Source organism: Cydia pomonella, chromosome 1 (assembly GCF_033807575.1).
Source record: "Cydia pomonella isolate Wapato2018A chromosome 1, ilCydPomo1, whole genome shotgun sequence".
Classification (NCBI taxonomy): Eukaryota; Metazoa; Arthropoda; class Insecta; order Lepidoptera; family Tortricidae; genus Cydia; species Cydia pomonella.
In genome coordinates, this window is record NC_084703.1 from 33,981,289 (window position 1) to 34,104,094 (window position 122,806).

The 122,806-nt window shown below is 38.2% G+C and overlaps 3 protein-coding genes across 12 annotated transcripts; 1 reads left to right on the forward strand and 2 right to left on the reverse strand.

The window, feature by feature from the left end:
* Nucleotides 1–3,861: 3,861 nt before the first annotated feature.
* Nucleotides 3,862–15,628, reverse strand: LOC133520752 (uncharacterized). The gene is made up of 3 exons (XM_061855387.1): nt 13,682–15,628; nt 13,468–13,593; nt 3,862–5,272 (listed from the first exon to the last, which is right to left on the reverse strand). Exons 1-3 carry the CDS (start codon nt 13,907–13,909, stop codon nt 5,054–5,056), a joined length of 573 nt encoding a protein of 190 aa, XP_061711371.1. The 5' UTR covers nt 13,910–15,628; the 3' UTR covers nt 3,862–5,053.
* A 1,378-nt stretch (nt 15,629–17,006) lies between these two features.
* LOC133520633 (E3 SUMO-protein ligase RanBP2-like) lies at nt 17,007–69,362 on the reverse strand. 5 transcript variants are annotated; one of them, XM_061855199.1, is made up of 14 exons: nt 69,174–69,360; nt 68,871–69,096; nt 53,697–58,783; nt 53,043–53,185; nt 51,681–52,918; nt 51,054–51,244; nt 42,832–42,972; nt 42,546–42,743; nt 40,115–40,435; nt 38,079–38,399; nt 33,700–34,002; nt 25,368–25,565; nt 19,085–19,207; nt 17,007–18,843 (listed from the first exon to the last, which is right to left on the reverse strand). In XM_061855199.1, the coding sequence occupies exons 1-14, from the start codon at nt 69,240–69,242 to the stop codon at nt 18,796–18,798; spliced, it is 8,607 nt and encodes a 2,868-aa protein (XP_061711183.1). In that variant the 5' UTR covers nt 69,243–69,360; the 3' UTR covers nt 17,007–18,795. The 5 variants fall into 5 exon arrangements, with proteins under 5 accessions (XP_061711183.1, XP_061711157.1, XP_061711175.1 ...); XM_061855173.1 differs by having other exon boundaries at nt 53,697–59,179; XM_061855191.1 differs by lacking the exon at nt 38,079–38,399 and having other exon boundaries at nt 53,697–59,179; nt 69,174–69,362.
* A 2,175-nt stretch (nt 69,363–71,537) lies between these two features.
* Nucleotides 71,538–119,858, forward strand: LOC133520668 (transcription initiation factor TFIID subunit 6). 6 transcript variants are annotated; one of them, XM_061855282.1, is made up of 13 exons: nt 71,538–72,750; nt 72,889–73,589; nt 75,242–75,530; nt 78,483–78,634; nt 78,940–79,119; nt 80,099–80,268; nt 80,430–80,586; nt 80,910–81,082; nt 87,175–87,353; nt 97,091–97,206; nt 98,025–98,096; nt 108,216–108,371; nt 112,372–119,858. In XM_061855282.1, exons 2-13 carry the CDS (start codon nt 73,353–73,355, stop codon nt 112,465–112,467), a joined length of 1,977 nt encoding a protein of 658 aa, XP_061711266.1. In that variant the 5' UTR covers nt 71,538–72,750; nt 72,889–73,352; the 3' UTR covers nt 112,468–119,858. The 6 variants fall into 6 exon arrangements, with proteins under 6 accessions (XP_061711266.1, XP_061711258.1, XP_061711251.1 ...); XM_061855274.1 differs by having other exon boundaries at nt 71,538–72,707; XM_061855267.1 differs by lacking the exon at nt 71,538–72,750 and having other exon boundaries at nt 72,757–73,589.
* The last annotated feature ends 2,948 nt before the right edge of the window (nt 119,859–122,806 follow it).

The window sequence follows — 122,806 nt, forward strand, 5'->3', positions numbered from 1 at the left end:
CTGAACTCTCGGAGGATGAACTCCTTGGCACTGGTGAGGGACCAGCCGGGACATCATCCGAGTGCGAGGACTTGTCGGCCTGGATAGAGTCGGGGCTGGCCGACATGTTGAAGGAGGGAGGGGAGATGCAGGATGGCCCCCCTACCACCGACAACATGGACACAGATTAGTGTCCTACAAGCAAACCTCCAGCACAGCGTGGCCGCTACGGCCCAACTGAGACGCTGTCTGGTAGGTCTGCCAACAGCCGTTGCCCTCCTACAAGAACCTTGGACGGGCAGCGGACATATACGCGGGCTCTCTGACACGAAAGGTAAGCTCTATTACTCCACGGTACATGCCGTCCCTAGGGCATGCATCCTAACCACTAACAATATTATTGCACAACCGCTCACTGAATTCTGTTCCAGAGATCTGTGTGCGATTAAACTACAAGTTCCACTGCCAACAGGATGTCGCGACCTAGTCCTCGACTCGGCGCACATGCCCGGAGAGGACGAGCCGCCGCCTGCTGAAGTACAACGACTGGTCAGCCACTGCGAGAGAGCAGGTCTCGCGATTATCATCGGGGCCGACTCCAACGCACACCACCAGCTGTGGGGAATGGAGACCAGTAATAACAGAGGTAAGACACTTGTTGAATATCTTGTGACTACAAATCTAAACATTCTAAATGTGGGCGCTGAACCAACATTTGTAAACAAACGATGCAAAACGATTATTGACCTGACTCTGGCTTCGGAGGAGGTCAGCGAACTAGTTATGGGATGGCACGTCTCTCAAGAGGCCTCCTGTTCAGACCATAGATGGATTCGCTTCAATCTACTAGCATCTAGTGACACACCAATCGCCCGTAGGAATCCCAGGAAAACTGATCGAGCCGCTTTTAGGAAGATTCTAGGCGAAAGCCTCGATCTGCTTCCTCCGAGGGATGACCTTCGGGAACCAACTCAAATAGAACAGCAGGTAAACATCTTAACTGATGCCCTCGTAGACAGCTACCACAAGGCGTGCCCCTTAAACCCACCGGCAAGGACTGCCATAACGGGTCACCAGTGGTGGGGCCCAGAACTGGAGAGACTCCGGCGGAAAACCAGGAGACTCTTCAACAGGGCCATGAACACAATGGCCGAAGTGGACTGGGACAACTACTATGAAGCCAAGGCCAGGTACAAAAAAAGACTGCGGTACTGGAGATCCTTATCGTGGAGGAACTTCTGCAGCAGCATCGAAACATTAGACCAGGCCAACCGGGTAAGGAAAACTCTAGCGCACAAGCCCACATCACAACTGGGCTCACTGCGGAAGCCCGATGGCACATACACATCTTCCCCTGCAGAGACTCAACGCCTTCTCCTGGTAACCCACTTTCCGGGATGCGTAAGCCTCGCTGATGTAAATCAGCAGGACGAGGAATACAGCACAACAGACAACAACTGGCAAATGGCGCATAGAATCGTCACCGCTGAGAAACTCAGGTGGGCCATAGACAGCTTCCATCCCTTCAAGGCGGCTGGTCCGGATGGGATCTTCCCTGCTCTCCTACAGTGGAGTCTAGGACTCATCCAGGAAACTCTAACCGATATCATGGTAGCCTGCCTAGCCTGGGGGTACGTGCCCAGGAGATGGAGGGATGTCGACGTGATTTTCATACCAAAACCAGGTAAGAATGACTACACGGCTGCTAAATCCTTCAGGCCCATCAGTCTCACATCATTCCTGCTGAAAACTCTGGAAAAACTGTGCGACAGGGATCTGAGGGATCGAACGCTAAAGAACATACCGATGCACAACAACCAGCACGCGTACAGCTCAGGTAAATCCACAGAGTCAGCCCTACACATGGTTGTAAGCCGCATTGAGAGAGCCATCCACGACAAAGAACTGTGCCTCGGCACTTTCATTGACATCGAGGGCGCTTTTGACAAGACCCACTTTACCAGTATAGGGAATGCCTTGGAAAGCCATGGCGCGGAACCCGGACTAACAAAGTGGATCATGAACATGTTAAACAAGAGGATTATAAGGTATGCAGGTCAACCGCAGGCCGTAGCAGCGGTGAGAGGATGTCCTCAAGGGGGAGTCCTGTCGCCTCTGCTGTGGAACCTGGTAGCTAACAACCTTATAACCAAACTGAACGAGGAACACTTCTACACAATAGGCTACGCTGACGATCTGGCAATATTGATATCAGGTAAATTTGCCAGTACAGTATGCGACCTCACCCAGTCAGCTCTCCGGATCGTAGAACGCTGGTGCAGAGAATTTGACCTATCAGTTAACCCCACCAAAACAGAAATGGTAATGTTCACCAATAAAAGGGCGCTTGGCAACTTTACCAGACCAACACTTTTCCAAACCGAGCTGCAGCTGACCGATGAAGTTAAGTACTTAGGACTAACTCTCGACAGTAAACTCAATTGGAACAATCACATCAACAAACGTATAGACAAGGCGGGAGTTGTCTTTTGGCAGTGCAGAAGGATGATTGGTAAGAGGTGGGGACTGAACCCGAAAATCACCCTTTGGCTCTATAAGACGATAATCCGCCCCCTACTCTGTTACGGTGCCCTGGTTTGGTGGCCAAGAACAAACATAGGCAACGTACGAGACAAGCTACAAAGACTCCAAAGGCTCGCATGCGCGGCCACCACTGGCTGCACGAGGTCCACTCCAACTGCAGCCATGGAGGTCATGTTAAACCTTCCACCGCTGCACCTACACATACAGCAAGAGGCCAGTCTCTCAGCGGTAAGGTTGCGAACCCTTAATATATGGTCTAACAGCATAGGAGCTCTCCACACAACATGCCTGGAAAAGGTATATGACGAATTTCCAGTGCTTAGGTCGGGCACGGATCGGATTCACAAACAAGCTATCTTTGACAAAAGGTACAAAATACAGTTATATGAGGACGACAACCACGAAGGACTCAATCTCCGGGAGCTGAGAATCTTCACTGATGGGTCCAAAACAGACAGCGGGTCGGGCTCCGGAACCTTCTCAGAAGACCTGAACATGTCAATCACCACACCGCTAGGAGCCCATAACTCGGTATTCCAAGCTGAGTGCATGGGCATCTTAAACGCGGCGGCTGCCATCATTGCAAGGAAGGTAGTAGGATCCTCCATCCGCATACTCTCCGACAGTAGAGCAGTCTTAATGGCTCTAAATAGCCATATAATTACATCCAAACTTATACACGAATGCCACGAACGACTAATGGAGGTATGTCATAATAATAATAAGATCACTTTACAATGGATCAAGGGACACAGTGGATCCCGGGGTAACGATGCTGCGGACGAGCTTGCCAGGCAAGGATCGGGTGCGGGGGCGATTGGTCCGGAACCGATTCTTCCGATACCGTTTAGCAAGGTACGCTCAATGCTGCTGGCACGTACAGGGAAACTACACACAGAACACTGGCTGAATCAGACTGGATGCAGACAGGCAAAAGAAGCCATGCCTGGCATCAACGGAAAGCTCACAAGGGCGCTCCTTCAACTAGGGAAGGTCCGACTGAGTATGGTAACCAGTGTCATAACAGGTCATGGACTATTTAACAAACATCTTTTCATAACAGGTGTCACAGACAGTCCCTTATGCCGAGGATGCATGGAGACAGATGAAACAGCCTCTCACGTGGTGCTGGAATGCAGCGGAGTGGCCCCATACAGGGCAAAACATCTCGGATCCCCGAGAGACCTCCCTGAGGTCCTACTCAACATCAAAGGTTTGATAGGATTCCTCGAGAAGTTGGGCTGGCAAGAGTAGCCAACCCTCCACCCCCCCTTGTCACGCAAAATAGGCGCCAGTCGTCGAGTTGCGGAAAATCGCCCGAACTACAATACAATACAATACAATAGCTCTATCCTGGGTACTGCTCTCTCAAATGCTCCTCAAGACGAGTAAGATGACTAAAATAGAATGTGCCTATGTTGCACCAAACCTGAATTCGATTAGTTACAGCCAGGGTTCAGCATCAGCTCCACCTTGGGTCAGCATCAGCTCTATCTTGGGTACTGCTCTCCCAAGTGCTCAGTAAGACGATTCGGATGACTAAAACAGCGTGTGCCTATCTTGCACCAAACCTGAGTTCCACTAGGTACTGCCAGGTTTCTGCATCAGCTCTATCTTGAATACTGCTCTCTCAAGTGCTCATCAAGACGATTCAGATGACCAAAGCAGCGTGTTGCTATGTTGGACCAAACCTGAGTTCCACAATATACTATTAGGGTTTAGCATCAGCTCTATCTTGGATACTGCTCTCTCAAATGCTCACCAAGACGAGTCAGATGACTAAAATACTCGTAGCGTGTGCCTATTTTGTATGTATAAGACCAAGAACCGTGTGTCTACCAACATGTTGCACTAAATCTGAGTTTCACTGGGTACTGCCAGGGTTTAGGGTCATTTTGTCGAGTCTCATTTCAAAATATTACGATCATATAATTCACTGAAGCTTGTATTTTTATTATTATAATTTTAGTAGTACCGAACAATAGTCACATAAATTATTTATGAAAAAAAATTTTTTTTCCATTGAACTGCAATGCAATTGAAAGTAACACGAATTAATTTTTGAAACGTTAATGTCATTTAATAGGTGATTAGATTGACATTCAATGTAATTAAACATCACAAAAATTCAATTCTAATTAACTTTAAGTAAATTGACGCATAATGCAATTAAAGTGTTATATTGTGTTTTTATGTAGTGACAAAGGACCCCATGCTTACGCAGATCCTCTATAATGGTTTTATACAGCTTGAGCTGTATAATTACTGTAAAATACCTTTTATACAGGTTAAATCTCTATACGTCCCTTAAATTACTCTAAAGTTCTAAATTAGCTGGTATATTGATGTTGCCGACACTTATATGCTACTTGGGACTGTGAACGCCCTCTGCCCCACTTATGGGACATAGGACTTTTAGTCAAGTGAGCTATGAGGAGTAGATCTTTAGTACCACGGGACCTAGCCCTACAACCATTTTGAGCGGAGGCCAAAATCTTATTATAATATATAAATAAAAACGTGATTTTGGTCAAGCACGTTGATTTTTGTTGGTAGTGTTAATTCCGAGTGTATAAAGCAGGTAAAGAGAATAATATAAGCTGGTATTTACTTCAATAAACTTCAACCTGTAAGCCTCGAGCGGCGCGTCGCGACGCAGGTGCAGCACGTAGGGGTTCAGCAGCCGCACGCGCCTCTTGCTGCGCCCGTCCACGACGTGATCAATAGGCACATACTCATCTGCTGAATTCTGTTCCAAGTAGGTTATTATTAACTTACCTAATAGCAGAATGAAATAAATTGTAATGACTGCTACGGCGATTTGGTACGTGACAAACTCACACTGTAACACCGGCCGTCGCAGTCGCTTACGTAGGTACTACGCGCTACGGTGAACTAACTTGTCCGACCACTGCATAGAACGTAACTGGGTATCAGGTTTTATCCCGCTAAATGATATCACTCGATGCATAGTATAAGCGAGTAGTTTATGTGACTGCTGTGAAATTTTACAGGTGTCGGTGAAATATCAAAAATACTCCAAATTTTCTCTTAAATATCCCATGATTGGTGCCATTAACAAAGATACTGAGAAAAATAGCACCCGGTCCTCGTGGTCCCCAAAGCTCGCATTTTAAGGAATCTTAAAATGGATCCCAGAGAGTAACTATTGTTTGAACCCCATTTAAGACCTAAAATCTATTTTAGCAAACACAATAGGTATTTTAAGCCCTAAAAATTTCTTCTCTTCATTTTAGTAATTTTGTATTGCATAGCACTCGTGTACCAATTAAGGATCTACTGATTTCTGTTTTATTGAAATCCGCTCAATAATTTAGGTGCTAGCAGAAAAAATATGATTTCATATTGTGCGTCCTTTCAAGGCGGCTCTTTTTCTTTAACCTTTTTCCAGGCCGCAACAATCTACAAGGTTTTCCCAAAAAGATCCAAATATATTCCAATTAATCCAGCTTTGATGATTCATTTGAAGACAAGTAACGTTTCCTGAAAGTGTAATCTAATTTGAACCTTAAATAGGAATGCTAAATTTGAAATTCAAATGGCGCGTATGTGGTCAATAAATCGTACTATGCCTGGAAAAGGGTTAATAAAACAAGTGTAAACAGGTTGTGAAGGGCAAGAGGAATCTACCGATATGTCATTTTAAAAAATCCTGCAAGCACTGACCTATCACACATAGACAGTTAGTCCTCTTAGGGCTAATCTGCCAAAAGTGAAGCCGAAACACGATTCATGTGTGCGTGCGACGCTCGTGTCTTACGCTCAGCGACACACACATATATACAAAAATGGGTTGCCAGTGTTAATTTATTGTTGTTTATTGTTGTTATACATACATACCAGCACTTACAGATACACCTTACGTACTAATAGTGTTGTTATTAATATGTAATTGTATTTTCGTGTGATTATACACTCTAATATTATATTCTGTCAAATATTTCATTACATATTATATTATTATGTCTTTATTAAATTACATTAAATTGTCATCATTATGTATGTCACATTAATAACTTAATTTTTAGGGTTCCGTAGCCAAATGGCAAAAAACGGAACCCTTATAGATTCGTCATGTCCGTCTGTCTGTCCGATTCTGTCACAGCCACTTTTTTCCGAAACTATAAGAGCTATACTGTTCAAACTTAGTAAGTGGATGTATTATATGAACCGCATTAAGATGTTCACACAAAAATAGAAAAAAAAACAATAAATTTTGGGGGTTCCCCATACTTAGAACTGAAACTCAAAAAATCTTTTTTCATCAAACCCATACGTGTGGGGTATCTATGGATAGGTCTTTAAAAATGATATTGAGGTTTCTAATATCATTTTTTTCTAAAATGAATAGTTTGCGCGAGAGACACTTCCAAAGTGGTAAAATGTGCGTCCCCCCCCCCCCCCCGTAACTTCTAAAATAACAGAATGAAAAAACTAAAAAAAATATATGATATACATTGCCATGCAAACTTCCACCGAAAATTGGTTTGAACGAGATCTAGTAAGTAGTTTTTTTTTTAATACGTCATAAAATTAAAAAAAAATTTTTTTTCACCAAACCCATACGTGTGGGGTATCTATGGATAGGTCTTCAAAAATGATATTTAGGTTTCTAATATCATTTTTTTCTAAACTGAATAGTTTGCGCGAGAGACACTTCCAAAGTGGTAAAATGTGTGTCCAAAGTGGTAAAATGTTGAACAAGATCTAATAAGAAGATTTTTTTTTAATACATCTTAAATTGTACGGAACCCTTCATGCGCGAGTCCGACTCGCACTTGGCCGCTTTTATATTAACAAATATTACAGTACAAATAATCCAAACGAAATATCGACCAATCATAATTATTTCACAGTAAAAATTAAATTCACACTAACAAAATAAATAATACATCATAATATAAACTGACCATAATAACAAACGATTATTAACATTATGTCACATATTTTACAACAGAGCTAGGGGTTTAGTCTCTCAGGAGAAGAAAATGTCAAGCTGCTTGTCTCTGTCCAGTATGTCATTTATCAATTTCAACGCGTAGTGTAGAGGAGAGGAGGCGAGCGCGCGCGTGCGCGTAGGAGGGATGGCGAACAGTACTCCTAGTGTAAATATTTTCGACAGCGAAACGTGACGTACGCGTTTGCGTTAAGTGTCATTTTGTATGAGATTTTTGACTTTCCAAAACGTCCCACTTGGCGCGCTGTTCAAAAACCCATACAAAATGAGACTTAACGCAAACGCGTACGTCACGTTTCGCTATCGACTAAATTTACACTAGGGGTACAGATCGCGACGGCGAGTACGCAGTTGTTTCGTTGATAGACGGGGAACGCGCAACGGTATTTGTACTAACATTTATTCCCCTCAAAGTAGAGGGATTTTAACCACATCCTTATACTTGGCTAACAATCATTTGGAAGTGTGTATGTAGATATTAAATTTGTAGGAAAAGCTTTCAAGGTTTCTTTTCGGGACTTTGCATTTCTGTACTTTATGAAATGTTTATTTTTTATTTTACAAATGTGCACAAAATAATAACAATAATTTTCTGAGCCTATTTACAAAGAGTGACGTTAAAATTCTGTTAGCAACTTATCAATAGCCCCGAAACTGGGCCATTACCGCGAAAATCGAAGTTCGTCAATTGCGGGCATTTTTCTCTGTCACTGTAATTACGTCTTATTGAGAGTAAAAGAGAAAGATTTGCGAACTTCGGTTTTCGCGGTAGGCCCCCTGTAGCTGAAACTTTCCGTCCATCTCGCATGCAGATAGAAGCGGATCAGTCGGAAATCTAAAACGAATATTACACAAAATAAAAATATGAATTTAAACTGTAATGTTATAAAAGACAAAACATAATTTGATATAATTTTCTATAGTCATACAAGAAACTTAAAGTAAGCGTATTAATTTTAACAATGTAATCGTCATGCCTCATTTGGAGGAATAAAGATTCATATCACCTGGCAACATTTATAAGTCAACATTTATAAGTAATGGCGGCTGACGAAAATTTGGATTTTTGTATTTACAATTACGTAAAAATATCACATTAGACTCGATACTTACGCGTGAAATGTTATATCAGGCGGTTTGTTTTTATTCACTAATGTGTTGTGACACCCATTCACCGCACAAACAACCATCTTTCTTGTATTTTTTAATTTATAACCGGGAGGTGTATATAAATCAAGATAACATTCAAAATTCATAATACGTGCCTCATATCTTTGTAGCATATAGAGTTTAAAAGATTTGGAGGGAAGAACATGCAAAAGAGAGAATAAAGGATTTTCAAAGTTATTGATGAATTATAAGTAGGGAATGCAAACCGGTTTTAACCGAAACCGAAAAAACCGGTTAAAACCGGTTTTTTGACGGAAACCCAAAACCGGGTTTTTAGAATTTGAAAAAACTGGTTTCGGTTTTATTCGGTTTTTTATTTATTTAACTAAGTTGCATGTTTTATTCATTATAAGGGTATAAATCGGCCCTAAACCGGTTGAATCGACATCAAATAATGTGGTGTTGTGTTAGTTCGATCATTTGTAACGCTAAATGAATTTTTACGGTACAAAATACAAAAATACGAAAGATTTAAATAATTTAAAGTATTGGCAGTGGCAGGACATCCGTGCTGGTGTAGGAATTGTATAGTAGTACTTTTTAATAAAAATGGGTATAAAAGGTCTTAAGTATGAAAACACTGAGTTATTCCTACTGTGTTTAGAAAAAGTACAACTTTCGTGATTCTAGTTTCCGAGATCTTCGCAATTTTGTGAAGTGGTTGAAATATACCGGTTATTTTCTTCTATAAATCAATTATTGACACCCTAGAAATTATGTACATAAAATAATTACCCGGTTTAATACTGAGGGTACAACTTTAGGACGCTACTTTACAGATTGTATAACTCAAAGTGTTTTCATATTTTAGCGGCTCAGCCATACCCAACACAGTTTTCCAGCTCGGAGGTACTGACTAACCACAATCACGTTTAAAATTCGAATGCCGACTAATTTCGATAGCCTCCTGTACTTTTCGCACAACACTAACTAGTGGGATTTTTTTTCCCAGTAGTTACCACTGGTAAAAGGTGGGAATTTTTTTCCCAGTAGTTACCACCAAAATATGGTTAGTGCTCAATACTAATAAAAATAGTATAAATATCGAGTGCTTTAATCACTAATTAATTAATAGTCGAATTCATTATAATTCGTTATTCGTTTAATTATAAGTCGATTACTGTTGCAGTAAACTGCCTTAAAAGTGATAAATCGGTCTTTCACTGATTTGTTTGTTCGTTCGTATAATTGTGACTGTTCATAACCGAACACAATGTTATATTGAAACTCTAAGTTTTTTTTTACTCAATTATGTATGTCTATGGAAACAATAGACGACGAACAAGAGAAGAATTAACTTGTCAATGAAATAAAAATGTAAGTTTTGGTGGAGTTAAAATAAAATTATGAAGAGTTAGTTACATTACAGTGAGTTGTTTTAATGTGGAGACACGGTTAGGACCAGGACCCCTTCTATTCAAATTGTCTCGCACAATGACGTTATTTATTGAAAGGGACTTTATTGTCGATGGCACTTAGGCCATTATCAACGATGCTCCTATATAAATACAACGCTGCGCTACGCAGTGTGGCGTAAACGCCCTTGACAAAACATCCAGTTTTCATAGATAACGTCACAATTAATTCAATTCATAACACCATGTATTTTGTAGGACTGTTATTGCCAACTGCTGGGCAAGCTCGGTGGACGTGTTGACGGCTCAGACCAACCAGTATAAACGCGTATCTCAACGCGCGCTCTTTTTATTAATGTCTTGGTCACGTTACGCTGGACAGCACGGTCCGCCCGCGCTCGCGCGATGACAATTTCACTGTACTGTACTGGCTTACGAGTTGCCAATTCATGAATTCACACAGTACGTATACGTAATTACGTACCCACTTTTTTCTTACAGAAATAAATAAGTTGTTTTTTTAGAATATATTTCATGTTATTCGTCGTGCACTATGTAAATAATGTGTATTATGATTGCTGGTATTTCTCAATGAAAGTGAATAGTAATATTCTGTTGGAGAAATACATTCAAATTTAAAGTATAATTTTATCCAAACGTTAATTTCTCTCTAATCTATTCTTTTCACTTGCACCGGTTTTAGTATTATTTAAACACTAATCGACTTATAATTAAACGAATAACGAATTAACTTATAATTAATTTGACTTTTATTTTATTTTATTTAACCTATATTGCACATAACAAACACACTGTAAAATAGGCGAACTTAATGCCGTAAGGCATTCTCTACCAGTCAACGTTTAGGTAAAGCAGATAAGTTGTAGGCTTGTAAAGAAGACAAGGGTGACTTTTAATTAATTATTGCTTAAAGCACTCTATATTTACCTATACTCTTTTTATTAGATTTGAATAGACTGTGAGTAAAATAGGGTTTGTAAATGAATATAGGATAGGTATAATAACTAGATTTATCTAGTAACTGACTTGCATTAAGGGGTCACCTGTTCCTATTGACCTTTGATCCGAGCTGTAGGTATTCTCATGATTTCCATTAAAAATGGGCACGTTTGCCATTCATTCGGCCTAAATTCATGCGTTTTTCCACATCATGCGTTGGAAACCGCACAATATGTCAAAAGAATCTAAGGGCTCACCCATGGCATGTTATGAAGAGCTGAGTGGCGATATAGAGCTCTTTGAGAATGGAGGGGTTTGTTGTTTTAGCTATCCAAGGTATAAGCACCAGTCTTCGTTAACACCACATCTCATTGCGACAACCTTTGCCATTTCAGACTTTTTGAGGCTCCACGCATCGGCATCATGCTGGAATATTGATAAGACGAGTGCTTACGAGCAGTTTATAAATACCTCTGTTCTTCCAGATCTTGTCGAGGTTAGCCATAGCACTCTGAGCCATGCCAGCTCTGCGGCGTATCTTGTCGGTGCCACCACCGGCACTGGTTATTAACCGAAGATATACCAACTTGCTCGCTTTTTCGTAATACAGAGTGCGTCGGTAACTGGGAGTATGTTTGCCCTATCTACTACCACTACCATTACTTTTGTCTTGGAATGATTGATGAACCTCTCTAGAACTTTCATATTCAATTTTCTTCAGAAAAGCCGCCGTTTCGATATATTTGTTGTTATTATTCCCGTCAGGCAGGCGACAATATAGTAGCACAATTTGTTAGAAGTACTTATGTAACAAGTCATATTAGCCCCAGTGATCCAGGTGACTATAACTATAGCAACAATTGACCAGAAAATATCCGCGGGGCAATCGTTTGCGCGGTTCGCCAGATTGACAGTGAATCTCTGTCGCTCTGTCTCTCTCTTTCTATTTCTCGACATTTTTGGCACACGCCTTTTTTTAGGGTCTCGAGAGTATTCTCACATCAATGTTCTCAATTTTTTGCTGGTCTCCACTACATTTTAAGTCGCAAGCAAATAAGCAAGGATGATGGTACATAGGCCCTGTGTTTTCGTTGATTAGTTAATTGTAAGTATTTCCATGACGGAGCATGCTGCCTTCGTATGTGAGGAAATGTGAATTCACAATTAACAGAAATAAATCCTACTTCATATATCGCTCCCTCATCTTTCTTGACGCTGCATACTGAGGGTTACTCAGTTTCTTAAATCGTTGTGTCAAGTAGTTTGTGCAACTGGCTATTCAGTTTCATTTAATTAATTGATATACTCGTATATCTGACAACTGTAACACATGTAATACAAAAAAATCCACATTGTAATTCAAATACCAACTTGGAATAGTTAATTGTTAACACTCAAGGTCACGCCGATTTCACGCCGATCATTTATCGGCGCACACGTCTACTTGCATATTTGAGCGATAAAGAGGCAGAAAACTAAATTTCGATTGCCGCGTTTCCCGGTAGGCCTTTTGTAAACAAACCGCATTGATGCATCAATGTTATATTTTATTATCTGTAAAAACTTGTCAAAAAACAGTTTAAGATACAGTATGTATAATTTACTCTATATTTTACGATAGGTGCTAGTGCTGCACTCTGGCGGCAAAACATTGCATTAATACCACGTTATGTTAACGGCACAATTTGGAGTATTTTTGATATTTCACCGACATCTGTAAAATGTCTACCGCTTCGTGCTTTAAAAGTTAAATGTCCAATTCGTCCTTTATGTTTAGTATGTATTTAATGAAAGCTACTGCAATTAGTTTCAATATTATTAACCAATTAAAACTATGTTTTTTTGCTCCAGTCATGGGATGTACGGCGCCATTAACTTTCAAACTAACATATATCAATGAAAAATTAGACTTAAGCAGCTCTTTGGCTCTTGTTTATGTTAAAATGTTGCCAGCTATTAAAAATGGAGAAATCCTATGACTGGTGCCTGTTCCATTATAGGGGTGTTTACTGTACTCCTTATTAAAACTTCTTTGCTGGTGCCAACCCTGCTAGCCGTGGCGATATGCGCCCGACAGATACGCTCTTTGGCTAGCTATCTATTTTTAGGGTTCCGTACCCAAAGGGTAAAACGGGACTCTATTACTAAGACTCCGCTGTCCGTCCATCTGTCTTTTTGTCTGCCCATCTGTCACAAGGCTGTATCACATGAACCGTGATAGCGAGACAGTTGAAATATTCACAGATGATGTATTTCTGTTGCCGCTATAACAACAAACACTAAAAAGTACGGAACCCTAGTTGGGCGAGACCGACTCGCAATTGTTCGGTTTTTTATGGACTATAGCTCCCCCCGCCATCCCTAATAGCTCTCAGCAAAAATTACAAGCGGCTACTAAGCGGGTTCCTGGAAGTCGGCCAGCAATGGGGATCTTTGTACAAATACAGGTTTGACAATGTGCGTGTTAAAACTAATACTCACAGCAGATTTGCTGGTAAGCTTGATAGTGAGCGCCAATTTCTTGTCGCAGTTACGCAAAGCGTTATGTTTGAATAATTCTTCGCGCTCAAATCGATTGTCTTCTTCCTTAGATACTTTTTGCATGTCCTATAAATAAACGACTAAGTTATGAATCGCGCGAGATTCAGTCAACCTGATTCAATTTTTACCGTAAAATAAATGGTAGTTGACTTACATCTATTTCACAGTCAATGAAAACTGCCGTTACTTTGACGGGAGAATCCGTTGGTTGCACGCTTTCCATTAAATTCTTCGAGTTTTTACTTGTAACTATGCATAGGAGAGATAAAGTCAACCCTGAAATAAAAATGGCAAAATTATATTGTACGGCTCGGTGTGGCATAACCTGCGGCGCGTACCGCATCTCCGTTCGAAAGCGTGATTCGTCGTGCGACTCGCACATTCGTACGGAGTACGGAGAGGCGGATGTGTTATAATACCAAGCGGTTTTTGAAAATGCAAAATTTCATTTTACAAAGCTACAAAGTTGAAACCCGCTGCACCGGACATCACTCCGAAGTGCGAAGCAGTGAGATAATGATTTATAACCGCTAATGGCATCGGTAGCGCGCTAGACAGGCAATCTAAAAATGTGAAATTAAAATGTATCTTACCATATTTTAAACAGCCACATGCCATTTTAAACTTATTTAGTATTAATGTCATACTTAGTAAGTCAATTGTGACGCTAACAAGATGAACAATTCTTCTTAATTAAGATTTTAACTATTTCTGCCAGCGTCACGATAATTAAGTAGGTAAACTTGGGCTTGGAGCCCGAATCCCGATCACCATTTCTACGGCTAAAGCGCCAATTACATCCACACTTCCCGATATCGGGCCCAAAATCAGTCCCAATGTCGGGCCTGATAATCGTTATCCGTTTCACGGAATTTTAATTGCCAGAAATATTCAGTGTTTGATATTTTTGCATATGAACCAAATTTTCCGGGGCAATGACTGCTTCTATATAAATCGCAAGTCAGACCACATGGAGAACTGCTGTGACCTTTGGGCAGGAGCACCTGGATGCCAGCTTGGGCCCTTCGACTCAGTCCAAAGGCGCGCTGTACGAATCGTCCACAATCCCAAACTCACAAGCGGCATTGAACCTTTAAGTCTAAAAACATTTTACATTTCCAATATTGTAGACGATGCATCGTCTATTATCTAGCGTCACATCGCGATGTACTGATATTTGATGAAACGGAATAATACTCTTACTCGGATCCAACGTCGGGCCTGATAGTGTGGCGGCTGTAATATTACAATACTCTTTACTTAAGTTATACATGTGTGTGTTTGAGGTACTAATACACATGCTCTGCAATAGCATGCTTATATAAACTATTAACATTCGCTAGCAATAAGCAAACTAGCGTGCTTATCTGCTTATTGCCAGCAAATGTAAATACCTATTATAAGATACTTTGTGGTGTTGGATTGCAACTAAATCAGTAAGACACCGTCATTTTCTATTACGTGATAACGTCCGATTTCACCCGAAAAACGAATGTCATTCTGAGAGTTAAAGCGCCAATTACATCCACACTTTCCGATAACGGGCCCGAACTCAGTCCCGATTTCTGGCCTGATAATCGTTTTCCATTTCACGGAATATCAGCACATCGTCAACAATATTTGAAATGTAAAAAATACTTTGTTATAGACAAAGTTGCCAAAAGTGTTCACCATCGGATTAGGACCAACCTCGAAATCTCTGGAACAATCATTTTGGTATGTATCTATATAAATTAGAGGCCCCTTTTTCATGCCCATACCATTTGACATTTGGGGACCTCGAAGAATCGCAGCCATCTTGGAAAATGTGTACCATCCAGGAGAAATTCGCGTTTTACTCTAAATAGGGTTTGAGATCCGGATATCGGGATCTCCGAAATATCCGGATATCCGACATATATAAGATCCGGATCCAACGACTCATAGGATCCGGATATTACGGATCCGTTAAATATGGTCATGGAGCTATAGCAGGAACATTTTTTAATTAAATTTATAAATAATTTCATACCATAATGTCATTTAAAATTAGTATTTATAATTATTTAATCAATTCAAATACTACAGCTCATCAATTACCTATGACAGGTACATCACGTTGTACAGTCAGCGTCAAATACTTCGTAGCAGTCAAAGTAGCCAAATAGTTCGGTACACCATATATTTAGTATGGTGTACCGAACTATTTGGCCACTTTGACTGCTACAAAGTATTTGACGCTGACTGTACATCAAAAACAACTTTAGTGGGGCAGCGCAGGATGAATTCCGACCGGCTCGCCGGCGATGTCAACGAAACGGCGCGCAATGAGCGAGCGCTCCCGTCACAGTTAGATAGCTCCTGCTCCCGCCCACCGCAGCGCGACAGAAACATAGCTTCAAAAATTTGAGGGCTCCTCTACACGATGGCCCGGCGTAGGCCAGTCCAAGGGACGCAGCTATGCGGTAAAGTGAGATGGCAATATCACTTGCTCCCTCTAACGCATAAATGCGTCCCTAGGACTGGCCTACGCTGGGCCATCGTGAAGAGGAGCCATGAGATTTGAAAGTTGCTCAGCTAGGAATTGCTCTTAAGTGGGAAAATAAGTCGATAGACAGGGGCTTTCTCGTCGGTGGTGGTAAATATACTTATTTTACTCTTTGCACCCGTCTAAAACAATAATTGACAACATTTCATATTTCTGACCCTGTAATTTTATTGCTTCTCTACATTTTAATTGAAACGGGATTCACTAGGAATTGTATTTAATTTATTATTAATTTTTAATGTGTAGTTACTCTAAAATGGCGTAACTATAGTTCTACGCTAGAAGCTAGTCTTGTCTCCATCAAAAACAAAAACTCATTGACAAGACGTTGTCGTTGTCAATGTTTTAAACTGGTCCGAGATTATGACATGTCTTTGGATATAATACGTAAATAAGACACCTGGCTAAAACGTAGTGATTATATGCTCTTTGCACCTGGCTTTCATACGGTTACAACGGACCGACGGATAAACACTAACGAATGTAATTAAAGTTTGTCCGATATCTTCGTAGAATTATTTTTCCAGTAGGTAACGGACGAGACAATATGGGTATTGGTATACTTAGGAGTATATGATTATCTCATCGGTCCATACACGGCTCTGTCCATTTAAAAAATGATTAGTGGATAGTAACTTAATTATGTAAATAAATTTGTCTTTGTTTTGAATTTCAATCAATACGTCGTATTTAATTGACAATGTCAAATCCAATATTGTGACAACTATTTTTTTGTTTTGGTGAATGGCAATGGCATTTCACCTATTATGCCGTAGAATTGGTTAAATTAAAACTTTATTTTTATTATTTTGTATTTCTTGTTATAAGCGATATTAAATTTATATAAATATATTGCATTGTTCAGGAAGCAAAATTCTTCGAAATCATATGTAAAATTACAGGTGTTATAAAATTGAAATTATGTCAATTATATTTAATAAAAGTCAATATCTGCAGTCACAAATAATTTATTATACTTTAAGATTTTAAAGGTTTTTTTTTTTTTAACTTACGTAGATTACTGTTCTCACAAATGTTTGACACCATTATAACACCAATATTGGTGAAGAAGACTAAGATACACCTTTAATGTTAAACACTTTTTTTTTTCAATTTATGGCTGTTATCATAATCCCCTTTTAGAAGTATAACTAAGTATTAGGTATAAGGCGAATACATTATTTACTTATATATGTTGGAAACGTTATATCAGATTTGATTTGTTTTCATTTCAAACTAGACTTGTATAGTTATTTATTATCTAAAACATTGAATAAGTTGTACATAATTTATAGTCATTTTTCTTATCCGGTAAATGTTGATTCAACACTCATAAAAAGCTGCCTGAGACTCTCAACAACCCCGCAAGTCGCATATTTTATCTGCATCCTTTTGGATACATGCTCTCCAGGGTAACTGCGCGTTCCTGTCCATTCAAATACCATGAAGATTGCGAATAATACAGTAGAATTCAGCTTTACAAGTAATCGGAGCTGAACCGTGAGACTAAACCAAGACATTTAATTGTATGTATATAAAGGAAAACCAGCCGCAATATGGAAAGACGGATAGGAACCCTCGTGGCGCGTTATTTACAGTAATAATATATAGCATAATTATAAATAAAGTTAAAATAAATAAAATAAAGACTTTAATTCTTTTGATTTTGAAACGAAGTCCCTTAAACGTTTCCAACGCGTAGCAAGGATAGGGGTCGACCACACATTGCTGCAGCGAATACGCTTCAGCTCGTCTGTTGCGCTGCGTCTTCGCCTTAAATAATGATATTCAAACGTGCTTATATTGCTTATTTAGAGCATCGGTATGTTCGTTCCTTAGTTATGTACTTCCTGGTTTTTGTTTTTTAAAAAACACTTGGTCGGTAACGCCTTTTTAATCGGTAGAAACTGATCTATTTGTTACGACATATGGCTTGTTTTTTTTTACTTTTTTGGTTATAGTTGATAATAATTAAAAAATTTGGTTCTATATTACTCAATAATTAAGTCTATTGCAAAATATTGTAACAGTATCTTGCAATTTTGTTTAATATTAAAAAGAATAATAATGTACATATAATTTTTCTGATGAATTAGATGAAACATGTTTGTTCTAGCGACAAAGAAACTATTGTAATTTAACTACTCCTTTGCCAGGACGTCAACAGTTTAATGTTCGCAATTTCCTGATTATCACCTAAAATACACGTTATACTATCATATTCTACTGGAACTTCGTAGCGTCATTATTACAACTGGTAGCAAGTATAGAATGCATAGTATTCGACGTCACAAAAAAAAATTAACTTAGTTAAGTAATAAAATTCTACACAAATTTTAACCAAGTTTGTATTGTAGTTCGCCAAAAATGAACAACCGTAACAAATAAAAAAAAATAGCTATGATAGAAGAACTATACAACAAGTTTTTTCGTATTAACACTGGGTTTAAGCATTCTAGTTTCTACACAGAGATAAAATCACACACATCAGTTAGTTAATGCCACTTTGTTATTGAATGTCGTGGAAAATGTAGTGACTATGTATAACAAACATTAATTGTGACAATTAGACGAATACAACAAAACTATTATCTAAGTTAAATAAAATGATTAAGAAACGCTTATAATCTAAATACAACCTAAAACTAAGAAACTCGGCTTTGATTGGGAATTCACATTGTCAAATCAATAGAAACTAATTTTGGGTAAAAAATAATACTATTTCTATAAACTAAAGTTTTTTAAGCTTCCGTGTCAGCATCTTCAGCGGAATTGTGTTCTTTACTTGACTGAAACATAGTACAAACAGACTTATTAAGTACGTTAGTATGAAAGTTTGCCTAAAATCACTCTCAGACATATATAAACACACATGGGGCATGTTACATAAATTTAGGATTATAACACCAGAGTGTACGTTCCAAACGCTATCCTTTAATACGTCTGAAAATGCTAGGAAACCGATAGAATTTTGCATAAACCATACTCGGGCGGAATGCCCAAAGAATTTAGATAGGGGAAGTATCTCACCTCGCAACTCTCGTAGAACTGCATGGCTGTTTCACTGTCGGGGAAGGCGAGCGTGACGGTGGTGTCGAGCAGATCGTTGCTCGTGTAGTCGGTGCCGGTCCAGCTGCACGTGGCCTCGAATAGCTGCCAACAAACACGCAAAACATTACTAACTACCCTTTGGCAATGGCTAGTTTTATGCAGTTCTAGATAGTATCTTCATTGCCGAATGAATAAATTAAATGTAACAATTTTGAGGTAAAAATAGTAAGAAAAAAAAGTGACCAAGTCTAGTAAAAGGTCCTTTGTTTGTTGTTGCTTCTAGTTTTCGAGATAGGGGCCTTTTAGTGGAAAGTGGCAAAATTTACCGAAAATGGGTATATGTTACTTTAATTGCAACGCTTAAATGGCTATTTTAAACACCTTTTTAGGATTTCAATGTTTAGTGCTACTGGTCCCACTTTGTCGCTTCCTAAAAAAAACAACGATATTATGTTTTTAGAGAAGGTATTATTCATCCAAATCAATCCTATTTGTTCCTGGCCGTGGGATGGGTTACCTTAATTCTTGGGGTGAATAAACATTCACTACATGGCACATTGTGTAATTTTGGCCCAGCTGCGGCCATGTGTAGTTTGTGTTTATTCGAAAGATCTTGATATGGCAAACAATTCATAAAAATTCCAATACTAAATTTCTGTATACTTTGTCGAAATATTTTTTTTTTGTGAAAGGTCAAATAACCTTAAGGCAAAAATAATAGTATTTTTTCTCCTAAAATATAATGTTTTATATTTTTGTTAGTACTTATCTTATGTAACGTAACATTGCATTATCTATTCTTATAAAAAAATACATTACATAATTCTTAAAATACTACAGTTACATTAACTGTAGTATTTTAAGAATTATGTAATAGTTTCTTATTTTCAGTTTTTATTGATTATTAATTTAATATTGTGTCGGTCGCTTTTTATTCTTTATTATAAATATCAACAATGTTGTTATTTATTATGTCCTAAAAAATTTACACACGATTATAGAAGTTATACAAGGGGTAGACAGATATAGCGATTTCTAAGTATTTTAGAAAAATCTATGCAAATAGGATTGTCCAAAACTAACCACAAAAATAAATCCTATTAAGATTATAAATATGAAAGCTTGTTAGTTAGGATGTTTGTTAGTCGATCACACAACAGTTGTGATTGATTTCGGAACGGTTGAAGCGGTTTAGATGAAATTCAGCTTAATGATCAATCATCACAATACAATTCTTCAGATGACAATACGATGTTGTTATGTTCGTTATCGTCAGTATCCCGTTCAAATTCACAACAAGTATCATCAGAATATTTTTGCAGTGCCGGGTTGTCATGGATAAGTACATACGTTATATTATTATTATCCATTGTGGGTTTTAAAAGTTGCATAACTTTTTCTGGAATGACAGAACGTTTTCGTTTTTCTTTGTCGATCAGTCGATCACCAACGGACATAGTCGACAAAAGAGGGTAAAGAAGCTCAGTGAAACAAGTCAAGAACAGGGGTTTTGCGGTCTAATTTGCGTGCTTGGTGCTATCGATCATAACGCCAGAATTTGTTCCTTGATTCACCGGCTCAATCTCTCTTACTGCCCATATTAGATTATGCTGACATTTGCTATCTTGACCTTACGCAGGATCAGCTGAATAAACTTGAGCGCCTCCAGAATCTCTGTATAAGGTTTATATTTGGCTTGCGCAAATATGACCATGTGTCTCAGTTTCGTTCTCAGCTCAAGTCGCTTCCTATTCTTCTTCGCCGTGACACTTATGTTCTTGCCCTCCTTTATGGCATTCTCTTTAACCCCGCTACACCACCTTATCTCAAAGAGCGTTTCAAGTATCTCTCTTCTATCAGATGTTCTCAGACTCATATTCTTGCTCCTCCCTTATCTACTTCAAAATTTTATAATAGCTCTTTTACCTTCCGGGCTGTTCGGTTATGGAATGCTTTGCCAGTAGAATTAAGATTAGCTAAATCTCTCCCCATTTTCAAAAATCAACTGAAACTATACTTTCTATCTCTACCTTAAGTTGCCATTTTATATATTGTATATGTGTAAGTATAAATATATATATATTGTATTATATTATATTGTATATTTATTAGTATATTAGGTATTGTTTTAATACTTATATAAGTAGTATGTGTGTTTGTGTTTAATAGTCTCCATATTTAGCTCCTTGCACTACCTGTTGACTTTTGTATGAGTTCTAAATTTCCTGCTACCTAAAGGTTGTCTGGAAGAGATCGCTTTTTAGCTATAAGACCGCCTGTTGTTACCTGGTTCTATTTTCCTTTAAAATTCATTTGTAGTTTTACATGTATGTAAAATGTATAATTGTTGGTGCAATAAAGAATATTTACTTACTTACTTACTTGTTTTGAGAGTATTCCAATGGGTAAGGAAATAGATCCTATGATTTTCGCACCATGTATTAGTATTTTATGAACGGTGACGGTTATATTGTACCAGCCATGTTTTGTGACGTATTTGGTAGCCAAATTGTTACAAAATACGTAACAAAAAATCCATATAATCTATTTCCAAACCGCATGACAATGCCACTAGAATAGTATGTAAGTCGTCAAGAAGCCATTCTTCGAGTCCTAAAATATTGGCAAAGGCCTTACCCACAATTTCACGGTATTTCTCTAAAAAAAAAAAAACGAATATTAACAATATATTATTAAGTAAAGTAACTGGTAACGTAAGTAACCATGTAACGTATTCATGGAGTAGGTATTACGTAATTAACAAAAAACTAACTTACGGAAACTCCCAATACATCCATGATTTTATGAATAGGTTTATTTTCCTCGTGCATTGCAACAATTCTATGTTTCAAATGGTCATCGACTCGATAAGTCACCATGATATTAAGTTCTGTAACTGTTAAGATTATCCCTGCAAAATGATAATGAGGTCGATTTTTTGTAATGTGACATATTAAACTTTTTAATCTTTCTTTTTAATGCTATATAAGGAGGTTTATTACACATCTCATACAACATACCTTTATAAGTCTTCTGATACCTGATTTTTAATAATTTAAAATTTCAAATTATAAAATGTGAGACAGACATATGCAATGACAAGTCTGCACTTTTTTCGTGAATTGTCAAATAAATCACTTCATACAATTTACGGCTCTATGCTAGCCAGGTATGATTCATTTTTGCAGATTGATTACATATTTATGATTTTCGTGTCAGACATAGGCGACGATATAGGCGGTCCAACTACCATGATACCATCGGATGAATTTGCTTTCAGAGTAGATAGATATTTATACCAGGTGAGAGTAATCACATAATTTTGATTTTCATGAGTAATCAAATATTTTTTAAGCGGCCCGATATTTCGATATTTATGCGGATACAGAGTAATTAAATTTTTGCCGGCCACAAAGCATCACATATTTTTTCGAAGGTTGTGTTGTCATATATCATATATAGCTCCAATGGAAGATCACATATTTTTGCCAAGCTGCCCACAGTAACATATTTATGCTGGTGACTGTACAAGATCGTATTAGTAAGAGGGGAGTGGAGGGGGTCTGAAAATAATCACGAATGATCACCATGGGGGAGGGGTGGGCCGATTCTAAAGAAATTTTAACCCGACCCGAACCCGAAAGGTCCATTTAGATTATTCAAGTTTCTTGTACAAGAATTGGCAATAATTGTATGCAATTATTTCGTTTCAATAATTGCACCAAGAGTTTACACATGAGCAATAACTTAAAAAAATGTATTCAATTATTGAATACAAGTATTGACAGGAAATAATTGCTACCCATTACCCGTAATGACGTAAAAAAGAAATCCCTTTTAATAAGCAGTAAGCACGTACCACGGCATTTTATATTGTATAGCTGTAGACTAAAAATCCCCCACTCAATATCCTTTACATCATATCCTATGGCCGCCTTCCATCTCTGTCATTAGCCTTCAGGAACAGAAAGTTGAATATCTTTAGTTTCGCAAAATGTTGAATTCTTATAATGTTGAATTCTCAAAATGTTGAATTCCCAAAATGTTGAATTCCCAGAAAGTTGATTTTTTTAGTTTCGTAAAATGTTGAATTCTTCTAATGTTGAAATATCAAAAAGTAGAATTCCCACAACGTTGACTTTGTGATATCCTAGGAAAGTATACATTTTGGGATTTTATCTTTATGAGAATTCAACTTTCGGCTCCTAAATGCTCAAAGAGTTACCTCGATTACTTATAGATCCCATAATGTAACCGAAGACCTTTGAAATACTTCTCATCGCTGGTCTGCCATAGTCTAGTTTTACTTTATTAGGCGTCAATTATGGAAATTTCAATTTAAGATGCTGCTAAAACCTCTGCCGTAATACCGAATCATGACTTGTTTCTATAGGTACTTAGTAGTGACTGCAAAACCTCTTTAGATAACGTTGATTGTCAAAGTCAGCCAATGTCACTGTTAGAAGTAATCTGCTCTGTCAAGATTATATTTTAATCATAATTCATAATTTGTTTATTCGAAATGGATCCCTTTAAAACTATTTATTTTAGTAAAAATTAAAAAAAACCCGGAAACTTCTTGTATTGAGAGGTAAATACATGTTGACCAAAGATGTTAAAACTAATCAAAACGGTACTTCTCGATGGAAGTGTACAAATCGAGATGTATGTTTTGCAACTGTAACATTAACAAAGGATGAACGTAAGATAAAACGTGAAACCAAGCATACATACACACCGGATACTAATAAAATTAAAGTCACACAGCTGATAGACGAAATCAAGCGGGAAGTATGTGTCAATTACACCCTGTGGAACAAATACACGGTGCTCACGAGGAACCCGAAAGATTTTGACAGTGTATTACTGATCACATTTATAGACTAAAATGTGGTATAAACTTTTCTGGATTTCGCGTAGTTTCAGAGTTAATACCAATGTAAAAAAACATCTTCTTATCGTAACTTAGTGCAAAACGCCTTTTTGATCGCGATGATGCCATTATGGGGCGTAGTCTAAATATCCTTATTGATAGATGTCAAAAAGTGACAAGTAACCTTTGCAAGAACTAGTTTTTACAAAAAAAAAACGTAAAAAAATATTTTCAGTGCCAGTTTTACCATAACATTAACTTTTTATGTACAAATACGTTCATAATTTGAAATAAAAAAAAAATTTTTTGGCGAAATTTACTGAAACTCATATAACATTTTTTCCTTATTTTGGCCTCAGAAGTACGTGGTTAAAATCTTTTGGGTTCCTCGTGAGCACCGTGTATATGACGGAATGGTGCAAAAATTTATCGACACTAATGTGCACATATGTTCACTCTGTGATTAATAAGTATACCGCAAGCCATTCCTGCCTTCACTTCGCGGGCCGGATTGGGACGGCTTGGGGGCCAAATCTGGCCCAACTCAACATTTAAAAATTCACTGTCTGCAAATCCAACATTTTTATAATCAACATCCTGCAAATTCAACTTTTTGCAATCTCAACATTTAAAGAATTCAACATTTTAATAATCAACATCCTGCAAGTTCAACTTTTTGCAATCTCAACATTTAAAGAATTCAACTTTATGCAAATTCAACATTTTAATGTTCAACTTTCTGGGAATTCAACATTTTAGGAATTCATTTTCTGTTCCTGAAGGGTCATTAGATCAGCATGATCGATGGTATATTGCATTGCTATCAGAACTAAACCAACATTTAAAAATTAACTTATAAATTGATAATAGCTTGAAAGATTTGCCCTAAACAAATAGGCAAACTAACATACATACATGACTAACATCAAAAGTTAGTAAAATGCTGGTACAAAGACTTGATTTTTAATTATTATTATAATTGACAAAAGCAGAAAATTAAAATTCATTGTCAATAAAATATCGACAATATTATCGACGCGTCCCACGCACAATCTAGGTTTACTTAAAACTGACGTCATCTCGTTCACGGATAGGGTTGTCTGTGTTTGTTCTTGTACTTGTGTGAATATATTTATGCTAGTGTTTGATAATTTAGTCGTGTGCGTGTGTAGCGACGCATGCAATAAATGCATTAGTGTTAACACTATGTGTCTGCGTTACCTCGTCCCCCGCGCCGTAAACGGCAGAAATTTTCAGATAGTTATATCTTCCAAGATTGAAGGTGGCAACTGATGGGTTCCATAATTTCAATTCGACACCATTGTCATGCACAACATTATACCCTTTTGTTATAAATGTACAGTAGTGTTTGCTAGTGTATTAAGTTACCTGAAACTCAGTCTCGTCATGTATGAGCATATCGGCCAGCAGCTCGCCCGTGGCCATGTTGGTGAGTTGGATCTTGGACGCATACATGGCGTGGTCGAACAAAACCTGCACATGCGCCTGCGCACACGACGTCACCGCGCTGCCCTGAGCCACTTCCGCCTCGCAGTCGCATGAGAAGTACGTGCCGGACTCCTCATCCTGACACAGAAGCTCCTTTAAACCTCACCGTACAACGTCAACTTAACCAATAAACGGTCACAAAACCACAATAAAAGTGCTAGATTGAAGTCTTTGAACATCAAACACAAAACGATAAGGAAACAATGTTATTAAGCGCGCGGTTGTTTTATGCGATAAACGCAGCATTGAACGCATGCGTCAACGGAATATAGAAAAAATGTGAGCATCAGAATGACTGATCAAAATGGCAGATCCATGTTAGAGTACCATCAGCGTTCACTACCTATTTGCTACTAAATTACTACCTATGTTGGCATATTTGCTACCTAAGTTTTAAAAAAGAAATTTAAATAAAGTGGGCAGTCATTCTGACGTCAGGATGACTGCCCACGTTTATTGTGTCGGGGTTGGACCCCCTAATTTGCAACTTTCTATATACTATGATTTACTACCTACACGTATATTTTTTCTAGATTTTTGATGCAAGACATAAATATTTTATAAACGGAACAATTAATTTCTTTAAAAAAAAAGAAATCACCGTGGTAGGGTTTGAAACCACGACTCTGCCATTTAACATAAATAAATAATTGCGAGTCCGATTTACCTAGAAATACAATTTCTAAGGGACTTAGTAAAAATTACACATAAAAAGTGTCACCTACAACGACGATTAGTATTTACTACCACAAATTTAAATTATCTAAACAACAATCTGAACAAATAAAAGTATCTAAATATCAATGGTTTAAAAAATGCATAACATCATCCCCATATAAACCTGGTTTGATCAAGAATAATCAAAATAATATGATCGTAGCCACATTATACGTTAAAGGTAATCCCATATTTTTTCAGTATTTGTTGGAATGACTAGCACGTCATTTAACCGCACAATAAGGCATATTTTTTTGTTAAAGATATAATTTAAATACTTCTTACTACGACTGTGACAACGGGCCGCCATTTGTGAAATAAACAGCTCCACGGCATGTTGACGCCCCGCCCGCTTAGGCACAATACGAGGGTTACCTTTTAAGTTCTGTCGTTTGGTAAAACTAAAGACAATAAGTGTTAATTGGTATTTATTGTTTTTCAAAGTAATCACCGTGATACGTCATACACTTTTTCATTCGATCGAACCAGTTTTCGAAACACTTATTAAAGTCCGAAGTCGGGGTCTCCAAAATGGCCGTTTTGTATGCCTCAATCGATTCTTTAGGCGTTCGGTACCGTTGACCACGAAGTCGTTGCTTGATTTTTGGAAAAGTGAAGAAGTCTTTGGGGCTTAAGTCTGGACTGTACGGCGGGTGTTACAGATTTTCGATGTTTTGCTCTTTTAAAAACTCAATTGTCTGCCTGGCGGTGTGCGAGCTCGCATTATCGTGGTGCAGTACTATACGATGCTAGGGGTTGTTTTTTCGGAACTCGCTGATAACTTCTGGAAAACAAACATTGGTATACCAGTCAGCATTGACCGTTTTACGATCCTTTAGCACGGTGGTGGCGCTCTTTTCGCTACAAACGTGGCGCCAATTTTTTTCAAAGTGCTCCGTGAGCGTATTACTTTGGTCGGTTTTGGCTCCTCTTGGAACACTCAAACAATCGACTACTGTTTATAATCCAGATCGTAAGCATATATCCAAGACTCGTCACCACTAATAATGGCGTAAACGTGTTTAGAGTTTCTTCGGTTGAATTTTCGTAGAAGTTTGGGACACCATATAACGCGAGCCGTGTTTTGGTCTTCACTGAGTAAATGTGGTATACAGCGTGAGATCAATTTTTGTACACCTAAGTGGTGTTGCAAAATATTTTGAACACTGGTCCCTGAAATGCCCAATGAAGCTTCTATCTCAGGGTATGTCGCATGGCATTGGCAATCTTCGACGATCAGTTGCCGTACAGCATCAATGTTCTTGCGAGTCACGGCTGTTTTTGTCGACGCTGTACTGAAACGATGCGGCCGATCTAATCATTCTTTTGTTTTTGAGGTCTAAATTCAAATATTTTACGATGTTACTAGTTATTTTTTTTATATAATCGCGGGAGGATTGCAAACGACAGAACTTAAAAGGCATCCCTCGTGTGTAGGGTCATTTTGCAGAGCTAGTTCGTCATCTATGTTTATTATCAATCGTTGCATTTATCATGTTAGATACGAGGGTTGATTGAAAAATTCGCGGCCTGGCCAATTAAAAAAAAAAAAAACGTTTTTTTTTTTCTGCTGCCATTTTGAACTGTCATTATTCAACTGTCTTCTCGCCAAATTTCAATTGGCGTGTATATTTAAAAGCAATTTTACGGCATATTTAAAGTTACGTGTCGGTAGATATCGTGAAAATGGAGAAGTTAGAGCAAGAGCAGCGTGCTGTGATTAAATACCTGCATAAAAAAGGATTGACACCGAAGCAAATTTATGATGATATGCAAAGTACATTAGAGCGATGGTGAAAAAATGGGCAGCTGAATTCAAGCGTGGACGAGATAGTATCGCAGATGACCCTCGTCCCTGGAGGCCAACAACGGTGACTAACACGGACAATGTGGCAATTATATGCGAAATGATAATGAAAGACCGGTGATTAAAGGTGCGGGAAATAGCTGACATCGTAGGCATCTCTTCCGAAAGAACTCAAAATATTATAGTCAACGAATTAGGTTTTTCCAAGGTGTCGGCGAGATGGGTCCCGAGGCTTCTTTCGGTGGAACAAAAAATCGTTCGCCGTATTAATTCACGTGAATGTCTAGACCTGTATGAAGCCGATACTCAAAACTTTTTGGACAGATTTGTAACTATGGACGAGACGTGGGTCCACCACTATACACCAGAGACCAAAAAGCAATCGAAGCAGTGGGTTCGTCCTGGATCTCCGCCTCCCAAAAAAGCCAAAGCAATTTTGTCGGCCAATAAAGTCATGGCATCTGTTTTCTGGGATGCAAAGGGAATAATAATGGTTGACTATCTCCAGAGAGGTAAAACTATAAATTCCGATTATTATTGCGAGTTATTACGCAGATTACGCGAGGCTCTGAAGATAAAAAGACCTGGAATGTTGACAAAGAAAGTTATCTTCCACCAGGACAATGCACGTGTTCACACGTCACTAAAATCGATGGCGGAGATTGCCAAATGTGGGTTTGAATTATTGCCCCACCCACCCTATTCACCCGATTTAGCACCATCGGACTTTCATCTGTTCCCCAATTTAAAAAAAAAAAACATGGGTGGTATGAGATTTTCAAGCAACGCCGAGTTCCAAGCTGAGGTGGATGCCTATTTTGAAGGTCTCGAGAAAAGCTTCTTCAAAAGTGGTGTAATGGCTCTGGAATCCAGATGGAACAAGTGCATTCAACTCGACGGGGACTATGTAGAAAAATAAAAATAAATTAAAAAAACCTCTGTTTTGTTTTTAATATTTAGGCCGCGAATTTTTCAATCCACCCTCGTACTACCACAAAATAAGTAATAGGGCCGAACAAATATAATTGGAAAAGATCTAATAAAACTTCGTTTAATCGAAAGAAATATTAACGCTTTACTTCTGACTGTCTATTACAGGGGTTCCCAAAGCGTGCGCCGTAGAAAGTAAAGAGGGGCGCCGTGAGTTCTATCATTATCCGAAACCACAAATATTCGCGGGTACCTATTTGAGCGCTCGCATCGGTAAATAATATAGCGTCGTGTCACTCTTTTTCGACCGTGATTTTAAATTTACAAGGGCGCCGTTGCAAAATACTAAACTTGTAACTGCGCCGCATGTTGAAAAAGATTGGGAACCCCTGGTCTATTATATTAACGCTTTACTTCTGGTACCTCAAAAATGGGGAGATCCTGTTTGATTTTCCATAACTGTAATTAATACTTCTCCTGGGTCGCTAATGACAAAATATCCAATGATAGGGCTTCTATACTTAACAATTGCATTCATGCTTGTTCTATCTATCTTAGGGAAATCAATGCAATCAAACAATCAGAGAAAATAATAAAAATCCAATTTATTGATTCTTCACCATCAGAAAAATGCAAAATGTACGTAACATTTTTAGGGACATCGTAGTTTTCTCAGACACAAATTGAGAATGCCAAGAGACATTTTTAGTTATTGGGGCCTGTACTAAAATTCCAATATAATATAATAAGCACTTTAAAGTTTTAAGCTCAGAGTGAGTGGACCAAAGCTTTTTCTGTACCTAAGTTACGTCTTTATTAACGTTGGGAGTGCACTGCAGCATATAAAATTATTATCGCTAAATATCAAGGCAGAAAACAAGAAATTAAAAAGTCCACTACCACTCATCAGCAAAGTGACATATATATATATATATTAAGGGTTTCATATTATTTTCTATTACAAAATTAATAACTGCCATACGAAGGAGAAAAATAATCAAAATGTATAATACAAAAACCTTCTCCCGAGTCATCGTAAATGTCTCTTGGGTCTCCAGAAAAGTGACCTCAGAGAACGATGGCCCAGAAGACATTTAATAAAAAAATACTATTTTTTGTACTATCTACAATAATATTTCAATAAACTAAGTTGCTATAACATATTAGAAATTAGACCCAGGATAGTTCTATTTAGCTTCAAAATAATAATAAACGACTAAATTACGTTCGGAATAGTAACGGTAAGTTAGTGGACCGACAATTAATACATCCTACCTCTTTTCGTACCCCGGACGTAGGGTTTGAGATCCGAATATACGTCAAATATAAGATCCGGATCCAACGACTCATAGGAGCCGGATATTTCGGATATTACGGATCCTTTAAATATGGTCATGGACCTAGCAGAAGCAATTTTCGAATGAAATTTATGAATGACTTCATATCATTTTCACACACTGTGAGGTGTTTATTAGATATGAAGTTTTACCTATCATTTTAGTAACAATACTACGTTTCGGATCTGAACTTAAGACTTTATGCCTAAAATAATCAACGTGTTGAGTATAATTATGACAAAATACGACTCTTTTACTGTTCTATTTGAGAGAAATCAAAAAATCGGATCTAAAAATTTCTTGCATACATAGCGCCTTTTCTAATAGTATCAACGGTACTATAATGTTTTGACTTATCCAAAATAGAAGGTAAAAAGGCCTCTCTCAATAAAAAAAGTCTGGTATGTCTAGCCCACATAGTTCATGAAATAATGGCAAACAAAAGTGCCAATTTTGTTTTCTCTCCTGAAAAATTACCTTTTTTCACATCCGACCATATGAAACTCGAGGCAAAATTATTATTGTTTCCAGTAATTACGAGTATTACAAGGGTTTCGCTCAGTCGCCTTTGAGTCGTCTACTTACCCCCTTATTCATAAACGTCTACTAAAGTTAACAAGCCGCTAATCGTTTGTCCCTTTCCATCATACCAATACGTCGGAAAGGGACAAACGATTATTAGCGGCTTGTTAACTTTAGTAGACGTTTATGAATAAAGGGGTTAGTCATTTCATTACAGGGCTTGTATGTGTTATTATCACTGATTTTGTTTATAGATATGTGTATTATCGTGTCGGTTCCCCTTCTTCTGTTAATTATTTTTTAAAGGAAAATAACACGCACTACTAAGTAAGTAATATTGATATGATTTCGGTCAACTTTAGTCATTATTTGCAATAAGTAACAGGATTTCTATTACTTTTTTATTACTCGTATATGGTTAGGTGACAAGCAAAAATCACTAAATTTTAAAAAATAATTTAAAAAAAGTCAACCTTACTTTAGTAATAATATGGTTCATTGTGTCTATGAACTTGTGGTGATAATTAGTGAGTTTTGCTTGTCATCTGACGATATGACGGAATATCGCTGTAATGCAGACTGAAAGAATGAGCTAGATATTTATTCTAATAAATTGAACTCTATTTAATGAAAACACTATAATTTTGCAGTGCTTTAAAGAGCTACCAAATTAAGCCTGATTAGTGTACAAAGCTCGTGGAAGAAACAGCCGAATTTGAACTAGTCACTGGTCTGAAACAAGAAGACGCTCTTTCGCCAATGCTTTTCAACTTAGCACTCTAATACATCGTCCAAAAATTGGTTGTGGGGCTGTTGACTTGAACATAGTTAAGATCATTGGATAAGCTGATGACTTGGGGCTATAGGCTCAAAACAAAACCGACCTGGAGGCCAGGGACAGGATCGTAGAGTAGGAAGAAGAGAAGATTGGTCTCAGAATCAACCAAAAGAAAAGAGAAAAATCTCCTAATGAAAAGGTCAGCACATCAGCGTGAAAAAAGTCGGAGCAACTACCTACAAAGGTGTGAATGGTGTTAGGTATCTTGGTTGCACAGTGCCGGATGTTCCCAACCGAAGGGAAGAGGAGATAGATGTTCCAATCCAAAATGCCCTAACCGAGCCATCACCGAGTTCTAATAGTGTCCAAGTTAATCAGTAGACTGACCAAGATTCGAGTCTACGAGTATAAGGCACAGTAATTAGATGTTGATGTATTGGTAAATTTCACACTTGGACTCTGACTCGAAAAAAAAGAGAACAAGCTCTTAATGATGAAGACGAATTCTGGCGGAAGATTCTGAGACCTATCAGAGATGAATATAGAAGTTGGAGGCTTAGGAAAAATAGGGAGCTAGAGAGCTAGTTGCGGCACCCGATATAATTGGCAAAATTATAGCCGCACGACTTCGCTGGCTCGCTGACTTGGACAGGCCAGGAGAGAAGAGAGGTGAGGCACTAGATGTACTTCCACATATGAACCAGTTAATCCATATATAAAGCCTCCTTATTAAGTACGCTTTTAAAGATAACATTATGTTAGCTATCATAGTAATCAATTAAAATTGGTTGGGGTAACGTCTTTGTATTAAAACATAGTTAAATGCGTTATTTCTGTGTTATCTAAATTATCCGTTTGTTCGGATATTCCGAGTTGTATTATTCGAATATTTTCGGATATTATTATAGGCGGATATTCAGATAATTTGAATATCCGAATAATCGGATTGCATGCCATATTTGACAAATGATTAAAACTTTTAGAACGCAATTTGACTTTGACTAAACGTGTTCATTATGTGTCGAAGGATGACAGTAAATTTACTGTGGCTACAAAGTTTTAATTGACAATCCACCCCTATTTCAAATTCTCTTTGGTTTGGTTTGGGGTAGATTCAATTCAAAGTTTGTACGGAACCCTCGGTGCGCGAGTAAAATGAACTCTCACTTGACCGGTTTTATTTTAAATAACGTGAGTAAATACAATTTTAGTATTATTAAATAATCTAAAGTTTATTTTATACATAATCTAATTGTAATAGGTTGCGTTATTAAAAAATAGGTCCAATCCATGGTTGCCTAAATTAATCGATTTTGACCTAAAATCCAGGCAACCATGGACTGGTCCGGCTTCAGAGTTGAATACTACAAACCGGACAAGTGCGGGTCGGACTCTCCCACCGAGGGTTCCGTACCTTTTAGTAATAGTTGTTATAGCGGCAACAGAAATACATCATCTGTGAAAATTTCAACTGTCTAGCTATCACGGTTCATGATATACAGCCTGGTGACAGACGGACGGACAGACGGACAGCAGCGGAGTCTTAAAAATAGGGTCCCGTTTTACCCTTTGGGTACAGAACCCTAATAAAAACAGTAGAAATAGAGTATGAAGCCCGACCAGAAATATATGATCATTGTCAAGAGGGCGCTGCACGCTGTTATTCTCATGTATAGGGTGACAGTTCAGTTTAGTATGAAAAATTTAGTTTCAATTAAATTCCACAATAAGGCGCGTGATCATATATTACTGGTCAGGCTTTACAATTTAGAGTGCTTTAATAAATAATTATAAGTCGATTAATGTTTCAGTAAACTGCCAATTTTCCTCAGTAGTTACTATTGGTAAAAGGTGGGGAAAATACCCCAGTAGTTATCACTGGTAACAACTTGGTGGTAAATATTAAGTAGAACCCCATAAAACAATTTATTGTAATTAGATTATCTGAAGTAAAATGGGTGTGCAGCAAACGCATCGCGTTTATCGCATAAAACAACCGTGCGCTTTAGGCTGCTGGTACTGTCTGATTCCAAATATATAACGAAAATTCTACAGTCGCAGAGATTCGGCATTTTTGCAACGTGTGTTTTGTATCTTTATTCGCGTATAACTAACGTTTACCTCGTTATAGTACGTATCGTAGTCGTCGCTTTGGAAATAATCTTCCGCTTCTTCGTCGTTCGCCTCTTGACGTTGCTCGTCATCGTGGATGAGAACACGGTTCGTAACTTCTCGTTCAGCGGACTGTGGTTTTCGCTGTTCGGTGGCCTCAACAATTTTACTGTCCGTTTTCATTGCCAAAGCATTATCAGCGCGTGCGTTGACTTGTAGATGTTTAGGTAACCTCAATAAAGCCATGCTTTTCGGTTTCTCTTCAATCTCCTTTTCCTCCCTTACAGCCTGAGCTCCTGTAGCTTGTAATTTCTAAAAAAACAAAACGCCACATTTAAGAATCAAAAGTGAATTAAATGGATATACTAATTTACGAAACGAGCTCGCATTAGACCGGTTTTTGGCGTTGAAACTCTAGGTCCATAGGGCGAACAGGTTTTTTGCAGTTGACGAATCTGGTGACCGAAGAGCTGGTGGCTTTCTCGCATAACGTATGAGTATTGCGATACAACAAGGAAATGCCGCTAGCATCCTTGCCTCAAGGGTTAAGATTTAAACTAGTTATAGTAATCCTCTGTACCTATATATGAATATATCCATTATGTATATTGTTATTACAAATGTGTAGGTAATCACTTCAAGACACGCATCTCATACCAGTACGCATTCATTGACTTTATCGAAGAATTCAGTCGCCATCTCCAGAGTCTTAAAACGCACTGTCTCCTCTCCACTTAAAGAGTCTCATTAGAGCTGTCTGTAATATCTTTGCAGAGCTCGAACAGGCGTCGAAAAAGGATGCTGCCCTCCAGTTCTGGATGAGGCTTGGCCTTCAGCTTCGCTTCGCGTTTCTGGCTTTTATACTGTCCACAAGAAATTTCCCTGATACGGCTTACCCACTTTTTTAACTTAAAATAAAAGATCTGTCACCGGGCGAAAGTGCTGGCTTTTCTTTTATTTTTTTAGCTTTATGCAATTATTCTCCCAGAAGTTATGTATATGTTATGATAGTTATCCATATGTTATGGATCAGGAAGTGTCTACCCCTTCCCAGAAAATAGCCTTTAACTAGCTTAATCGTTTATCGAATAACCCCGACGGTTTTCTTTCCCTTTGAATTGATTACCTGTTAACTTTATGTAGCTCTAGGAAGGGGTTTCCCTTCCAGAGCTACCGCTACAAATGAAAGGGAAGTAAATAAATAACCAAATATCCCCTTCTTAATTCAAAAATATATGATGCAAGTACCTGTGCTTTCAACGCGCTAGACCTTCACTTTGAACATTAATTTTCAATATTGATTTTATTTAACGGCTTTAGTACGCCCAGCCTTATGAAATACCCCTTCCAAAACCCTCGAGGGGGATACCGTCCCTGGCATGGATTTCAGATTGAGAGGTGTATCTCTGATTGTTGGAATAACTGTCTAAAATGGTCTTTACTTATATGTGCAAACAAAAAGTAACCCTATGACATTTCCTTCAAAATGTATTCATTTCTTTCTTAAGAAATGTACAGGAACGAACTGGAGTGGAATCTAGCTAGAACGTTATTAAAAAAAACAAATGTAGTTATACCCACAATATACTACATGCGATTTATTTGCATTTGATAGTATTATATCACTATTAGGACAATAATGAGTGCTTAACCGTCACAAAGTGGATTTGCGATGAAGAGTAACGAATTTTGTCTACTTTGAGTGCGAACCCTTCTCCGTTGACGTATTGCGGCAGACTAAGATGGTGAAAACGCGTAGAAATTACAGGTATCTTAAACAATGGTGTGTTTAGACTTGGCATGAGTGACAATTTTTCAGACGGAAAATTAAGTCGTTCACGTGACAAGATCAAAATCTGCGTTCTCTCTAGGATAATTTCACTGTAACCGAGCTTGCAATGTCACGCTATTTTACGTAGGAGGGAAATGAAATTTTCACATGTGTTCACTTATGTAATAGATAGTTAATTTTATCAAATTCTAATAGAAGTGTCTTTTCCGTATTACGTAACATACTTTAAAAAAAATCACTTGTATTGTTGTCACAATAACTAAATAAAACGAGTCCGACTCGCGCACGAAGGGTTCCGTACCATTATTTATAAAAACGGCAAACAAATTATGTTTGTTGAGCCCCCCTTAAATATTTATTTTATTCTGTTTTTAGTATTTGTTGTTATAGCGGCAACAGAAATACATCATCTGTGAAAATTTCAACTGTCTAGCTATCACGGTTCATGAGACACAGCCTGGTGACAGACGGACGGACGGAAAGCGAAGTCTCACTAATATGGTCCCGTTTGACCCTTTGGGTACGGAACCCTAAAAATGATCTGTCGTGAAACTGTCCAGTAGGTAGACAACTCTTTCTGACAAATATTCAGTTACATCGTATTTTAAATTCCTTTATTAATTGTTTTAGCTATTTACTTTATGTTCCTACTTGCGTATGTATAATAAAGTTTTAAGGCGAAGGGTAGGGCAAGCTCATTCCATACAAACTTTGTGCGCGTTTTTCTTCGTTTGTGTTTGCGTTACAGTTATTATTTTTGGTAAATATGCTTATTTTTCTGTTAGCTAGGGCTTGATGTATTATTTTTTTTTAATTATTTTTTTGTATTTATTTATTTTTTAATAAAGATAAATTTTACATCAAATTCAGCGTATATCCAATATGTTTATATTGAATATACGCAGAAATAAAAGCATAAATGAAATTAAATGCTATAGTGCCAAAACTAACGAATAAAACTTGCACAAGGTTTGTATGGAGAATGCCTTGTCCTACCCTGCGCCTTAAAGTGAACGCGTGTCTAAACTAAATGCGTGTAGGTACTTAGGTACCTACCAACTTCAGCAAGGTCCGCCTTGCGACACAAAAAAATTTTTCAAATACAATTATTAGGCAAAAATGGTTAGCAAGATTATTTTTTATATAGAAGGAACTGGGCTATTCACAGGTATTTTTTTTTCTAGAGCCTCATAGTTTTATTTTTGTATTTATGAAAAAAAAGTGTGAAGAAGTTTTTTGAATTTTGAAATTATCTAATTTTTGTATGGGCAAGTGAATATTTAGTCATAGACATGAAATCTTCATCCTCGAATTATACGAAAAAGACACCAAACTTGATATAGTTGCTAGATGTATGCAGATATATAGCATAGAGTGAGGCGCGCCGGAGGCACTTTTCCGCGTGTCTACGGCGCTTAAGACCATTGTGAGTTCGCTGTGATAACAACTCTTCGTACTAAGTATTTGAAAAATATATAATAAATATTTGCATTTTCTAAGCTTAACGCGAGGATTACAGCTTACACAGCCACTAGTTTACATTACTTCGCACTTGACATATATCTGTGCATAGTTTTGGTTATTTTTTGTCATTTATTATTTAATCATATTATCCAAGTTAACCGCCACAATGACACTGACAACAGTGACAACCTGTCATTAAGGGCTATGTCAGCAGTCCGCAGCGTGCGCGCCAGCGGCAGCGCCCTACTAGCGGTCGTCGCGTCGCAGACTGACTTGACTCTCCATTTTTGTGGTTGTCATTGAATGCAGCAGTGTCCCAAAAATGGGTTTAATAATAATTATAGGTATTCATTAATTTATGAGGGACAAGGTACTTACTTTTTGCCCGAATATGATATTAGATATTGAATTTAGTTAATTTAAAATTGAGTAACTATATTTTATTTCTTTATTTTTTTTTTTTTCCTACAAGTTAGTTAACATTTTAATTTTAAGTTTGTATTTTAATTTTTGTTTGAAAACTTGGATGAGCCATGTTGCTTAAAATAAATGCAATACAATACAATTAAAATTATTGCCAGTGGAAGAAATGAGTTTCAATGAAATTCCGCAATATGGCGCATGATCATATTAGTAGGAGATACGTGAAGGAATATCTACCCTCATCAGTTTTTTTATTTGTGATGAGAAATAAATGATAAATAATATTCACATAGACACATTGCAAATAGATTGCCTAGTATGACTGCGTACGGCCCAAAAATTTTTTTTTTTTACTTTTTTGGGTTCCGTACCAAAAGGAACCGTTATGGTGCGATTCTGTCCGTCTGTATGTCTGTCACATAGCTAAATATCTTGAGAACCACTTAAGCTATCGATTTGAAATTTGAAATAGTTATGAGCAACGTCATAACTATTTCAAATTTCGACGACAGACATAATGTCATTTTTGCAACGTGTTTTATTTACTGTTTATGAATATAATGAAAGAGAACAACATGTTGTGCCGACCGACCCCACTTAACGCGGGATAAGGACAGGAAGAAGAAGAAGAAATACCAAAAGGTTTAATGTCATGTGACCCGCGCTTAATTTACATTTGTATCTTTCTTCACGTATAACTAACGTTTACCTCATTATAGTACGTATCGTAGTCTTCGCCTTGGTAATAAACTTGCTCGTGTTCATAATCTTCCGCTTCTTCGTCGTTTGTCTCTTGACGTTGCTCGTCATCGTGGATGAGAACACGGTTCGTAACTTCTCGTTCAGCGGACTCTGGTTTTGGCTGTTCGGTGGCCTCAACAATTTTACTGTACGTTTTCATTTCCAAAGCATTATCAGCGCGTGCGCCGACTTGTAGATGTTTAGGTAACCTCAATAAAGCCATGCTTTTCGGCTTCTCTTCAATCTCCTTTTCCTCCCTTACAGCCTGAGCTTCTGTAGCTTGTAATTTCTAAAAAAACAAAACGCCACATTTAAGAATCAAAAGTGAATTAAATTGATATACTAATTTACGAAACGAACTCGCATTAGACCGGTTTTTGGCGTTGAAACTCTAGGTCCATAGGGCGAACAGGTTTTTTGCAGTTGACGTAACTGGTGATCGAAGAGCTGGTGGCTTCCTCGCATAACGTATGAGTATTGCGATACAACGAGGAAATGCCGCCAGCATCCTTGCCTCAAGAGCGTTCCATGTTTCCGAATAAAAGCAGTTGAAGGAGTCGCCGTCGTCGGATACGGCGAGGAGGACTATATACATAATACTTATTAGTACTTATTCATAATTAATTTATCTATCGTAAACAAGTCAATAATAGTTAAATAAGTAATTATTATATTATAAGTTTATAACTTTATAGACAGCCTATGACTACTCGCCTACCTCTATATTTCATACGTAAAGCGCGAAGCGGAGCGCTTTGGATTGCGCTCATATGAAAAAAAAATAGTATATTGAATCAATAGGAAATTCCATAAGAGCGAAAGAGAAGTTTAGCACACAGTTCCCCACGTGAAACAGAAGATGTTCTATGAAGAAAGACGTAAAATTGGAGCAGCGCTCTTAGTCCGTTTGACCTTGTGCCTTCTGGACGAATGCGCGCGCACTCCGCGCGCCATATTACGATTATACCTTTTACCTTAGTATTTTTTAAAGTACGCGCGGAAAGTGAGAGTCAGAATGGCGGGTGTACCTAAATAAAATAAAATTAAAACCATACCATATTTTTGTACCTAATTTGTACTATTTAGTACCTCCTTTGAAAAAAATTGTACCTCACGGTACTTAAAGTTCCTGACATCCTGCCACCCTGACAGTCAGAATAGCGGGTGTACTTTATTACGCTATATTCACGTGGTTATTGATAAATTCTATAAAAGCCGAATTTTTGTACCTTTATTGTACCTTCATATTCAATTATAATATGAGCCATTTTATTTGTGGTTTCCAAGTTTTACTCATTTATATTTTTCTTGCTATTACACTTTTGCAGGCGTTATAATTTTTAGTTAACATTTTAATTTTAAGTTTGTATTTTAATTTTTGTTTAAAAACTTGGATGAGCCATGTTGCTTAAAATAAATGCAATACAATACAATTACAATTATTGCCAGTGGAAGAAATGAGTTTCAATGAAATTCCGCAACATGATCATATTAGTAGGAGATTCGTGAAGGAATATCTACCCTCATCAGTTTTTTTATTTGTGATGAGAAATAAATGATAAATAATATTCACATAGACACATTGCAAATAGATTGCCTAGTATGACTGCGTACGGCCCAAATTTTTTTTTTTTTTTTTACTTTTTTGGGTTCCGTACCAAAAGGAACCGTTATGGTGCGATTCTGTCCGTCTGTCTGTCTGTCACAGAGCTAAATATCTTGAGAACCACTTAAGCTATCGATTTGAAATTTGAAATAGTTATGAGCAACGTCATAACGTATTTCAAATTTCGACGACAGACAATGTCATTTTTGCAACGTGTTTTATTTACTGTTTATGAATATAATGGAAGAGAAGAACATGTTGTGCCGACCGACCCCACTTAACGTGGGATAAGGACAGGAAGAAGAAGAAGAAGAAGAAGAAATACCAAAAGGTTTAATGTCATGTGAACCGCGCCTTATTTAAATTTGTATCTTTCTTCACATATAACTAACGTTTACCTCATTATAGTACGTATCGTAGTCGTCGCCTTGGTAATAAACTTGCTCGTGTTCATAATCTTCCGCTTCTTCGTCGTTTGTCTCTTGACGTTGCTCGTCATCGTGGATGAGAACACGGTTCGTAACTTCTCGTTCAGCGGACTCTGTTTTTGACTGTTCGGTGGCCTCAACAATTTTACTGTACGTTTTCATTTCCAAAGCATTATCAGCGCGTGCGCCGACTTGTAGATGCTTGGGTAACCTCAATAAAGCCATGCTTTTCGGCTTCTCTTCAATCTCCTTTTCCTCCCTTACAGCCCGAGCTCCTGTAGCTTGTAATTTCTAAAAAAACAAAACGCCACATTTAAGAATCAAAACTGAATTAAATTGATATACTAATTTACGAAACGAACTCGCATTTCAACTCGGAAACCACAAATAAAACTGCTCATATTATAATTGAATATGAAGGTACAAAAAAGGTACAAAAATTTGGCTTTTATAGAATTTACTCGTATCAATAACCACGGGAACATAGCGTAATAAAGTACACCCGCCATTCTGACAGCCAAAACCCAGAGTCCGCTGAACGAGAAGTTACGAGCCGTGTTCTCATCCACGATAACGAGCAACGTCAAGAGACAAACGACGAAGAAGCGGAAGATTATGAACACGAGCAAGTTTATTACCAAGGCGACGACTACGATACGTACTATAACGAGGTAAACGTTAGTTATACGTGAAGAAAGATACAAATTTAAATTAGGCGCGGTTCACATGACATTAAACCTTTTGGTATTTCTTCTTCTTCTTCTTCTTCCTGCCGTTATCCCACGTTAAGTGGGGTCGGTCGGCACAACATGTTCTTCTCTTCCATTATATTCATAAACAGTAAATAAAACTCGTTGCAAAAATTACATTAAGTCTGTCGTCGAAATTTGAAATAGTTATGACGTTGCTCATAACTATTTCAAATTTCAAATCGATAGCTTAAGTGGTTCTCAAGATATTTAGCTATGTGACAGACAGACAGACGGACAGAATCGCACCATAACGGTTCCTTTTGGTACGGAACCCAAAAAAATAAAAAATAATTTTTTTTGGGCCGTACGCAGTCATACTAGGCAATCTATTTGCAATGTGTCTATGTGAATATTATTTATCATTTATTTCTCATCACAAATAAAAAAACTGATGAGGGTAGATATTCCTTCACGTATCTCCTACTAATATGATCATGCGCCATGTTGCGGAATTTCATTGAAACTCATTTCTTCCACTGGCAATAATTGTAATTGTATTGTATTGCATTTATTTTAAGCAACATGGCTCATCCAAGTTTTCAAACAAAAATTAAAATACAAACTTAAAATTAAAATGTTAACTAAAAATTATAACGCCTGCAAAAGTGTAATAGCAAGAAAAATATAAATGAGTAAAACTTGGAAACCACAAATAAAATGGCTCATATTATAATTGAATATGAAGGTACAATAAAGGTACAAAAATTCGGCTTTTATAGAATTTATCAATAACCACGTGAATATAGCGTAATAAAGTACACCCGCTATTCTGACTGTCAGGGTGGCAGGATGTCAGGAACTTTAAGTACCGTGAGGTACATTTTTTTTCAAAGGCGGTACTAAATAGTACAAATTAGGTACAAAAATATGGTATGGTTTTTATTTCATTTTATTTAGGTACACCCGCCATTCTGACTCTCACTTTCCGCGCGTACTTTAAAAAATACTAAGGTAAAAGGTATAATCGTAATATGGCGCGCGGAGTGCGCGCGCATTCGTCCAGAAGGCACAAGGTCAAACGGACTAAGAGCGCTGCTCCAATTTTACGTCTTTCTTCATAGAACATCTTCTGTTTCACGTGGGGAACTGTGTGCTAAACTTCTCTTTCGCTCTTATGGAATTTCCTATTGATTCAATATACTATTTTTTTTTCATATGAGCGCAATCCAAAGCGCTCCGCTTCGCGCGTTACGTATGAAATATAGCGGTAGGCGAGTAGTCATAGGCTGTCTATAAACTTATAATAATTACTTATTTAACTATTATTGACTTGTTTACGATAGATACATTAATTATGAATAAGTACTAATAAGTATTATATATATATATATATATATATATATATATATATAGTCCTCCTCGCCGTATCCGACGACGGCGACTCCTTCAACTGCTTTTATTCGGAAACATGGAACGCTCTAAAATGACTTGCAAAGCCAAATATGGTTTTGAAAATGCAATCGCATGGTGCGCAATGAAGCTGGCCAGCTGGGTTGTAGGTATAGGTAATAAGTATTAATTAGGTACTATAATTTCATTATGATTATTTATGGGAGTGCACTGCACAAGCGCTCTTTAAGGCGGGCCGCTAGTGTGTATATTGTTATTACAAATGTGTAGGTATCACTTAAAAACACGGCATCTCATACCCGTACGCATTCCTTGACTTTATCGAAGAATTCAGTCGCCATCTCCAAAGTCTTAAACCGCACTGCAAGCGTCTCCTGGTCCCCGGCGGGGTTCTCCGCGTAGTTGCGCCCGGCCCATGTCCACGCGCGATCGCTCTTGCTCATCGGCAGCAACTCTAGGTCCATGAAGATAAGCATGTTCAGCACAGCCTTGTGTACCTGTCCACCAGAGCAAATTACAAATAGGTAAATAAATAAATAATAAAATATAGAAATGTAAATAAAGACAACATTCAAGTACACATACCTGTTCCCGTCTAAACAGCAGTCGGTAAGTCTTTTTCTCAGGGTGATACAATATTTTTAGCTCTCCAACCCCTCGTTCCTTCCATTCGCGAGTGGCGTCGTTATATCTGAACAGCTTACAACGCCTTCCAAACAATTTCTCCTGGCATAACAAAATAAATTGGATTTGATATAAATAATATATGTGTTAGAAAGATTACAACGAACATACATGTTCATTCAAGAAAATTCATAAAATTAGGGGAAATAATTTGTGTAGTTTTGTAAATTGTAGTCTATTCGATAAACTGAAAACGGTGAAAAATAGAGATACTACTCCTAAAAATACGTGTGATACCTCAATAGATTTGTAATTATGCCCAGAAAAATATATTCTAAGCGTTTATTAGCACACAAAAAATATCACAGGTATTAACAAAAAAAGGGGAAAAAAGTAGGTATTTCTTATTTCCCCTAAATCTCAAAAAGTATTAATATTTAAGAAAACAAAATTAATAGTCTCAAATTAATATCACAATTATCATAAACCTCCAAAAACCTACTACGACTAATATCAGGTTTTACGCTCATTAAAGCACTGAATCACAGTAAGTATGGCATTGCCACTTATGCTCGATCCGGCCTGAAAGTGCTGAGCGTCATATACGCTAATGATTCGCAAAATAGCTTTATAATGGTCACCCAGCTTGACGACTTCAAGATTGCTAACATCCACTGGGTCGGTAATGGGATGCCCACCTTCCCACACCCATGCCATGCATTTATACTAAAGACTTCAATAATCATCACTCATCATGGCAATACGCAACGAGTGACACAAATGGGCTAACCCTGGCACAATGGGCTGAATCAAGCAATCTCTTTTTAGTTTTCAATGCCAAGGACAGGGACAGGAGCACTTTCCATTTAGCTCGCTGGAAAAAAAGACTAAAATCCGGATCTGACCTTTGTTACTAAAACCCCTTAGGTACACCACTTCCAACAGACAGGCTCGTCCTTCAGGATTTCCCCAACAGCCAACATAGACTCACTAAATCAATGCCACTCACACGTTGGAACTCCAACCGTGCAGACGGGCCTAATTATGCAGCAAAATTGGACGCAGGCGTCCGATTTATCCCTCTGACAGCACATAACTACACACGTTTCGTGGGATTGATTATGTCCTCTTCTAAGGTCCATCTGTCACGGTGGGCTGGATGGCTCGAAAAGAGGACATTCGCACTTTTTTCAGAAAATCATTTTTGAAAAATGCTATCCGAAAGAGAATTATATAAGGAACAATAAATGTGGTATACATTTTTTCGAAATAAGGCATATTGACAGCAGAAAAAATAGAATCTGTTTTTTTGTATGGGACCCAAAAATAGGTATCTTGTTTCTCAGAAACTATTAGAGGTCCCGTCTTCTACCTTTCAAGACTTTGTTTTTCTACTTTTATAGAGTAGGAAACGATAAGCAGATTTTTTATACAGGTGCTGGTTTTTTTTAGTCCAGTAAAAAGTCCACACATTTTTGATTTCTCCTCGGCTCCTGTGCTGCCTCCTACAGTTCATGCACGCTCCCTATTCACTATGTTCAACTAACGTGTCGCCTCGAGAAAACCAGTATAACGATATGATCTCAGTTGATAGGGATCTCGAGGTTTCACTTCTGATGGTTTTTCGGAAAAGACAGGTACGCTTGACAAGAGATAATGTAATCACTGGTAATTCGTAGTTACTCCTGGTATTTATATATTCCAATCGTTCACCGAGCGCACGGCTCAATAGAACCAATAAAAAAGTGTGAACCCTGTTTATTCATAGTTACGATACGTATACGGATTCACTTATATTGGACAAGTTGTAGGTCATGGGATAAGCGCCTTCAACGTCTGTCATTAGGTAGAGCGTCAGGAAACAAATATTTATAAAATATATACGTAATTAAAATAAATAGGCACTATATTTATTTTATGGAAAACAAATTTTTTTTCGCTAACACACTAAATAAAATATGTAAAACCGTATGAATTTTATATGTAAAACCGATAGTTTATCTATACAATTTAAAAAAATATGCGTAGAGGGCGGTATAAAAAGGAAAAACATAATGTATGGAGAGAAAAAAATTGAATCAAAACGAAACCGAACATACTTTTTAGTTTTCACAATTCAATCGCTAGGCATTTCCACTGCTGCAGCTCGTTTTAACCCTTTGGCCGCCGTTGTCCGGTATACAAGACAACGACAGTACGATTCACTCGCGCCGTCGTCTTGTATACAAGACAAAGTTTCAACCGCTTACTAAATGGTAAAATAATAGAAATTGGAAACCCTTTTGTACTCATGTCAACTTGTTGACCCTTTGTTTTTTAAGCAGCTATATGAATCCATTATTTCATAATAAAGGATTTAAAAAATATGCTTATAATTTCTACGTTTTTCGGTGTCACTGTCGCCGTAGGCATGTATAAAAGACAGCTAGGGATGGGAAAGTTCTATCGATGTGCAATTTTTTTAAATAAATATGATTTCACGAGTCTGGTTTTATTTAATCGTTCAAACATTTAATCGCCAATTATTGTCATTGTTGGTAACTACTCGTAGTAACTAGGTATATGTCGAGAAAGAGAGATATAGTTATAGATAAAGTTTAGGCAGCTTCTTCAGTAAATGAGTCAGACAAGTAAATCGACCATTTCGGTTTATTTGCCGAATAAATTATTGACCGCAGCGACAGCGGAGGTCTACATTTTAACTCGATTTGCTTTTTGTATGTCCGGATGTTCTCCTCTACAGGTCGCAATTTTCAACCGATTCTTGTGAAAATTTGTAACCAGATTCTATGATAAACCATTTTTTTTGTCGATCCAGTTTTTGGAAATTATGTAAAATGCGGAAATTAGTAGATTAATATTTGCCGAATGTTAATATGTTATGTATTTAATATTCCATTAATAAATGACTGATTAAATATTACTGTTTTTTATTCTTTGAAATAATTCAATCCACCTGTTATTTTTCTCCGAAAACGCTCCGGTAAGTATGTAAATTTATCGACACACGATGTGCGTCTCTAATCTTACGTTTATAAAGTTACGTACCGACAAGCGCTTATGCCGTTGACCCAGACGCTATTATTACTTAGCTCGCGCGTAAACAGTATTTGTCAGTCTGAACTAAAGACGAGCCATGCGCGCCGTTGGCATGTATAAAAGACTACTCGTACAGACTAGTGCGGGGATATTACTTCATGAATCGATAATGTTTAGCGGTTGTTTTTCATGATAAAGTCCTTTATTTTCAACATTTGCTTGTATAGTAAATCTGTTTAGTTTAGAATTTTTGATAGAAATCAAAGTTTGGAAATAAATAAGCCAAATTGAGAAGAATTCCACCATTAATTATAAATATACATATCACTATTTGCAATCCCTAAACTTTTTATTAGTTGTTTACTTAAAATTTGCTCTGGCGTGTGAGTGAGCGTCTTGGCGGACGGGGTCCGGCGGCCAAAAGGTTAAAAAAGAAATAAGTGAAAGTTTTTTCTCTAAACATTATAGTTTTTATTTTTTTAACGTTAATACTCATTTCTACTTAAAAAATTGCAAAAAAATTTTTTTTTAAATCATTTCCTGTGGAAAGCGAAATTAGCAATGTCCCACTTTTCTCGATTTGAGACGGCAGCGTGCCCTTACATTAGAATGTTCAATTTAAAGTATTCGTTCTGATTTTCATCGTTTTCATTTTCATCACCTTAGTTGCTCTACAAAGAGGATAAATTAAAACAAATAGTCAAACGGTAAATACGTAGTTAGGGAGTTTCGTTCTGTTCATCATCAGCAGTTCCACTACACTAATTGCCAGTTTTTGGATGAGAATGCTTAATTTGTAGACAAAAACTACAAATATCACTATATGTGTACCTATAAGATTTTAGTGTTCCCTCAATTCTTCATGGATTCCATCATCAGAACTTTGAAGTCTTTGAACCCGGGACGGGACCATCGGCTTCATAGGCAGGGTCACTGCCCACTAGGCCAGACCAGTCGTCATACATTTTACTTGACAAATAGAGATGATTATTATTTATTTCTTTTGTTTATGATAAAAGGAAGTAAATAAATAGGTTAAATTTGATTGATTTAATATCTGTTCTAAATATTTTTTACAGTTTTCTACATAAATACATCTTAAAACTATACTATAACTCGCATATTAAAATTGTAAATCCGAGCTCTCGTTAAAAATGTTGTCCATAGTTTTCCTATTGTTGTACAAGTACTATTTAGTAATTTTTGATGGACTATTCCCGATATTTGGGTTTCAAGTTAATGCAAGATATTGTTTTAAAAATACTATCAGAAAAACTGGATTTTTGGTTAACAACCGGTTATTCGTATATTAAAATAAAAACCGGTTACATTCTATAGTTTCAAGGAATTGTGCTCCTAACATGATTTAAAAAGTTGCATATTTATAAAAAGTTTGCTGACTCTACAATGCATGAAGCGGGCATGCCTACTTGACACTCGGATAAACGTGTTTCTCACATGGGTAATGCATTATTTAGCTGTCGCGCTCACTCAATAACAAGGAAATTTTAAATATTATTTAGAAAAAATTATGTTTTCAAATGTTATAACAGTACTTACGAATGAAAAGTGATACCGTGAGCTTTGTTTTTGTGCTTGGAGCTATTGAAGCACTGGAAAAAGGCGCAACACGGCATTCTTTGGCAATATTTTATCGAATTTGATGACAATGTTGACACTTTAGCGTCACCCGTACGACTAATTCAATATAGGTCCCTGAACCTATATTTTGTGGCTCAAGATCGAGCGCCTGGTACCTCATCTACCCCTATTACGTACATCAATGATTATTTATCAAGTTTTCATTTTCAATATGGGTCGCGGTAAACCAATTTCGCAAGACGTTCGAGAAATTATAATTTCAAGCAGTATCAGGAAAATCTGTGCATAAAATAGCTCAAGACCTTCATTTACCAAGATCTACTATACATTCTATTATCCAGCATTATAAGAAAACTGGACGCATATCAAGCTTGAAGAAAACTGGTAGCCTCAGATCATAAAAAGTACTAGATATCTGACGGAGGCGTGGCGCGTGTCGCCGCGACATGGCCAGATCGTGGCCATACCGTGTCCGCCGTCGACAGTCGGAATTTAGCTGTCATCGAAAAATGTACGAGTAAATTTTCTTAAAATGCCGTTGTTTCGTGTCGAAATAGGAGTGTATCTAAAAACTATAAGGATGATGGAGTTACATACCACATGTGGGTACATTTTTTTTCACGTATTAGTGAATAAAACCACACATTTTTACAAATAATTCCAGTGACATCTGATTTCTCTGAGGCGGACCATTTTGTCTAATAAACGCGTGTCAATTTGAATATGCATTCTACATTGATGGTTTAGAATGGAAAACTATTTGTAGTGTGCTAAGCAACAGGGGCGGATTAAGAAGGCGCGGGGCCCTTAGCACAATAGCTTGCGGGGCCCCCTAGTTTGAAAAAAAAAAATAAGTGCGAGTCGGACTCGCACCTCGACGATCAGTACCATCACAACATTTTTACGATGTCTTAATTTTTTTTACTCGTTCTCGGTTAGTTTTTAACATGTTACGCAGTGTATTTTGTAGGGTTACGCAGTCACCTAGAACCTCTTATACCTATAAGTAGTTTCACCATATCCGTCTGTCCGAGGGTTTGCTCAGTGATCTTTAGTGCTCGATAGCTGTAATTTGGCATGGATACATAAATCATGCATTGTGATAGAACGGGTAAAATAAAAACTATAAAAAAAATTAGGATACCTCCCATACAAAATGTTTTTTCTTTGAATTTATTTTGCTATGACCCTGTAGTGTGGCGTATGGTTGGATAAGGTCTTTCAAAACGAATTTTATTTACAATGTATTATTAGAGAGTAAGGTCTATGAAACAAGTCCGGCGACTATCTCAGCACTAAAAGAAAATATCGCTCGCGAGGTTCATGCCATCCCGGCGTCACTTCTCCAGCGAGTGGCAAGGAACACTGAGGCCAGATTACAAGAATTTGTGCGACGTGACGGTCAACATTTAGACGATATAATTTTTAAGAAATAAAACCCGTTGTTCTCTTCTTTATGATAGTTATTCATATAAATTTATATCTTTTGTAGTTTTTTTATTATTTCTATTTTAAATCCTGATTCTGCCACCGGACACACTGTAGTACAGCATCCGCGGAGTGCGAGTTCTACTTGAACTTGGCCGGTTCCGCGTGCCGAAATTGCATGGTCAGGGTCGGAGCGCGGGGCCCTTAGCATATGCTTTTTCTGCTGTTCGGTTAATCCGCCCCTGCTAAGCAACGGCGCAATGTATTAAGCCGCTAACGATATTCACGACGGCATTACTGTTTCTTGGTACGACCGCCAACTTGCCGCCGCGAAACAGAGTGGCGCTCGTGCATAATTGATGTTTGAGCGTTATCGATAAAAATGTCTGGATATAGTGTGTATGGAAGTAATTACTTTTCACCTAATGTAGTATACCTATTAATTTCAATTAAATATCGAGTAAGTACGTCATAGAAAAAACTGTTTTAATAACAATTATTTATTACATTGTAGTTTATACCTATAAGTATATCTTAGTCAGAGCTTAGCAACGATTCGAATAACTGCATTAAGTATAATCATTTTTTTTTATACTACGTCGGTGGTTAACAAGCATACGGCCCGCCTGATGGTAAGCAGTCTCCGTAGCCTATGTACGCCTGCAACTCCAGAGGAGTTACATGCGCGTTGCCGACCCTAAACCCCCCCCCCCCCTCGTTGAGCTCTGGCAACCTTACTCACCGGCAGGAACACAACACTATGAGTAGGGTCTAGTGTTATTTGGCTGCTGTTTTAAATAAATATGTAAATATGTTCATGCTAGCAAAAATATTATTTAACATTATAATTTAACATAATTTGCTTTCGCAGTTCTTCATAACTCTATGTAATATTCGGATTCTGGTGGCCACATATGCTATAATAAAGTTCATTCAAAAACCATGTCCATGGGCGGCGGTAATCGCTTACCATCAGGTGATCCGTCTGCTCGTTTGCCTCCTCTACCATAAAAAAAACGTTACTATTTTAATAATGTAACCCTGATATTTACTCCCTTTTGTGAAGCAGAATCCAGGCGAGTGCTCGCGTCTAACGACAATCCCAAAGTAAAAAATTTAAACAAAAAGTAAATAAAATCGTGCCTAAAATTTAAAAACAATTAAATTAATTAATTATTAATTCTGCATTAGCATAAAACAAGCTTTCTAATCATGGTACATTTTTACAACTCAACTGATACGTCATTTTAAAAAATCCGTCCAGTGTCCTTAGCTACAGGGTGTACTGAATCATCAGTACTTAAACCCATAACCCTACTTTGTGGCTAAGTCGCAGTCGAGTAAAGTGTTAATATTGGGGTAGATCACGTACAAATGTATAGTTAAAGTAGAATTCATATTCCTCAGTTTCCCATCAAGAGAATGTCCCCTGGAAGTGTATAAGCGCTTAATCTGGGTTCAACAAGTGATTTTTATAGCAAGATGTATTTTTTCCGCAAAGATGTCTATGACTATTTTGTGTAGAATTTAATAAGCTTGAATGTTGCCTTACACAATATTTTCGTAAAGAACGTAGATTTTGAGTAAAACGCGAAATTCTCCTGAATGGTACACATTTTTCAAGATGGCTGCAATTCCTCGAGATCCCCAAATGTCAAATGGTGTGGGCATGAAAAAAGGGCCTTTAATTTTTAAATATACCAATTTTCATGAAAAGTCCCGAGATTTCGAGGTTGGTCCTAGTCCGATTGTGCTATTGGCAATAGATAATGCCTATAGAATGGATTTCAGGTTCATCCATGGTATTTAAAATAAAACGAATTATTAGTGTCCAGTTGCTGAAATACACGAACAACATTAGTATCAAACGTCAGTTGAGAAAGTGTGACGTCATCGGCTCTGTAGAATTCGCGCCAAAAATTATGAGCGTTTCAACAACTCAAAATGTTTCAACATTTTAAATATTTTTTAATAAAATAGTGTAAACATTTATAAAAGTATTTTTATTTTTTCCGGTGTTGAACCGATATAAATAATGATTTATAAAAGTAAAAAAATATTATATGCATGAGGCTAATTGTGCATGATATATGGGGTACAAAAGTTAAACATACCTCATCCTCCTCGCCCGTGGTCACGGTTATTTTGTCGGGCAAGGGGACAATGGGCTCGTAATGCGGGTCATACTCTTCCTCCGCTCCATTGCCGGTATCTACTTCGTGGTCTGCATCGCTGATATTCTTTGATTGTGGCGCTTGTGCGAACAGCTGCTGACCAGCACCTTCCCATTTGAAATCAGGGTTTTCTAAAAGCAATATCTCGTATAATTAATGGGTACAAAAATCTGAATGGGACTAGAAACTTCCAGTTGCTCACGACAGAGGGCGCTTTAGAAGTAATAAGTATTTAGTCTTTGGTTTGTTTTCCGCTATTTGTGATCTAAGATAGCCGCGAACTACTCCGATCGTTTGTTCATCTATTTGCCTCTCTATCGCTTGAATACGCAAGAGTGAAGGAAAGGCAAATATAAGAACGAAAGACCGAAGAGGTACGGAAAAGGCCCATGTTAACGTGTTTTTAGTTTATTTTAGATAATAATATATAATTCGTTATATTTGCAAGTGATAAAAATTCGCTACATTGATAAAAAATAGAAAAATTTGGAAAAGAATACAGACAAATTCTTTGTAAGTAGTGTAGCGTGTCTTATTGTTAAATATATTAAAACAGTTAATACTTACTTTGGAATTTTAATTCAGGTTGGCTTTTAAAGGCACTAAAAGACAGTAAACTATCAGAGCCTAATGCTTTCGGAGCAGTATAAGATATGTTTTTGTCTTCTTTTGGTGTATTTAATAGTTTGACAAGCTCACTCTTACTTCCTCCTTGGCCTTTAGAGTCAGTTTTAGGATCAAAGGTCAAAGTACTCTTGCCGTTTCCAAAATAATTTGGTGCATCTACCGAGGCGAATGCTGATGTTTGATCAGATTTAACCACATCGTTTGCCTTGACAAATATGTTGCCATCATTTTGATTGAACAAATTAAAAGGTTTCTGATTCGTCATGCCACTCGTAAACCCAAAAATTGATTTTCCATCTGGTTTTTGGCCGTCATTTAGTTTGGTGTTAACGGTTGCCCCGAATACCGCCTTCCCCTCAGTATTGCCGTTATTATTTGGTTTAAAACCAAACAATGATGAATTGTTTGACGTCAAGTTCGAGTTTGCGGTAGCAAATATTGATTTAGGATCAGATTGCGTTCCAATAGTAGTGCTAGTTTGCGCCCCAGGGATAATAGAAGAGTTCAGCATTGGTGCTCTGAATATTGAACTGGTGTTGTCTGCAGAAACGAATTTCGGTTTCAGGATAATTTTATTCGTAGAATTGGTTGGTTGTGAATACGCAGGCTGTTCAACAGTGTTAGCAGTTTTAGTTGCATTAACTTTATCCGGAGTAAAGACGGCTTTATTTTCCGTGGGTATCCTAAGCGCACTAGAGAACGCCGTCGGGGCAGTAAAAACATTTAGCGAAATGTTACTCTTTTTTGGGGCTTGGGATGTCGAATCTTTGCTGTCTTCGCAACCACGACAACCAGGACAAGGGTCCTTATTTTTATATAAGAAGAAATTCTCTGGTAACATTAGTTGCAATGCTTTGTTCTTTTCCTCCGAGTTGGACTGTGTTTCAGTAACAAATTCCACATCATCATTGTCGTTATCACTTTTAACAGAGATATTTTGATTTTGTTGAATTTCATTATTCTTCCAGTCTCTCGCTCTGTCCACAGCGTCTTTAAACTGCATAGCAATTTCTTTCGTTTTGAACTTCAAGCAAAAACGGTGTACAGTTAATTCCCCTTCGGTGAAATCATTAGCAGCAAATATCCAATTTTTTTCGTCTTTAAGGTTGTAAGTTATATCTGGAGTCAGTGCATGATTTAAACATATCTTGAAGACTTGCTCACGCCTCATAACGACTCTGAAAAACACTTGTGGTTTAGTACAGGATTCATGGAACAAGTATTAAATTGATATTCAAATTGATTGTATCGATTTTGTAAAATTAATTGTTAGAAAATATTACACATACAACTAAATATTACCTCAATTTGGATGTATGTTTGTGCTTTAGGATTTTTACTACACCGAGTCCTCTTTCTTTCCATTCCCCAGAAACAAATATCAACAATTTTGCTCTGTGGGCAAAAAGCTCATCTTCATCTTCTTCACCTGTTACAACTTTCACCTGTACATAAAAAAATAAACTTAAATATTAATTCTATACATAGATCAGCATTAAATGTCCAACGTGGATGCGAGAGTTGAATGCCTTAGGGCATTTGCACATTGATTAGTGATTATCGCCAATTCGTACATTTGGTCCTTGCTTTTAGTAGCAAATGTATGAACACGCACTAAACACTTATCAATATGTAAGCAGGCCATTAGGTGTTCTCGGTGAGCGATCTCGACGCGAAAGCGTAACGACCGGACACACGCGAATTCAACCTGATGCGGTGCGGCACTGCGGCTCGGCTTTGACCTTGCTCCGTACTACCGCCACCGTTTCACCGCGTTCGCGTCAAGTTCGCCTACTGCGTTGTTGATACATGTAACCCGATGAAGGAATGCTAAGTTGCATTGTCATCTAGCGCGAATTTGAGTATCCTAACTGTGGCACATATTAGCATAAAATAAATACGAAACGTTTACAAATAATAGTTAAGAAATTAATTTAAGATTTTAATATTGCTTACCTTATCGGGCAAAGGTATGATTGGTGTTATATGTATGTGGTGTCCTTCATCTTCAGAGGCATACTCGTTGCCGTCACTCTCTTCTCCGTTGTCTTTTTTAGGTGACTTAGCAGGGCTCCTAGCTTTAATTTGAGTTTTTGGCTTAAACACAAAGTCGAATGTTGCCGTTTCATTTGGTTTCTGGGGGGTTGGCAATAAGGCTGGTTTTTCTTTTGGTGTTAAAGATGCTGTCTGAACGGTATCACAAGATTTGCCGGTCCCTAGTGCTAATACATATTTTGTGGAACTTGTATCACTCTTTGGTAAATTGTCAGTGGATTTCACTTGAAGGTTTGAGGGGATGCCAAAATTGAATTTATGAGCACCAGTACCATCGAAAATAGAAGTAGTATTTGCCTTCTGTTCATTGCTATTGCTTGTTGGTGAAATACCAAAGTTAAATTTCGGAGTTGAAAATGTAGTGCTGGCGGTAATGGGCTTACTTGCTGCATTGGGATCTTTCGGGCTATTGCATGCACAGCAGGTATCAACACCACCTTCATTTCTAACAAAACATTGTTTGCATTCCCATGTTCCAGCTGCAGGTTTAAACATGTCGCCCCACGAAGATTTAACTTGTGCACTGGATACTATTTGTTCTGCGACCTGAACTGGATTGGATTGTTGGGGAATACCGAATTTAAATTTGACTTCGTTGTTAGGTGCTTTGATCTCTGTCATCTTTGTGTTTGCTGTAGCACTGCCGGAATTCTTTGGGCTGTTACACGCGGGACATATTTCGACATTCGCTTCGTTCCGAACTAAACATTCTTTACATTCCCAAGAACCTTGCTTGGGTTTGAATTTATCGCCCCAATTAGAATTTGCTGGTTTGTTTAAAGTAGTAATTCCAGTTTGGGAATTTTGTTTGGCCGCATTAAGTTCTTCTTTAGCTGCCTTGGAGTCGTCTCTTAATTTAGACTGAGCAGTTTTTACGACATCAATAAAATCATTGCAAGCTTGTGCCGTTTTAAAACGGAGACAAAAGGTTTCAGGTGTGAGCTCACCCTCGGAAAAGTCTTGAGCACACCATGTGACTGCTTTGTCAACATTAGGCATTTTCTGGAATGTCATTGCTTTAGTAACAGCATGGTTGCAGCATACTTTCATTACTTGCTCCCTTCTCATCAAAAGGCGCAATTTTTGCGGGTTTTCCTTATTTACGAGGATTTTCATATTACCGAGACCACGTTCCTTCCATTCTTTAGCAACAAAGCGTAACAACTTGGCTCTGTGTTCAAATAGAACAATTTCATCTTCCTCGCCAGTCTTGGTGTCTACTAACGCTGGCAAGGGCACAACAGGTGTAAACTCACCTGTCGGCTCGTATTCTTCTACTGTATCCGAAGTATTTAATTTATCCGTTGCCTCAACATTTGGCACTAATGTTTTAGAACAGTTAGTTTGCGAACTAGAAGTATTGAACAAATTGCTAAATGTTGAAGAAGCAGTTTTGAAATTCAAGCCACTAAACACATTAATTTTGCTTGTTAACGCAAGTTCAACATTTTTTCCGGAGGGTTTTGTATCTTCGATTATTTTAAACGCTGGTGTACTACTGAAAGTGAAACCACCGAATACTGTCTTAGCAGGTTGTAAATTATTGGCTGGAGTTCCTTTGACATCGAATGGTTTAGAAACATCATTTTTTGCACCTGTTTTATCAGATTTGCTTGAAGTTAGGTTTACCGGGGCTTCTAAGACTGCACTCGATGCCTCTGACGTAGTAGCCTCTGATCTAGCATTTTCGAAAGTTTGGTAAAATTGTCGCGCTATGTCAGCTGTTTTGAATCTGACACAGAACTTTTCTAGCACAAGCGTTTCGTCCGCAAAATCATTTGCTACCCAAAAGTAAGCTTTTGTTTCATTTTTCATAGGTTTTATTTCCATGTAGGATGTTATAGTATGATTAGCGCAAATTTTATGAATTTGTTCTCGCCTCATAAGCACTCGAACTTTTCCAGTGGTTTTATGTTTAAGTAATTTCATGTCGCCAAGTCCTCTTTCTTTCCATTGATTGTCGACGAACCGATATAGTTTTGCTCTAGCCGAAAAAATTACAGTTTCATCTTCTTCTCCAGTTGTAACTTTTACTTCTGCTGGTAGAGGTATGATAGGCTTGAAATCCGGACATGGATCATAATTATCGATCGACGTGTTACTTTTCTCAGACAATGTTCTAGATTTGTTATGACTGTCATTGGCTGCACCGATCGAAACTTCTTCTTTTAAGCTGTTGCCGAGTTTTGGCGAAAAAGTTATAGGATGAGAATTGGTGGTTGGGGTGGCATCTTTGAATACCGTGTTTTGAGTCCAATTTGGAGATTCCGTGTTGGAACTTGTTTTATTTCCAAGTGATGGAAAACCAAAAGCTGGAGTAGGTTCTGTTGCAGGCATTTGTATTTGATAATTATGAGGAATACCTTTGACATGCTTAGGTGGTACTGTTACACTAAGTACAGGGGCTGGGGTAGTTGTGGATGTCGGCAATGGGTCTGAAGATGTCACCACAACATTCGCTGGTAACGAACGTGGACTATCCTTGGCTATGACATTTTGCGTCATTATTGATGTGACTGGGGCTGTTGAATGGGGTACTGGTAATGAGGAAGCTGCAACTGTGGCTGTAACTGAAGCCTGTACAGGAATCACTGGTACCGCTGTCTGTTGGGCAAGATGCGCCACATCTAAATACATTTGATCAGGGTTTGTGAAAACGCCTGGATAATTAACTTGCGGTCTGGCTGCATCAAATATTGGTGGTGCACCAGGCACTGATGACGGTTGAGAGAATTGCGAATATAAATTGAATAAATTCTGACCATAAAGTTGGAAGGGATTTGGTGGCACAGAGAATGGCGATATTAGGCGCTGATTAAAGGGAGGCATAACTTGTTGAGCAGTGAAGGGCAACTGTGCTGCAAAAGTGGACGCGGTTTCATTTGTAGCGTATCCCTCATCGAGGTTAAATAATTCGTTTTCATTGATTGTCTGTTCAGAAGCTTTCTTAATTTTGCTTATGTCCTTCTTCAGCTCAGCTATTTGTTTTTTCAACTCGGTAACTTCTTTACACTCTTTTCTGCACTCATTAACTTGCTCTTTTACTTGATCTACAGAAATTTTCAGGAAAGCAAATTGATCATTGGTGTTTTGCATATTTGAATTTATTGTGCTTATAATTTGGTTTCCCACTATTCGATTTTCTTCAAAAACACTTCTTGCGAGGTCAATTAAGTCATTGATTGCAGCAGTATCTCGTTTTAGCAAACTGGATTTCTGTTTATCGTTTGGTTCTATAAACTGTTGATCACAAACATTAGGAATTGATGTAGGGCCCATACTCAAATGTGATAATCGTTTTGGGGTAGAGCTAAAATTGCGCGAAAAGAGTGATTGACTTTTAAGAGCGCCATCTTCGTTGCCATGTATAGAAAAATACTCATCCGAAGGATTGGCATTTTTATCATTTGGTCCATCGGACCATTCATTTAGATGGAGGTCTAATTCATTTATTAACTCTTCAGTTTTTATAAGTAGCATATGATTCGATTTATTCTCTGGACTTTTCAGTTTATAATGGGCCTCGTAAGCGTATTCTTGAGCCTTTGATAGCAATGACTTATATTTTGAGTTAGAGTCATCATTAGCATTGATTTGTGAATATTTGTTTTCGTTCAATGCCATTTTTTTATAAGCAACACTGAGATGATACAGACTCTGTGCGCTCTTCAATGGTGACAATAATTCGATTGCCTTTTCATACTCATTGTTATTTAACTCATAGAGTGCTACGTATAATTTACATTCTTCAAGTAAAGAGTCAGTATCTTTTGGCAACAGACTCAACTTTTCAAACATGCGTTTTTCGAATCGTGTAACTGCATCAGTGCTTTTTTTCTTCAAAAGATTTATTGCTGATCTATAGTAAAGAACTCCTCGCAACTCCCAACTGTGTTTATCATCAATATCTGTAATAAGCTTAGCTCGGTTACTGAATGTGCGACCTAGATCACACAGAAGTTCTGGCTCTATACCATGATTGTCGACACATCGCACAATTTCTATACCGCGACTAAGAGTTAGGCGAATATCTGTTATTTCTGCCCCCAACTCATTTTGACTAAACTTATAAGCGCAGTCCCACCACTTCATTTGAGACAAAGGACACAGTAAATCTGTAATGTTAGCCGGTAGCGTTTTTGGCTTATCTGATGGAACGCCAGAATCTCGCTGTTGACGGGACGTCAAGGCTGCGCAGTAAAGAAAAGCATAGAAATCCATTTGACATAAACTTTCTGGGCCACAATTTGCGTCATTTTGAACTGCCAGTGGAAGCATTTCAAAAATTGTTAATTTAAACTGAGAAAAATCTTTGTATTTAGACAAAAGCCACACAAAATGATGAAGAGAACTTCCGTATGCTCTTTGAGCTTCTTCATCATGGATTTCAACTTCACTTCGTTTAGGTAAAATCAGAGCAGGCGCGTCAAAAGAAGTTGAGACCAAATGTGAAGTATTTATTTTTTCTAAATGATATCTGCTAGAGAATATCTTTCCATATAACTTGTCTCTCCAATGTATGCCAGAGCAATTTTGTGAAATGCGATCCAGGAAAGATTGGCTTTTATCATTGAAATTAGACAGCAGGTAATGTCCAGATTGTGAACACCTGTATGACCCTTCAGAATACCAGCGCCGTACCGCTTTCTGTTGCGTTTCTGGAGCTGAAATAACCCAGCTAGCGGAGACATCTGCAACTGAAGAATGCCATGCCATTAACATCAAAGGCTCAGCATCTCTAGCCGCATCTCGCCAGCTGTGTGTCGCTCCACGCTTGAGCAATAATGTTGCAGCAATGAAGGCAAATTGGCTACGGTGATGTTTTAGAAGACCAGCATGAAATTCGCCATGACCAGGATTGCTTCCAGTTTTAGCAACTCTCTCTATAGATTGATCGTAAGCATGAAGAAGCTCTGTTGACTCAAAAATACTTCTATCTTTGTAGCCTAAGGTCTGAGTTATACTCAAAACACACATTCGCTCTGTGACTGTCAATAAAAGCAATTGAAAAAGCCAGTCATTGCTTTTCCGGGGATTACATTTAAGAATCTGTCCAACTGTTTCATACCAATCATAATTATTATTGAAGTTGTTCTCTCCAAACTCGATATTGCAACTATGAGTAAATGCTTCTTCAATATTATTATTTTTCAAATAAAATTTCAGTAAGCGAATGTGTAGCCTAACATCCTTGGGCCTTACAGCCAATTCTTCTAACAGCAGATAAACCAGTGCTTGTGGGTCTGGATTAGCCATAGACAATAACTTTTCACGTAATTGAAAGGTAACTGGATGCTTTGGAAACATTTTTTCTGCCTTCTCACACCAGTATTTAGCGCGATCAGGTTCAGTGCTTTCTTCATCACCAGCCAATATTTCACAAACTAAAACAATGAGAATGCAACAATTAAAAAGTAATTACATAATTATATTTTACAATCTTTTATTCAATTAGTGTGGGTGAAATCTTGGAAACTAAATCTAACCACAGCTGACAATAAGCATACATATGTAAATCGGATGACAATGCAATATTATGATGACATTGAGGCAAGAGCTATTTTATTATCTTTTATAGATCCGAAGTAAATTACGACAAAACGATCCCAGTATTCTTAATTTGATTTAATAATAATATTTACCTTTACTTAAAAATTGTATTGAAACAGCCATCCGACTCTTGGTGGTGTCATCCGGTATGGAACAAAAGTAGTGTAATTTGCTTGTTTATAAACCGATTTTCAAAATGTTAATGGATTTTTATAGCTTATTGATGTAGCATTCATATCTTGATACAATGTTTTACTGTGAAGTTACTAGTAAAGTTGATAAAAACAATTTTTTTTTGGAAAATTTAAATAAAACTTAAAATTTCTCGCAAACTATGGTATTAAGTAAGGTCAAATGTATGAACAATATTGTAGCGTATTTAATTTTGCTTTTTATGACACCCCACACAAGCTTACATGTGACATACTTTCTGTGTTATACGCAATATTCTGAACGCGGCAGCGGCCATTTTGATGACGTCATAACTGGTGACTTAATCACGTTAGAAACTGTCTCCCAATGTTTATTTAGTCAGAATAGCATGCTTAACAATTATGGAGTGTGGATTAAAAGGAGTTAAATCTCTTATGGTAGAACTGTTGCAAAAGTGTCCAGCTGTCAGCTATAAATAATAGTTCCAAATATCTCCAGAGTAGCGCTAGAGTAGCTAAGAACCTAGGCGTTATTGACGGAGTGAAGTGCGCTGTCTATGATTTGATTTTTTTGTTCAAGTACTCTTAAGTATTGTAGCGCCACCTATTTAAGGTTTTTTGATGACACTTTTTGGTATATGGAGATTTCTTTCCTTATACCTCCACCTTCCATATTAACAACATACTAAAATATGGTGCTGGTTTCATCAAAGGCACCTTTTTTCCTCTAAGGGAAGCGACTATCGGACTCTCACCTCTAATGCCCATTGACAAAGGGGCCTGGCTATGTAGCGGCAAAGTGGGAAAACATCGTGTTAATCGGGACCTACTTTCCCCCTATTCCCCAAATCAGCCACTCGTGGCTTTTGAGAGATATTTAGATAACCTTAGGAGGGTAATAAGGAGGGTTGCTCCGAAAGAAGTCTTACTAACGGGGGACCTCAATGCCAAATGTGCAGCTTGGGGCTCTCCCGTTACGGACGTGAAGGGTGAGGCCTTGCGAGACTGGGCGGTGACAATGGGGCTAAACTTTGTCAATCGGAGCAATGCTAATACTTGCGTGAGATGGCAGGGGGGGGGTCCATTGTCGACATCTCGTTGGCAACTCCAGTCGTCGCCAATAGGATTAGAGACTAGCGTGTCATGGAGGAGGTGGAGACCCTCTCTGATCACGTATACATACGGATGAGGCTCTCTCCTTCGCTAATGGTTATCAATGGGGATTACGTGCAGTATCAGAGAGGAAAATGAGGATTACGTGCAGGCAGGCGAAGGAAGCCGTCCCGACAATCAACCCCGGTTTGTCAAGGAGGCTGAGACAGCTGAACAGGCCACAGCTCCGGCTTTGACTGGGGCCATAACTGGCCACGCCCCACTAAACAAACACCTGTTAACCCTACGTGTTACAGATAGCCCCCTCTGCAGGGCGTGCATGGAGGCAGAAGAGACAGCCACCCACGTCATTCTCAAATGCCCAAGGGTAGTAGAGTACCGGACTCAACACCTCGGTTCGCCGGGGTCTCTCCCAGAAGTCTTCGGCAACATCAAGGGTCTGCTCGGCTTCTTGGTAGAGTTGAGTTGGCAAGAGTAGCGCTGACAACTTATATATGTCTAGTTGCGGCAACCAAGCCTATGGGAATTACGTTTGTATGGGGAAGCGGCCGTCCTCTTCCCTCTTAAAGTTCAGGATTTGACTTGGCTAGTTTTATTACCAAAAAAACTAAATTATAGAAAAGCCAAACAGACAAATATAATATAGCCTGTACATAGAAGCAGAATGTAAACGAACACACACGCCTTTCGCGCTGCGGGTCCTTTGATTTCCGCACAAAAAACCGCTCTTTTGGGAAGTGCCAGGCAGCGCGAGTGGCAATGGCAGTACCATGAGAAGTAGCGTACCTACCCACTCCCCTTCTCACTTCGGCTGAATGTAAATGTGGTATGCCACATCACCAACACCTCTAGTTTGCATAGCATACGCATATGGAATTAAAATTATAAGTACCACCAAAAAACAAGTTAATTACGTTTAAGTGCCATAAAACCAGAGTGACCAAAGAGAATGGAATGGTAACCCTAGCAATGAGTGAAAGTAAAAAATTGATTCAACCATACAACTTAACATAACATATTTGCATTCGCATAGCCCTTAATTTACTTTTAAAACTACAAGAACAGAGGATATTCCTGACCAATGTCAATTTCAAGAACATTATTTATTTTCACCTGTAATTCTGAACCCTGTCATCTATCTGAAGGTTTTATTTAATACTGAGAAAGGTTATACTTTATTTAATAGGCATATAATTTGTAACAAAAAAACAACCGATGCTTGCACATGCATACAAATGCATAAGTTACTAAATCACAAATCAGTAAAGGTGCCTGTTAATATTTTAAGAGCTCGCACAATTTCTCCAGGATCTCAACCAAACATTGGTGATTTGTGGCATTTCAATAGTATTTGATGTTTTTAACAGGCTAATAATGTGACAATTTTTTTCTGTATGAGTCGAGCAAAGGAAACCAATTAGAAAAACTATTTCCCAAAAAAAATTCTCCCAGAAGACATGGTCTCAACACAAAATGTGAATCAGTTTAAAATTAGACAACCATATTATATCTACTACTTGTTCATGATAACTATCTTTATGATTACTGGAAGCAGGTCACATCAGTTGTAAGCCTGCCTGCTTATTAAATAATAATAATATTTCAATCAGTTAGATAAATAGAAATATAATTTATTTATTTGTAAGCACAAAAGAAAACAGAAAATTATACAAAACATGACATTTGTGATTGACAATTAATATTTGTCCTAAAATTTAGAAAATTACCCTACATCTACTAATTGAGAAAATCCACTTGGTGTAAGAAAATGATCTATTGGCATTGTCTGACGTGTTGGGTAAAAAAGCATTCTTCTGTAATGTTGCAGCATATTTTTGATGGTGTTCTCTTTGATTTCAACTTCTAAATTCTATGGTTTGCAACAATAATTATTGAATTAATGACAATGACAACTCATTGTCGAGTTTTGTGGGTCTACAATTTTATTTAAGATTATACCATATGTCTTGAGTTTGGTTTTTTGAACTTTTGTCAAAGACCAAGTCTGTGCTCCGTAGGTGAGGATGGGGAGAATGCACATGTCCATGAGTTTTCTTTTTAGTGATATAGGGAGGTTTCCCTCCCCTCGGAGATGGCGGGACGAACTTGATGCCTTCGACAGAGACTGGTGGGAGACTTCCGAGGATAGGGACACGTGGAAGAATAAGAGGGAGGCCTTTGCCCAGCAGTGGGACAGTATGGGCTCATAATAATAATATGTCTTATTCAACAAAATAAATAAATAATAATAATGTCATAATATTGATATTATGTAGGTAATAGGTATTCATTTGTTATTTTATCTTATCAGAAAAGGCACTTGAAAAACGTGTCTCCTCACTAGTACTACTTAATTGCAACGAATGACTGATGTTTGATCATGACCAGTAAAATACTTTTTAAAATATAATAAAAACATTGTCTAGACATCAAGAAGCATACATAAAAAATACATCCAAAAAATTGAGTACCTCTTCCTGTTATACTTGGTTAAAAGTACAAAATAATAAATGAAATATTACAAATGTACTATAGCATTGATCATAAAATAAACTATTATGTCATATCTGAGAATTAAAAAAAAAACTAAGTTACTTAACACAACCATATTTAATATGATTTCTGTCATATCTGAGAATTAAAAAAAAAACTAAGTTACTTAACACAACCATATTTAATATGATTTCCCGCATAATGTGCCAGTCTCTGCAACAAGTTTTTATTTGTTTATCACAGCTTTTCTGTATACAACATATGATTTAGCATAGCCCCTTCAGAATTTTCTTAACCCTTAATTTGGCACAGTCAAGTATACTTAACACTTACTTTGAAAAAATGTAGACATGTTAATTTTAACGTAAATTCAAAGTTTTTAATTTCTATATATCATTTATATTATAAAGAATAAGGAAAAAATAAAAGCTTACTCGCAACATTCGCAACAACTTATCAGTTAGCAGTGAATCAACATGGTGAGTAGAAACTTGACACTGCATTCTATCCAAGTATTTGTTTGTTATTTGGATTTTATTACGCGAAATTTAATTTAATTTAATTATAGTATAACGTATGCTTTAAATAGCATACCTATTCGTGAAGTCAAGCTATTTCCATGTAATAAGCAAGCAAATACAACTATTAAGTATTTTTGACAAAACAATATGTACAGTGTATTAGAAATTAAACAACCTGTTAAGCATTTTTAACAAATCTTTAGGCTGTGAGATTTTACAGCACTTGATAAGTTAACCATTATTGACGAAACGTTATGCTACAGTTTTAATAATTTGACAAATTTCTCTGTCTTGTCTACCATCATATTTTGCAATAATAGAAGAGATTTAATGCTATAGTTAATTCGTTATTCTTTTTAGGGTTTCGTAGTCAACTAGGAACCCTTATAGTTTCGCCATGTCAGTCTGTCTGTCTGTCTGTCCGAGGCATTGCTCAGTGGTCGTTAGTGCTAGAAAGCTGAAAATTGGCATGGATATATACATCAATAAAGCCGACAAAGTCGTACAATAAAATCTAAAAAAAAAATTTTTTTTTAGGGTACTTCCCCTTTACGTAAAGTGGGGGTGAATTTTTTTTTGCTTCAGCATTACAGTGTGGGGTATCGTTGGAAAGGTCTTTCAAAACTAATAGGGGTCTTCAACAAACATTTTTTTATAAAATGAATATGTTCGGAGATAATCGCTCCGAAAGAAAAAAAAATGTTTCCCCCTCCTCTAACTTTTGAACCATAGGTTCAAAAAATATAAAAAAAAATCGTGGAAGTAGAGCTTACGAAAGACATTATATGAAAACTATAGCGGACATGATCTGTTTAGCTGTTTTTAAGTTTACTTTCATAGTAAAAAGACGTACATCCACAGTTCATCCCTTGGTTAACAATCTACTATACTTTAAGCTCCATTTTAGCTTATTGTGACGGAAAAGTAACTACGGAACCCTACTCTGAGCATGGCCCGACATGCTCTTGGCCGTTTTTTTAAAGCTTTGTTTGCAACAAAGCGAATGCTACTTAATGTCAATACAATGCTAAACCTTCCACCGCTGCATCTACACATACAGCAAGAGGCCAGTCTCAGCGGTAAGGTTGCGAACCCTTAAGATATGGTCTAACACCACAGGAGCTCTTCACACAAAATGTCTGGAAAAGGTGTATGACGAATTTCCAGTGCTTAGGTCAGGCATGGATTGGATTCACAAACAAGCTATCTTCGACAAAAGGTACAAAATACAGTTATATGAGGACGACAATCGCGAAGGACTCAATCCCCGCGAGCTGAGAATATTCACTGATGGGTCCAAAACAGACAGCGGATCGGGCTTTGGAACCTTCTCAGAAGACCTGAACATGTCAATCACCACTCCGCTAGGAGCCCATAACTCGGTATTCCAAGCTGAGTGCTTGGGCATCATAAACGCGGTGGCTTCCATCACTGCAAGGAAGGTAGTAGGATCCTCCATCTGCATACTCTCCGACAGTAGAGCAGACTTAATGGCTCTAAATAGCCATATAGTTACATCCAAACTTATACACGAATGCCACGAACGACTAATGGAGGTATGTCATAATAACAAGATCACCCTACAATCAATCAAGGGACACAGTGGATCCCGGGGTAACGATGCTGCGGACGAGCTTGCCAGGCAAGGATCGAGTGCGGGGGCGATTGGTCCGGAACCGATTCTACCGATACCGTTTAGCAACCTCCCCGAGGTCCTGCTCAATATTAAAGGTTTGATAGGATTCCTCAAGGAGCTGGGCTGGGAGGACTAGCCCACCCCCACATCACATGTCACGCAAAATAGGCGCCAGTCGTCGAGTTGCGGAAAATCGCCCGTATACAATACAATACAATGTCAATAAACAGGATTTTTTTATACAAACTCTGTTCACTTTGGCATATGGCTATGCACATACTCATACATTCAAAGAAATTAAACGGACTAGTTAATTTTCTTATTTATTTATTTATTTATCATTCAAAATATTTAATTGCTGCATAATTATATAGCGTTGTTGTATCACTAGTAAAACTAGGTATGACATTTAATTTCGTTAATCGTTAACCCGTATTGTACTTGCGTTGCGTAACTGTCGTACTAAACACAAATCAATATGTAATCACTAATCACTAATCAGGCCCTGTGTACACGCTCGTAAGGGCCTTATAGTACAGGTAAAATAAGAGTAAATATGGCCATTTGGCGGCCAAATATCGATAAAAAAAAATTATGACCTTTATCTTGGCACTATAAATGAGGACCTGCCGAGTGCTACCAAAATTTAGGGGTCCGACCTCCTTTTCGGGGGGCTATGTGCAGGGGGTTCAATTTAAAATATTCACATTTTACAAACTAGGCGAGTGAGGTGTCATTTTCGTGTATTTTTTTGCGCTGAATATTTTGTGAAATATGTTTGTTGAAAAAAACAATGAGAAAATAAAATGTTTCAAGTCAAATGTGGGTTTCAATCGGCAAAAACAATTGGAAAACTTTTATTTATTTAATCTTTATTGCTCAAAAGAAAATACAATCTTACAAAAGGTGGACTTAATGCTATAAGGCATTCTCTACCAGTCAACCTTTAGACAAAGTAGATTATTTGTAGGTGGTGAAACATCATGTTGTAATTACAAAACAAAGAACGTACTTTGTTGAATTATACAACTCATTTATTTGTGGCATGAGCACGAATATTTGTTCCTAAGTCAGTACTTTAGTGACACATAAAATATTAGTGGCGATCATGAGTTCTTTTTGGTCTTTTGGTTAGATTAAATACTAAAAGAATGTTTGTCTTTGTTTTGATTCTATATTTAACACTTAACCAGGTACTAAATTTGACGAGCATCCATTTTTGTTAAAAATACTGTACACTTGATTTTTTCAGAAAACTTAGTAAAATATATTTTTTTATATTTTTTAGGACATATTCAAGAGAATAACAATAAATAGATATGCACATAAAAGTTAAAATTGAGCTTTTTCTGTTCTGCCAAATTAAGGGTACAGCTGGATTTACTTTCTCACAAGCTTTGCAGATTTGATGTAACAACCCAATTAAACCTAACAAAGGTACAGCATACTACATATAAGTATACTACATGACTTGAATAAAAGTGTGTTTGTGATTGCATTATGTTTTTTGGTAGGAAGTAGCAGAATTTTAGGATTAACTTTAGTGACATATTTCATTCTTAATTACCTAACATAATAATCAGTCACATACAGCTCCTAGGCCTGAATAAATTAATAGTTTAAAAAACACTAGAAAAACACGTTTTTCTAAATGCTCGTAAAAACCAAAAACTGATCGTGTTCAAAGTCCATTATGTAACCTTTCTCACAAGTGCAAACACGAACATGATACAATATTCCATGATGGAATGCCAGTGCCTACCTTCCGGCTTCATAATCAGACCTTGAAACCTAATCGTGGTCAAAGTTCATTACAAGACTTTTCTAACAAATCCAAACACAGCTATGATACTATGTTCCATCATGAAGTTCCAGTTCATATCTTCCGGCCCCATCATCAGATCAGTTTGACAGTATCAGCTGCCAATTTTCATGACGCTATGATCCTTGGAAGATGGTTACATTAGTTACCTTAGATTCCCTTACATAGTTAGTTACATATAGGTCTACCTAATGAAAGCATGTTAAAAACCGGCCAAGAGCATGTTGGGCCACGCTCAGTGTAGGGTTCCGTAGTTACTCTTCCATCACAATAAGCTAAACTGGAGAAGTATAGAAAATTGTTAACCAAGGGATGAAACGGTACCTTTCACGCGAGTTAAACAAATAGGCAAATTTGCATAATCAGTACCTAATTAAAGTAAGTCTTTTTACTATGAAGGGGAAACTTTTTGCGATAACTCAAAAACAGCTAAACTGATCATGTCCGCTATAGTTTTCATTTAATGTATTTCTTAAGCTCTACTTCCACAATTTTTTTCATATTTTTTGGACCTATGGTTCAAAAGTTAGAGGGGGGGGGGGACATTTTATGATTCTTTCGGAGCGATTATCTCCGAATATATTCACTTTATCAAAAAATGTTTGTTGAAGACCCCTATTAGTTTTGAAAGACCTTTCCAATGATACCACACACTCTAGGGTTGAAGCGAAAAAAAAATTTCACCCCCAGTTTACGTGTAGGGGAGGTAACCTAAAAAAAAAATTTTTAGATTTTATTGTACGACTTTGTCGGCTTTATTGATTTATATATCCATGTCGGATTTCAGCTTTCTAGCACTAACGACCACGGAGCAAAGCCTCGGACGGACAGACAGACAGACAGACGGACATGGCGAAACTATAAGGGTTTCTAGTTGACTACGGAACCCTAAAAAGGCTGGTTAATAAGAAAAATATGATGGCTGCTTTGTTAAACAATATGTTTTAACAACCACCTCAGATAAGAAGAATAGAATAGAATAGTGTTCATTCGTAGCAAAAAAGAAAACAACAAGTAACATAACATAACATAACATATAAGCCACAAAATGGTCCCGACTCAGCATGGTGCTAGCCTGGATGGGCTAGCACTGGTCTTCCGTCGGGGCCAAGTGGTAGACTATATAATTAGAGTAATACTAGTTTCGCCTAGGTGCAGCACAGCATTGTTTACTTTATGTCACATGTTATGACCTTGGCAAAGTCAATAGGCGGGTCTACACAGAGCGAGCACACGCGTGAGGCAATTTCCTCACACACAAACTGGACAGTGTAGACTCGCCTGCTGCTGCTGAAATTGCCTTACACGTATGCTCGCTCTGTGTGGACCCACCTAATAGCATCCTGGTTTCCCCAAACTTGGAAGAGGCTGGGCTTCTTTATTATATGGTCGAGCTTGAGGATATGATAGAACTTAGAATTAGTGAAAGATAAACTTTTGTGATTTTAATAGAGAGCCACTATGAGGGTGGCATTTGTTTAAAAAATCCTCAATAAATAAATAAAAAGTTAAAAAAGATACTACAGTTGGATACCTAAGTTTTTAATAGTATCATGCTATCCTATTTCAAATAATTCTTTATTGGCACACATATAACAATAGAGAATGCTATGTATTTTGACTCATGTGAGACTAAATTATTCTAAAGCAAAATGTAAATACAATATCAAGAACCAAGGCCAAAAACTAATGCTTAATAAATAACGCCTAAGCTTTTAATATAAAGGTTGTCATTGATGAGCATGATGAAGAATAATAAAAATGAAAACACAAGTTCGTAGTACTTACTGTTCAAGACTAAACTGTTCTGCGTGGGGCATAGTTCATATGATGTTTTAAACTCCTCCAATGCCTTTTTCATCTTTCCTAACTTCTGCAATGCTTGTCCGAGGAGGGCATGTGCTGCTGCGTTCGAGCTGTGTACATGTAGGTATTGTTCCACATATCTGCAGCAGTTAGCATAATCCCCCACTTCAAAATACAGCCGCCCTATTGAATAGCCCCGAGAAGTGAACTGAAATATAAAAATCCTAATGAAATACACGTCACTTGGAACATCATAATGCCGTCCGTTGATGGAGCCGCTCTTACCTCTTTCAATGGTAATTTTGATATTAAACTTTCCACGTGGGCATCAATATCCTTTTTCGTTCTATACATTTCCACGACCAAACAGCGAGTTATTTATATTCTAAAACGGTAAATTAGACATAGACGAAAGAAAGCGCATGGAGCAAAGATGCGGTAAAGGTCTTCGTCATTCCGGTATCTCAAGTAAAAAGGGTAATGCATGCAAGGTTGCCAGATTATCATTTAATTTACCATTGAGGAATGCAATATGGTGTGGTATGTATAAATAGTCTGTCAAGCCATTTCCGTCTCAGTAGAAAAAAACGACAAATATAAACAATTTAGACGCGAAGGATCCGTCCCATATAATTTTTTTTTTCGAATTTCGCCTTATTCTACTGACAAAGTTGTTTGACAGACTATACTAAAGGCATGATAAAAAATACGTGGATTTCTACGAACTTTTTACGACTATAGATAATTCATTTGATGAAGGATATCAGCGTTATGTGGAATATAATATAATTTCATTTGTATATCAATTATCCATTCACCTGTGCATGTATTCGTACAAGAGCCAAAGTTGTGTTCTTCAATGTCACGATTTATAGTAACAAAACATCTAAAAAAGCCAAAATTAAATTCTTAAAAATGAAAATCTCATACTGCTTAATAAACCCCATACAAAACTAAGGAGTTAACAAACTACATTTACTTACATTTACCGTAGTTTCGACGATACAAAAACAATAATTGGTTTTACCCTCTACATCAATATAATTTTAAACTGGCAATGTTATGCTTTTTCTGGAATGTTTGCAAAATTTCACTTGTGCATTTTGAATGAAATACGTTATGCTATTTAAAACTGGTGGCGTTCGCTCACGAGTCGGTTAATCAATGGTTAATAGTTTAATAGTTTTGGAGGCCAAGACCCTCTTTGGATCACTGCGCCACAATAGTTAGTTAGTTAGTTATTTAAAACTGGTGCTACACGATCACAGATTAATTTTTATTCTAGAACAATAACTCTATAGATAGGGATTCAACCTATGTAGGGATTCATTATTTAGTTTCTTCTTAGAATTTATATTGAAATTATAGATCTTACAGTAGTACAAGTTTCTGTTTGCCCAATGGTCGACTGGTAGAGAATGCCTTGAGGTATTAAGCGCGAATTACTTCCACACTTCCCGACATTGAGCCCGAAATCAGTCTCGATGTCGCGCCTGATAGTCGATTTTCGTTTCACGGAATATCAGCACATCGTGAACAATATTTGAAATGTAAAAAATGGTTCATATGCAAAAATTTCAAATATTGAACTATTTTGGTAATAAGAGACAAAGTTTTTTACATTTACAAAAAATATTATTAACGATGTTCTGATATATCGTAAAACCGAAAACGATTATCAGGCTCGAAATCGCGACAGATTTCGGGCACGATATCGTGAAGTGATGCCGTATAGTTTATCGACATGACGCCGACGTATGGTTATTCATTGTTAATCGTACTTACCATAGATATAAGGGGTCCTCTACACGATGGCCCATCGTACGCCAGTCTAAGGGACGCAGCTATGCAGTGGAATGAGATAGCAATATCACTTGCTCCCTCTAACGCATAAATGCGTTCCTTGGACTGGCCTACGCTGGGCCATCGTGTAGAGGAGATGGAGTCTAAGCCAGCTGTTACCGTATCCACATACACACACACACACACACCGCCACATTTTATGTACGATAATCAATGAGTAACCAAAAGTTGTGGTGATACCGATAAAGTCATATCGATAAACTATCGGAATTTTTTTGAAGTGAAAACTTCTTTAGCGGCGCCGTGCACTTTTTAAGTCCCCTCCAGACTATGCGCGTGAATCGCGGCGTGACTTCGCGGAGAGAACATACCGCGACGTTGACTAGACTCCACACTCGCACAACTTCACGGCGATTTTGCAGTTTGGTTCGCGGCAAGATGGCGCCGAAGCGTCAGCTGATTGCGAGATAGCAAAATGGTCAAAGGAATGGCTTATAAGTCTGAATACTGAAAAATTTACAGTGCTACAAGTTGGTAACCGCAATCCACATCTTAGCTACGCCCTAGAAGGAACCAAACTTACACCAGTTAAAGTGCAAACGGACTTGGGAGTCAAAATGACTGAAAACCTCAAATGGGAAGAACATCTCACATCTCACAACCGTAATGGTTGTGAGATGTGAGATGTTCTTCCCTTCAAAAGAGCTAAATCCTTGATCTACCTCGCTAGAAAAGCCTTTGGAATCCTAACGCCAGAACTCATGCTTAAGATATATAAGACATATGTTAGACCCATCTTAGAGTATGCTTTTCAAGTCTGGAGTCCTTATTTCGTCAAAGATGTTGAGATGCTTGAGAAAGTGCAACGTAGTTTCACAAAAATACCGAAACAAGTAAAAAACATGTCTTATGAAGAAAGACTTAAAGTGCTGAAGCTCACAACATTAAAAGATCGCCGAGAGCGCGGAGACCTGATTGAAACGTTGAAGATTCTGACGGGACACTACGATATAGACCAGTTTGAAGACCTGTACAAGCGCAATAGTAACACCCGTCTGCGAGGCCACCAATATAAGTTAATATCTGAACTGTCTAAAAACAACCCCCGCAGACATTTTCTCAGCAACAGAGTGGTCAAAGCATGGAACAAACTACCAGAAGATGTGGTCTCAGCACTGAATGTCAATCAGTTTAAGAACAGACTAGACAAATACTTAACCAGCGCAAAGAATACATATTAAGTGAAGATCAGTCAGATACAGGCAACTATCAGTTGTTTCAACTGCCTGCCTGATTAATAATTAAATGCATTAAATGCAAAATGATCGGATTTAGTTTGCGGCAAAGCACTGATTCAAGCTTGGGAACTGTCAAATTGATTTTTGGTTGATCAAATTCGCACCCAATAACCAAGTAGCCGCCATAGAAGGTTATGACAGTTTAACAGATTAACCGACTCGTGAGCGAATCACGGCGCGAAGCGATCGCGAGTCTTGCAAGTTCGCGCTTCGCGTCTCCTTTGACGCGGGCCAAATACCGACAAAAAACGGGAAATACGGCGCGAAGGCGTGAAAAATCTGCGAAATCGATGCGAGGGCCATCCACACTCGCGTTCGCGGCTTCGCGCCTCGCTTCGCGCACGAGTGTGGAGGGCCCTTAATATCGGAAAACGACGTCCAGGATAGAGCGAAGTGGAAGGAGAAAAGTAGGAAAGCGGACCCCGTCACAGTACGGGACAAACGCTAGGAGGATGATGATGATGATTGAAAAACCGTTCTTAAAAAGTTGTCTGAATGGAACGGAATAGCTTGCTGTTGTGACTTGGCGTGAGGATACGTACCGTAGTGATTATATGCTCTTTGGTAATTATATGCTCTTTGGATACGTAGTATCAAAGACGTAGTATCTTCTTAGTAGTTTGTGGTGTGAGGCTACGGTGACAACCGAAGAGTAAAGTATATAGGAAGGAAGTGACAACTGACTTGGACTCTATCTTTAGGAATCATATGTTTTGTGGTATTTTGAGTAAATTCCTAGCTAAAAATAATCTTAAATTGTAGTATGTATCATATTATTGTACAATAAGTTCGTAGATTTAATACTTAACTGTAGTTTGTTCTGTACATAGTGTAGTGTTCATATTGTTTAATAGTTGTATGTAGTCTATTAGTTAGTCGTAATATGTATTTCTTTGCAGATCGGATACTCCACCGAACACTGTCTATGACCGTAATAAGATTCATATACTAGCCGTGTCTTATCCAACCTCGACATTGGCAGAATCATCAACACCTTGATGGAGCCATAACACGAAAAATTGATTGATTGATCTGTGAACACAAGCAATTTGGACAGCGGAGGATAGTTATTAGTATGGAAGATAGAGGCTACCTTCCATAGTTATTAGCTGTATTGGCAATGCACCGCGGAATCCACGAATAATTAATTATTTTAGTTTTTTACAACATTTCATATTATTATTGGTATAAATTAATATTTCCTTCCATCAGATAAATGAAAGGGCTCAGGATTCTAATTGTTTGGACTTGCTCGGCGAAATGATTTGATACAAGAGAAGAAACACATCACGAGTGAAGAAGTCGCTATGTAATCAGTGAGTCAAAGCTACTTTTCAGAAAAGAATAATAGTAAACATTGAAGATGGGAGACTCAGATATTACTTATGGGTCGACTATGTCAGCGGAGTCTATGAAGGTGATTGCTGAAAGTGTAGGCATTTCGACCCTCGGCGACGATGCTGCTAAAGACCTCAGTGATGATGTATCATATCGACTCAAAGTTATCGTGCAAGATTCTATAAAGTTTATGCATCACTCCAAGAGACAAAAGCTATCAATCACTGATATTGATCATGCACTAAAGGCAAAAAATTTTGAGGTATGTTTGTTGCTATCCTAAATATTATTAATTAAGGTTAAGAAATAAGCATTAAATTTGATCTTTAACCAATTGTCTACCAAGAATGGATATCTTCCGGAAAAAAAGCCATAAGGAACATGCCCGCGCGTATGCTCGCTCGGTGTGGACCCCCTTATGTCACATTTTTTTCACATCCTGCAAATAAATGGGCCATGGCTTCTGTAATAAAATTTGTTCAGTATAGTATTCCAAACCTAAATAAAAAAATTAAGGCTGTTTTATGCTCTTCCAAAAAATATAAGCATTGTTACACAAAAGTATAAACACTTATGAAATATAATTTTGAAACATATGCATACCTGGCGGATGGTAGTGGTCATTGCTTGAGAGCGAGTGTGAACTTGACTTTCTCTGTTCCATGTAACAAGATTATCTCTTAGACAGTCACAGTCGTAAGCATCACTTAAGATAAACTTGCATAAGTTATGACCCTCCAATGATTTGGGTTCTGGTTGAGTACTAAGTATTTCTTATTAAATTGTGATAATGTATATATTTATATAATATTTGTTATATGTATATATATGTAATATTATTATATAGGCTACATGCTTCAATTATTTACTTGTGTAATGATCTAATGATTGAACCATAGTTTACTTTTTTGTACAATAAAGTGTTTACAACATACATACATCTATTTCAGTTTATTTGTGTTTTTTATTAAGCAGTAAACACAATCTTCTTATTACGTGAATTTTAGAGATTAATCTACATTTGGAAAAGTTATCCGCAATGTCAGATACTTTTGGCAAAAATATGTATACACGACTTTATTGCCCATATATTAAGGTATTGTATACATATTTTTGCCACATTTTTCGTACCAATATTTTCAGACGTGACTGTACAGTTGCAATCTTGGAAATCTAATACATATGCATTATATATCTAGTGAAAAGATAAAAGATCCAGCTTTTGTTTTATATAAGATTCAACTATATGTAAAAAAGAATAATAAATAGGGATCAAAATCACTTTGAATAGGCTGCACAGTTTTTGCATGTTTTATTTTACTTTTTTCCGAATATTACACATAATTATGGAAAACTGAGACAGCAAATTACGTTAAACCGTTAAATTATATTGTACGTAATTCAGCATTAAATAAGCTTGCAACTCATAATATATATATATAATAACTTTAGCGGCGCTGTGCACTTTTTGTGATGGGGAATAAATGTTAAACGCGCGACAGGTCACGTGACCGACAGATTAGTCAAATTGAAAATTCGTAAGACGGACACGTGACCTGATGAAAAACTGCTACAATGTCATTAAAGCCAGTAGAACGCCGGCGCGGCGTAGGAGACGAAGTATCACCCTCTCTTTCTACCGCTGCTTGCTGTTTCGTTTAGGCGGCGCAGGGCGCTTGCAATGAATATTGTATTTTACCACATAAATGATAGTACTTTTATACTCATAATTAAAGCAATTCGTGCAAAATTATTCCCTAACCATTCCAAAATATCAAAAATGCACATTGATATTCAAGTTTTCACTTCTTCTGGCACTCCCGGAGTGCAACCGATTGTTTTTTTTTTTATTAGTATAAATCTTTGTGACTGGACTTATAATCTGACTAAATAGTGTTTCTTTTTGTGTTACAGCCTCAATATGGATTTGTTCAGCCAGATTCATTACCCTTCAGATTTGCATCTGGGGGTGGAAGGGAATTACATTTTATAGAAGAGAAAGAAATTGATTTAAATGAAATTTTGTCAGCACCTCCACCAAAGATTCCATTAGATGTTTCTCTGCGAGCTCATTGGTTGAGTGTGGACGGGGTGCAGCCAACTGTACCCGAGAACCCGCCCCCACTTTCCAAGGAATCCCAAAAGCTGGAATCAGTTGACCCCATCAGCAAGCTCAGTAAACCTGCCAATAAGGATTCAGCAGGTAGAGTAAAAGAATTGCTAGTACAAGTGTTTTTTAAAATAACATTCTATCTTTTTTTAAGAACTACATTGTGTGAATTGTAGTTATGTATAATCATAATCATAATCATAATCATCATTTATTAATAATATAAAATTACATGTCAAATAGGTACTACAATATGTAGGTATTACTTAATTTATTCTTATGCTATGACATAGGTTTACTTATAAACAACTCTTTGTGGTCATAGAACGTCTGCTCAAGGAGCCAATTTCGAAGTCTAGTTTTGAAAGTTGACGCACTTTTTGCAGTAACAATTTCACGCGGAAGGCAATTGTAAACTTTACGACGATATTTTGTTAGCTTTTTTGTTTTCGCAAGCCTGTGCGATGCAAGTGGCAGCATTCCAGCCCGCGCGCTGCGCGTTGCGTACCTCCGCGGAGCTTCGATGATTGGATTGGAGTCTACCTCTTCGCGTGTGTTTATTGCCATTTGCATTATTAGTAGCGAGGGCAGTGTGAGTATTCCCAACGACTTGAATAATGGCCTCGCGGAGTGACATTGAGGGACGCGAACTATCGCGCGAACGGCGCGCTTCTGGAGTCGAAAGACCCTCTCCCGATCGGCGGCTCCAGCCCACAGCTCGACTCCGTACTGCAGGAGTGCGTGGACTGACGCGAAGTAGCACGCTCGGACCATTTCAAATGGAAGTACTCGGGCCAGCCGCTTTAATGCAAAACATGCCGTAGCGAGTTTTTTGCACATTTGATCTATATGGCCACCCCAGGCGAGGCAGCTGTCCAGCTCAAAGCCAAGGAATTTTGAGTTCATGACTTGGCTGATTACAGTACCATTTGCTATTACAGCCAGCTGCCTAACCTGCCGGCCAGACAGATCAAAGCAGATGTAGTGCGTTTTGCTCGTGTTCAAAATAAGGCCGAAATAATATACATTCCCTGCCAGTCCTCTGGCTCTATCAAGTCTCTCTGCTATAAACCACTTCCTTGAACAACAGAAATGTAGCCTGTTCCATATCTGTGAAAGTGTTTCCAATGGGAAAGTGTTATTATTAAAAGAGAGAGAGAGAGACATGTATTTTATTATATAATTATAATATTAATACTGTGAAAGTGCTAATTACTGCAACTTGTGTTAGTGCATATAAATTATAATGGATTATTCCCACTAGTTACCACCAAGTTGTTACTATTGTAATAAACATTTAAACAATTAAATTTAAATTGAAATCATTTATTTCAGAAAATTATACCATATAAAATAACATACAACACAAAATAATGTAACTACAATTAAAATAACATTAAATATATTAGTAACAGAAAATAAATTGGTAAAATTAATAAAAATTACAATTTCATATTATAATTAAATTCATTCAAAATTTATAAAATTATTTCACCACTGTGGTATGGTATAAAATTATATTAAATTAAATAATGAGATGTTCATAGTACCTAGTATACCTACTACCTAAGTAAGGCCCTCAGCACAGTAAGCGTAAGAGACGTGTAAGCGTATCGTAATTTCGTAATACGCGCGTAGAACGAGAGCCTAGAACGAGAGAGTAGAATTTATATGCGAACAAAAGGAGTTACAATAGTTACATTATATTTACAAGAAAGTCCATCCTCTTAGCCGTCCACACACAGCATGCAAATCTTACTAACTAGCCTAAATATAAAATATTTTATAAAATAGTAAATTTATTTACAACCATACCTAAAACAACAACATAATTTAATAAATAATTTACAACGCATTCAGATCAGACGTAAAAAAATAAAATAAAGAAGGGGGTGCATAACCATATAAAATTTAATTGAAATATAATGTCAAATATAAATAATAAAATAATTAACTAATAACCAGAAACAATAATTTGATGTCAATTTTTATTAGATTTACTTTAATTTATGTTGTCTAAAAGAAACGTCCCTACATTATAGTACTGTTTTTTCCGCAACAGTTCTGCTACATCTGCTAAACAAGTCCGCACACGAAGCGTCGTCGTAACGTAGCGTATGCGATTTCTGACGTAATTACGACAGGCGTATTGTAATACAGGCGTAAATAATAAAACTTCTGACATAATTAAACAACAAAATCTTCTGCACCTCACTAGAAAGTAAGATCGTTGATACATCCGCCGAAGAAATCTGACGCCAGTGACGCTATGGTGAACTAATGAGATTTCACTTATAAAACGATTACGCTTACACGACGTTTGGTGCCCAGGGCGGCTACCGGGAAAATCGAAATTCGTCATTTGCGGGCATTTTTCTCTGTCACTCTGATTACGTCTTACTAAGAGTAAAAGAGAAAGATCCCCGTAATTTGCGAATTTCGGTTTTCGCGGTAGGCCCCCAGACCTCTACGCGTCTCCTATTCGTTACGTTTTTACGACACGCTTACGCGACGCGTGCGTTTCCTGTGCTAAGGCCTAAGGCATTTTGTAGTAGTACATATGGTGCTAAGTGCGGGGATAAGCACTTTCCGTGCCTATATCAAAAATTTGAAGGGCTATGTGTACTGTAAAACGTACGATACACGTGCGAATGGGTAACTCGCATCTCGTGTCGATTCCTCCCTTTGGTCGTGTTTTAATTGTTCTCCATTCGTTCCGATTTTTTTACTTTCGGCATTTGTATCGTATATAATAATAATAAACCAACCAAGAAAAATGTCCTTTCCTTTCTTGTATCATGCCCATACAATTACTTACTACATTAAATGTTATGAAAGTGCATGTTGGGTTTTGCGCATATGAAGTTAATAACATGACGTTCACTGGATATGTGAATGACACATTTGGCTGTACATATGACTGTATTTTACAATATGTATTGAGACCGTACACATCAAGAGTAAGTTGTAAATAGTTATAATAGTTAATCATTATTAAAACTCTTCTTAGTTTAGGCAACAGATTCTAAAGATTTTTTTTGTCAGGTAAACCAATATGCGGGAAGGCAGCACGGTTGAAGGCGTCCGAGTCGGTGCACGTGAAGCAGCTGGCCACGCATGAGCTTAGCGTGGAGCAGCAGCTCTACTACAAGGAGATAACCGAGGCCTGCGTCGGCAGCGACGAGGGGCGCCGCGCGGTATGTACCACATAGTTACAACTCATCTTTTCATAGTTGACTTGCTTTTCATTATTTTATTTGCCTTTGTACCTATACTGTTCAACGTCAGCATTTAAAATAATTTATACTTTATATACAGCCGACTTTTTTCATTTCAATTATTCCTTTTAGAATATACGGATTTATAATACATTACGATACAAGTGCGAAAAATAGGAAATTCGAAACGAGTGGCGATAAATTAAAACACGTCACTCGAAGCTTAAATTCACAAGACTAACCGGCTTTCAATTATCACTATAGTATCATTTGGTTTTGCGCAGGAAGCCTTGCAGTCTTTGGCGTGCGACCCGGGGCTGCACGAAATGTTGCCGCGGATGTGTACCTTCATTTCTGAAGGTGTCAAAGTCAATGTTGTGCAAAACAACTTAGCGTTGCTGATCTATTTGATGCGAATGGTCAAAGCGTTGTTGGATAATCAATCACTTTATCTGGAGAAATATGTAAGTATTATTAAAATATATATATTTCAAGAAATAGCATTAAAAGAGAAGCGGTACAATGATTCGCACTCTAGGCTCGGCCTGTAACGTGGGAATCAGAGGAATACCGAAATGTTGCGACTTTTATTTTAACACCTAGTTCTTATGTTAACAGACTGATCAATGTCCCGCAGCAGAGCTCTATACTTCCCATACAATAAAATTTAGCAAACGCTTTAACGGTGAAACGGGTTGGTGCAACCGACCCGAACTATCTAATTATTAATTAAGTACAAAGACTATAGTCATTTAAAAAGATCTCAGTAAGTTGTAAGTGAAAGTGTTTATGTAAAGGTATGTGAGAATGTATATTATGTATGTATGGATTAATTTATGCGTGTGAATAGCTACGGAATGAAAGTGTGAAACAGAAGATAAGAAAAGCAGGCATACATATTATGGGATCAGACGCATTAGAATATTGATCTCTACTACAGTCATTTCAAAATATACTCTGACTTATCATAACTCCAAGGAAATAGTAGGAGTTGGATATTTTGCTTCAGTTAAGTTACAGTGCCTTATATCGCAGATTTTTACTAATTTATTATATAAATGCGGAAGGAGATAAGCCGAGAATCTCATAGCAAAACCAGTTTTAATAAGGGGTTTAGGGATTTTTAGGTTCTTTGATAAATAGTACCAAAATACTAACCCGCAATTACTTATTTATTTAAACTTTATTGAACAATATAACAAATAAAGTAAAAATGGCGAACTTGATGCCTAAAAGTATTCTCTACCATGCAACCATTAAGTTAAACAGAAACAGTAGTACGTGCAGGCATTAAACAAAAAAAAAGTAACTTAAAACAAGCAATATAGCGATAAATAATATATATTAACGGCAATAAACTTACATAAATATAATATAATTAAATTTACATACATATATATTATATGATTGTGGTAGTTATAAACTATTATTTGTATATTACAGCTGCATGAACTGATTCCGTCGGTGTCAACCTGCATAGTTTCACGGCAACTTTGCCTGAGGCCTGAAATGGATAATCATTGGGCTTTGAGGGATTTTGCTGCACGCCTTATGTCTCAAATTTGCAAGACTTTCAATACCTCCACGAATAATTTACAAACAAGAGTGACGCGGTAAGTACCTTTCTTTTACATAGTAGTGGCGCGGGCACAGCTAGCAGGCACGATATATTTTTCTAATGTTATTTATACAAAGGAAAACGTACAAAAACTAAAAATTCAATTGATAAGTCCGATGAAGTGCTTACAATGAATTATCAATTTATTTCCGACAGATTATTCGCAAAAGCTCTCCAATGTCCTTCTCAAACGGACAATGAACCTGGTGCTGGACCATCAATGGCTAACATGAAAGAATCAGAGAAGACTCCACTCGCTTCACTCTATGGAGCAATACAGGGGTTAGCAGAACTTGGTCCAGAAGTTGTGAAGGTAATGATTCATCATTACTATGGGACAAGTTTACTGTAAAAAAAATTAGCAGCTAAGTTGGTTATTAATAATTTCAAATGAAATGATCCAATCAATGTTAAAAAGCGTGCAAATCGCTTTTTTTCTCTTTACCACCACCGCAAGAAACTAGAAGATTTTCCTTAAAAAATGTACATGTATTCCAAATAGTTATGTAGTCACATTTCCCGAGAGTCCAATGTGCTAAGGTTGAAATTCTATTGACACGTATGAAAAGGGTTAAACCAGTAGTCAATGAATAAATAGCTGCAACGCAATAATAGTGGCAAATCATTCGTGTGCAGGTGTTGATATTACCGCGCGTGCGGTGGCTGGGTGAGCGCGTGGAGGGCGCGCTGACGGGCACGGGCGGCGCCGACCGCCTGGCCGCCGGCAACCTCAAGCACCAGCTGCTCAAGGTGCTGGCGCCCGTGCTGCGCCAGCTGCGCCAGCCGCCCGACCAGCCTGACGACTACAAGTAACCGTTATGAGTCCTTATTCCTACAGACGAGCGTATTTTGTAAAATGCTTCCTTTTTCATTCAAGATTACGACGTAACTATTAGTATTTATTCAAAAACTGGTAACGTACTTAAATAATCGTTTCCTAAACTAGCGGCTCCAACAGTTCAAATTTTCATTTTCTCTTTTAAACCTCTTTTTTAATGAGTTTTTTTGGGAGTCTTTTCCAAATTTTGCAGTGAGATGTAGCGGTTCGGTTCTCAATTTTGCTGTAAACAAGAATCATTTGGTACATGAATGACTACAATTTGATTCAACATATCTCGTACTAGGGGCTGGAATGATTAACAATCGAAGATTCATTTGAAAAAGCTGATAAAATACCTTCCGAGTTTTCTTCATTTTTTTGGCGAAAACAGGGTTTTATTATATTTTTTTTCCGCAAATTGTACGCATATTTTGCTTTAAAAATAATATTATAGCAAACTGTAACTTTATGTTAACCTATAAAAAAAAAATCATAACTATGGGACCTACATTGCCGTAAATTTATATTTTTTTTAAACACGTATAAATCACGCAGCAGCGACGCCCCGCTCTCAGTCCGCGCGGAGCGCGCTTAGAGGACGGACCTGTGCTCGATTGTAAGGCATTCGTTGCGTTCGTAATCAGCTACGGAGTTCCGAGAAGTGCTATATACTGCGATTAGCAAATCTTAATAAAAGTTCATTTTTTACACTATGCTTAACAACAGACTCGCTTATTGATGGATTTTCAGTGGTCCTTTTTTTTTATACTACGTCGGTGGCAAACAAGCTTACGGCCCGCCTGATGGTAAGCAGTATCCGTAGCCTATGTACGCCTGCAACTCCAGAGGAGTTACATGCGCGTTGCCGACCCTAACCCCCTCCCGCCCCTCGTTGAGCTCTGGCAACCTTACTCACCGGCAGGAACACAACACTATGAGTAGGGTCTAGTGTTATTTGGCGGCGATTTTCTGAAAAACGCAATTTTACTTGAAATTACGTTAGGGTTTGCATTATTATTTTTGACCCGGATGAAGTCCAAGTTCTCATGATGGAGTCAGGAGTTGGTCACCAGAACTCCTAATCTACTTTATAATCCCATCGTGTTTGGGCTCAAAAGATTTGCCCTGACGAACACCATCGATCTAGATGAGGTCCAGGGTCTCATGATGGAGTCAGGAGTTGGTCACCAGGACTCTTAATCTACTTATCATAACTCCATCGTGTTTGGGCTCAATAGATTTGCCCTGACGAGCACCATCAATCTAGATAAAGTCCAGGGTCTCATGATGGAGTAAGGAGTTGGTCACTAGAACTCCTAATCTACTCATTATAATTCCATCGTGTTTGGGCTCAAAAGATTTGCCCTGACGAGCACCATAGATCTAGATGAGGTCCAGGGTCTCGTGATGGAGTCAGGAGTTGGTCACCAGAACTCCTAATCTACTCATCATAACCTCATCGTGTTTGGGCTCAATAGAGTTGCCCTGACGAGCACCATCAATCTAGATGAGGTCCAGGGTCTCATGATTGAGTCAGGAGTTGGTCACCAGAACTCCTAATCTACTCATCATAACTCCATCGTGTTTGGGCTCAATAGATTTGCCCTGACGAACACCATCGATCTAGATGAGGTCCAGGGTCTCATGATGGAGTCAGGAGTTGGTCACCAGAACTCCTAATCTACTCATCATAACTCCATCGTGTATGGGCTCAATAGATTTGCCCTGATGAACACCATCAATCTAGATAAAGTCCAGGGTCTCATGATGGAGTAAGGAGTTGGTCACTAGAACTCCTAATCTACTCATTATAATTCCATCGTGTTTGGGCTCAAAAGATTTGCCCTGACGAGCACCATAGATCTAGATGAGGTCCAGGGTCTCGTGATGGAGTCAGGAGTTGGTCACCAGAACTCCTAATCTACTCATCATAACCTCATCGTGTTTGGGCTCAATAGAGTTGCCCTGACGAGCACCATCAATCTAGATGAGGTCCAGGGTCTCATGATTGAGTCAGGAGTTGGTCACCAGAACTCCTAATCTACTCATCATAACTCCATCGTGTTTGGGCTCAATAGATTTGCCCTGACGAAAACCATCGATCTAGATGAGGTCCAGGGTCTCATGATGGAGTCAGGAGTTGGTCACCAGAACTCCTAATCTACTCATCATAACTCCATCGTGTATGGGCTCAATAGATTTGCCCTGATGAACACCATCGATCTAGATGAGGTCCAGGGTCTCATGATGGAGTCAGGAGTTGGTCACCAGAACTCCTAATCTACTCATCATAACCTCATCGTGTTTGGGCTCAATAGATTTGCCCTGACGAGCACCATCGATCTAAATGAGGTTCAGGGTCTCATGATGAAGTCAGGAGTTGGTCACCAGAACTCCTAATCTACTCATCATAACTCCATCGTGTTTGGGCTCAATAGATTTGCCCTGATGAACACCATCGATCTAGATGAGGTCCGGGGTCTCATGCTGCAGTCAGGAGTTGGTCACCAGAACTCCTAATTTACTCATCATAACTCCATCGTGTTTGGGCTCAAAAGATTTGCCCTGATGAACACCATCGACCTAGATGAGGTCCAGGGTCTCATGATGGAGTCAGGAGTTGGTCACCAAAACTCCTAATCTACTGATTATAATTACATCGTGTTTGGGCTCAAAAGATTTCGATAGATCGAGGATAGGTCGATGGTGCTCGTGAGGGCAAATCTATGGAGCCCAAACACGATGGAATTATAATGAGTAGATCAGGACATTAGGAGTTCTAGTGACCGACTCCTGACTCCATCATGAGACCGCGGACTTCAACTAGATTGATGGTGCTTGTCGGGGTAAATCTATTGAGCCCAAACACGATGGATCTATAATGAGTAGATTAGGAGTTCTAGCACCAACTCCTGACTCCATCATGAGACCCTGGACCTCATCTAGATTGATGGTGCTCGTCAGGGCAACTCTATTGAGCCTGATAAATACGGGATAGGAGCGAGTAAAACCACAGACGGCCGTTAGCGCACTGGCATATATTTAAACAACTAACAGCGTGTGGACGCAGCCTCACGCACACATATGTAACACTTCCTCCCCCTAGTTACATAACTAACCTAAAACAATTCCTAAAAATATTTCTTAAAACTAATATTGGTACGCTTGCGTAATAATCTTTTGGGGACTATTGGCGCATCACTTGCCACGTCTGGCAAATCTGGTCCCTGGCCTTCTGCTTCCGCCTCATGGAATTCATCCTCATCATCTGAGCTTATCCCCTCATTTCTCACTTCAGCCTTTGTCTTACTTCCTTCCTCTACGGGGTCGTCCGATGATGTGGCCATAGTCCGCGCGAGCGATGGACCCGGCAGTGGTCCATGGGTTGGTATCGCCAATGGCGACGGCAGCGGTGTTTGCGGCGGCGGCGGCGGCGTTTGCGGCGGCGGCGGCGTTTGCGGCGGCGGCGGCTTTTGCGGCGGCGGCGGCGTTTGCAGCGGCGGCGGCGATGGCGGCGGCGGCGTTTGTGGCGGCGGCGCAAGAAGTGCAGAGGGTAAGGGTATCTCAGGTAAGTCACAATCTAGTGCGTAAAACGAATGGTACCGACCTTCCGTACAGATACTGGTGATATCGACGTATACCAAACACGATACTAGTAGCTTCCTTCTGTAACTGCGAGTAACGTTTTTCGGCTGCGTTAAGACTGCGCGAGGCAAAGGAAACCGGTTTTTCGGTGCCATCTGATTCGATCTGTGATAAAATAGCAGATAGACCGGTGGGGGATGCATCAACTGTTAAAATGACCTGATCCGACGCTAAGACACTTTTAATGTTATTAAACGCGATGTCATGCTCGCTAGACCAATGCCACTTTATACCTTTTTTTAATAGGTCATACAATGGACTCAGGATTGTCGATGCTTCCGGTACAAAATTCCGGTAATAATTTACGAGCCCTAAGAAAGACTGTAACTCGTTAACATTCTTAGGTTTAGGTGCATTTACCATCGCTCGCCCATCCTCGTCGCCACTGATAAATACGGGATAGGAGCGAGTAAAACCACAGACGGCCGTTAGCGCACTGGCATATATTTAAACAACTAACAGCGTGTGGACGCAGCCTCACGCACACATATGTAACAGAGCCCAAACACGATGGAGTTATGATGAGTAGATTAGGAATTATGGTGACCAACTCCTGACTCCATCATAAGACCCTGAACCTCATTTAGATCGATGGTACTCGTCAGGGCAAATCTATTGAGCCCAAACACGATGGAATTATAATGAGTACATTAGGAGTTCTGGTGACCAACTCCTGACTCCATCATGAGACCCTGGACTTTATTTAGATCGATGGTACTCGTCAGGGTAAATCTATTGAGCCCAAACACGATGGAATTGTAATTAGTAGATTAGGAGTTCTAGTGACCAACTCCTGACTCCATCATGAGACCCTGAACTTCATCTAGATTGATGGTGCTCATCAGGGCAAATCTATTGAGCCCAAACACGATGGAGTTATGATGAGTAGATTAGGAGTTCTGGGGAGTTCTGGTGACCAACTCCTGACTCCGTCATGAGACGCTGGACCTCGTCTAGATCGATGGTGTTCGTCAGGGCAAATCTTTTGAGCCCAAACACGATGGAATTATAATGAATAGATTAGGAGTTCAGAGGGCCTACCGCGAACCACGTTCGACGAGTTACCTCCCTATCACACTTACGTACGAATTTACAAGTGCGACAGAGAGGCAACACGTCGAACGTGGTTCGAGGTAGGCCTCCTGGTGACCAACTCCTGACTCCATCATGAGAACCTGGATGGACTTCATTCAGGTCAAAAATAATAATACAAACCCTAACGTGATTTCAAATAAAACTGAAACTCTATAGCACTAATGTGCGCAAACGATTGGCATCTTGACTAGGCAGCATGGGTGCGTAGCCACCATGCCAAACGTTTACGATACGACAAGGAAACACTATCTGTCTCTCTATCGCACTAATATGTGCAATCGATTGGCTTCTTGGCTAGGTATCATGGGTGCGTAGCCGACATGCCAATCGTTTACGATACGACAACGAAACACTACTGTCTCTCTATCGCACTAATATACGCCAAAGATTGGTATTTTGGCTAGGCACCAAGCAAGTGTGTGGCCAACATGCCAATCGTATACGATACGACAACGAAACACTATCTGTCTTTCTATCGCGCTAACATGCGCAAACGATTGTCATGCTGGCTAGGCGCCATGGGTGCATAGCCAACATGACAATCTTTTACGTCACGACAACGAAACACTATCTGTCTCTCTATCGCACTAATATACTTTATTTATACCTGCAGTCATTTACTAATTTTTTCATTTTCCATTGGTGTGAAAGAGACAGAATAAAGAGCAAGGGTTGTAGTACACTCTGTAGTCTGTACACTTAGTAGTAGTGTACATAAAAAAAAAACTACTGTGCATATAAAATAAAATAAAGAGTGCCCATATGATATCATATAACACTAAAATTAATGTTGCTTGAAATTATATTGAAAACTATCAAGATTATTCTATTCTGCATTGAAACGCGCGTCACGTTGCCGGCGCTCGCGTACCGAGCGCCAACGCCATCTATCGAGCGTTATTTCGTGAAATCGGAGAACGCTCCAAGGAATAAGGGCTCTTATGACGTTCTTACCTCATCCTACGCAACCCTTACGCCTCGGCTTATACATTTACCCCCTTATTCATAAACTTGTACTAAAGTTACGATGTCGCTGATCATCGTTTGTCCCTTTCCATCATACCAATACGTCGGAAAGGGACAAACGATGATCAGCGGCATCAGAAATATATACTGTATACATGTGCAGCATATTGTAGTCCCGCCACCTAACAATGACGGCTCATGACGTCCCAATAAAATTAGCTCGAGATCTTATCCCAATTTCATAGCTTTTGTAGAAATTAATGTTCTATTGAATTTATTGAAGTGGGCTTTTGCAATAACTTAAAGAAAAAAAACTCAACGTGTGACTCGGGTACACTCTTAATTTATGGTCCTAAAAATAAGTGTGGTTTGCAGACGCGACTACGGGTACCTGGGCCCGAGCCTGCAGCAGATGGTGAGCAAGCTGCGCGCGTCGCCGGCGGGCGGCGCGGCGGGCGGCGCCGTGGCCGTGGTCACGTGCACGCCGCCGCTGCTGCCGCCCGCGCCGCCCACACCGCATCTGCCGCACTCGGGGCTCGCATCAAAAACCGTTGGTAAACTATCACTTTAAACTTTTACAAGATTATGGTACGTACATAACTCTAATTTGAAACAGTTCTCGAAATTATTGCCAAAAGTTAATTTACAACTTAGTAAAAACTTAAACGAATCCCAATGTGAAGCCCACTGCGGTGTACGATGTACAGAATCATTCATTTTACAGTAACCATATGGGCAGTTGAGAAGCCTGCAGCACACAGTAGCACATGCTTGTGTTACAATAGGTACGCACATTTGTGGTGGAATATGTATGTATACGAGCCCCAATGCAAATGAGTTCTTCTGGTAGAAAAAAATGTGTTAACCTAACTTCAACCTCAGAAGTCAAGAGGATTAAATGTTTAGTAGAACATGTAACTTAGAAACAATAAACATTACAAATAATATTTTATTTAGCAAATAAAAGAAACTGGCGTCTTTTCACAATAGGGAATAAAAAATACATAATTTTGCCAAATGTTCACAAAACACACTCAAACTCACAAAAAATTCGTCTTCCGTTTAGCCGATGCAAAATAGAACATCTACTACTACTTGGTGGCGTCACCCTTTGCATCAAACAAGTAACCGTCAAGAATATTTTTGACACACTTTTATTGCCGACTGCACTTTCTCTTTTTTGTATGTCTATCAAGTACTTCTCGCTCGAGACCTTTCAAATGAGCCTAAACTCAATGTGTTTAAGTTTTCCCATCGTAGAGTTCCTTTGGCTACCTTCCGACTGCATCATCAGATCAGCTCCATTTTAGTATACTATTGCATTGTCATCGGAAATACAGAAGTATATCAAATTTCAGCTCAAACAGACACCAGGAAGTGGTTCAAATTTAAGTTACAAGATTTGAAGCACATATATATATATATGTAGATGTATACAAAGAAGATACGCGGTGAAGCTAAATAAGTGTGTAAAAAGTGTGTATTAAAAACGGCTTTCATCCCGAGCGGCATTGAATCTACCAACTCTACACTCTTCAGTGGTTATTCCATTCCAGACACAGGAAAGTTTGTCCTTAAGGTCAGCATTTGATCTAGAAGGGTCCTTCCCCAACCTGTTCTTCATCCACCACATTTTTTTATGGGAGACAAATCCGGGCTGCTGGGCGACCATGACATGGTAGATTTTTTTTGGACTTAAGGCAAGCTATCCTTGTCTTTGCAGTATGACATCGGGCAATGTCTTGTTGAGAAGTAAATGCATTTCTATGTTCTAACATGCAACCCCAAATCATTACGGATGGTGGAAACTCCATCTTGCGCTTAAGACTAAAATGCATTCTTTTTCTCGAATTGCCAACGGTGACTTAAAATTTGGATTCGTCACTCTATATTAGTTTCCGCAACTGATCGGCAGTCCAGTGTTGTTTCTGAGTGAATTTCAACCTGTTAATTTACTGTTGCGTCACGTGCAGCTTGTTCTCCTGCTCTTCGTCGGCGATTTTTCTTGAAGATCTTCCTCAGAATCCTGTTTGCTGGTTATTCGTAGACGACCAGGTCTCTTTAAACGGGAGACTGTTCTGCTGTTATATCTTTGCAACGAAAGGTCCTTGGATATTTGTTAGGTAGATTTGCCGTTATTGTTTTTGGAAAAAATAATTTTCTACACTTCTTTAGCCACTGGATTAACATTATGATAAAATAATTATTACAGAACAATATTATATAAACAATATTTATTCTAAATTTGCCATCTATTCATTTGAGATTACTAAGAATATTCTATTTTTAAATAGAAATACCCTTTTTTTAAAATAAACAAAAAAAAAAAATATCTCAAATAGACGACCTGTTTTGCTTCACATATGAACTAGACATAATTTTTTGATGGCAAGATGTTAATTTTAATGACATAATTATATTAAAATTAATAGCACAATCGGATTAGGACCAACCTCTAAATCTCTGGAACAGTCATGGAATTGGGTATGTATATAAATTAAAGGCCCCTTTTTCATGCCCACACCATTTGAAATTTGGGGACCTTGAGGAATCGCAGCCATCTTGGAAAATATGTACCATTCAGGAGAAATTCGCGTTTTACTCTAAATCTACATTCATTATGAAAATATAGTGTAAGGCAACATTAAAGTTTTAATAAATTCTACACAAAAAAGTCCTTGATATCTTTGCGGAAAAAATACATCTTGTTATAGAATAAACTTGCTGAATCTAACTTTAACGCTTATACAGGTGACATTCTCTTAAAAGGAAACTCGAAGGAATATGAATTCCACTTTTAACTATACATTTGTACGTGATCTACCCCAATATTAACATTTTACTCGACTGCGACTTAACCAGAAAGTCGGGTTGTTTAAGTACTGATGACACTGACATAAATGTATTACGTACTAGACACTCATACTAGACACGCTACCGGGAACAAATTGTGTCCGCCATTCTCGGCGTTTGACGTCTGTCACTAAGCTTAAGAATAATAGCTAGTCAGAGGCGAAACTGTTATGACAACTGTTCATTTTCTGCCTAAATGAAACACGTACTGTAAAAAATCTAGATACAATTTTAATTATTTCCATTACAGTGTAATTGATTTTTGTTTCTTTTGTGACACTGCCGATATTCAAATTTATAACAGTAGTCTTAAACCCTTTTGTGTTTGACTCTCTTGCTCGTAGTAATTGTGATCAAATTGCGCTTATAACAAAAAAAAATCTTTAAGTATAATATAAATGCTTAAAAAAATTACAAGATAACAATTAATATATATTTTTTGTGTAAATATTCTATAAACAATAAGGTAGATTATCGTTAGTAGTTGGAAATGCCGACTCTAGTACTATACCTCAATTAATGACGATTCAGTAGACCCTGTAGTAAGGATACTGGACGGATTTTTTTAAATGACGTGTCGGTAGATTTTTCTTACCCTTCACAACTTGCGTACACTTGTTTTATTACAGAAAAATTAAACCATAACCATATTGCATAGCACTTGTGTACTAATTATGGATCTACTGATGTCTATCTTATTGAAATCCGCTCAATAGTATAGGCGCTAGAAGAAAAAATATGATTTAATATTCGGATTTCTCTTAAGGCGGCTGTATTGATTTTTCTTTAATAGAACAATTGAAAATAGGTTGTGAATGGCAACAGGAATCTACCGATACATCATTTTTTTTAAATTGGTCCAGTATCCTAAGCTACAGCAGTACTTAAAACCCAATAACCCTGCTTTTTGGTTGAGTCGCAGTCAAGTAAAATATTGATATTGGGATAGATCATGTACAATTGTACCTATAGTTAAAAGTGGAATTCTTCTCAAGTTTCCTATTAAGAGAATATACCCTGAAAGGGTATAAGCGCTAAATCTGGGTTCAGCAAGTATTATTATAGCAAGACGTAATTATTCCGCGAAGATGTCTGGGACTATTTTGTGTAGAATTTAATAAGCTTGTATGTTGCCTTACACGATATTTTCATAAAGAACGTATATTTAGAGTAAAACGCGAATTTTGCAATTGTAATTAACTATTATTATTTGAACTGTAACCGTAACGGACGGTTACAGTTTACGGTTCAGTTTATAATGGTTAATGGCCAATAATTTTTATTGCATTAACGATTCGGCCAACGCTGGGTACAAGGTGCTAAAGACAGGCGAAAATATGACTAACTTGTCTTTAATTTTCATGACTGATTTTTATGTATGTTTTAGAAAATATTGTTAAAAATTGATAATGAACATTGCCAGATCATTTCCGCCGGCGGTAACTTTTACCAGACGCTTTAAAGCTATCATAACATTTCTGTAACTTTACTTATAGTCCCACTCTTGATTTTTATATATGATACCCAGGGAACTACATTTTGTAAGTAGCCACACCAATTGGAGGGGCCCACAGAAATATGAATATAAGGAGAAGTGGTTTGACAGCTAGGCGCGTGTCTCTATTTTCTGATCAAAATGATCAGAAAGCACGATCGCATTGTCATTTGATGGACAGCCGTTGCGGTGTAAATATCAGAGCAAAATGCCGGTTTGCGCCGTAATTACGTGCAAAAATCGCTGTTAATTTAAATAATTATGGAGTTACTTATCACAGGTAAGACGAATAGCGATCTATTTGTGTAATAAAATCGGCAAAAAATAATAAAATACGTTGTCCATTGCCGGACATTTAAAAGTCATCCATTGCTTGTTGTATATACTTTCTTCATTGTTGTTTTCAAAGCTAACGCGCAATGGGCAATGAACATGTGAACTATGACATTAGTCTCAATAATGAAGTAATATGTCAAAATAATAGCAGCGAGGAAAGCGCTAGAGCTGCGACTCAGTCGATGTTCTATATATGTTCTGTGTAGTTGTATATGTAGGTAACGAGTATTGAGTAGGGATACGAATGAAATGTAACAGAGTCAGACCAAGATAACTGTGCAGCGATTCTTATAGCGCCCACATAGAACTTTACACACTTAATAAACATTATTTCGAATAATCAGATTTTGTATTTTTAGGGTTCCGTAGCCAAATCGCAAAAAACGGAACTCATATGGATTCGTCATGTCTGTCTGTCTGTCTGTCTGTCTGTCTGTCTGTCTGTCTGTCTGTCTGTCTGTCTGTCTGTCTGTCTGTCCGTCCGTCCGTATGTCACAGCCATTTTTTCCGTAACTATAAGAACTATACTGTTGAAACTTGATGTATTCCGTGAACCGCATTAAGATTTTCACAAAAAAATACAATTAATTTTGGGGGGTTCCCCATACTTAGAACTGAAACATATTTTTTTTTTTCATTATACCATACGGGTGGGGTCTATCTGTGGATAGGTCTTCAAAAATGATATTGAGGTTTCTAATATCATTTTTTCTAGACTGAACACTTTTGCGCGAGAGACACATCCAAAGTGGTAAAATGTGTCCCCCTCCCCCCTGTAACTTCTAAAATGAAAGAATGTTAAAACTAAAAAAATATGACGTACATTACCATGCAAACTTCTACCGAAAATTGGTTTGAACGAGATCTAGTAAGTAGTTTTTTTTAATACGTCATAAATGGTACGGAACCCTTCATGGGCGAGTCCGACTCGCACTTGGCCGCTTTTTTTGCTATATCCGTTCAGTGTGCAAGTTTGTTCACTTTGTTTACATTTCCACACAAAGAAACACATTTTGTTGCTGTTTGATTTATAATTATAACCACATTTGGTTTGCTGTAAATAAAAATGTAATTTATGTATTTAATAAAATGACCCTGTTTTATTATTTATAAACAAACAAAGGTATTTTATAAATGGCACCAGCAAATATTGCCTCTGTTTCAAGTTATGTTCTATGGAGTTTATCTAAAAAGACTAACGTCCGGATCATAAAATATCAACACAAAAAAACAATGATTTGACACTGCATATTGTTAGGATTGACTCGGAAACTTGAGAGCCTACCGCGAACACCAAGGTGGTTTTTACTCCAATTAGGGCGTCACTAGAGTGACAGAGAAAGATGCCTGCAATTTCCGAACTTCGTTGTTCGCGGTTATAGCCCTGTACTGGCGCCACCTGTAAAAATCTACCACCGGCCAAGTGATTGCCTATCTATTTCGCTTACTTAAGATACGATCTGTTGAAGGTTGGTGCGGCGGACATCATATGCTTACTAAATTAAAGAATCTTGTTGGCACAGAACGCTAAAACTCAATTATGAATATATCTTGAGGTACACAGTAAAGATTTATTTTTAACTATAGAAATAAAGCCAGCATATTTCATACTTATTAGTCCAGAGTCGTGCATTCGTATCGAAATGTACGAGTATATAATTTTGCAATTTCATGTAGTGATAGTGATTTATTTGAATTCAAACGATTTTTACTCTAAATTATGTAAGTAGCATACAAATGATGCAAAATGATAGTCAAATATCATTAATTCGTTCATATACATTTATCGATATAACAATTTTTGGTGTTGCCTATCTCTATTGAGTGAATGAATGGACGAATGAGTAGTTTGGATGGCTGTCAAAATAGCTTCGAAAGCAAAATGCCACATGTGTTATGAATATCGTATGAAGATAAGACTTTTGAACTTAAGAAGGTACAAACACACTCTCAAAAAATTCGGTTGTCATTTTTAATGTGTAATTACTAGTTACAATCATTTTAGCGCGTGTGTGTACCAACCAGAGCGCAAGATCGCACGTATAAGTGCACTGTCTATGTGTGAGTAAACCTTATGCAATATTGTAATTGTAGTTGAAATGCACACATTTTTAACTGCGGCGACATCGGTCCCGATACTAACTGACGATGACAACGAATCTATAGATATCTATGGAGGGGCCCAACCATCCCCCAGACCCACATAAAGTTTATATGTGTGTCTGTGTAAAACTTTACGTGGGTCTGGGGGATGGTTGGGCAACACTTGCGCGAGTTTTTAAGTAGTAAAGTGCACTATTTCTCGCTCAGTGGTACTCTTGACATCACAAGTGTCAGACGTTTATTGCCACGCAACAAAATGCCTCATTGCGAATACGACGAGAGCGGTTAGCCGTGTGAAAGGTGACATTTCTTTTCATAAGTAAGTAATTTTGGTATTAAATAATCGCCTTATTTAATTTAAAATTATTTATGTACTTTCAATTTGTAATGATGTCGTGATTTTCTACCAAGATAGTCAAAAGATAGTGTCTTTACGAAGTCACCACAGGCCTTTGCGTCTATTGCAGACGATTTAAGCATTGCTGTTTAGACAACGGGTTTGGTGACTGTGGAGGCCGATGCGTGTGCGATGTGTGTTTGTGTGATGTGCGTGTGGTTTACGAAGTACGCCATCCATTACGGCTTATATATGATGCATCACTAAAGGCATTTTATTTGTAGGTCGCAATGGACAGCAAACAAACGATACTTTCGTACATCGTTTAGTTGCATGGTAGGAGGGATTTTCTCATATTCTGTCTATTTTAAGCCACTAGTGTTGTACACTGCGATATTTCATGCAGTATCGCTGTGCAATTCGATTTATAATCGATTTTGTGACGGTTTCGTGTTACGAAGATCTTTATGAAGTTTAAGCTTAAGTATAAATAATATTGTTTTTTTTATTTTATACTACGTCGGTGGCAAACAAGCATACGGCCCGCCTGATGGTAAGCAGTCTCCGTAGCCTATGTACGCCTGCAACTCCAGAGGAGTTACATGCGCGTTGCCGACCGTAAACCCCCCCCCCTCGTATATAGTAAGTTCTTCATATTATAGTATATTTCTCAAATCTGGAGCACGGACTGTGCTGGAATCGCTTCGCATTTTTTGTCCATTAACTCGATTTATTTTCGATACAAGAATCGATATCAATCTATCATAAAAACGTCGATTTACCTACGTCTTAGATTAGGATCACCATGGCGATAGAGTTGCACATCACAAAATCGCTTGCGTGACGTCATAGTAGGCATCAAAAAATTGACTGGCTCGGTCCCCATACTATAGAGCATGTTTGCAGCGTCTAGGTGGTTTGTGGTTCGGCCCCTCCTATTGGTCTGGCTACTTACAAAATGGTTTGTAATAGTTCCCTGAGTATCATATACAAGGTGCCCGTGAGCATTGAGAGAGATTTTAACGGTGCATTCCTGATGGCAACAGAAGCAAAAAATGTTAGATGACTTTTGTGAAATTCGATAAAACAATTTTTTTTCCCCCTTTTTTTTGAACACTTCTGTACATAAAACGTAATTTTTATTGATAAACACAAAACCTAAAATTAACTACAAAGTTTTCTTTTTATTTGGGGGTAGCCTCTCGAATACATTTTTTTTAATTTTTCGATGTCAATCAATAGGTATGTCCAGACTAGACCTCAAAGTGGCAATACCGCAGTCAAAAATGTGTTTTGTGCCGACTTATGGCGAAAGAATGATTTCGAAAATCATTTAATTATCTCTGAAACTTGGCCTATACCAGAAAATTTTATATGGCATTTTAGTTTCTAAATATTACCAGGAATGCTTAGTTAAAATTTCTCGCAATGCTCACGGGCACCTTGTATAAAAATCAAGAATGAGAATATAAGTTACAATATAGTAAAAGTTACCGGCGGAAATGGTCTGGCAATGTTGATTATCAATTTTTAACAATATTTTCTAACGCATACATAAAAATCAGCCATGAGAATTTGAGAAAAGTTAGTAATATTTTTACCTAACTTTAGCACCTTCTACCGGACAAATGGCCGTCGGCCCAATATAACAAGTATGCAGACATTAAAAATACATACTAACACTAATTATCCTATACATTTTATTCATGAGAAAATAACTAAGGTCTGGCAGCTCTGGGATCTTAGACTATATAAGGTAATTGAATTGTCATATTCTTTTGGAGATATAAATTCATAGACCATAAATTAAATAATATTATTACACTTTGTACAACGCAAGATTAAACTGGTTTTAATGACTTCGTGTGTAACGTATTCAATTCATCATCTAAATCAACCTGGGTTTAAATAACAGTCTTTGAAGGAAGTACCGTACTTTAATGTGTGACTAGATGATCTAATATGCATTGGGGCTCGTACAGTCAAGTGTAAAAATATGGGTCCACGCATAGAGTTCAGATATAAATCATATAATATATCAATATTTTTAAATAAAAAAAACAGCACTATTTTCGACAATAAATATGTTGTAGAATTACTTCGTACAAACATTATTTAATATTTATTTAAGATACAAGTGCGGAAAGTAGGAAATATGCAACGAGCGGTGATAAATTAAATATTTTTTAAATCGACATGACTTTCGAATTACCTTTTCGCACGTGTATTATATACAGCGTTTTACGGTACATATGGCCCTTTAAATGTTTGACCTAGCCGCGGAAAGTGTTAATACCTACAATAGTATGTAAAGTAGGAAAGCAGCACCATATGTACTATAAAATAATAATATCTACCATCGGAATGAAATAACATTAACACAAATAAATGCAAACACAGTCAATTTAGGAAACAATAGTAATTAAAGTGTCTTTAATCTCCATATTCTCGGGAAATTACCATACCGACCTAGTATGCAATGAACAAACAACAATTTATTCATTTACCTAAATAGTCCGTTCTATACATAGAGTCAAAAACGTCATAATGTCATAGTTTTTGCAGTTTGATAATTTATAATCAATGAAATATCGGGATTTTACGTACGATAACGTGATAATTGGTTAATTTAACTATGAAAAGTTTTTCCGTTTCTTTTTTTCTTTTGCTTCGCTTTGCGTGCATATTCTATTTTTTTCCTCCATTAATTTATTTAAATGACGGCAATGACGTCTCGATCGGACTGACGGCAGATTGGTGGATGAGGGCATAGAGATAACTGTTAATGTGTGTGTCGCGCGTAAGTACTAGGAAATTGGTGGATGATGGAATCCTAGTTGTGTATTAACAAAACTACGTCCGTAGTTTTATTAGTCCAAGGGTTCACGCAACTTACTCAAAAATATGTCCCATACATCGTAATTCGTCTAGAGCTATGGGACATATTTTTGAACAACTTGTGTGCACCCATATTCTAACACTTGACTGTATACTCGTAAAGTAAATAAAGACTGAAATAACAACCCACCAAAAAATCGGAATAGGCCTTGTCGCCTATCGCTCTGGTAGCCTGAAGTGTGTTACTTTCGGAACTGTATCAAGTTTTTCTTGCTTCGTTCTTACTTATTTACAAGTGATACTATTTTTAGTCGACGTCTTGTCCTTAGATAGCTTAGGCACCCGAAACGTGATGATGAGCGCCGGTTCCGGGCCGCAGTCGCCGTCGCCAGCCACGCCGCCGCCGCAGAAGTTCGTCATTGTTTCGCAGCCGAAACCGCCACAGGTTAGTCTCAGCGCGATATCACAGACACATCTAGCCAACTCAAGTAAGTTCATTGGACCATTATCGTACCCAAACTGGGGCCAATTATTTTTGCAAGTCTCAACACATTGGTAAGCTTTTATATAGTGTATGTTGTTTGCACGGAAATCTTGTTGGAATGTTGTTGCCATTGATAACAGAATAGAATAGAGGACGCATAGTGTCACCACACTTGTTCCCGGAGCGATGATGCTTCTCATAAAAATGCGTACGTTTATGCATCATCGGGATCATTCCGAATTTTCTAGGGCTTATGTAAGCATTCGGTCTGTTTTTGTGACATTTTGAAATTTCTGCTATTCTGGTATCTATTTCCAATTTGGCACGGCAAGATATATTGAAGCATAAGTCGCATGCCTGCATGTCAATTTATGAACCCGAACTTGAATTATAATATACGAAATAAAATTTTGTATATTCTTCTAGTGAAATGTCCTATTGAATGATTATCACTATGTTTACTTTTAATATTTACATTACAGCCTATACATACATCCGGTATGCACAACAATATTGTGCTTGATAAGAGATTTAGCCCTTTACTTAGTAAAACTAATTACGGTTTACTTGACGAATAACTATGTACAACTACCTACACGGAACTTTCGATCCCCAACCAATTCAAATATTTTAGGCATTTATGGAATGTAAACAAACACTTCCATTTAAAATGTATGTATATACTGTAATGTAAGTAAGATTGTTCCGCATTTTGTTTTGCATGTTCAACGTAGGTAGAGTTAGAGCACAACCAAAGTATTGTTTTGTTTGATCGCTAGAGCCAGCCGCCGAGTAGTGCAGGGCACGTGGTTGTGCACAGCGCGCAGCCCCCGCGTACCCAAAACGTCCAGGTATGCGCACTTGTACCTGCTGGCCGCTTGCTCGCGTGCTTTCATCTTTACTATTATGTATGTTCAATTCTATACTTTTAATGCGCCATCTAAAGGTTTTGCCATGTTTTGAAGAAAGTGCATAATATAATTTAGGAGTGATATACGAGTATCATCTAATTATCATTAACAGACATAGGAATCCGTGGGGCAAAATTGTTTGACAAGTAGGGAGTTCCTGTATCGATAAACTCAACTATCGATGTTAGTTCTATACATATACTAGTGACCACTCAAGGGTTTGCCTGTAAAAATATGTTTTTATTAAGAGTAAAATAATAACATAATAACTCAATGTACTCTTCTTCGTTTTTAAGACAAAAAAAATATATAATTTTATTCATCCCAATTTTTTGTTCGTGAATGTCATATTTACTATTGTTAAAGTAAACGACCAGAATTCGTTCCATATTTTCGGGCGTTAAGAGTCTCTTTCTTGGCTGATTAATCCTTTTCAGGTGGCTAAATGATTGTTTACGGTAATTTTTCAGTGCCTTCGCAATCTCGTATATTGAGTTATTATTTAACTATTTTTTTTACTCTTAATTAAAACATATTTTTACAAGCAAACCCTTGAGTGATCACTAGTATACACGGTGCTCACGAAGAACCCAAAAGATTTTAACCACGTACTTCTGAGGCCAAAAGAAGGAAAAAATGTTATATGAGTTTCAGTAAATTTCACCAAAAAAAATTTTTTTTTTCAAATTTGGAACGTATTTGTACATAAAAAGTTAATGTTATGGTAAAACTGGCACTGAAAATATTTTTTTACGTTTTATTTTTTGTAAAAACTAATTCTTGTAAAGGTTACTTGTCACTTTTTGACATCTATCAATAAGCATATTTAGATTACGCCCCATAATGGCATCATCGCGATCAAAAAGGCGTTTTGCACTAAGTTACGATAAGAAAATGTTTTTTTTTTTTACATTGGTATTAACATTTTAGTCTCAAAATGTGATCAGTAATACACTGTCAAAATCTTTCGGTTTCCTCGTGTTACACGGTGTATAGAACTAGCATCGATAGTTGAGTTTATCGATACAGGAACTCGTCCCTACTTGTCAACCAATTTTGCCCCGCGGATTCCTATGTCGGATCATTAGAATTAATCAGTCTACTCATTCTTGAAATCATATCATTGCTAAGACAAACGATCGGGTTTCTTATTATAACGACCTTGTAATACGTCGCAAACCAACCTAAGTTAAATAATTATAAATGGTAGCGTGCAAATAATTAGACTTAAAAATACAATACCCATTCATGGGCAACGTTTTTCTCACGCCATAACATAACACTAACTACTTTGTAAGAGGTCGATAGTTACCTAACACCTTACCTACCAGACTATGAAACTTACCCGATACCATGGAATAAATAATAGTAGAGTCACGTCTGAAAACATTGACACGATCGACGTGCCAAAAATATGTATATCATAATGAGTGCCAAGCTCCTAAAATCCTATGCAAAATGAACCCACCTAGCGGGTGGGTTCATTTTGCAGCGGGTGGGTCATACGACCTTATGGCCCATATATTAGGGTAGTATATACATACTTTTTGCACTTTGTCCGTATCGATATTTTCAGACGTGACCGTACTACCGTACGGAAATGAGACTTCCTATAAAACCGAAGTAAGAAACGCGATTCAGGGACGAATCCCTTTCTAATGTATGGCAATATCCCTTTCGGCCATTTAGGGTAGTCAACATTCAAGTCATCCTATCTGTGGTCTTGCACGTATAGGGACGTCAAGTTGTGCCAACCCTATATAGGTTATAGGTATTCGCGGGCTTGGTTTCCGCAACTCGACATCATATTTCGCGCCTATTTTGCGTGGTGGGTTGTCGGCACTACTCTTGCCAACCCAACACTACCAAGAAGCCTAGCAGACCCTTGATGTTGCCGACGACTTCTGGGAGAGACCCCGGCGAACCGAGGTATTGTGCCCGGTACTCTGCCAACCCTGGGCATTCAAGAATGACGTGGGCGGCTGTCTCCTCTGCCTCCATGCACGCTCTGCAGAGGGGGCTATCTGTAACACGTAGGGTTTAGTAGGTGTTTGTAAAGCCGGAGCTCTGGTCTCTTCAGCTGTCTCAGCCTCCTCGACAAACCGGGGTCACTCGACAAAAAAAATATCATGAAAATCGGCTGTTTTTATTAAGTTGCGGAAATTCCTATAAAAACGTAAAACCCTACGAAAAAAATGCAATTGTGTACTATAATTGTAATTTAGAATCTTTCCTATTATTTCCAAAGTTTTACATCTAAACCCAAGTCATCCAGAAAAATTAAACTTTTCTATAAGACGATCTTCGTCGCAGAGTGTACTGCTATTATATTGCACACAACTGTATATTTAGGTCCTCTGAGAATACTCCAGCGCCAGTGCTTGACCTTGTATTTGATCCATCCGTGAAGATTCTCAGCTCTCTTGGGTCGAGTCCTTAATGAGGTTCTTCGTGTAACTGTATCGTGTATTGTGCCAACCCTAATAATTGCTCGGATCAATGCTGAGCCGAACGCAGCCGAAAGGAGGAGTGTCGCCCCACTGCCGATACAGAGGTATTACGTAGTATCACGAGAGTGATATACAAATACCTATACCATACAGTACAGGATCTTTAATCCAAGTTAAGAAAAATCTGAAACCATAAGACATAAAAACTTTTGTTCTAAGGATTTACAAAACCAATCTTATGGCTCCTCTTCACGATGGCCCAGCGCTGGCCCAGCGAGATGGCCATGCGATGGTTGAAACGCCACTACACGATGGCGACATTCAGTTGCGATCTATTCGTTTTCCAAGATGGATGTGGAAGCATTAGCCGCTGCAGCAATTTATTTATACGCCACGTACCCACCTTTTCTTAATCTGCACTATAATAAAGTAATTAAAAAGAAATGACGTGGAAGATTATGGTGGATGTTATCTATCCATCGCAATAAATAAATAAACTACTTATTATAGGACAGTATTACACAAATTGACTAAGTACCACGGAAAGCTCAATAAGGCTTGTGTTGTGGGTACTTAGACAACGATATACATATTATATACATATGTATAAATACTTAAATACATAGAAGACATCCATGACTCCGGAACGAATATCCATGCTCATCACAAATTATATATTTTTTTTGTCTTAAAAACGAAGAAGAGTACATTGAGTTATTATGTTATTATTTTACTCTTAATAAAAACATATTTTTACAGGCAAACCCTTGAGTGGTCACTAGTATATGTATAGAACTAGCATCGATAGTTGAGTTTATCGATACAGGAACTCGTCCCTACTTGTCAACCAATTTTGCCCCGCGGATTCCTATGTCGGATCATTAGAATTAATCAGTCTACTCATTCTTGAAATCATATCATTGCTAAGACAAACGATCGGGTTTCTTATTATAACGACCTTGTAATACGTCGCAAACCAACCTAAGTTAAATAATTATAAATGGTAGCGTGCAAATAATTAGACTTAAAAATACAATACCCATTCATGGGCAACGTTTTTCTCACGCCATAACATAACACTAACTACTTTGTAAGAGGTCGATAGTTACCTAACACCTTACCTACCAGACTATGAAACTTACCCGATACCATGGAATAAATAATAGTAGAGTCACGTCTGAAAACATTGACACGATCGACGTGCCAAAAATATGTATATCATAATGAGTGCCAAGCTCCTAAAATCCTATGCAAAATGAACCCACCTAGCGGGTGGGTTCATTTTGCAGCGGGTGGGTCATACGACCTTATGGCCCATATATTAGGGTAGTATATACATACTTTTTGCACTTTGTCCGTATCGATATTTTCAGACGTGACCGTACTACCGTACGGAAATGAGACTTCCTATAAAACCGAAGTAAGAAACGCGATTCAGGGACGAATCCCTTTCTAATGTATGGCAATATCCCTTTCGGCCATTTAGGGTAGTCAACATTCAAGTCATCCTATCTGTGGTCTTGCACGTATAGGGACGTCAAGTTGTGCCAACCCTATATAGGTTATAGGTATTCGCGGGCTTGGTTTCCGCAACTCGACATCATATTTCGCGCCTATTTTGCGTGGTGGGTTGTCGGCACTACTCTTGCCAACCCAACACTACCAAGAAGCCTAGCAGACCCTTGATGTTGCCGACGACTTCTGGGAGAGACCCCGGCGAACCGAGGTATTGTGCCCGGTACTCTGCCAACCCTGGGCATTCAAGAATGACGTGGGCGGCTGTCTCCTCTGCCTCCATGCACGCTCTGCAGAGGGGGCTATCTGTAACACGTAGGGTTTAGTAGGTGTTTGTAAAGCCGGAGCTCTGGTCTCTTCAGCTGTCTCAGCCTCCTCGACAAACCGGGGTCACTCGACAAAAAAAATATCATGAAAATCGGCTGTTTTTATTAAGTTGCGGAAATTCCTATAAAAACGTAAAACCCTACGAAAAAAATGCAATTGTGTACTATAATTGTAATTTAGAATCTTTCCTATTATTTCCAAAGTTTTACATCTAAACCCAAGTCATCCAGAAAAATTAAACTTTTCTATAAGACGATCTTCGTCGCAGAGTGTACTGCTATTATATTGCACACAACTGTATATTTAGGTCCTCTGAGAATACTCCAGCGCCAGTGCTTGACCTTGTATTTGATCCATCCGTGAAGATTCTCAGCTCTCTTGGGTCGAGTCCTTAATGAGGTTCTTCGTGTAACTGTATCGTGTATTGTGCCAACCCTAATAATTGCTCGGATCAATGCTGAGCCGAACGCAGCCGAAAGGAGGAGTGTCGCCCCACTGCCGATACAGAGGTATTACGTAGTATCACGAGAGTGATATACAAATACCTATACCATACAGTACAGGATCTTTAATCCAAGTTAAGAAAAATCTGAAACCATAAGACATAAAAACTTTTGTTCTAAGGATTTACAAAACCAATCTTATGGCTCCTCTTCACGATGGCCCAGCGCTGGCCCAGCGAGATGGCCATGCGATGGTTGAAACGCCACTACACGATGGCGACATTCAGTTGCGATCTATTCGTTTTCCAAGATGGATGTGGAAGCATTAGCCGCTGCAGCAATTTATTTATACGCCACGTACCCACCTTTTCTTAATCTGCACTATAATAAAGTAATTAAAAAGAAATGACGTGGAAGATTATGGTGGATGTTATCTATCCATCGCAATAAATAAATAAACTACTTATTATAGGACAGTATTACACAAATTGACTAAGTACCACGGAAAGCTCAATAAGGCTTGTGTTGTGGGTACTTAGACAACGATATACATATTATATACATATGTATAAATACTTAAATACATAGAAGACATCCATGACTCCGGAACGAATATCCATGCTCATCACACGAATAAATGCCCTTACCAGGATTTGAACCCGGGACCATCGGCTTCATTGGCAGGGTCACTACCCACTAGGCCAGACAGGTTGTCAACTAAGTCAATTTAAATTTGTGCAATAAACTCTTCAAAGCTTTAAAACCCTACTAAAAATCATTACTTGTCTCTTCTTTAATGTGCCGCTGTGTAGGTATATATTGTGCATATATGTATATAATTTATGTATGTACATATATTTTTTAGGTATCTAATATTTATTTCTTTTATTATTGGTATATTTATTTATTTAAATTGTGAATGTACTGTATATACAGATGTCTGCGTAATGTATAAGTAATTTTCCTAATCCTCTAATTAATTCGTGCACTATTTGTTATAAAAACTTTTTTTTAAATATCCTGCTACCTTATTTCTATAGTTTTCGTCTTTATGTTTGGGGTTCCATGTTACGCTTTCTCCCCGATATAACTCTAAAAACTTTATTCTTTCGTGATGCGGCCACATACTCGTAATTTTTAATCAAAATAATACACAACATGAACGTCCTTACTCGACCGCGTTCGAGCACGCACTGTGGGATGGGCCACGTGTAGATGCGGACAGCCATCGCTGGTCCACTGCCTTTGATGTGCGGACGAAAAACCGACACCCCGGCCATCCCATCGCCATGCCGCCGCGCCATAAGCCATCCGACACCACTACCCTCTCTACACGCTGGCCCAGCTTAGTGGGCCACTATGATGGTCCATCGTGTAGAGGAGCCATTAGAAAATAATAAGCGTATTTACAAATTTTAACAGCCGAGAATCGAATCCGGTGAAATTAGGAATGTGCAACTGCTTACTTCAATTATTTCACCGGGTTCGAAGTCAAGTAATCGGAAGTTCATTTTTTGCAGAAGTTTATAGTGGTAGTTGTACGTGACAGTTAACGAGTATGTATCGTGGTCACAGAAATGCTGAATTTCGTAGTTTTATTTGAGGAAAGGGATCTCACCATAATAACCCATTTGTAACTGATTGTGGAGAGATGTGAAGTCCGAAACTAGAAGAAATAAATACATTAAATTTGTATAACAGCAGAAATCATGACATCTAATATAATATTTTATTTCTACACTTTGACTTTGACTTTGACTTCGAAAAAAATATTATAACATAATGGCGACTCCGTGGATATTAGAACCACGGCGAGCATCCAAAAGTCCCAAGCCTAATAATAACAAAAGCACCCTGTATATTTTATCAAAAGAAATTAATGTTGAATACCGGAAAAACTAGAAATACTTTGTAAAGCTTCACATTATTTTATTAAAAAATGTACATTTTAGAACGGTTGAAATGCTTATAATTTTTGGCGCGAATTCTACAGAGCCGTTGACGTCACACTTCGGACACAACTCGCTGGCCCAATATTAACAGGGTTCTATGTTACATTTTCAAGATAGTTGAAATTCAACTGAATGTCACTATGACAATGTTCAAATTTCAGTTCGATAAAAGTAAAACATAGAACTCTGTTACTGACGTTTGTTACTAATGTTCAGGGGTCGGACAAAACTGATGTTTGAGTTTGTATTTAAACTTCCGTGTGACATGTAGTTACAAAGTAGTATTAATGAAGTAACAAAATAATCGTAAATAAATCCATGGAATTAATAATACAGGTTACCACCTGTATTATGGGGTGATGTAGTGAATAAAATAAATTTCACGAAACTTGTTACCATAAGGTATAATTATTTAAAATTAGTTAGAACAAGTCTGTGGGATCCTCAGATAAATAGGTTTAATAGTCAAAAGTGGGAACAGTAGGTAAGATTAGTAAAAATAAAAAAGATAATTTGATGTTATGTTTGCTGCTATCATGAAATTTGTAAGGTTCATATTAAATTCACTTTGCCCTTTTTTTTCTACGTTTCCGACATGTTTGGTTGTCTCCAAATGTCTTTTAATATTGCTTACCTTCGTTGGTATATCTTGATTACAGCAAGAGCAGTATACGTGTTTGTCACGTACCTCCAAAAACGGAAAATTGCCACAATATTCGAGTAAAGATGACATTTTAGAGCGTTTTCTTATACATTAGTAAATATAAATTTTAGCTAAATATAATCGTGAAGATACAATAGCTAAACAATAACGAAGTCAATTTATTGTTCATCTGATTGACAATGTGTCAGTCAAAAACGTACTTACTCATTTCAAGTGGCGATATCGTTTAATAAAGAGGTTGATAAATGATAAGTGATAATTGTTCGTGAAAATCAAAAATACTATTTGAAATCATCCTATAAGTGGTTTGACGTCATCCGCACTTTTTGTACGACCCCTGCTAATGTTGTTTGTGTATTTCAGCTACTCGACACTAATAATTCGTTTTATTATTTTTAAATACCATGGATGAACCTAAAAACCATTCTATAGGCATTTTCTATTGCCAAAGCATACAAAAAAATAAAAGTGTAGCTCAGAATGTACAATAGCACTCAATATTTTTTCTAACAAAAATTAAATCGAAGTATACAAGAGTAAACTAATTTTGTTTGTAGATTTCAATCGATTTGGTAACAAATTACTTCTTACCTTTTGGGCTCGGCCATAAGCTTCGGAAGTACTAGGTATGAAGCCTGTAATACTTATAATACTTATATTGATAAATTTAATGTAAAGTTTTTGATTTAACTAACTATTTAGGTATTTACGAATTTATACACAATGTAGAACCGCATACTCCTTAGTCAAAACTATGGAGGCTAGAAAAGGTAGGTAAGGAATAGAATCTCCATTTACCAAAAATTGCCCGTCAAAAAAACCCTAAATAGGTGGTGCTACAATACCTACAAAACTTGTATTTTTTTTTTAATCATAGGCAGCGCACTTTACTTTTTTTTAATGGTAGAGTAGGCAAACGAGCAAACGGATCACCTGATGGTAAGCCATTACCGCCGCCCATGGATACCTGCTACACCAGAGGGGTTGCAAGTGCGTTGCCGGCCTTTAAGATGGGAGTACGTTCTTTTCTTGAAGGTTTGAAGGTCGTATCGGTCCGGAAATACCGCAGGCGACAGTTCATTCCACAGTTACCTCGTCAATAACGCCTACGTTCTTAGCTACTCTAGCGCTACTCTGGAGAGATTTGGGACTATTATTTATAGCTGACAGCTGGAAACTTTACGCAACAGTTCTGCCTATGGAGACTGTATTCCTTACCTCTGCCTTCCATAGTAAAACCTTTGCACAACACTTTTTTTAAATAATCTTTTTAAATTGTATGGCATAGACAATTTGCCGGTTCTTAAGGTCCGTCCAGACGGGATGATCAAATTTACCAATTTGATCAGAAAATAAATTGGCGTCAACCTCATCTATTAGCGTACACAATTTCAGTCACCAATTTTAGATTTATGATAACACGCTTAATAATGCGTTCTAGGAGACCTAAATGTCGAAATCAATATGATACTCTGGCACTCCCAAATTTTTAAAATTGTAGGCAAGAGTTGACTTGTGATTAATAGAACATTACTGCAGAGGCCGTGAAGTAAGGGATCGCAGGACGTGATTGCGGTAGACGGCCGAGTCGTAGACAAGGGCGGATAAAGCGAGTCTTGCAATCCCTGTTCCGGCCAAGGATTGTATAGTGCTTGTCTCAAACAATGTAAGAAAATATTATAATTAAAATAACTACTAAGTAATCAAGTAAATAAGTAACTTGCTGCCTTTTTATTTTTTAAACTTGACATTTAAAAAAGTTATTCGAGCACCATGTTTAACCGCTTATAAATATAGTACCATAGATTTTGTATTTTTATTTATTTATTTTAATGTCGCAAGTATGCTTACAGATATAGTGGTCGTTGGCTGGATCCTTTGGATCCTTATTATTTTACTGATATATTGATATTTATAAATATCAAAAAGTAGCGCCAAATCAAAGACCAAAAGGTATAGCAGCATCGTTTCGAGCGATGGCGCCATAACCTTTAGGTTGTATGTACCCGGTAAGATGGCGCCGCTTTTTGATATTTAACATATTTAACACATACCAGTGAAAGAATAAGGATCAAAGTCAAATGGCGTTCTAAAAGGTTTAATTATGTGTGGAAAGATGGCAGTAAATTTACTTGGCTTAAAGTTTTCTTTGACAATACACGTCTATTTCAAATTCTCTTTGCTTCTGGTCAAAAATCTTTCGTGTTTATAAGTTGTATGAAATAATTGTATGTTTCTATTCTACTGAATTCTCGGTGAAATGAACCCGCACTTGACCGGTTTATTTTTAACAGTATATAGTGTGTATATCAAAATTACAAATTTTCATAATCATACAAAGCTGCCTTATTGTTTATTAAAAAAAAATGGTTATTTCGTTTGTGCTCGGTCTCACGAATATGTTTTTTCTATAAAAATCTTTGTCGTATTGCTTAATTAAACTCCTAATTTAAGGATAGGATATCCTTGTGATTAAATACATAACTTTATACTTTGTACCTATATTCTTTGATAATATTAAACAGTTACTTAAGCGAACCTTTCGCGACATAGGACAGAAAGACTGTCATCCGTTTTTCCTGCACGTTATTTTCGGAGTGCGCATATCGTATTTATTTTTGTTACAATTTGATTGGCGGCTAAGTTAGAGTGATGAATGTGTTATGTAGTGGCTAGCGTGTGTTGTGCATGTACTGTGGTTTCCGTAGTCGGTGGTGGTGACGAGCGGGCCGGCGGGCGCCGCGCCGCCGCCGCAGAAGCTGGTGGTGGTGGGCCTGTCGCCCGCGCCCGCGCCCGCGCCTGTGTCCGCCGCGCCACCGCCCGCGCACTCGCCAGCGACTTCCTCATCAAGCCAGGTTAGCCAGGTCCGTATTTTCACTATACAGTCTCCACACATTCTGAAATCCGATGAGATTTATTTCACAAATCATCATCATCTTCGCAACCGACTAGTGAAGATTATTATGTTTTATTATGATACACGTTAATGCATTTTAGTACAGGTAAAATAAGACTAAATATGGCAATTTAGCGGCAAAATATGTACATCGATAAAAATTTGTTTATGATCTTTATTTTGGCACTAGAAATGAGGATCTGCCGAGTCCTATGATAATTTAGGGGTCCGACCCCCTTTTTTGGAGGGGTAAGTGCAGAGGGTTCATTTTTAAATATTCACATTGTACAAACTAGGCGAGTGAGGTGTCATTTTCGTGTAATTTTTTGCACTGAATCGAGTGCAATATATTGCGAGATATGTATGGTTTTTGTTAAAAAAAAAAAACGAAAAAATAAAATATTTCAAGTCAAGAGTAGGTATTAATCAGCAAACACAATTGGAAAACTTTTGTTTATTTATTTAATCTTTCTTGCACGAACGAAAAAACAATCGTACAAAAGATGGACTTACTACTATAAGGCATACTCTACCAGTCAACCTTTGGAAAAGCAGATAATTTGTAGGCGATGCAACATCATTTGTTGTAATTACAAAACAAAGAATGTTAAATTACACAACTCATTTATATGTGGCATGAGCACGAATATTAAATGCAAATCTATGCGGACACTGTCTAATTTTAATAAGAAGACTACTTACTCCAAAGGAGGAGCTGAATGAAGAATGAATTGCACATGTACGAGTAATAACCTGTTTGGTGAGATGGTATACACAGGGAAAGAAGAATGAAGTTGACGAAGACGAAGTAACACCATAAATGTTGAAGAAAACTTTTAGATATTCGGGAAATTGAGGATCGTTAATGACAGCAAGCAGGGAGTGAATCATCCAAATGTTGCGACGAACTCGTACAGTAAACCGAAAGAGGGGACATGATCGTATTTACAGAGACAGAAAATAAACCGAATGCAATTAACAAACACTGGGTATAATAATTATGTAATATCAACTATGAACATGTTTAGTTATTAATATTAAATGTATTCCTCATCTTCTCCGAAATCACTAAGTTCATCGTCATCGTTGTGTTCAGGGGCCATGCCTTTGTCCAAGTCCGAGATGGAGCAAGAAAGCCCCTTGCATATTTCGTATAACACTGCAGCATACTCTTGTGGAGCAGGATTTTCCTCGAGGACTTCGAGGAGTTATATCCTCATTTCTAGTACCAAGATAAAGATAAAAAACAAAATTTCATGGATGTAGTCTTGTAGTATTTTTAGATATTGTTGTTCGATTGTTTAGTCCAACTTGTCAGTATTTATGTCTTCTGGATTAGAAACAAAAAGATTGCACTTCCAGGTATGAATATCCTATAAGCAGTTTCCAATAAAGCACAAAACTTACAATCTTGGTAAAGTTTACGGTTGCTTGCGCGTATACACCGTATTTTTTTTTTTTTCCGTTAATTTTAAAGGGGACCTGAGGTTAAATTAAGTAACTTTCTTAAAGACTTTTCGGAGATAATCAATAATTTATATTTATCTGATAAGGCCCTCACGATAGGGTTACCATCTCTAAAATTTGGAAACCAGGACAAGACGCGTGAAAACCCCGGATTTTAGGGTCCAGAACCCGGACATGTCAACAGATTTTTTAAACAAGTTGTGCGTGTGTCGCGGGCGGCCTAAGACTTTAAATTTTTAACGGACTACAAATGAAGCCCCCCGGACGCTCCCCGGTTGCCCTCTAAACTAGGACAAATCCGGAGAAACCCGGACGGATGGTAACCCTACCTTACGAGCATATACCTACACTTGCCTTAGGGCATGTGTACATATCGAGTGTTTAGTACGAGTTTATACATTAACAACGTACCAAAGTACAGTCAGCATCAAAAATAGCGGATCAAATAACGCTTCATAAGTATCTATCATTCTGTAACAGCTTAATAAAAAGTGATAGTTCTATATGTAGACTGTAAAAGATATACTTTTGAACGTGAATTTTAGAGATTTAGGCAATCTGTGTAATTATGTCCTATAATAATAATAATAATAAGCCCCCAGGGCAGCTTGTGGCGAGCTGAATGGGAAGTGACGTCCCTTGGGTCCCATGCCCCCGAGATTCGGACAGGCCCCTCTCTCCGGCTTGCCTTGATTGGCCGGCTGGAGTGAACACTAAGCAGGGGCCGCAGTTCTCACCTCTGGCTTGCCTTTACCGGCCGTCCAGAGTGGGGTGTCAGAGCTATATGCTCGCAGGGTGGAAGTGAAATATGCATAAGACGCGAGTTGGCACAGTGGCTGCTGACAGCCACTGGGTAGAAAGCGGCGCACACCTCTCCACACCCTGAGCCGCTCACGCAATGTTGTCCCCTTGTCGCTCTGTGCGAGCGGCCGTTTTCGGAGACCCATATTGTGAGTTGGCGAGTCACCACCTGTCCATTTTTTCGTGTTTTTATAACATATGATCAGGGCAGGTGCCATAGTCACCTCTATAGTCTCGGTTACCAGTCTACTAGCAACTCAACCCAATAGCCCGGTTTCTTTTTGTACCTTTTCCTTACTACTACTACACTAACCTGGGCTTGTCCTTGGGTGCACTGCTATAGTGTGAACAGGGATAATCGTCGGTTGGTGTCACATTACTTTTAGAGTAAATTGTCTTACTACAAGGGGCCTCTACGTGTTGGCTTCGCCCCCACGCATTCCTTCAAAATGCCCGGGACCCCATGGTCCCGAGAATTTGTAAGAGACATACAAATAATAATAATAATAACTAGTGAAAACATTGTTATGGCAGGAGTCCGGACGTCTTTGCAATAACCCAGTCTCATTTTCCTCCCAAACTTCAATCCATAGACCGTTATACTGTTCACTTTACTACAATAGTCCCAATGCCTGTTGCGACCGGTTCATGGGTGTCTATTGTTGCGCCCGTGAACGGGTTCCAGCAGGCGTTCTACATGACATTAAAGCTCTCCAAGAGGCCTCTACGTGTTGGATCTATATCCCCACGCAAGCCTATCAAAAGACCGGGATTTATAGGCCCGTGAAATCCAAGGAGATACAATAATAATAATAATGGTTGGATCAAGGGTCAGATGCAGAAGGCGGTGATCTTGGACACGGCGCGGATAGTGCGGCGGTTCCTCTCTCTGCAGCCCTGACCACCAGCAGCTTGGGCCCTGCCCCGCTGCTGGCGGCACACTAGGTTAAGTTTTTTACAATGTGTTTATATGTGTTTTGTATAGTATTTTTTAATGTATTTTATATATTTTACTTTTATATCCATATTGTAAAAAACATAACCCTAAGAACAAAGAGAAATAAAGGAATAATAATAATAATGCACGTACGCCATAGAATATTGAGCGATTCATATATTCATTAAGAGTTCGTTTCTGACTATCCCTGGTAGGTACCCCCGTACCCGTACTATACTAGTGTCGGAAAAAACAGAAAAGTTGTCGCTCGAAACCAGTTACGAAAGAATTACGCGGTTTCGTTTAAGTAAAAAAAAGTCTTTCGTTGCAACTAGTATCGTAGAAAGTAGATTATTTCTTCTGCCTCAATTGGTTACGAACCTCCGGTTTCGTACGCGGCCGAAGGGGGATGTATTTAATGATGTAACAACTAAGAATGTAAAAGATATACTTTTGAACGCGAGTTTTAGAAATTTATCTATTATTGGAAAAGTTATCCGGAATATCAGATACTTTTGGCGCGTTGTTTCATCCGCTACTTTTGATGCTGACTATCTCAGACGATCGATGTTCGAAATGACATTGATATGATACGTCACAGTTGTTTGGTTGAGTTAAATGTGATGCCCGTGTTAAAACAACATTTAATTACTTTTATAAAAAATCCTTAAACGTACATACTGATACCCCGAAGTTAACGGATTTCAATAAAAAGACGGTGTAGAATGATGTAGATGATTGAACGCGTGGTGTTGTCGGGCAGGCGCCGGTGTCGGTGGTGGCGAAGCCGGTGTTCGCGCGCGGCGGCAGCGCGCCGCAACCGCCGCCCGAGCTGGACGACCTGTCCCACCTCGCTTGACGGCCCCCACGTGCCAACACGCAACCCAAGAAGAAATCCTCCTGACACGCCGCATCCAAATTTTCCTTTACCAGCGAGAAGAAAAAGGACGAATAAAATTTAATCTGTTTTCTAAGATAGACATGATTATAGACTGCAAGCCAGGAACAGATTTCTAGGACCAATCGCCTTCCGGGCGAAAACTTGTATAGTGGTTAACGGCTATGTATGATGAACCCTCGTGAACGTCAGCTGCCGCTCCGTTGGTGAGCCGAGGAATGGCAGCCACCGGAACAAGTAAAAAAATAAATAAATGTAGTCATCGCCTCCCCTTTGATACTTCGTCAGAGGCTATTATTAATAAAAAACAGCCGGTTGTATCGCGGTGGTAAGAACGTCAGCTGGTAGCATAATATGTAAAAAATAAGCGCTTTACCTTTTATGATTGTAATAACAAAATCGTGAAACTTTGCATGTAGCATTCGATCAGGCGTTTCAAGTAAGCGGGTTACGTAGTTTACACATTACGCATACTTTGCGGACATAAAGTGGTAAGGCGCGTATTTTTTATATGTTCATGTGAAAAGCTAATGGTCTACACGGTGATACAACTGGCTGACTATTTTTTTTAAATTCATGAAAACATCTAATCTATCATCGGACAAAGTATCAGCCGGAAGACGATGACTGACGATATATGCTTCTGGCCCACGGTCTATTATAGCTTGCATCATTTGACGGGAGGTCTCTAGCTCTACATTTAGATATTAATTTTGACTCAGTTTAATTTTATGCATATGAGGTCGGCCTTGTATTTTAAGTGTATTATTATTATTATTGTATGATTATTTTAACATGTACTCTTAGGGTTTTTTAGTGTAGTTATATTTTTATGACGCACGCCGAAAGACACACCATGGACCCTGGCCCAATTAGCTAAACTGACACATGTAACCCGCGATGACGAAATAAATGAATCAATTTAATAGCTCATCGGCTGACGATCGTGTGAGCAAACGATATAATTTTGTAGCACGACGAGAAAAAATACATTTATCTCCTTAATGTCCTAATTGAAGCAAGTCATCACGCAAGCTTACGAAAAAAATTTCATCACGCGATGAAATCACATCGTATGCTCGTAATTTTTCGTGAGAGTCAGAATGGCGGGTGTACCTAAATAAACACAAATGAAGAGCATACCATATTTTTGTACCTAATTTGTACTATTTAGTACCTCCGTAAAAAAAAATTGTACCTCACGGTACATAAAGTTATCATCAAAAAACAGTACACCCGCCATCCTGACAGTCAGAATGGCGGGTGTACTTTATTACGCTATGTTCCCGTGGTTATTGATAAATTCTATAAAAGCCAAATTTTTGTACCGCCATTCTGACTCTCACAATTTTTACCCTCCTGTAGGGCTAATATGGTCGGCTCTTTATCATGTGTCACCTTACCTGTCACGTTCTAACACTTGTATTAGTTGTATTGTATTTTAACACGGGCGATTTACCGCAAATCGTTTGCGTGACGGGCGGACTTGCCAACCCAACTCCTCGAGGAATCCTATCAAACCTTTGATGTTGAGTAGGACCTCAGGGAGGTCTCTCGGGGATCCGAGATGTTTTGCCCTGTATGGGGCCACTCCGCTGCATTCAAATACCACATGAGAGGCTGTTTCTTCTGTCTCCATGCATCCTCGGCATAGGGCACTGTCTATGACACCTGTTATGAAAATATGTTTGTTAAATAGTCCATGACCTGTTATGACACTGGTTACCATTCTCAGTCGGACCTTCCCTAGTTGAAGGAGCGCCCTTGTGAGTTTTTCGTCGGTGCCAGGCATGGCTTGTTTGGCCTGTCTGCAACCAGTCTATGTGTAGTTTCCCTGTGCGTGCCAGCAGCATTGAGCGTACCTTGCTAAACGGTATCGGGAGAATCGGTTCCGGGCCAATCGCCCCCGCACTCGATCCTTGCCTGGCGAGCTCGTCCGCAGCATCGTTACCCCGGGATCCACTGTGTCCCTTGATCCATTGTAAAGTGATCTTATTATTATTATACCTCCGTTAGTCGTTCGTGGCATTCGTGTATAAGTAAGTTTGGATGTGACTATATGTTCCTACTACCTTCCTTGCAGTGATGGCAGCCGCCGCGTTTATGATGGCCATGCCCTCAGCTTGGAATACCGAGTTATGGGCTCCTAGCGGTGTGGTGATGGACATGTTCAGGTCTTCTGAGAAGGTTCCAGAGCCCGACCCGCTGTCTGTTTTGGACCCATCAGTGAAGATTCTCAGCTCCCGGATGTTGAGTCCTTCGTGGTTGTCGTCCTCATATAACTGTATTTTGTACCTTTTGTCAAAGATAGCTTGTTTGTGAATCCGATCCATGCCCGACCTAAGCACTGGAAATATCTACCTCATATACCTTTTCCAGGCATGTTGTGTGGAGAGCTCCTATGCTGTTAGACCATATATTAAGGGTTCGCAACCTTACCGCTGAGAGACTGGCCTCTTGCTGTATGTGTAGGTGCAGCGGTGGAAGGTTTAACATGACCTCCATAGCTGCAGTCGGAGTGGACCTCGTGCAGCCAGTGGTGGCCGCGCATGTGAGCCTTTGGAGTCTTTGTAGCTTGTCTCGTACGTTGCCGTTTGTTCTTGGTCACCAAACCAGGGCACCGTAACAGAGTAGGGGGCGGATTATCGTCTTATAGAGCCAAAGGGCGATTTTCGGGTTGAGTCCCCACCTCTTACCAATCATCCTTCTGCGCTGCCAGAAGACAACTCCCGCCTTGTCTACACGTTTGTTGATGTGATTGTTCCAATTGAGTTTACTGTCGAGAGTTAGTCCTAAGTACTTAACTTCATCGGTCAGCTGTAGCTCAGTTTGGAAAAGTGTTGGTCTTTTATTGGTGAACATTACCATTTCTGTTTTGATGGGGTTAGCTACCGCCGCTACGGCCTGCGGTTGACCTGCATACCTTATAGTCCTTTTGTTTAACATGTTCATGATCGACTTTGTTAGTCCGGGTTCCGTGCCGTGGCTTTCCAAGGCATTCTCTATACTGGTAAAGTGGGTCTTGTCAAAAGCGCCCTCGATGTCAATGAAAGTGCCGAGGCACAGTTCTTTGTCGTGGTTGGCTCTCTCAATGCGGCTTACAACCATGTGTAGGGCTGACTCTGTGGATTTACCTGAGCTGTACGCGTTCTGGTTGTTGTGTATCGGTATGTTCTTTAGCGTTCGATCCCTCAGATCCCTGTCGCACAGTTTTTCCAGAGTTTTCAGCAGGAATGATTTGAGACTGATGGGCCTAAAGGATTTAGCAGCCGTGTAGTCATTGTTGCCTGGTTTTGGTATGAAAATCACGTTCACATCTCTCCATCTCATGGGCACGTACCCCCAGGCTAGGCTACCATGATATCGGTCAGGGTTTCCTGGATGAGTCCTAGACCCCACTGTAAGAGAGCAGGGAAGATCCCATCCGGACCAGCCGCCTTGAAGGGATGGAAGCTGTCTATGGCCCACCTGAGTTTCTCAGCGGTGACGATTCTATGCGCCATTTGCCTGTTGTTGTCTGTTGTGCTGTATTCCTCGTCCTGAAGATGTGTATTTGCCATCGAGCTTCCGCAGTGAGCCCAGTTGTGATGTGGGCTTGTGCGCTAGAGTTTTCCTTACCCGGTTGGCCTGCTGCAGAAGTTCCTCCACGATAAGGATCTCCAGTACCGCAGTCTTTGTTTGTACCTGGCCTTGGCTTCATAGTAGTTGTCCCAGTTCACCTCGGCTATTGTGGTAATGGCCCTGTTGAAAAGTCTCCTGGTTTTCCGCCGGAGTCTCTCCAGTTCTAGATCCCACCACTGGTGACCCGTTATGCCTGTTCTTGCCGGTGGGTTTAAGGGGCACGCCTTGTGGTAGCTGTCTACGAGGGCATCAGTAAAGATGTTTACCTGCTGTTCTATCTGAGTCGGTTCCCGAAGGTCATCCCTCGGAGGAAGCAGATCGAGGCTTTCGCCTAGGATCATCCTAAAAGCGGCTCGATCAGTTTTCCTGGGATTCCTACGGACGATTGGTATTTTGCTAAGTAGATTGAAGCGAATCCATCTATGGTCTGAGCAGGAGGCCTCCTGAGAGACGTGCCATCCCATAACTAGTTCACTGATCTCCGAAGCCAGAGTCAGGTCAATAATCGTCTTGCATCGTTTGTTTGCAAATGTTGGTTCAGCGCCTACATTTAGAATATATTATTATTAGGAGCCACTCGTCCCGGTTTTGAGCTACGACTGGCCAGTCTCTCAAAAAGGAGTCTAAGTTATCCCGCCACCGCCGACGAGGTCTGCCAGATCCCCGGTTTGACTCGTGGGGACCAGGCTCACTGAGCCGTACCTTTTTTCTCGTTTTCTCATTGCTGAGGATCGCGAAAACATGTAATCTGTTTCCATTTTATGCGGTCATAAGCCGGGTGGACTGGTGCAGACTGCCGCAAGAACTCTTCATAGCATTAGACTATCTCACACATGCTCCAACTCGAGCACGTTTGCCATTCATTCGGTTCGGCCTAAATTCATGTGTTTCTCCGCATCAGGCCACTACATAATATACCCGAAGAATCTACCAATGGCATTTTGTGAAGAGCTGAGTGGCTATATTGAGCTCTCTGAGAACAGAGGGGTTTGTTCTTTTAGCTGTCCAAGGTATAATCACCAGTCTTCGTTAACACCACATCTCAAAAGCGCCATCAACCTTTGCCACTTCACACTTTTTGAGGCCCGACGTTTCGCCACCATACTGGAATATTAAAAAGACGTGAGCTCGTACCAAGCGCACTTTAGTTGCACTTCAAATACCTCTGTTCTTCCAGATCCTGTCGAGGTTAGCCGTAGCCATGCCAACTCTGCGGCGTACCTCGGCGGTGTTATCACCGGCACTGATTATCAACCCAAGATATACAAACTAGCTCACTTTTTTGTAATCAATCAGTGCATTTGTAACTTGGGTCTTGGAATGTAGTCCATTGAATGAGTCCCTCCAAGGGGGGTCTAGAGTGCGTGAGTTAGTAACGTAAGATGTTTCTTCGGAAACATGTCAAGAGTCCCTAGGTAATAAACATACTAAAACCCCTGGACACTAGGAGGAGCCCCGGAGTGGGGGAGGGGGGGAAAGGGTCCATTTTTTCATTTTTCGCTTAAATCTCAAAAACGGTACATGTTAGAGAAAAACTTTCAAGGAAAAGTTGAAAGGCCATAAAATTATCTACAAGTTGTACCTCAATCATTTTTTTCTATTCCCAGCCGTTTTCGAGCTACATCCCATGAAAGGTGAAAAATTCGAAAACTTTATTTTACCAACTTAGGGTTATCGTAACTACCCTAATAAAATTCAATTCCTCCTAAACGCCTCCATGTTGGAATCTGGTTTTTTTATCAATGATAGACCTAATTATGAGCAATCTATCGGTACCGGTCACAAATTGCACTTTTGAGCTTTTTGGAAGAAAAAAAATAAAAAGGTCAAGTTGCGTAACTACCCTAATATAATATTTTGACAATCGATTCCTCCTAAAGGCTTCCATGGAGGAATGTGTTTTTTTTACCAATGATAGACCTAATTAAGAGCAATCTAGCAGTATCGGTCACAAGTTGCACTTTTGAGATTTTTGGAAGAAAAAAAATAAAAAGTTCAAGTATCGTAACTACCCTAATAAAATTCAATTCCCCGTAAACGCCTCCGTGGTGGAATCTGGTATTTTTATCAATGATAGATCTAATTATGAGCAATCTATCTGTACCGGTCACAAGTTGCACTTTTGAGTTTTATGGAAGAAAAAAATAAAAAGATCAAGTTCAGTAACTCAAACTACCCTAATATAATATTTTGACAATCGATTCCTCCTAAAGGCTTCCATGGAGGAATGTGTTTATTTTACCAATTATAGACCTAATTAAGAGCAATCTATCAGTACCGGTCACAAGTTGCACATTTGAGTTTTTTGGAAGAAAGAAATATTTTTTGATCTATTGATGTGATAAACATGGGTATGTAGTATGGGGAAATTGTTTGAGCCAAAATCATTTTTTACTGCGTGTAACTCAGAAACGGCTGGGAATAGAAAAAAATGATTTAGGTACAACTTGTAGATAATTTTATGGCCTTTCAACTTTTCCTTGAAAGTTTTTCTCTAACATGTACCGTTTTTGAGATTTAAGCGAAAAATGAAAAAATGGACCCTTTCCCCCCCTCCCCCCACTCCGGGGCTCCTCCTAGTGTCCCGGGGTTTTAGTATGTTTATTACCTAGGGACTCTTGACATGTTTCCGAAGAAACATCTTACGTTACTAACTCACGCACTCTAGAACTTTTTATTCAATGGACTAATGGTTGACCTACAGACTTCTCTAGAACTTTTATCTTCAATTTTCTTCAGAAGAGCCGCCACATCGATGTATATCTTTTTGTTATTCCCGTCAGGCAGGCAACAATAATAGCACAGTTTGTTACAAGAACTTTTGTACCAAGTCATATTATCATTCTTGTTAGATGGCCCATTATGGAAAGGGCTTATAACTACTACAAAAATGTTTGGTTAATTGAAAGCCCCAGTGACCCAGGTAATTGTAACCTTGTTGCTATACGAGTGACAAGTAAATGTTGCTTCACCCATTTACTTGCACATTTCCGTGGGGCAAGCTTTTGCGCGGTCCGCCAGATTGACAGTGAATCTACGGTGCTGTCACTCAGTCTCTCTTTCTATGTCTCGACAATTTTGGCACACGACTTTTTTGGGACACTCAGGGTCTCCGAGGTTTTCGATAATAGTCGCAACATTAGTCAGTTAGTTTCCCTTTTCAGTTCTGATGCGATCCTATAGTCCCATGGTACATGAGCCCTGTATTTTCGTTGCCTAGTTAAATCTTTTAATGACGGAGCATTCTGCCTTCGTATGTGAGGCAATGTGAATTCACATTCAAATCGTACTTTATATATCGCTCCCTCATTTTTCTTGATGCTTCAACAGATTAAAGCACCGATTAAAGTAACTGAGGATTACTCAGTTACTTTAATCGGTGTGTCAAATCGTTTGAACACAATGTCAAATCGTTTGACAAGTGGCATGATCAACCAGTTGCAAGTGGCTGGTTAGCAGTGGATATAAAAGGGCCCGACCCGATTCATTTGGGTCATTCTTCTTTGAGCTGCAGCACTGAGTTAATCGTCGCCACAGGAATATTGAAAATTATGTACCTAAATATTATGTTGATAATTATTTTAATTGTTTATGTACTTATTTGATGATTAAATTGATGGATTGATTAGTCAATAATTAAATCAATCATATCTTAGTGAATTATAAAGTATTAGTGATTGTATTTATTAGGTGTTTATCATAAGGTGAATAAATAGGAATTTTCAATTGTATTTGTTCATTATTTAATGTATCATACTAGTAACCCAAATAGCATCTAGTAATTGTTTTATCAGTTTTAAATAATTCTGAACTTGATGACAAATTATGCCTAATTAACTTAGTGTTATTATTCTCATAATCCTAGATATTAAACACGCGTGCTTTTTCAGTATATTATAACACTCGTGCTTTTTCATTATATTATCCGACTGAGTTAAGAAGGTAACTGATTGCTAATAATATGCATGGAAACGGAGCCTTCTTAATTTGGTCGAGTAAACATTTTTTTTAACCAACTATTAGGTGTTTCGAATGTTAGTTCAAAGAGGTTTTATAACCAAACATAATTTATAGATTAAATTATCTCGTAAATTTCATTAATGGATAAACATAACACTTTATCGATTTGATCTCCATCCTTCTAATAGAAATACGAAAATATTAGCTTTTTTAACTTTTTAAATTGGCTGTTTGTCGACTTCGTTCGCGCTTTTGCCTTGCGCGTGCATTGGAATCGTGCGTAAAAAAAATAACGCGCCAGCCCTTTTTCTGTATTTGTCACAAAAATAGAATAGTTCTGTTCTGCATGTTTTTAGTTTATATATTGACGAAAATGTCATTATCAAGCATTGAAAATGAAGAACACGTAAAATTGACGCTGCCAGTAATACTAATGAAGGCAAGAGCCGAGAACGATAGCCTTTTACCATCAAAATCGGGTGAAATTTAATTGGCGGCATATGAAACTTTTGTTCAATGGAAGATCAGCAAAAACGCCCAGTCTTTCTTGGAAAACGTGTTGGTAGCTTACTTCAATGAACTGGTGAATAAGTGCCTACAAGCCCAGCTCGCTTTAGTGCAATTTATTCGATGTTAAAACTGTAAGCCACCATGTTGAAAATTGTAGGTTCTTTTACTGTTTTGACAAAATAAATCAAATTTATAAGTTTTGTTTTTTCCTCGCAAGTGTGTGAAAAACTATGGTGCATATGGTGCTCGCTTGCAGCTCGCGCGCACAATATCGCCTCGTGTATAATGACATTAATGACCAACTTAGCACACTTGTATCATAATGTACAATCAGCATCAACCGTTTGTTTTCAATTTACCATTCTGTAAAGGGTAAAGGTTTTATTCCATATGAACGGAGCTTGTTTTAATCCGTATAGTGATTTTCGTAATTGACAAACTTTTTCCGTTCCATTACGCCCAATGTCATAGCCTACAGGTAGTTTCATGTAAACTTCATCTGTCAGTTCGCCGTATAAGAAAGCGGTCTTGACATCAAAAGTCATGAAGTAGTGATTTTTAGATGCGGCAACGGCTAACAATATCTTTAAAGCAGATTGACTTACAACTGGGCTATGAATTTCTTCAAAATCCAGGTTACCCTTCTGCTCGCAGCCACGTACGACTAATCTCGCCTTGTACGTACCGTCGTCTTTTATTCTAAATACCCATTTGTTGGACAGAATCTTGTGTCCTTTGGCTTCTGACTTGTCAACTATTACCCACGTGTTGTTCTTTTCGAGTGAATCCTTCTCAGATTGAATTGCCTTCTTCCAATTTCGCTTGTCCGTGCTTGTCACAGCTTCTTCATAAGTAAGTAACGAGCAGTCAGTTTTATAGACAGACGTAGACACAGTAAAACAACTACTCAAGGGCGGATCCACCGTTGTGGGCACGATGGGCATGCCCACACAGGCGCGGATCCAGCCCTCAAAAAAGGTTGTGGTCACAGCCACCCAAAAATCGGCCAAGTGCGAGTCGGAGTACGAACTCACTCATGAACAACAGCCTATCGATCTCAATAGACCGTGAAAGTGTTACGCCACAAGACTATAAGGATTCGCAGACAACGTTTCGCCGAACATCGTTTTGCAAAGGGTTTATTCGTACCTAGATGTAACTTTTAGTCGACTAACGTTTGGTAGAGTCTAGGTTCACATACCGTTCAATTACAATTATTGGAAGGATTGCGGGATATTGCTATTTTACAATAAAAAAAAATAATTATTATAAAAAAATCAAAAAACCCGACTGCACACTAAAAAAGAGGAAAACAAGCCCCACAATAATATTGTTGTAGATGGTAAGTATCGCAGGCGGTGCCAACAGAGGGTTACTTATAGTCATTTTGGTTGTTGGTCCCCGCCTGCGATACTTACCATCAACAACAATATTCTTGTGGGGCTTGATTTCCTCTTTTTTAGTGTGCAGTCGGGTTTTTTGTTTTTTTATAATATTTTTTTTTATTTATAATTTTTTAGTTACTTACCCCCAAAAAAATTCTATCCATCCACTGACACTCCCGTGATCAAGACGAATCTAACGATACCTCATACATCAAAATCCATCAAGCCGTTTAGGCTACAGGAGGCCACAAAAAAACAGACATACATACATACATACACTCGAAAAACATCCTCCCATTGGCAGTCGGGTAAAAAAAAATACCAAATTTCATTTCCCAACACTTTTTTTCCAACTGTACATTTTTCAATCAAATTTTCCCTATATACTTATTTGACAGATTTCAATTTAACAAATTACCATTTCCCTAACAATAATTAAACAACATTCATTCTACCAACCTAAATGTTTCACTTGGTTTAAAAATGTTTAACAATTTTTAGTTTATCAAACATGTTTAGTCTATTTTTATTTATTTTTTAAATAAAAATTAAACATTATTTAAAGGATATTAGAGTATCTACATAGAGATTACCGTACCAAAAGTTTAAGTAAATCGCATTAGCCAGTGCGGGATTTTTTTTATTATTTATAAAAAGTTTTATAAATTTATTTCTCAGAAAATAACAGAGATAGGAAGCTGAAACATGAGGGTTCTTAATAAAAAAAATACTGTAAACATTTCATCAAGGCCGGTTTTCTATGAAAATACGGCAACTAAATAATTCGAGGAATAAAAATGGGGACAAAATTTTTTGAAATACAG

Excerpts from the sequence above, each read along its gene's own strand:
- LOC133520752 (XM_061855387.1), bottom strand. The coding sequence starts at position 13,909 with ATGTGCGAGTCGCACGACGAATCACGCTTTCGAACGGAGATGCGGTAC. Across the intron at positions 13,594-13,681 it reads TCATTGACTGTGAAATAGAT|GACATGCAAAAAGTATCTAA; the intron begins GTAAGTCAACTA and ends GTTTATTTATAG. Across the intron at positions 5,273-13,467 it reads AGCTTACCAGCAAATCTGCT|AATTCAGCAGATGAGTATGT; the intron begins GTGAGTATTAGT and ends TACTTGGAACAG.
- LOC133520668 (XM_061855282.1), top strand. The coding sequence starts at position 73,353 with ATGGGAGACTCAGATATTACTTATGGGTCGACTATGTCAGCGGAGTCT. Across the intron at positions 80,587-80,909 it reads TTGGTCCAGAAGTTGTGAAG|GTGTTGATATTACCGCGCGT; the intron begins GTAATGATTCAT and ends ATTCGTGTGCAG. Across the intron at positions 98,097-108,215 it reads CGCGTACCCAAAACGTCCAG|TCGGTGGTGGTGACGAGCGG; the intron begins GTATGCGCACTT and ends TGGTTTCCGTAG.
- LOC133520633 (XM_061855173.1), bottom strand. The coding sequence starts at position 69,242 with ATGTATAGAACGAAAAAGGATATTGATGCCCACGTGGAAAGTTTAATA. Across the intron at positions 69,097-69,173 it reads CAAAATTACCATTGAAAGAG|TTCACTTCTCGGGGCTATTC; the intron begins GTAAGAGCGGCT and ends TTTATATTTCAG. Across the intron at positions 40,436-42,545 it reads AAGTCAAGGAATGCGTACGG|AAATTACAAGCTACAGGAGC; the intron begins GTATGAGATGCC and ends TTGTTTTTTTAG.